Source organism: Phaethon aethereus, assembly GCF_964289735.1.
Source record: "Phaethon aethereus genome assembly, chromosome: 15".
Taxonomy (NCBI): Eukaryota; Metazoa; Chordata; class Aves; order Phaethontiformes; family Phaethontidae; genus Phaethon; species Phaethon aethereus.
In genome coordinates, this window is record NC_138591.1 from 6164333 (window position 1) to 6286274 (window position 121942).

Here is a 121942-nt window from a genome sequence, read left to right on the forward strand (position 1 = left end):
CTCATGTATCATTTCATGCTCTTCCTCCTCTTTCTCTGCAACGAGCCCCTGCCACTCTGGCTGCCACCGCTCCCCTGGGCGGGTAGCAGACACAGGACCAAGGCTCAGGGTCTCCACTCCAACCCCTTCACCATCCCAAAAAGGTCCCCACTGCTTTCACAGCTCTGCCTTCTTCCTCACCTACCAGGCTCCCCTGGGCCCACTTTGCCGCTGACCATCACACCTCCACCTCACCCAGGTGCCCAGCCCAGTGCTGTCCTGCCAGCAGGCTCTCCTCAGACCACCCCCAAGCCCTGGGCTCATAAGACCCAAAAAATCCAGCAACCACACCAGATCACACACAGCACTGCCCAAGGCTACGCTCCCGCTTCATACCCCCTGCAGCAGCTTCCCCGCTCCTCCACCTCAAAGCCCTGCTGATAACTCCACCGGCTGCCCCCCCACACCCCCATCACAAGCAGCTCAGAAAAGCACAGCCTACCTACACCAAGCCCCCAGTCCCATGTCCTCTCCTCCTGAGGTTCCTCACTGCCCTGCAGCAACTCCTTCTTAAGTACCTCTGCTCCACCAGGCTTCCCAGTGCCCTTTGCTGAGAAGCCACGTAATCCCAGGCTTGTGCTACACCTGGAGTTAACACCAATTCACAGCCAAGTGCCAGCAGCTGGGATGCTGCAGGCGTTGCTGTGCTGCTGTGGCTTTCCTTGGTGTGAAATCCCAGCCCTGGAGCAGCCGGCAGAGAAACTCCACTCGGACCAGCGCAGCTGGGCTGCGCCTGGCCGCTGCTTTCCCTGTCCCTCTGGGACACACGGCTTCACTGACATAACCTGCTCGCTTGTGGCCAGCACATGCACAGGAAAAATAGACATCGGAAAAAATTGCCCAAGGATGGGCTTGAGACCCCACAAGCAGGCAGGACAGCACTGGGGTCTCCAGAGTACGGACCATATGTCCTGTCCCTGCGGCAGCTTCTCCAGCCTCAGCACTCGATCCAGAGCTCAACGCAGAAAGCTCCGAAGCACTGGCCACGTCCTTCTGTTTGCATGCGTTGTGCGATCCTATATTTAGCATAGGATGGGAGAACCGAAATAAATAATCCATAGCTCAGAATAATAAACCTTGCACCTCAAACAAGCCAAAAGCCTGACCTTTCATAGTTAAGCCGTCCTGGTGAGAGGTTAGATCCTGTGTTTTCTGATCATCAAACAGGAAAGCATTAGCCAGACAGGGAGAACAAGCTCTTATCTAGACCTGATTTCTCTTCCCTCCAGGGGATCCTGTAGGATATTTCAGTTCTCTCTCACTCGCTGTATGACTCTTCCCTCCCCCAGTTGCCTGAAATCAGCCAAATTCACAATCTCATCTGGCCGGGAGTCAAAGGGGAGAAAAATCAAGTCCTAGTGCAGCGACTACTTTGAATGGGGAATTGAAGCCAATCAGAAAGGCATTATTGATCCCTGCTCGGAGCACCTCGGTCAGGGAGAGGAAAGCTGTGGGCAGCCGCAGAGCTGCCCACCGCAGCCAGCCAGGGCTGCCCTGCCAGGCCTGCAGCTTTCCCAGCGCTCGAACAGGCTGGGAGCCAGCGTGACGGGGGAGCCGGCCCTGTCCGGCACGAGGTCCCTGCCTGTGCGTGAAGGCAGGGAGAGCACAGGCCACCCCTGTGCCAGCACTGCTGAGCACCCACAGCGTGCACCAGCCCACGGCGTGCACAAGAGTGTGAACTTGCATGTTTCCTACTACACTGTGTTTGTGTGCCAACACTTGAAGTGTTGCATCGCTTTGGAGTGGACCCATCTGCGAGACCAAGGCTGCTACATCAAACGGTGCGTGCGTGTGTGCACAGCGAGTCCTACGTGCGTTAGCGCAGAGCTGCCCCGCGCTAGAGCCAAAGCGTACGCGGCGGGCAGGGTGGTGGTGGGGTGTATGCACGTACCTGTCCCCCCAGCTGCCCACCTGCCTGACCCACAAGCCCGATCCCTGCAGCAGGCAGGGGAAGGCAGTGGGGTGGCTCACTCCAGGCAGCGGAGCAGGGAACGAAGGGAGCAGTGGGACAGGGCTGAGCTCAGCTCTGGGCGTCCCTGGGCGAGATCCCAGTGCTTTGGCCCGCATTAGTGCTGGCAACACACGTCTCTGCCTTATGTAACCGCAGCAGGGATAGAGCGGCAACGGGGGGACGGAGACCAGGGGGGAGAGGAACTCCTCACTGCAACGCCCCCAGAGCAGAGGCTGGATGCTCCCCGGGGCCAGGAGTTAAATCCAGACACCTGGCTGAGGCAGTTACATTGCCACCGGGTGGGCCGGGCCTGGTTCGGGGCTGCCCCGGTGCGGGGTTGCTCCGGCCGCCGTTGCCGGTCCCCGCCGGGGGGCTGCCAGCCCGCCCGGCAGGGCCAGGGCACGGCTCCCACCGCGGCGTGCAGCGCCGAGCACAGCCCGGCCGGGCCGAGCCGCGGCCTCGCTGCCCGGAGAGGGCTGCCTGGGGGAAGGGGCTCTGCCCGGCGCCCCGCAGCCCTCTCGGAGCGGCGGGGCAGCAGTGCCGAGGCGGGAGGGGAGTCTCGGGAAGTGTGGGGAACCCCACATTTTGGAGGGACGCAGGAGGGAAACGTCTCCCCTAAAAAAAACACACAAACACACAACAAAAATATCAAACCCACGCGGGGTCCTGGCGGCTCCTGCGCCCCCCCATAGGGCTGCGTCCCCCAACCTGCCAGCCCGGGCACCGCGGGGCCGTGCGGCCACCGGCACCTCCTTACCTGCCGGCATCACGTCTGCTGCTGCCTGCCCTGCTCCGGCTCTTCTTCTTCCTCCTCCTCCTCCTCTCCTTCTTCTTCTTCTTCCTCCTCCTCTCTCCCTCTCCCCGCTGCCTGGGGCTCTTTATGGAGATTCATTCATTCATGCCTTCCCATCGGTCCCTCAGCCTTTCCCTGCCTCCCGGAGGCAGGAGCGTCTCACGCCTCGCCCCTTTCCAGCCACTTTCTGCTGTCACAGAGCGGCGCTGCCCCAGCCCGGAGGGGCGGCCGGGACACGCGTGGGCAACGACGGATCGTGGGAGCGTCCCCCAGCGCGGGGCGGGGGGTGGGCGGGAGTGGGCACGGCACCGACCCGCCCTGGGGAGGAGGAGGGGTACAGGCGGTCTCTGGCGCCCGTCACCGGGGCGTGGGGTCGCCCCCAGGGCTATCCGCGCTGCCCTCCGCCCGCCCCACGCCACGCCACGCCGCTGCCCATCGCCGGTCGCTCCCAGCCGGCCCTTCCCCGTCCGCCACCGAGCAGTGGCTTGCCACGGAGAAGGCGCGGGTGGGCCCGCAACCCCCGGCCGACCCCCGGGCAACCCTCGCCCCCTCTTCCCCTCTCTGCTCGCCGCCCCCCAGCCCAGCCCGTCCTTCCTCCCCCTCTCCCGCTGCCTCCGCATCCGCGGCAGGACCGCTGTCCGATCCACGCAGCTTACAAAAGCGCTGACTCAAGCCCGGAGCGGAGCGGCTGAGCGCGACGTGGGGAGACAGGGCTCCCCACTGGCCCCCTCCCCGGGCCGGTTTCCCCCCACTCTGCCCCGGGGGAGGACCCTCACCCCTGCCCTCCCGCTGCTCTGCGGAGGGGCTGGGGACAAGCTCTCGGAGCTCCCTCGATAGCCTCCTGCTGCCCCCACGCCCCGCCAAGCCGGGGCAAAGCCGGGGGGCCTGGGGGGGTGTAAGCCCTGCCAGGTGCCGGGCAGGACGGCGGGAGGTGCGGGGGGGGGGGGTGTATCTTAGGTGCTAAACTTCAGGGGATTGCCTCGTCTCGGCACAGGCACGGGGTTCTTCTTTCCAGCCTGGCAGGGAGGAAGAATCCGCTCTTTCTCTTAAAGATACCCGTCGGCAATTTGAAGAGCAGCGCCTGAGTCTGAGCCCTGCCGGAGCATTCAGAGCGACTAACCGCTAAATTCGGGGTGAGCCGTGTCGTGCCGTTCCCACCCCCCTGTGCAAACGTTGCCATCAGTTTCGATTAACTGTCGCTTTATTCACCGCTGCAAACTTCTAAATATTTAATCCAGTGCAAAGCGGCACCGGAACGCACGGAGCTGGCGGGGCTGGCGAAGGCATGAGCTGCCTCTGCCCCCGGGGGAGCCTGTTGATACCGGGGTGTCGTGTCCCCCCGCTCCCCTCCCGCCGCTGGGCTTTCCCGGGACGGCAAATCCCAGCCTGGACGTGGGCAGCACCGCGCGTCCCCGGCGCGGGGAGGGCTGGGATGAGCGGGGATGCGGAGGTTTCTGGCCGGGGAAGAGCTAGAGGAGGAGAGGAGGATGCGAGATGGACACGCACCCACGCACGCACCCACACACACCCGCGATGGGCCGGCATGTCCCCAGCACGGGGACGCTACTGCCAGCCGGGTCCCGCCGCGCGCGAGTCCCACATCGAGCGGGCCGGGCACCGCCGGGGCTTTGGGCCGGTTGGAGGGGTCTCGCCCGCGGGGTACGGGGAGGGGCCTGCCCCCCACCGCCCCGGCATCCCTGAGCACAAGGGCACCGTCTCGCCCGCAAAGTCAGGCGGGACCCGGGCCAGGGGCTCCTTGCACAGGGACCCCCCCGGGGTAGGAGGGCAGCGGCCCGGCCTCACGCCGGGGACTCCGCGGGCCCCCAGCCCCCCGCCGGGCTTCGGTAAAAGGCAACCAGGAAAATTCTTTGGCAACTCCGGCCGCTATTAACGCCGGCTCCGCGAGTGCCCCCGTCCCCGGGCTCAGCCTGAATTCGGGAACTGAGGCAGAACTTTATAGCAAGATCTGTCATTGTCATTAACACCGCAACGCACCCACCAAGCAGCTACGCGCTTCTGTCCGTCCGCCCCCCCCCCCCCCCGTTTTTAAAACAAAAAAACAAGCAAAAAGCGGCTCAAACTCAGAGACGGGTACCTGCCCCGCGCCCCGCCGCAGCCCTCCGCCCACCCGGCCCCCCGCCGCACCGGGCGAGGGTGCGGGGCCGGCGCTGTCCTGGGGACTGGCCCCCCGCTGGATGCAGTGTCGTGTGTGTGTCCCCCCCCCGGGACCACGGACGCCGCCCCCCGCCACCGCCACCGCCGCCCTCCTCCACTAATTTTCTGTAATTAAAACTCTATGTGCGGCACGTTTCGCGGGGACAGGAATAGCGGCTGAAGGAGCGTGTGCGGGGAGGCAGGTCCAAACTGCCGGCGTGGGAACGCAGAAGGGATTTTGGGGGCCAGGGGAGCAGAGCCGGGGAGCGGCCCCACCACAACCCCCACCCCAAGGCCCGGGGCCGCCGGGGTTATTTGGGGCGGCGGGTGAGAGCCCCTCCGAGCGCTGCGTGCCGCGGAGAGGGGGGGTGCGGGCGGCAGCCCCTGCCCAGGGGGGACGCCGCTGCCCCCCGCACCGGCTCTGCCCCCGCGGGCGGCACGCAGGGAGCCCCCCCGGGACTACTTCGGCTGGGGCGCACCCCGCAGGCGGTGGGGATACCCCGAAATGGGGATCCCCCGTGGGCGAGGGGACACGCGGACACGGCCCCGACCCCTCCGGGCACCCGAAAGAAGAGAGGAGCGGGAGCGGCTCCCTCCGAGCCTGGGGACCCCCCGCCCGCGGAGAGGAGGGCGCCCCGCCGCCCCCGCCCCCGGCCGAAGTCCCAACCGGGGCTGCAGCCGCCAAAAGTTTGGCGAGAAGGAGCGGCCACGGGGGCCGCGCGGGGCCCGCCGGGCACGCGGGGCACACCGGGCAGCGGCGGGGCGACACCGGCGGGGGCCGGGCCGGGGCCGGGGGCTCAGCCCGGGGTCGGAGCCGGACGCGCTGCGGCGGGGGGGGGGGCTGCTTGCGCACCTACCTGGTTCGGCGGCGGCTCCCGGCGCTCGGCGGCGCGCCCAGCCCCGAGGCGCGGTGATGGGCGGCGGGCGCACCCGCGGCTGCGGCTGCCCGCGCCCCTCCAGGCGGGCGGGCCGGGGGCAGGAGGCGGGCAGGGAAACGCAGCCGGAGCCGAGCAAATCCCAGCGCTGGAGCCGGCCTCCGAGAAGAGAAGGGCTGCAGCTCCTCACTGCGTCAGGCGGAGAGCCCTGCCCGTGCAGCGCTGCCAGGCCCGGGGCTCCCACCGGCACGGCACGGCTCGGCTGGGATGGGCTCGGCTCGGCTCGGCGGTGCGGTGCGGTGTGGTCCGGGCGGAGGTTTGCGGTGCGGCTCGGCCTAGCACGGTCCTGTTCGGCACGGCATGGCACGGCCCGGTTCGGTTGAGCCTGGCTCCTCTGTGCTCTCTGCGAGCCGGCTGGGTCCGGCCGCGCTGTCACGGCACGGAGCGATAAGCGGCTTGGCCGGGAGAGCCGCGCTGGCACCGGGGGAGCGGGGGGGGGGGGGGGGGGCGCGGGGGGGCGGGGGCGCGTGTGTGTGTACACTCTGCATGTGTGTGTGTGCGCGTGTGTGACACTGTATGCGTGTGTGTGACACTGTGTGCTTGTGTGACAGTACACATGACACTGTGCCTGTGAGATACTGTGTGTGTTACACTTGCCTGTGTGTGACACTGTGTGGCACTGTGTGTGCAACACTGACACTGCGTTTGACACCTGGTGAGAGTGGGGGGTGAGCACGCTGGGGTTTGTGAAGGGGCGCGTGTGCATGTCGGGGCTATCTGCCTCTGTGTGGGTGTGTGACACTGTGTGTGTGGTGACACCTCAGGGGGTGCAGGGGGGAGTGTGTCGGGGGGGTGTGCGTATGTTGGGGGTACCTGTGCATGTGGTGTGTGACAGGCTGTGGGAGCATGCAGGAGCCTGGCTGTGTCTGTATTTGTGCATGTGTGTCTGTGAGTCCATGCGAACATCTCCATGTGACCCCAAGCGTATGTGACAGCCCCCCACACACACCCCACAAACCTGAACCTCTGTGGGTCCAGCTGGGCCCAGCCAGACAGTGCCAGGTGATGTGGGGAGCACGGGGCCTGGGGTGAGCCGGCTGGGAGAGCTGGGACAGCAACAGGGCTGGGCCAGGACCCCTGCCCACAGCCCCTCAGGTCCCCAAACCCTGTGCTCAGCCCTTCCCAGGCATCCTCCTGCTCCAAACCACTTCTCGCCTGACCCAGAGGCTGCCATCCCGCCTCCCTGGTTGTTTTTTTTAATGCTGTTTTAGCAACACAACACACAACTTCAGGGTAATTAAAGTGTGGCTGGCACTGAGCCAACCCTCAGAATAAAAGTGCTCTTCCCTCTCCCCAGGCACTGTCATCTGAGGTAAGGACTGGCCACTGCATTTCTTGTGATGGCCCAAGGTGTCCCAAACCACCTCCAAAAACATCTCCGAGACTGCAAATCCTTTTTGCAGCCCTGCAAGGATGTAGCAGGAGAGACAGAGAAGGTGGGGTACAGGAGAGAAATTGCACTCCTTTCAGTTTAATAGCAACAACACCAACACTACCACAGCCAAAAAAACCTGAAGCATGGAGTAATAGAGCTGGGAGACAGCCTGGGAACAGGCAAGCCATGGCCCCTCTCCAAACGGCAGCTGGCAACCTGGTGCGGCGCTCGGCTGCGTGAGACACACAGCCCTGCGGAAGCGCCTGTGGAAACGCAGGAGACACTCCTGCATGATGGCAAGGATGGGGCAGGGAGAAGGGCTCCAGCATCCCCTGCTCTGTAGCCTTGGCCTGGCCCCCAACCCTCTCGGAGGCTCTGGGGATTGGTCTCTGTGTGATCTGGTTGCTCTAGTGTTCTCCTCTTCCCCTTCCCTTTCCTCTTCCCTTTCCCCTTCCCCACCACCACCTGGGCTCCTGCCCTTGAAGCATGGGAGACCCCTCCGTCCCTGGAGCAGGGATATCCCATTTTTCCCATGTCCCATGGAATGCCCTGAAGTCAAGGAGCTCCCACTGAAATTGCTTTGGACTAATAAATGTGCAGACAGTGACATGAAATACGCAGGGAGCCACCATGAGGGTGGCTCTGGGGTCGCTGTCTTCCTGGGGAGGCTGGAGATAAGAGGTTCCATCCCTCCTCTGCCTTTGCTGGAGAAGGCTCTCAAGCCCAGGGCTTGTATCAGCGAGCTGTCACATCTCCCTGGGCAGGGACAGGACACTGCCAGGTCCCTCACGGTGCCAGGAGCAGGGTGTCCTGGGGTGCAGGGCACAGTCCCCTCCTTAGTGCCACACAGCCCCCAGGGCAGCCAGGAATGCTGCAGGTTTGTGGCAGCCCTGGAGCTGGATCTGGCCCCTGGCAGCTGGAAGAAGACTCACCTGGAGGTGACAGGGATGCCACCAGCGCTGTGCTCCATTGCAGCCTTCACCCACGGAGATCAGCAGCAAGGAGAGGGAAGGTTTGCAAAAGGCTCTTTGCAAATTTGCTGCCCACCGGCACGCAGCACCCAGCTCCCCAGGGCTGCTTTGGGAGAGGCAGCACCCCCAAGCCTCCCGCCTCACCCATGGACCAAGGGCAGGCTCTAAAGCAGCATCATTCCTACCAGCTGCCAGGCCAACGGGGGCGTGGAAAGACTTGGTGCAATCAAACAACTTTGCAAACCAAGATAAATTAATAAAAGAAGTAAATACTTCTGAGCAAGCTGTTCCAGTTCGTCTGGGAGGAAGTGACGCCAGCCCAGCCTCTGGCCCTATATTTAGTAAAAATCTAAACCAGACATTGATAATAGTATTAAAGACAGGAAGGAGTAAAAGAAGATGTAGCCTTGCTGGGATGACTGATCTATTTACGCGAGATGGCGGGAGGAGTGCTGTGAGAAAGGTGTCTCGGGTCAGGAGAGCCTCTGTGAGCCCTTCCCCTCGACCGGCAGAAGACGACGTCTGACACAGCAGGTTCGAGCAGCCCTAACCCAGTTTAACAAGCGGTACGGGAGGGAGAGGTGGTTAATAAAACATTGGCTGTTTCTCCCAGCAATGTGGAAGGCGTATGGGAATGAGAGCTCTTCTGCTGCCTTTTGTAGCATCACCTGGAAAGGAAACGCCGGCCAAGGGACAGAGCGCTGGCTGGGCAGCACCCTGTTTCTCCGTGCAGAACAGGGAGGTGTTAAGTTAGAAAAGGACATCAACGGCTCTGAAATGCAGCGTGACCTTGGCTGAACGACATCCCTCCTGGCCTTGCTCAGGGCAGGGACCGAGTTGTCCCCCGTGCAGTGCCCACAGCAGCAGGGCTCGACTCCAGATTCTCTTTGTATCTCAGTGATGGTGACAGCCCAGTGTCCTCCGAGAGAGGAAAGCGCTCCCCAAAATACGGGAGTCCAGAGGGAAAGGTGGCAACGCGCCAGCCTTGTGGCTGCCTCTGTGCAGAGCCTCGGGGAGAGTCAGACATCCCCACCCTACCTTCACGTGAGCCCAGGTGGGGCGAGGGATGGAGGTCTGGGGTCCTTCGCTCAGTTACGCCATTCCTCTCCCCCCAGCGGAATGGCTTCAAGTGTCTTAAACATCACAAGCGCCTGACCCCCCCAGTGAGACCCATAACAGCATCGACCCACCGTGCACAGAGGGCGAAAGCCCAACCAGCCTCGCTCCGCCCGGGGCTCCCACGAGGGCTTCGCCTGCAGCTCCCCGCTCCTGCCGCAGGTGCGTGCAAAACGCGCCGTGACGGGGAGCTCTCGCCAGCAAAAAGGGAGAACGATGCTTGCGGGAAGGGCACGATCTCCCCCCTTCATGTCCCTACGAGACTGGCTGGTGTCCCCCAGCTTGGAGGGTGAGCAGATCTGCCCCACCACCGAGTCACCACCCAGCATACAAGGGGATGCTGCGTGCGGTTCCCAGTGACGCTCCAGTGCGGCTGTGGGTGACTCGCTGTCCGAGGGATAATTTTTTGCAGCCTGAGATGCTTCTCCACTGTTGTTGTCAAATCCTATCTAAAAATCATCAGAGTAATTAGAAAACAAAAAATGACATTTTACGGGCTGTTAGTGCTGTAAGTGGACTAAGGCCTTATGGTATTTAAAGGATGCTTGGAAAACAACCGCGATATTTACATCTGGGAGAGTTACCGGGCTCAGGCAGAAGCTGCATTTCAGAACATTTTTGTTTAGCATACTCAGCCTTGGTGATGACAAATATTACTGCAGATCATTACCCCAATATTTCAGGGTGCTAATACCTCACCCATTGCAAATCGTATCTGCTGTAAACTTGGAAGCTTGGATGTGTTTTTATAGATCCGCATTTGTTCTGATTTTCTTTCTCATTTTTGTCTTTGAAACTCTGAAGAAGCCAATTTTACGTCAGCAAAAGGTATCAGTGGTGGGGACAGGGGACTTCTGCCAGCCCACAGCCCAGGGGCAGAGTGGCTGTGCAACATGAATTGCTCTGCTTTGGCCCTCCCACCTAGAGCTGGTGGAGACATCCAGGACCGGTTTGGTGTCTAGATCTACCTTTACTTGCTGGGCCTGGCAGCTAAGGTGATGTCCACTACGGTGGTGGTGTCAACCACCTCTCAAAGCAGAGACACTTCCCTACACCATGTGCTGCTTGTATTGCCCACCAAAGTCTGAAAATGGGCTTGATTTGGTCCTATTCCTCCTCACTGATGCTGATCGCTATCTCCTTACCACACACACTTGCATCCCTGTGGAGCATAAGGGATCCTACGGCTATGACTTTGGATTCAGTGCAGCAAAGGTCGGGTGCCCTTCACAAAGGCCCCAGGGGACTCATCCCACTGTTGATGGTTTCTTTCAGCCCCTCTAGATACTCTGACACACTATTGTAGTGCAGATTACATAGTGCCTTCCACCTGAGGGCCTCCAAGTGAGTAAACAGAGTGAATAAAAGTAAGTACTTTAAAGATTTTTGTCTTTTTTTCCCCCCTCATACACAGGTTGTCCATGACGAGAATGAGAAATTCTCCAGTGCGCTTGTTCGGTGTTATTCACGAGTCTCTTCGGTGAATAACTCTCGGCTTGCAAGTGCTTTCAAACCAAGGAGTCTGCCATTAAATCTTCAAGTTGCAATTTGGGTCATGGCCCAACAAAACACACATTTCAAATCATGTGTCCCAGGGCAATGTCCAAAATCCACTCTGCACACTTAGCCACCTACAAACACCAGTGGATGGAGAGAAAACTCTTGCCTCTTCCCTTCTTGGCACAGCACAGATCCAAGCACAGACATTATGATCCCCATTTTTACAAGTGGCTACTGATTTGGGGGCCTCATTTAAAACATTAAAGGCATTGTTACCCAAGGTTTAGTCTCCTTTGGAGTACTGATGGAGGCAGTCAACATGGGTCTGAAGGTCTTCACAGCAAAACCTTTCCTTTGTTGCTGTGCTTTCTGTTCTCCCACACTCCTGGTGTCCATCTGAGGGCATCTCCAGTGACCCTTTGCTCAAGGAGTCTCACCTTGTCACGCATGAGGGACCTCATCTGTCCCTCAAAAGGCAGGGATGGTTCAAGGCTTGCTGGTGGCACTGGCCAAACCAAGGGCTGTCATTCAGATGAAGCTACTCGGCTTTGCCAAAGCCATCCCTGAAGCTGATCCCCAGCAAGAAAGGTTGACAGGGAGCACACGCCTGCCTGGGAGACATATAGATGCAGCATGACTTTCTTTTTATTTACAGAGCATCAGATTGCACATTTCCTAAGAGCTCCGATTCATCCCTCCCAAACCTTAGAACAAATACTCCAAAATCAGTCTACAGCACAGGGACAGGCTTTGTTCAGTGCTTTGAAAGAGAGCAGGTAAAGTCATTACCCTCACTTTGCATAGCAAAAATGATATGCATAAAGCTGCATAGAACAACCCTGCAAAGCTCAAAGGAAACAAATGGGTGATTTGCACCATGAATTTCAATGGGACTTTGTGCCGCCAGGATAATAGCCAGCAAGACAGTGAAATATTGCATAGAGAGACACCGGGCAGTAAAAACACGTTCGACTTGCTAATGCAGTGGAATATCCCGCAATATCGCATGGGGGAAGATTGCAGAGCAATTGTGCAGGGGCACATGGAGCAGCCCGAGAGGTAACGGAGTGTGCTCAGGCACGCTCCAGGAATAATTTGGGAAGGTGGCCAGGGGGATCTTTTAAATGCAGGGATTACCCTGTGGCTTGTCACTGGACCTGCCCCACCACCCCTGGCTTGAAGAGCTATTTATCCACCTTGTCTTGGAGGCAGAACCTGCTTTGCAGGGAGGTCTCCAGCCAGTTTTTCACATGGGTTAGTTACAGCCCTTGGAGCACCTGACCTGCTGGAGGCCAGCGGTGCCTGTGGGATGGAGATCTGTAGCCAAGTTTCTTATTATTTTTCCCAGCAGCTGCCTTCACACTGATCCCTGGCTGCCGAGCACAGCCCCACCTCAGGTTCCCGCTGTGCGGTGGTCCCAAGCCGGACAGAAAAAGGACAGTTTGCAGGAGAAGGGGCTGGACCCAGGGAACCCCTGGCCAGGGCTCCACCATCCATGGCAGCATCCCAGCTCCACGGGGACAGTGCCCCAAAGCGTCTCTGCCTCCTCCGAGCTCCCTCCTCCCCCCGTCAGCCTCGGTGGGATGCTCTGCGGGCCCTGGGCTCAGCAAAGTCTCTAAATATTGACCGAGGAAAACCATCCTCCCATGTGACACCTGGAGAAAAGGAGGCTTCCACATAGCTGGATAACTCACCCGAGACTGGAGCCAAGTGAATTAGCATCCTTTAAATTAAAGAGCTTTAAACAGCATCTTCTCCCCAAACTGGCACTATATCCATTTCAATAGTTACAGCAAACACTTTGCAAGTAGACCCAGAGGAAGAGGAAGGAGGAGGGAGAAAGCCAAGACAGGGAGGATGGGCGATGCTCTGACGTGCAGGGAGGGGGCCGGGAGGTGCCTGTTTGCACCCGGAGCAGCCGCTCTGCTGCCGAGGCAGAGACGTTAAAGCAAGCGATTCCCTAAGGCACCCTAAACTTTTATAGATTGCTGATGGTGAAAGAAGCAAATGAAAGGACACCTTTGAGTGAGCACTCATGTATTAAACAGTCTCAGAGGTTGTCCCCATGCAAAATAGAGTGTGTATTTCAAGGGTGTGTAACTCCACAGCCATACAACAGATGAGGGGTGCTAAATGATGAGGGAAACCTCACCTGTACCTTCAAGCTGCATTTTCAAGATGTCCACAAAAAGGGGAAATGGCGGTGTGACAGTCTGATTGCCACCATGGAGATCGGCTACCGGTTCCTGTGCATGGCCATCTGGCTGTTTAGGGCTAATTGTGTTTTGGGCCAAAGGGAGGTAGGGAAAAAGGAGAGAACAGCTGAGATGTGTAGGTGAAGCTGCAAGACAGGATTGGTTAGGTCACAGCTGTGCCCACTTAAACACTTTGGCTCAGAAAAGCAGAAAAAAATCTCAGATGGGTGAAAGCTGTGGACAAACTGGAAATTCAGATGGGAGTCCAGCTATCCACTACACCAAATCTGGAATCAATGGCACCATCTCAACTTCCTCTCCTATTTTAAGGCTGACCGGAGATCCAGGCAAATACGAGCGTATTCAGGAGAAGATTTGGAAACGGGTTCAGAATGAGTCACGCAGTGCCTCTCCTTTTCCCCAGCTTTCCCCCAGGATCTCCGTGAGCACAGACCCCCCAAGTCCTTCACCTTCTTTATCTGACCCCGGGCAATCCAAATGCAGCCTTTCAATGAGAGTGTGGGGAGCAACCCTCCTCCATCCGCACCAACCGCAGCGCCGGGACTGCGAAGGCAGCGCTGGGATAATTTCCCTTTTATTGAGACAACGTTCAAAATAGCACAGCAGGCAGGGCCGCTGACTCAGAGGTACCCAGGTAAGGAAGGCGCCGGCGGGGAGGCTGCAAAGCTGCGAGCAGGTCCCACGATGAGACCCGTCCATGCAGTGACTACAGCCCTCCAAAACAGCATTTGTCTCCGCTGAGACTCACAAGCCCCTTGGGAAGGGAAGGACCTGCCATTCAGCAATGCTGTCAGATCCCAGGGGAATATTTCGCTCGGCGAATAGGAGTTCGGAGGATTTCTGCAGCCTCCCCTCCCAGTCTCAATCTACCTCGCTGAATTAAAAGCAGTGTGGGCTGGAAACGACGTTAAAAGGAAAAAGGAGACAGAAAAATCACGCTGAGCGTATTGTTCTGGATAAATAAGACATAGGCGTGTTGCAGAAGGTAGCTAAACCCATACCACAAATGGTCTTCTCCTGCCAGGAAGATGTGACAAAAATAATTACTTGGGCTATACGTAATTATTGTGCTGCTTTGAGCAGCCGCCTGCCCTTGGCACGGTTAAGGGAGCCTTCGCCTATATTGGTTAATGACATTAACCATTAGCCCGTTAATGTCCTGACCTGCTAAACGGGCTGGCATGAAGCAAGTGATGTAGCCAGGCACCCACCTCTGTGTCTGCCCACCCCAAGGAAGGAGAACCATGTGCCTGTTGCAGGAGAAATGCTCCCAGTTGCCGTTCCCAGTTGCACCAGTGCGTGGAGATGATGGACCCCAGTGCAATCCTGCATCAAGATCTCCGCTCAGGAGATGCTGGTTGCCACTGGCAGGGCCAGGCTAGCCCCACAGTTGCCAGCAGTGGTTTGTGGTCCTCAGGGGAGGTAGGAGCGATGCTGGAAAACACAGAATTAGTTCAATGATGAAAAAAGAAAGGAAAGAGGTAATGAAATCGCATTTTTTCTCCCCCAGGTGGAGAAAGCTACAAATTCCTCCAGTTTTGGTCCAGCTGCCAGAAAGGGACCTGTTCCACAGGTCAGTTGGGGAAACCTCCATGGGATAAATTAAATGTTCTTCATTTAACTCTCTCAAAGGAGGAAATAAGAGTTTTACAGCCAGCTGTCAAATGCTCTGTAGCTAAAATATCAACAAAGTATGACAGACGCAAGATGGAAAAAGCCTCTGAGGTTTCCTTTTATTGACTGGGAAGTCTCCGCTTCTTATCTTATTATCCCTCAAGCTAAACGGATATGAGCTGAACAATCAAGAAATTGAATAGCATCATTGGCAAAGACCATCCTCTCCCCAAATAGCTGACAGTGATGAATACCTGAGAAGACCCATCCCTTTGGCACAGTGGGATCTAACAAAACAGACCATTTGGTCTCATCCCATACAAGCCATTCGGCCGGAGGTGATAAAGATCCAAACGTCCCACATCTCCTATAGGTTTATCTGGCAATAATCTAACGTTTGGGTCATGTGGAGCTGGGTCACAGATTGATAATCACATACTTGAAGATCACAGGCTATGAAAATTATTGCTGTGCTGGCTGGAATAAATTATGCAAAGCAATGCGTTATCTGGAAGCCTGCAACGCGCACGCACACGCACACACTTCGGTGATCTATCGCTCTCCATGCAGATGTTCTGCTGCAAAGACATTTTAATTAATACATTGAAAATATGTTTCCTGCCTTGTGTGAACCGGAGATGAGCAGGGAAATGACGCCGAGTTGGGGAAAAGGCCCCACTGCAAAAGAAATGGTGAAGGGAAATGCAGTGACTTAAAACCAGTCTGAACTAAGTGGGGTCTGAACTGGGGCCCGATTGTGCATTGAGCTGGTATTGATGGGAGAGTGAGCAGGGGGATTGAAGATGCTCTCCTGAAGGCACTACAGGGATGTAGTTGTAGCACAACTCCTCAATACTTACTACCCCTATTCCTCCTGCCGAGGACATCCCTGCACCCACTCGCATCCCCAGCATCCCCGCCGCCTCCACTGGCAGCACCAGGGAGGACCCAGGTTACGGCTCAGTGGGTCACCGTTCAAAGCAGAAACCAAACCCAATGCATGAACATGTGGCTCTTCCAGAAGGGCCACTGAAGTCAAAAAGCCCAGTCAAGGCACCGTCCACGCCAGCAACATCTGGATATAAACACTTCCTTTCCAATCAAGAGAAACAATTTCAGAAAGCAATTTCCATCCCTCAATGCAAACTGAAAGGGTGGGACATTTGGCTTAATTAGGAAAAGGATTTTTGCCTTTCATGTTTTTCTCCTTTTCTGTTTTATTTTTACTGACTCTCCTGCCTCACCCATGAGACTCTCCCATATGGACCAGCCAAGGAAGCGGTGGCAGCAATAAATAAAAACGGGCAATGATTGCCCAGCTGCCCGCAGTGCCTGCCCCGAGAGGTGCAGCCCCGTGCTCCCATGAGCTATCCCTCCCCTGTGCGCCGTGGCGTTAGAGGTGGCCTCATCCATCACATCACAACGAGGAGGTTTAGATCATCCCACCAGAAGGTGGTGGAAGACACTCACAACAGGATGGGAGAGGAGATGGGGAGGCAGGTCAGCAAGGCATAGACCTAATAGCGGCGCTAATTCAGGTTTGCATCCTGATGGCTTGGGACAAAATCCCATGGGATGGGAAGGCAGAGGGAGGTGGAGAGTTGGGGCAGAAGGAAGGACGAGCCAGACAGCAGCCAGCCTCCCCAGAGGTGACATTCATGGGGACACCACTCAGCAAGCATATCGTGTCCGGCTCACAGCTGGTTTGGCTGCAGTGGGGTTGTTGCAACCATTCGATGTGTCCTTCTTGTAAAGTGACTCTTGGCCACAGCCCGGGATTAATCCCCGGTGGGAGAGTGAGAACCCGGAGCTGGTTTCCCCTGGGGAGGGGAACATGCCTGCAAAGACACCTCGTGCCAGGAGCTGAGCGGGGTGCGACGAAAGGAGACACGTTACCAGCCCAGGGTCCGTCCTCGCCGAGGGGACGCACAGGCAGGTCGGCGTGTGGGGTGCAGCCCAGCTGGGCACCTCTGTCACGCTCCACCGAGACTCATGGAGGGCAATAACCAAAACCCCCGGCTGAATGTAATCAGCACGGAGGGCTCTGGCCTCAAGCAGGGAGAAACCCAGATATATTCCTTGGAGAAAAAGGGATGTGAAATTAGCCTTGCCAGGCTAGGGAGTGCTTTTAAATCGCAGCAGAAGTGTCTGAGAGATAGCTCTGCTCTCCACAGGAGCTCCTCCCCATCCTTGGGATTTAAGCCCGTTAATAGTGGAGTATGATGATATTATCTGTTTGTATTGCACTTTTTATCAAGAAAGGTTCCCAAAGTGATTTGCTATCATGTCCTCTGAGAGCCGCTGAAACACAGGCCCTATTGGGAAGCAGAGCAGTCACCACCCCGCTTACAGGTGGGGGATGGCGGAATTTGGACCAAGAAAACCACGTCCTTGGTTCCTCAGACCCTCACAAACCAGCAAGGATGTGGAATTTACGGTCCTACCCAAAAGATCTAGCTTGGTGGGATGACAGAGCAAACTCTGACCTGGGCCAGGTTTGGACCAGAGGCTCCCAGGAAAAGCTGCAGCTCCAGCCTCAAGCCCGACCCTTCGCTCACTGCTCCGTACTGGAACCACATTTGAGAACACAGCCCGTGTTCACCCCGGCTGCCGCGCCTGAGCCACCATCCCTGCTCCTCACACAAGAACATGTGGAAATGCATTTCTCCAGCCCTCATTGTGGAAAGACACCCACACGGCAAAACCTGGGGTTATTTCTGCAACCTTTGCTCAAAAAACTACCTGACGCACCACTGGTACAGCACGGACGCGGGGAAGGTGGCGTTGGAGGGAAAGGAGATGGAAAGTAGAAGGGCAGGGGAGCGGGAGGAGAGAAGGGGTGACACTAGGAGAGGAAAAGGAAAGGGAAGATTTACCCTCGGTGAGCAAGAGCCAGGAAGGGTGGGAGAGGGAGAGACTTGTTGCAGCCACGCAGTCCCTGCTGCCATGCAGCCCCAGAGGATGGATGCAACAGCTCTCCCTGAGGATTTCGCTGCCTGTGAAAGCTGCAGGTGAGATCCCAGCAGCTGGTAGCACTGGCAGCAGGAGAAAATGAAGCGAAAGCCCTTTGCCAGGTGGGGAAATGCCTGCGTTTCTCATCCTCCCATTGACTCCAAGAGGCTCAGGTGTTGGTGTCTGTTCTCCAGCTCCCAGCCCAGAAAAGAGAGGATCGATGGGGTTACAGATCTCCGGCAGAAAGCAGAAGCTCGCTAGTGTGTTAGACACAAAACTGAGCAGCTTCCTCCCAAAGCAACTGGTGGAGGAGCCCAAACTCTGCAGCCTCCAGGCCAAAACCCAAATAACCCGCCCCACTCAGGGCCAGAGCCCTCAACTCTCCAAAATTAACCCGGGGTCCCCTGACCTTCCCCTGGCCCTTGCACGGGGACACCGGGAGCCTTCAGGCAGCTCCCCGTGCCACCGCTGCCATCGGCCGGCTGCGCTCAAGGCCTGGCACTCCCGCAGCGCCGTGCCACCGTCCCCGGCACGCCGGCGAGGGCAGGCAGCGCCTGCCACCGCGCATTTGTCGCAGCACGAGGGACAGCAAGGGACGGTCCCAGAAACCCCAGCGCGTGCACTGGCAGAGTGCACCCCAGAGCTTCCCGGGAGCACCGCTGCGGCTTCGCTCGGGCTGGAGCCCGGGGCTGTGGGTGAGGGTGGCTGTGTGTACTGTCCTGTGCTGGCCAGGACTAGCAAAGGCAGGACCAGCTTCTGCCTGAGCCACCTGGACGTCCAGGTTGGAGAACTGCAGTGCAATCGCCTTCGAGCATCACCTGCTGATGCGCATAATTAGGACAAGTATTTGCGTGTGCTTTACAGAATCGCAGACTAGTTTGGGTTGGAAGGGACCATTGAAGGCCATCTAGTCCATCCCCCTGCAGTGAGCAGGGACATTTTCAACTAGATCAGGTTGCTCAGAGCCCCGTCCAGCCTGGGATGTTTCCAGGGACGGGGTATCTACCACCTCTCTGGGCAACCTGGGCCAGGGCTGCACCACCCTCAGTGTGAAACATTTCTTCCTTATATCTAGTCTAAATTTCCCCTCTTTTAGTTTAAAACCGTTATCCCTTGTCCTATCGCTACAGGCCCTGCTAAAAAGTCTGTCCCCATCTTTCTTATAGTCCCCCTTTAAGTACTGAGAGGCTGCAGGAAGGTCTCCCCGGAGCCTTCTCTTCTCCAGGCTGAACAACCCCAGCTCTCCCAGCCTGTCCTCACAGCAGAGCTGTTCCACCCCACTGATCATTTTTGTGGCCTCCTCTGGACCCTCTCCAACAGGTCCACGTCTTTCCCGTGCTGAGTGCTCCGGAGCTGGACGCAGGACTCCAGGCTTTCCTTTGAGACAGGAAGATGGTCAGATACTTTGCAGAACCGTTTCCTTCCCTACAAGCCAAGCGCAGACGCTGTGCCCAGTTCTCCTTCCTACAGCCACTTTTTAATCAGACACGCCGGGCACAGGCAGGCAGACCTCGAGAAGCGTTGCAGAGAGGCGAGAGCCTGCAGCTCCGTGCTGGGAATATCAGTGGAGATACAAAGCAATTTCACTCGCAGCTACATCGTCGCCTGATTGACACCCTGTAATAAAGAGATTCGCCACATAATTACCCTGCATTTGGGATGCAGCACCAGTATTTTTTTTTAACCCAGTGACAGCTTTAAACAGTAGTTAAAGTGTATGTTTATATTAATATTAGTTATTTTTGTGTATTTTACAGAAAAGGCTTTTCCTTGAAACGGTGATACAGTAAACACCAGCTCAGGTGTCTTCCAGAGACATCTCTACTTTCAGATGAACTGTTGAAGCAAACGGGGGGGGAAGGATCTCAGCTGAGATTAAACAAGCAGCAGCTTGACTTGAGGGTAACAAGGGGTGAAGGATCAGGCGCTGCTGTTGGGAGCCTCTCAGCTCTCACCGCTACGGGGTAAATGCAGCAGCCTGAAAAAATCTCTTCCACACGTAGTGTCCTGCTGTGGCAGCAAGGACTTGCCACGTCTTCACACGTGACACACTGTTGGTGGCTGAGACCTGACCTCTGTTAGCACACCTACAGCTGGGTACAGCCAGGACGGGGGCTCAAGTGGCATCAGGCGCTGCTGCTGGGAGCCTCTCACCTCTCACCGCTACTGATGCACCTTAAATACTTATTTGGGAGCCGGGGGAAACCCAGCTACCAGCTCTCATGAGGCTCCTTGTCAACCTCCCACTGTCACCAGCAAGCCTTTGTAAATCAGAAACACCATTTCTTTTCTTCTAGAAGCATGACCCTGCCTAAGAGCTCCTCCTCCCGCGGAAATGCACAGCACGGATGCGGCCAGAGCCATCAGACGTGCTTTGTACCAGCTCTGCTCTTTCTGCAGGAGAATGCCAAAGAGCCAGATCAGTATAAAGCCCTTCAAGGCAACACCATCGCACCTACGCTGGGACTTTACTAACAGAGTACCGACAGCATTTCTCGCAGTATTTCCAGCAGCCGGCCACGTCCTCGTTACACCACACTCTTGGAGGTACCGATGTGGTGGCTTCATCCCCATTAGCGGGCCTGGCACAGCTCCTGGCAGTGCCCACATATGCCATGGGGGTAACACACCGCCTGGGAATACTCCCCTGCCTCCTCCTTTGTCTTACATCCACTTCTTGCTGCGATGCCATGATGGATATGTCAGACCCGTCCCAGGGCTGGGTTGCATCTCTGCAGTGGTAGTCATCCATCATTAACTAGGTGACTCAGGCATTTTTCCTGAGCTGCTGCTCAGTTCCCAGCTGGTGGCAGAAGTTCTCAGCATCTGCCCTTACATGTGCGACCTTGCACTGCCGGCACTCTTAGATATAATCACTTCTCCTACTCATATTGAGATCACCCAGGTCTTCTGATATGACATTAGGTGCCTCTATCCCTATTGAGGATACTTCCCAGCATTGTGTCTCCAGAGCATTTAATTAGCGTAAGACTAATTTTTATACCAAGGTCATTAATTAAAACATTATATGATGAAAACATTGTCATTCCTGAAACCTGTCCTTGAGAAACTTGGTGAACTGTCAGCCCTTTGCTCAGCGCTTTCCTGCTCCACACTGCCCCACCTTTTATCCCACTAATTCCCACCTCCTCTGGTTTCATTAACAGGACATGAGAGGTGAGGCATGTGAGGCAGCCAGGCTGTGAAACTGCCCAGGAAGGGAATTTTGAGGTAATAATGGAAAAAGATGACATGGCTTGGGGAAGAGGCTGGTCTACATACACACGTCTTGCAAAAGTGACCCAACTCTGAAGTGTGGATCTTGGCGGCCTTGTCTCCATGGGGAGGAGAGGACCACGCAGACGCTCTCAGGGGCAGACTGAAGCCATCTGCAGTCCCAGCGATGGCCCAGCACAGTGTGACTCTCCGTTCCCACCTCCTGCTGGTCACAGTCTTCTCAGGCGGTAGAAGCGATGTCTGGATTTAAAGGTCTGAATCTGAATTTGCTTAGTGAACACCCTGAAACCTTCGCTTTTGCACACACCCTTCCACAATGACGCCTGCACTCCACAGCAGGACCTTCAGCCCGCTCCCGGAGCACCACAAGGCTGTCCCAGCAGATTTTACCGCGGAAAGGAGCGGCACTACGGCATTGCCACATGCTGGAGGGATGCCACTATTAGCACTCACTGGATGTGGATCACCGAAGTTAGTATCCGTGTGCCTAACAAAAAAGAGGCCTGCAGAGAGGATACTGAAGTGCAGGGACAAGAAAAAGAAGGTCCCCAATGGACGGAGGAAGCCACGGTATCCATGAGGAGCCGTTCTGGAGCTCAGCTGACGGGAAGGGCAGCGCACATGTCCTCGTGGCCTGAAGTCTCCTTAACTCTTCCCTCCGGCTGAGTGGCAGGCAAGAAGTAATCTCTGTGATTGCACTTCTTTGTATGACCCCATCTAAAACTTTCGGCATCAGATAAACAACTCCCAAGGGTCAATTAACGTGTCTTGAGATGATTAGAGTCTGACACTGATGAAACCCAGCAGTAATTAGCAAATTAAAAAAAAAAACCCTTTTGATTAGTACTCAGCATAATTCCCTCCAATTATTCAAAGTTCATGACTACAGGGGGTGGAATATCTCCAGGAATATTTATTTATATCCTTATTTTTTTTCCAATCAACTTTGTGAATCTAGTTAATCATCAGCACTTGAACTTGTTAACTTGGAGAGTTTCAGAGCTGTCACTCTCTCTGATTGCTGGAGACAGCCTGGGGAAGAGTTTGGGAGCACAGAGAATCCAAATAACATGTCTCAGGCAAAGAAAAAGCAATGAAAAACCAAGAAGAAAAAAAAAAAATTCCCAACTCACTGCAGCAGCAGAGAAAATAAAAATACAGTGTTTTCCCTCTCTTTGTTTAGAGTCACAGCTTGGTGCTGGCATGTTTTGCATCAGCCTGTCAGACGGTGCTTTGGGAAGGCAGGCAATACACCTGCACACGGACAAAATCCCCTCTGAAGACACGCTCATGCCTGCAAAGCCCAAATACTCGGGCAGGAGCAGCTCAGGCAGCCAAGCTTCCCCAGAAAATACGCTCCACAGTAATTCAAGCAAAGAATGGCCTTAGGCTACAAAGCTCCTTGGCTGCAGGTGCAGTATATCAGTCCCCCAGCCAGCCGCACGCTGGGGCTGGGGCAGGGCTGACTTCCTGCCATCCGTGGGAAGCAAGGGCAAGCAGCAAAAAAAGCTGGAATTGCTCTGGAAGTCATCATTGCCTGCAGGGAAGCTTTGCTAAAGCATTTCATGCCTGTCTTCAGATGGTATGAGAACAGCTTTCCTGCCCTAAATCCTCCCACATCCTTTCCAGAAGGAGGGAAGGGACCAGGGACTATGAAGCCTCTCCCTCCTCTATCCCTCCCCAAAGCTGCCCCAGTGACCAGCTCATGGCTGCCTGAACATGGAGATGGGATGGAGACCACCACCCCCATGCTGCCATCAGGGGAGGGTGGACATGTGACCCCCTGCCACGGCCCCATCTGCCCCAGAACTAGCACTGTCTCCTTGCTCTCGTAAATGCTTCCTACAGGAGAGGTAGATGAACAGGAAGCCAGAGATGCCGCCACCTCAAAGGATCAAGGTGGTTGGAGCACCGCGGAGCTTTATCAGGAAAACGCATCAGTGGAGTCAGTGCAAATTTTTCTGAGTAAAGCTACACTTTGCAGAGAGGACAGGCACCCTCTCGTCTCCTGACACAAGGTCTCAGCAGCCCCATCTCCACTGGCTCTTGCCTGCTACAAGTCACACTGCTGGGGCACAGACACTCTCCATCCTAGTGGGATGAAGGGACTGCCCTTGCTGACCTGCACAGGCAAGCACTGGGTGCATGGAGATGTGATCACCTAGAGAGTGGGCTTGCCAGGCTCTGAGCTGCAACTTCTCCATCCTCTGCTTCATTAAAACCTTCTTCCCTGTCCGAGTAAGCCCTGAGGGATGGGGAAGACTAGTCCCAGATAGGAAGACATATGCTTAAACCTTTCAAAGCCATTTTTCATTGGAATTTCTATATTCATCACAGCAGAATAACAGAGATTTTCTCTCTAGTTTAGGTGATTTTTTTTTAATTTAATCCTATCCAGCGAGAGCCCTCTAGGGAGCTCCTAACCCTGCTTTAATAACATGCTCATTAGTGAGGTTATTCAGGGAGTGGTTTCTATTTGACACTCCAGCATCTTTCCAATTAATGTTGCTTTAAAACAAGCAAACCTTAAAAAAGAAAGAATATCAAACAGCTCAGAGTCAGCACTGCGGGAAGCCAGCAATTTCCTCTGGATTTTCATCTCCCTTCTCTCCAAAATTTGGTTCTTAGTATCTCAGCCATTTGCTGAGACAGGACTAAATTAAAAGACTACAAGGCCCTGCTGTCCCAGTAACTCAGGGATGTCAAACCAGCAGCCAGCACACCGAGTGGGCCACCAAGGGTGGTTTTGTCGAGCTGGATTAGGTCCTGCGTGATGCACGCTCTGGATCACGCATGTGCAAGGTCATATCCATGCACGCAGGCACTCCCACAAGCCAAGGGACAACAGAGTGACATTTCTTGCCACCTCTGCAACTGGAAACCTCTCCATCAGCTCAAGACCTTCCAGCACAGGAGGTCTTTCCGTTGGTCCCTCACTTGAGCATGGCAGCCTGGGCTGCTGCAGCAGCTGGCAGGATCCCGGGTAGAGCGGCTATATGAGCGAAGGGATGTTGCCACAGTTGCTGGAGCAGGGACGCACAGAGAGGTATCCCCTGATATCTCTCCAGATGACTTGGCTTACCTATATATTTACAGATTGACTTTTCCCTTTGGCTTAGTTATTCCAAAATGGGATGGTCCGACAGCCGAAACAGCTCAGAACTGAGCTCATCTCCATCCAGTGACCTTGCATGTGGTATTTGCCAGGCGTGTGCCTCAGTTTCCCTTCCATGAAGGTGAGCCCTGGGCACATATCCCGCAGCCAGCTGCTGATGCCTCTTGGTGACCAAGAAGAGGGAGAGCCTTGCACAGCAGGTGCTGGAGAAGGTGAAGCATTGCAACATCAGGACATGAGTTACTGAAAATGGTTTCAAAACATGCTCAGTTTTCCCACAATAAGCGGGACTGAAGCGCTTCCTTCACTGCCCACCGCTTCCCCTGCTGCAGTAACAGGAGCTATTAATTCCATTTTGGATGTAGAAAATGGGAATCTGGGTCAGAAGCGGGGAAAGCAGAGGCACGCATGGCGCACAGTCCACTGCAAAGAAACACCACCCTTGGCACATCAGCAGCTCCAAAGGGAGCGCAGCAGGGACAAATTCTGCACTGTCGGAGGGTCAGCACCGCTCCACCGACCAAAGAGAGCTGCAGCCATTTGTACCACGGCTGAGCTCGGCCCCGGGGGCCTGAGAGCAAGTGCTGCTTGGGTAGGAATGACACCAAAGCGGTAAAACCACAAGAGAAGACATAAGAGGGTTGAGAGCCTGCGAATTTTCCTAGAGCTGGTAACAATACCAAGACGAGATTTGCACAGGGCTTCCCTCTGTGTTGTCCTCAAGTCATTCCCCACGATTTGGTCTGAAATAAGTGGATAATTGTGTTGCCTACCACAGCTTGCCGAGCACATGTCTCCGCCTGTGACGCAGGGAATAATGTCGGCATTACCCACTTGTGTGAACAGCTAAACTCTGAGTAAGTCTGCTGGCATCCTCCGCGCTCTATTATCACAAGTCCCCCTTAGGCTTTTCTCTTTGCCTTCCCCAGCCTTACGCAGAATTTTGGCTCTTTCCTTGTTAATTAAATGACAACCGTCTGCAGCTAGAGCTTGAATTACACCTGCCTAAAGCGATCGACAGTGATTGGAATTGTCATATCATTTTGATTGCAAAGGTTCCCACGCAAGCCAAAACAAGCAGGGAGCGCAGGCATATGCTGAGCACTATTCCCAGGGCTGTGAGACAGCTTCCCTTCTGCCGACACGCACCCAAGGCCTATCCCGAGATCTTCTTTGCAAGAGCTTATGATCAAGGCTGAGCAGAATGATTTTTTTTTCCCCTTGGGCTGTGGCTCCTCGCAATGGTTTGCAGCGGGAGCAGAAGATGCTGACGCTGGCCGGAGCTGTTTGTGGGACCCAAGGTAGCACTAGAGATGAGGCACAGCCCACGTGCATCCAGCTCCGCTCTTCCAGGATTATTTCTTTACATCAGGCTTGCAGCAGCTGGTGTTTCCCCGGTTTGTTTTACGGCCATGATGGAAGAAGAAAAGCCAACGAAAGGGATATAACTGAAACAGGGCAAGTTAGAAGCAGGCATACAAAGATGAAAGAGCACAGATCGGTGAGGCTCCCCAGCAAGCATCGTGCCAGCATTTCCCTGGGGATTGTCCGCTCCTTCCCTCCACGCTGCACTGCGGTGCTAGCGCCGGTCCTCCTCTGCAGTTGCTCTCCACTCCCCCATAAAGTCCCGATGGCACACGCAGCGAATGGGATGCCCAAGACTTCCCAGCGTGTTGGGAAAAGCCTGTCCCCGTTTGATAGAGGCAGGCTTCATGGGAGGCCATGGCAGCGCAGCTACGTCAGGAGCGCTGGGAGAGGACCTGCGGGCAGCCTGGGGAGAGGAGGGTCAGGCATCGGCTGAACCCCCGATCCCCCACTTCCATCAGCTCTCCCACCAAGCCGGGCACAATGTTTTCAGTAAATATCAAACCACCCAGTAAATGGACATTCCAAGGAGCAAAATCATTGGTGAAATCAGTCTGAATTTGGGAAAATTGCAATGAAAATCCCGGGGAGGGGAGTGGGGAGTGCAGAGGGACTATGTCGCCCTTTTGTAAATGAAACTTTCCACTCTGGTTTCAAAGGGCAGTTTTCTTTAAGACCAGACCTTTTAAATCAAAGCAGGGAGAAGGTGGGAAAAGTTTTTGACAGGTTGGATAACCTAAAGAAAAACATTTTGATGCAGGTCCATTGAGACAGCTGGGGCCCCCAGCTGAAAGATGGAGGGAGAGGGGAGGGGGGACCCGAACCAAATTTTGTCCCCCTGATTTATTGACTCAGATACCAGCCAAAAGCCCTCTGACTCGCCAGCTCTGCTCTCCAGCCGTGGGCACCCACGCCGGGGCACCCACAGGACAGCGCTGGGGGAACGTCTCCCTGCTGCTCAATCCTGCTACGGTGCCATCCCTCAGCAGTTGCGGTGCCCCTTTCTGTTGCTACAGAAACTGCCATGATGTCATCCCCGCAGATGGGGAGGTAGCGCAGGAGCTCCCGGGAAGGGCAGAGAGGTCACCGCGGATCGCATCCTCCCTGTGCCGAACCCCAGGCACCCTGTCCCCGGGCACGCAGAGGTGTGCCGGGGAAGGCAGGAGCTGCAGGAGGAGAGGTGAATGGCTTTGTGCCCTCGGGAAGCCCGTTTTAAGCTATACATACTGAAAAGTCACATTTTTTGCAGGTCTGGAATAGATTCTTCGATGTATTTGTTTGTTTGGAGCAATAATGACATCCAGTGGCTGGTTAGCTTAGTCCTCAAGGGGAATCGTGCACGAGCATCCCTCGTCCTGTCCCTGTTCAAGGGTGTTAAAGTGGGACAGGCTGGAGCAGACAGAGCCGTTTGCAGGTCATTCCAGGCTTCTCTCACTCCTGGAAGGGACAGCACTAGGACGAGCCCCACGGCTCCTCCGGCAGCTAGAGAACCTGCTCCCAGGATGTGCTCCCGCTGCATCCTCCCCGGCAAGCCCCAAGCCTGTTTCTTCTGAAGTTAAAAGTCTCGGTTTCAGGGAGGGAGTGGAATGAGAGCCAAGAGCTCTGCTTCTTCTGGCCACCCCAGGCTTGCTGGAGGAGCACTTACGGTGAACACCAACCTACAGAAGCAAGTCAGGCAGTGTGGGCACTGTACACTGACACAGTTTGTGGCATTGAGTGACAAGCGCTGAGAGGTTTGAGGCCAGGCTGAGCTCCTTCTGTGTCCAGGGAAACCAGGGAACCCTGAAACACTGGGACACCATGACAGGGTATGTGGGCCACCAGCAGAGGCCAATTCGGTGGGGTGTTGCTGTGCCCATGCCAAGGGTGACACCGACCTCTGTGCCCCACAGCTTTCTCAGCAACTGCACTGGAAGGGGTCCCCAGGCACATACACCATGGGGAAGAGGACAATGCCTGGGGCACATCTCAACTCCAGCAACCTCAGCATAGGGGAAGCACCTTCGTCAGCATGGTGGGTAGGAGCACATCTCCTTGGTGTCAGGGGGATAGTCTGGATTCAGTATCTCTGCCCAGCCGTGCTGCCCCTCCATCAGTCCCAGCCAGGCTGCATGTGTGGCATTTGCAGAAGCAGTGCCTTAGAGACCCTCTTGGCAGCCCTCGTCCTGCAAAGTCAGGCTCCCAAGCAGGCACAAAGCCAACCCCAAAAAACCCAAGCAGCGTTTCAGAGCCTTTGGCAAGACATAGGGAGTTCTTGTCCCTTTTGCCCAAGCCAGGGGCTGGAACAGCACCATTTGTGGATCTGAGGCACAGCATATCAGCAGGATTTACATGGGTTGAAACAAGATTTGGCATCTGGGGCTCAGCCACTACAGTGGCTTCGTCACATCCCCTGCTGACACCAAAGGCAGGAGAATGATTTATTTGAAGCCAGAGCCCAGCTGCTGGGTCTTTAAGGTCTCTGAACGCATCCCTTGCAGAAAGCAAGGTTGGCAAAGCCTGTCAGGAGTGGTTTCTCCACTCACCTCTGCCAAAGATTCAGGTGGAGGTTTCACTCCGGAGCTGATGGCTTTACACGCATGGATGTCCCCGGTTCCCCTCAAGGCTCCAGCAGCAAACGCAGCTCAGCTGACATGCGCCTGCCCAGACCCTGAGCAACTCACTGAGATGTGAAGAATACAGTTACACAAGCGGAGCGGCGAGCACTAGTGCCTCTGCCCCGGCAGCTCGTGAGATGGGCTGAGTTGGCAGAGGAGCTGGCAGAGGGGCTGGCAGAGACCGGGCTGCCGGCGCTGCCGGCTGCGGCTGAGCATCCCACGGGGGCTGCCCTCACCACGAGGGCTCTGGCACCCTGCATCGCTGCTGGAGTGGACTGGACGATTGGGATCGATGTGGGTGCAGGCCATGGCACCATCTCAGGAGCCTCTCACCCCTTGGCAGCAGCCATGAAGCTCTCCCCCACATGTGCTGTGATAAGGCTGAGGTCTGCCCCACGTCTGCTTTTCATCTGCTTCTTGTCTCAGCTGTAACTGCGTCTCAGGAAGAGCCGCCTTGGCCCTGGGTTGGCAGATGGAGCCATTCATCTCAAAGGAGCCTGGGAGAATGCTAAAGTCAATTAAGCCAGGGGTACTAATGGCAGAAGGTCAACAGTCAGAGTCTCACTGCCCTGGAAGATGTTCAAAGACCCATGAACAGTCAGGGACCCAGAAGATTAGTTCATTTAAGGAATCACCTCTTTAAAAAGCCACCTTAACTGTAAGGTCACCACCTTATTGCACGATCTGTGCTCTCCACAGTGGCTTACCTTTCCCCAGCACCGATTGAGCCGGTTTCTATCACAGCCTACAAGCACTCATACACCTTCATCTCAGTGAGCCAGTTGCTGCGATAGCCTTGCTCACACTCCTCACTGCTTGAAGAGGATCACTGCGAGTGCCCTGCACCCAGGCATGACAGTGAGGAGAAGGTGCCTCCTGACATTGATGTTAGCAGGGCAAGTCCACAGTTTAACAGTTGCATGGGCCTCAAAACTGCCTCTCTCCAGCTCACAGGGGAAAGGGACTCTCTCAACGTGGTGCTTCTCCGCTGAGTGTTTCACCTAGGTGATTAATGAACAGGCTTCTTGTTCTTTTCTGCTCTTAAAATTAATAGCAAGTGGTCAGTCACACCTACATGGGAGATGCACTGTAGAGTCCAACGTGTCTCTCTCGTGCTCTTTCTGACAGGCCACCAGTGTTTCAGCAATGCCAGGAGAGGAGAAGCCCTGAGGCTCTCCCCTTGAAGTGCTATGTGCCGGTGTGACAGGGAAACCTCTGCTGAGTGAGAGAGAGATCAGCCAGAGCTGGTCCAGGCGTTACCTTGGCCAACACATCGACTGGATGAGATGCCTTCCTCTTCGCAGCGCCTTGGCTGGTGGTCTCAGCAGCTCTTCTGGGCTGCCGACATGCAGAGAACGAGAGGCAATCCAGAATCAGACCTGCTGCACAGGTTTCTCCACTGAGAAGAAAGAAATCGTTGCACAAGTGCAACTCCTCAAATATTTGGTAGGGATTTTTTCTCGAGGAGACGTGAGGGAGAGCCCGCCTTCGTGAACGTGCAGCACGGTGTGGCTGCATGGCCACAGGCAATGCTGCCAGCTGGTTTGCAATCTCGTTTCATAAAGATGCTGTCTTCTCTGCCTTCAGTTAATTTCTGGTCTGTCGGGAAGGGAAGGAAGGGGAAAGAAAAGGAAAGGAAGGGGAAAAGGGGAAAAAAGAGAAAAGAAAAGGGAAAAAGGAAAGAGAAAAGAGAAAAGCTATTGCAGACCCAAAGGAGCCTTCCAGCAGAACATTTAATAGGCTTTCTCCTGTTATATTAGCACTAGACAATCAAACTGTTCAGTGCAAGGTTATTTCCCTCTAGGATAGAGTGGTGACTTGGCGATTGCTTAAGGAGATCTAACAGACATGTTATTGCATTCCTGAAAGCTGAGGGATCACCAACGACCTGTGCCGGCCTCTAATTGCCTCTGTGCTGCTGGGCATGCTGGATTTGGAACGAGACAAACCAGAGGTCTCAGCTGAGGGAAGTCACCCCAAGCCCTGCCTTTGCCCCGGGGAGGAAGAGACCCCATTCCCTGGCCAGCCTCCAATATTTGGCATTCCTCTACCAGCTCACCTGCGCAGACACACGGCTCCGCCGGGCTTCCCAACGCACCGCCGCCAGCTGCCATTGGACAGCTGCCGCTTCGCCCCCGAGAGGTCTGCTTCCTGACGCCGGCATCAAGCCCTCCATCACTTCGCAAAGTGCTGCGGGAACGAATGCAAGGCGTACTGACAGTGCCCACCGACTACCCGCAGCAACCCCTCCTGCCCGCACCGAGCGATCCGCTGCCCACTTCCACTGTGGGTCCTAAGCCCCAGCCAGTCTTACTGCTAAAAAGTGGGTTTCGGTTATGTAAATTGATTTTTTTCTCTTCCAGCTCATGCCCACAAGGTACAGTTTTGTCAGTCACTAATTAAGGAAAATCATGTCTTTCCTTCCTTTAGGGCACTGCTCCTTACAGCCTTACATCTTAGCCTAAATCTCCCCTAGTTTCCTCCATGGACTTAATTTCCTTGATTTTTTGTCCCGTAACTCCTCACTGCAACTTCCCACTCTGGTGCCTTATTGCCATGCCCCAAGCTGGATGGGGCTCCTCTGTGATCTCCCCTGTGCTGTACAATGCAAAACAGCTCTTGGATCTTACATACAGAACCTCCAAGTGGCACATCACCTGCCACAGGATCTTTTCTCTTTCTCTCTCTCTCTCTTTCTCTCTCTCTTTTTCTTTCTCCCTTTCTTCTCTCTCTCTTTCTCTCTCTCTTTCTTTCTTTCTTTCTTTCTTTTCCTTCCTTCCTTCCTTCCTTCCCTCCTTCCTTCCTTCCTCCCTCCCTCCCTCCCTCCCTTCTCTCTTCCTTCTCTTTCTTTTCCTTTCTTTCTTTTTTATTTTCCTTTTATTTTTCTTTTTCTCTTCTCTTCTCTTCTCTTCTCTTCTCTTCTCTTCTCTTCTCTTCTCTTCTCTTCTCTTCTCTTCTCTTCTCTTCTCTTCTCTTCTCTTCTCTTCTCTTCTCTTCTCTTCTCTTCTCTTCTCTTCTCTTCTCTTCTCTTCTCTTCTCTTCCTATCTTTCTTCTCTTTCTTTTTCTCCCATACCTCATTTCCTTTGAATGCTCTGACTTCAACTGACAGTCATCATTTCTGTCCTATTGCCCCCCTCTTACTATATTTCATTTTAGGCCTCTAATTTACCCAGATCGAGTTATATTACTGAGAATAAAAATGTCCATGTGGTTAAGGCTCCATGTCTGAGAGATACGGGTTTAACTCCCAGCCCTGCCACATTCTGTTTGTACAGTAAGGTGCTTAGATATGACAGCAGTGAGTCTCACAGAAAATCCCTCCTAGGCTTATTTACAGAGGATGGCACGGCGCATTTGAACATCTAGTCCCTACAGGTGCCGAGCTGCTCAATCCCACATTTTCCTAGTCCATGCGGCTCTTCTCTGGAGTTTGGAAACCTCAGTCCCTCCCCAGCCTGGCACTGCTGTGTTGCTAGCACAAATCCTAGCTCCCCCGTGCTGCAGCAAGCCATTTAGAGCTCTTTTAAATGACATTACCTTTTCCGTGTGTATTTTTGATCCAAAGCACAGGAGAAAGCTAACAGAGGGAAATCAGCATTTTAACTTGGTGATGTGGCAGTTCATAAGCAAGTCAGCTTATACGTGGGTTTGGATGATAAAGAAATTGGCTAGTGGGAAGAATATTTACAGGAGTCTTTTCCCAGCTTTGGAATTAGAGAAAATAATCCTACTAAATTAAACAAAAGTGATAATAATATAAGAGAGTGCTTCTTAAACATAACAGCTTCCTTCCTTGCCAGCAACATAGAACTCAATGTTTTCAACACATGTATAATGCATTTTTAATGTAAACAGCGGGAGGCATAATTCCAGCATAGGATGTGAAATAGAGAAATTGCTCAGGAAGGGAGATGGGGAAATTGCTAACGCTGCACACAGAATGAAACTTTCTCTAAACCCCAAGCTCTGTCTGCAGGGCATTACAGCATCAATACCATTATCGCTGCACACCATGGACAGCTTATTGCCATTAATTATGTCAGCAAAACAAAGGCTCCTCTCTGGCCGGACTGGATGGACAATGTTAAGCCATGCTGGAAAAGCTGGATAAACCTCATTAAGGAGAATTTGGCACTGGGAGAGATAAGGCTGCGTGCTGGCTGAGTTCAGGATACTTCAAAGGGAAAAATCACTTGTAATAATGGATTTCTCAGGAGTCAGGACATGACTGGGCACCTTACTCATCCTGCAGCCAGCTGCTCCAGAGGAGGGGAGACCTTCCCGGAAAAGGGCCCTCCGCTCACCTTGCAACCTTCTCAGCCATGTGTCGTAAAGGTGCTGCATCGTAACTGCAATTTTGGGGTCACGAGCCTCTACCCCTTTGTTTCAAGGCTCCTTGGGTAAAAAGCATGCGGTGAAAGGGCTGTGGCCCCAGGCACGCACACAGCGGGATGGCAGATCCCTGGGAGCTGCTCTTTCCAGTGGCTCCATGTCCATGTGGATGGCTGGGCTGCACATTCTCCTGGCTCCTGCTCCATCTTTGAAGACACAGGTGACAGATGAAGGAGTAGGTTTATTATGCTTGCAGACAAAAGCGTCCAGGGAGGGATGGCAAGGACACTTTGGGGACAAGGACAGAATTCAAAATTATCTAGACAAGTTGGATGAAATGGCCCCAAATACTGAGGTGAAATGTGAACTGGGGACAACAGCAAGGCACTGCACTCCAGCAGGAGGCACAGCCTGCTCACATCGCGGGTGGGAACAAATGCAGGCATGGCGTTTCTTCTAGAAAGGAGCCGGGATAACGGCAGACACAGGGCAAGGGTCTGCTATGAGAAGGCAAGGAGTCCTGCAGCTCCGTACCGTGAGAGGGATGGTCCCTCCCTTTCCGTAGCCTAAGAAATAGCAGAGAAGGGATGTTAGCCTCATGTCCCCCCAGCTTAACTGCTAAGTCCTTAAGGCCTTTAAAAGATAACCTTCAGGAGCAAGGGAACGGCTGGTCCCTGTAGCTGCGGCAGACAGGGCAAGATGTCATGGGTTTACACTGCAGTAAGAGCAAATCAGGTGAGCCACAGAGGACTGTCTAACCGGGTCTCTGGAGCAGATGACCTCGGGGTGCTGGGGAGTCTCCATGTCGAGGGACCTAACAGCACGAGAGCTGTAAACTTTTCTCTCCTGCTAGCGTACAAGTGTCTTCTGTCTTCTGTGGTGTCTGAAATGCCATCTGTGTGGAAAGAGGAATTTGGGAATTTTACCCATCCTCAAGGAGAGAAGCCGGTCTGGGATCCCCTGAAGCATTCTCCCTAGCACAGGGGAGGCAAGGCCAGCTCATCGTCCTATGTACTAATATTGCTCCAAATATTGGGAAAAGATAGAAATGATGCTATTTTTGAAGGCAATATTGAACACAAATAGACATGGCAAAGTGCCAGCTTCAAAACATAACTCTTTCCAATGGAGCTGGGCAAGGCACTCAAAGAGTCTTTTGAAAAATCCATTAAGGCTCCATCAAAACAAGGAGCTTTGCAGGATGAAAGACACATAGGTGCCTCCTTCAGCTCATTCACTGAAATAGAAAAATCAGGCATGTTTTCTCCTCCTTTTTTTTCATTCAGAATTAAAGATTCTGTCATGGGGAAGAAGGCAGCACCATTTCAAGTTTTAACAGATCTTCTATTGATCAGGCTTAAACCCGCCGCGCGCTGCCAGCAGTCGAGCTCTCGGTTCCGCTGCAAAGCTGCTGACGTGGAAGGGACTCAGCAGCAAGCGGAGAGCTCACCGGTCTGCAACACCAATCTGGAGCTCAAAGCTCCAATATGCAGAAGCCTTTCAAGGCTGAAAAGCCCAGGCTTTTGCCTTTCCATCGGTAGGTCTTTGAACACCCCTGGGTCTTTGTAATAGCAGCATCTGCTTCATCGTTTCAATCTCTGCATGAGTCACAGTTCCCCTCATGTACTACTTTTCCTTTCCTGCTCTGCCTCAGAGAGAAGATTTCAGCGTCCCAGAGCAGAGATTTGAGAAACCTCAGGCAATGGATTCATGTCCAGAAAAAAATTAATCTTAACTATGACAAAAGGGGAAAAGGAAGAGGGGGGTGGGAATGCGTTTGTAGTAAAGTTGTTAAGAGACCAAATTGGTGCTTCCTTAGGAAGTTCCTGGGATGTAAAGTACCAATTAACGTGCACATGATGCGAAATGTGAATAGGCCGGGGTTTCGGCTCATCCCCCAACACAAACCAAGTGAAGAGCTTGAGTCGGCAACACAAGCAGCAATTTGAAGAGGGAAAAGGCAAGCCTTTCATTTTGATCTGGATGTGCCTCCAGCCATAGCAGAGGGAGTGAGGAACAAATACAAGTTAGGAAATGCCAAGACGTGGAAACGCGAGCTGAGGGTGCCTGCGGACTGCCTTGGACACATGCCAGATGAAAGCCCTGGGTCAACACAATTCTTTCCCAGTCACGAATCCAACAACCGTTGCAAACTTATGCATATGAACAAGGACCTCAGACTGAAAAGGAACAACACACCCTTCAGCTGTTGATCCCCAAGCACTGGGTCACGCTAATCAGCCAAACCACTCAGTGCCTCTGGCAGCGAGGTATTTTTAAAAGACTATTGTAGGGGACAGGACAAGGATCAAATTGTTGAGAAAGTCCCCAGAACTGGTCATTTGATTCTTTAGAAGATGCTCGTTCTACATGTTTGCAAGGGAGCTGAATGCTGCAGAGGTTAGACCCTCCGCTAGGAAAGGTCCTCAGGACCTGTCCTTGGTTGTGCCCTCCAACTGTCCCAGGCAAGACAGCACCGGTGCCCATGTCCTGCCTGGCTGACTGATACTCTGCACCGAGCAGGGTTGGTGCTCAGGCGCTGAGGTCAAATCAAAGCCATTTTTGGTGCATTCTCTATTTACAGCTGCAGCATAATCAAATCCTTCAAACGGGAAGAGGAGTTTAGTTGTCACATCCCAGAGGAAGGCTGGGCTGACTTAATTAGAAGATGTACATGAGTATTGATTATTGCCATGTACAAATTCTCTCTTTCTCTCAACTATGTGGTACATTGTTAGTTTATTTGCCCCCTCCAGGTTATTCTTAATTTCAAAACAATGTGATTGTTGTTGTTCCAAATGTACAATACAAATTGACAATATAATATAGCTTGTATTACCACAGTCCCTACTGGCCTCTGATGAGTTAGTAATTTGGCCATCTGACTTCCTCATTTTTTTTCCTTTTTGCTTCTGGATTCCACAATCTCTGAAAATGTATTTCTTGTTTATGTTCAAAGCAGAGCCACCTCGCAGCTGTAGGCTGTCTGAAAGATTTTTCTTGCCCTTCGACTTCACCATAGAGGAGGTCGGATCTGTTCCAAAGATCTCCTCTTGCAATACCAGCTGTCACTTATCTCATTCCCAGGAAAACTTGTGCCTGAGGCATCAGTGTGTGGTGAGGGCAGGTTCCTGGGAGCCAACCCCTCTCTGTATGCTGAGACAACTGTTTTGGAGGGGACAGTAGAGCCTGCGAGCTCCCTACCTCAGTTTACACACAAAATGCATAGGCTGACACTAGGCAAGGAATAGATGTAGTGAGCTAAGGTCTTCCAGGATAAATAAAGTGTTAGATCCTCACTGAACACATCTGCCTACAGACCTGTTTCTTCAAGTAGGAATTCATCACCTCTGCCTCTGGAAACAAAGCCATTAGAGTACCTTGCTATAAACTTATGAGCCTAAAAAGGATCTCTTGTGGCTGAAAACAGAGATCTCAAGGTCCTGCAGCTTGGTCAGAGCAACCAGAAAAGTCCAACTTTCTACACAAGCATCAACACTCTCCTGTCCTTGCAGTGCAATCTGGGAGTCCAACTTCTCTACACCTGCAGTTTCTTGCGTGGAACTGGGAAAATGACAGCATTGAATAAGGCTAGGGACTCAGAGGTCCCATGATCTCACCAGAAGATATTAAAATTCTCTATCTTCCTCTTGCCTGATGAAAGAGCATTGAACTGTACTTGGGCCAGTTAGAAATTAAACTACTTCAAGTGTATAGCATCTATTGCTCTCCTTGGGGATGACTCAGGATGTGAGCTACACATTTCTAGTGGAATGGTACTGGAGAGGACAGGAGGGCCAGCACTTCAGCTCTGTATTTATGGGTATCATCAGAAAAGCTTTATTGGATACATATTTTGCATCCCTCTCTCTGGAGGATCCAGCTGACTTGCACAATATTTTTGTATCCTTGGTTTCAGTAACTGATTTTATACATGTATGTATAAACATATATATGTATCATCCATATGTTATGCAGAGGGGATTTTGGTAAGAATTCCTCAAAGTATGGAGAAGCAGTGGGTGTTTCCCACTTGACATAGGGAGGGAACATGGAACTCCAACCTTCAGTGCAAGTCCAAGGGGGGCTGGAGCAGGTCTGATCCTTCCACCTGTTAAAGCATCATGCTTCCCTCCTCTAAAGGAGAACTGCAAAGCACTTGCCTTGCACAAAGGCTACCTGCCAAAACTGCTTTTACTTTTGGCTCCACACCAAGATGTGCTGCTTTCTCCATTTAAGCCACCTGTCAAGGACACCCAAGTGCCCTCCCTGAGGGCTAATTGTAAAAACTGCCACGTTCCCTGAAGGCTAAACACCAAGATGTACTCCTCCCACCAGTGATCCCTGCCAAGGAGCCTTGGGTTGCATTTCAGAGGGCGTGAAGTCTTCAGCACGTGGTCCCAAAGGCCTGCCTGCCAAGCACTGAGCCTGGTTTCCCCCAGGACCAGCGCTCACACGGTGGTACGGCCAAGACATCGGACCACTACACAGCTCAACAAGAGACCCGTCTGCGTTCGGAGGTACAACAGGGTGATTCAGCACCAGCCCTGGTTTAGCACCTTGATTTTGGCCTCCATACCAGATGCCCTCATCAGAGTGCGTTCTCCTTTCTCCAAAGGGTAAGATGTCCTAGGATTTCCTGCCAAATAGGAAAAAAGGAAGCAATATTTTGAAAGTTTTCACAAACACAGCATGTCCCACAGGTAGTTTGGGTCAACCAAATGTTTTATTTTGCTCTCTTTTCCCATGTAAGATAAAATGTGGATGAAAAATTGACATGAAGTGAAATGACTGCAACTTCATTTGAAAAATCATCAAAGCATAACACTGTAACCTGAAAGTTACTTTTGAAAAGGGAGCGATCAAAACAGTATGGCCTGATGTGTTAAAATAACATTTCCAACAAAAACTGCTTTGACAACATTTTTCTCAAAAGCTCTTCATTGCACCATTCCCAAAAGGACCGTTCCTGGTGATAGCATGAAGAGATCATCCAGGAATTTTCTCCTCTTATGCTGCCTTTTAAGGCAAAGGCGATGTACGTTGGCCTCTCCTCCCTTCCTGTACTGTCTTTGAGACTTTTAGTCTTTTTTACAAAGGTCTTGTTATTATTGTTGGCCATGGGGAGCATGCGTGTGAGATGATACACAACATTATGGACCCTCGCAGACTTCACAGCTCTATCATGTTTGCCTGCAATAACAGGGGATCAGTCTGAACCGACACATGTCCCCAAGACAGCAGCGATTTGTCCGAAGCGCGGGCACATGAAGGAAAGCGAGCCTGATGTGAAGGTCACACTACACGTTTTGCCCCATTCATATTCATAAGTGCAACGTGCATCTGTTAGCTGATGCACACGTATAGAGCAGATATTCAGATAGGATGGTGTGTGCTTATGCATTTGTCAGCATAGCATTGAAATGTCCAGCACGTAGTAGAAATATATATAGGAAGTGATAGCTAGAGCATGATTGTGTGATCCCTCAGCTCGAGATAGTACACGCCGAACTCCGTCCACACAAGTAGGATGGTACAGACCTGAACAGAGCATAATGAATGCCCTTCTTCATCATGCAGGTGTCACTTCTCCTGACTCAGATCCAATTACACTCATGGAGCTGATTGCAGATTTCAGCCTACTCTTGCATATCAAGAGCATATTCAATGTTCCAGGGACTCAATGAAATTAAATGTCAGCACGTGGTCTTCCTTACAGCCCCTGGGTCTTGTTCATCCCTGGTGGAGCCACACAAAGAACAAGTTTGGCCTATTTTGTCAGATGCAGGAATATCTGTGGAATAGTATGTTCAATCGTTTATGTCAGGCCATCTATCTCTTCTCAGCAAAATGCATCTGTGATTATTTCTCCGTTTGCTGTTTTTTTAAAATACAGAATTATACAATAACCCTCAAACAGAAGGAAAGGGAAATGAAATGTTTAATTTAAAAGTTTATCTAGTCAAAGTAAAGTTAGGGAAAGCACTGAGCTTCTCAGGTGCAGGTTAACCTATAAATGAAAAATAATGAAGACAGGGAAGCGGAATATTAAATGAAGTGAATTCTTAGAGGAATCATATCTTGGCTCCTATACAAGCCTGAGCTGCTGCAGGAGCGGAATGGGAAGGCTGGACTGGGGGAGAGGGGACAATCAGTGTCTTCCCATGGAAAAGAATGGAAAACCTCAGTGGGGCTTGGGTAGGATGGAAAATAGCTCCACTTACAAAACAGTCTAGGTCACATTCACCCCACATGACAGCAGTGATGGGTTTTGCCCTCAAAAAAAATAGCAAAGCAAGTCCCATGCTCACACACAGCTTAAGCACACACGTAGCTGACATGCAGCCCTGTAACAGTTGTTCCCTTCACATGGAGCTCCTGCCTTATTGTAAAGAAGGAGCTGTAGTATCAGGAAAGCGCCCACAGAGATGGAGTTGCACACTGCTCTTTCTCCCCCAGACAGGGATCCTGTCTCTTGGGAACACACGCTGGCTTTTTGCAGATACAGCCCCCTTCACAACTTATGTCAGGCTCCCTCAACATGGTCCCTGGATGCTTTCCTTTTAGCCACGCAGGCATGCGAGACCCAGGATCTGTGCAAGAAACATCAAATCCTGCAGCAGGCCACTCGTCTGGTGGCAAAGATGGATACTGACACATTTTTCTCTCAGTCCTGGTCTCTCCAGCTTCTCTGTGGGAGCTGGTGCTGCGGGACCCATGTTGCATCGCTGTGCAGCTATGTAGAAACTCCTCTCAAAAGCTCTAACTTGGGTTCCAAGTCAACAGCAAATAAAGTTCTGCAAAGAATACTGAGTTGTAATGCGGGTCCCAGCTGGTTTTGGGAACACTGTTCTGTTGGAAACCATATTTCACGGTATGTAACTGTGACAGGATTTTCTGAAGAAGGCCAAACATGTGGGAATATTTCTCGTTCCCTGGAAGTTAATGGTTGTTCCTCAGCACAGATTTAAAATTTAATTGAAAAACTCAGAGAAAGAGAAGAAATTTTGGTTAACGCTGCTCTTAAATCATCAAAGCTTTCACTGGGCACCTCCTGGTTCTGCCAGCCCAACCCATAACAGGTATTAGAGGACTGACAGTAGAAACAGAGAGGAGAGTAAAACAAGAATGAGGAAAATGATGGTCTCACTTGCTCAGGAGTAACTTCATGACATAAGTTCGCATTTATGTGGCTACAGAACCTCAGCTGGGCCCAGTGCCTTCTCGGCATTGAACAATATTCCTGCCTTCTAATCTTTAGGACTTTTTCCCAACAAGCATCCCTTCAGGCTCCTGTTTGTAATGTTTGCGTGATATATCAGGAAACATCTCTAAAAAGAGACATCAGTCTACGGCATGGAATCCTCCCTGGGAAATGATCTGCTGTGCAGCAGGCTGTGAAGGGGAGATCTGTTACCATTCAAGAGCTGCCCCATTCAAAAACTGCTGAAGCAAATAGCAAAAATTTTCTGAGTCAACCCTGAGCCAAAGTCCCAGCCAATATCAGGGAGTCCTGTTCTGTTAGAAGATCCTCTTTACAGATAAGACTTTCATCCAAGGTTACCCGAACACTTGCAATCAAGTGGCATTTTGTGCTAACATTAATCCTGGTGTCCTGGCCACATTCCAGTTTGAGTAACAACATTCTGCCAACCTAAATTCCTCCAGAGGTTTCAGCAGGATGCAATTTTCTTCTTCCTTTTTGCCTTCCATTTCTGGGTAGTTAATTCTGGACAGTGTAAAAGACTGACCAAGTTCCACCCCGGTGCTGGCTGCATTTCACTGATGGGGAAAGTGGACCTTGAAGTGAGCAGGACCAGACGACTGCATGAAAACACATTAATAATAATAAACGGCTTTTAAAACATGTTTGTACTTTTCTTTTAAATTCTGGTATCAATTTAAAATGTAGCTCTGGAATACTACTGAGAGCCCTGAGAAAGGTTATTGGCAATCCCAGCAATCAGAAGAGAGAAGTGCATTTTAAGTTGTAATCAATACACTTATGACACAAATGAAAGAGAGATGTTATATAAGGATTTTTTTCCACTGGAGAGAGCCCTGACAGCTAGTTATTGCAGTGAGGAAAGGAAGTCATCCAGATGGACTCTCCGTCACGCTAATGAAGCCATCTCATAACTGTAACAGAGACCTCATGCATCTGCTGTGACACTTCGCAAATCCAGGCATGAATAAATAACCAAAGTCCAATTGAATTAACCTCCAGCTGATCAGCACTACTAAACAAATTATCCTAAAACCTGAACAAGATTAGAAGGACTGGCACAGGCCAGAATTGTGTGCCAGGAGTGTTACTTCAGTTTAACAAGTTTAAACCTAATGCCCCAGTGTTCTCTGATCTCAGGATTTCAGGGCAAACTGGTTCCAAAATGCTCTTGGAAGAGGGGAAAGGAGGCTCACATGAAGTTTAGAGCAAAAACCTGAGCTCAGCCTAGAGTCGCCTAGAGAAACAGAAGAAGAATTGCAAGTGCAGAGCAGAGAAAGACTTAGGCAGAGCATTTCTTACAGAGATAGAAGAGAGTAGGAAAATGACATTGATTTCCTTATGGAATATTCCAACCCCATCTCCAGGATGAAACTTAAAAAGTTGATAGCACACCTGCTTTTCTTGATTATCATGTTTCTTGTACAGAAACAGGAGATAAGCACCTGTGAAATAAGGGATGATATTTTAATGTCGTTTTTCCCAGTATATAATTGTGTTTTTCTCCTAAGAGTACATTTGTACTGTCCATCAAATGCACAATTCAATTATCACAAATTTCAGCTCATTACTTAGAATGGCACTAACAAACAATTTCCATACTTACTTCTTTTTATGTTGATTGATGAAATAATTTATGTGGTCAGTTAAAATTAACTTTAAACTTCAGCTTTAACAGACTCAACATTTTGCAGTTTTCTGAATGTTAAATCTGCTTCCAAGAGAAAATATTTATTCTATTACTCTCTACAGACAGGAGCGGATGTAGTAAACTGCAACCTTTCTGAAATGGAGCTAACTAGGATTTGAAGTACTTGTAAATACAAATTCCTGCAGCATATGCACATGCCTCACAAAATCTTTCAAATCACAATATCCCTCATAACAAGAGGAAATGGCCTCAAGTTGCGCCAGGGGAGGTTTAGATTGGATATTAGGAAAAATTTCTTCACTGAGAGGGTGGTCGGGCATTGGAACAGGCTGCCCAGGGAGGTGGTGGACTCGCCATCTCTGGAAGTGTTCAAAAAACGTGTGGATGTGGTGCTTCAAGACACGGTTTAGGGAACATGGTGGCGCTGGATTAATGGTTGGACTTGATGATCTTGAAGGTCCTTTCCAAACTAGTGATTCTGTGATTCTGTAAATGTTCTTCCAATTTTCTGTCACAGATAAGTCCTTCAATAAGGCTTCCGGTTTCCTAAAATCTCATGCTTTTTCAGAGACAGCAAGAGAATCAGGTTAGCGTAGGTAGATGAAGACTGAGATCTGAAAGCCTCTGTGTCCCACTGAAGGACGTCTGCCCACATTCTTTTGCCTTGTCATGGTACGTCTTTATGCAGGTCTGACTTTGATTCTTTATTGTGATCTACAGCATAATTAATGTTTTAAGTTTCAGCATCAGAGAGGATTTTGATTTTGACTAGATGGCAAAAAAGTTTAATGTATTGCAAAAGGAAGAAGCATTCAGACACCAGGCATTTCCACCATCTCCATTTTCAACATCTATAAAGAACTTAAAAATCAGATGTGGCCAATCTTCACCTAATATTCAAGAGTAATTTGTAATACCCAGAAAACATTTTGTTATTGTTTCACTGGCAAGGCCCAGTTGAAAAATGCCCACTTTGTCGGGAAATGCCTCAATGTTTCCACATATTTAAGTAAGTTTTGCCAAATGAATACCTCCCGTAATTCTGAAACTTTCGTTACACAACCCTCAAAATCAAATCATGACCTCTCTACTGCGTACTTTGCTGTTATTTATGCAGTATGAAAACAAAACGTAAATATTTATTTTCATTTTCCACTGTGTGCACTGACTGATATCTCCCAAAGTTAACAGCAGCATTATGAACTGCAAATGATGATACATCGTCAAAGCTGAAACCATTTGGTTATATGTTTCTTACATTTTCAAATATTCCCAATGCAATTTCATAACTGTCTTGAACATAATGAGACAATGGATTTTTCCTCTTTCAACTGTGTAATAATGAACAACTATTAGAAACACTTTATTATCTCCAGAGTTTGAGGGATCAGTGGCCACAGAGAAAATATGCCCTTTTCAACCAAGTTTTTAATTGTTTTCTCACTTGAAAGAGGAGCTAATTTATTACTGGCAGTGCACAAGGCATTTGTCTCATCAAGATATATCATTTTAACTATGGGTGAATTCTAGACAACAACACCATTTAATTTGCTGTCACAATTAGTGATTTATACAACTGACTATACTATTGGTATCAGACTAATACTCTGATGTTCTCTTGTTGCTTCTGCAAGAGCCAGGTTGTTATTTTCTGTGCCTTCACACTTAGGAACAGAGTGGTACGAGTTTTTTGTTCTTAGAAGCTATGCTACAATTATTTTTACGATCCACTCCATTTGCACTCTGTCTTTCATCTGACAGACCACCACGAGCAGCTGAAAAACTCGTGCATAAACTATAGTAAGCTTTATGGCAATTACTGCTGTCTTTACTGATCCATGGAAATAATTTCTTCAGCCATTCCAGTAATGTAAAGCTTCTGCTGTTCACAGGGTGGATCTGTTGATGGATGATACCATCCACGGGTGCTGTCATGACCTATGTAGGGCTGTTATTTGACAAATGAAAATTATGTAAACAGTACTCAAGCCCAATCTTGCCTCATGATGACTGTCTGCTCCATACACCCTGGCTACAGTGTCCAGTACAGCCAGCTATTATCTCATGATAAATATCGGGAATAAAATTATCATTAGACAGCACCAGGTTGACTGCATGATGTAATCCTGACTCTTTTAGGTAGCTGGAGCTCTCTTAGGTAGACTGGAAGTATTCTGGAGAGTATTTCACAGATTTCAAGAATGTCATTTTCATTCCAGTGGTTGTTGAAATAATTTCTGGATATTTTTTGCAAAGAAATGTAGGATCTGCTGGGTTTAAAGGTACTGAATATATAAAAACTACTACTGTTCAAGATCAAGCACCCAAGAAACTGTTCTCAGCAACGTCCTTCTGTAGGCATGACTTGCCTCAATTTTTGCCAGGCTCTGCAATCTCAGCAGTAGCCCCCTTCCAAAACTCTCCCCCAGCACCAGGGGAGCTCCTTTCTCATCCCAGCCCCATGGATCTGAAATCCTCCTTCCCCAGCCTGCACAGCAGCTCAGAAAACACAAATGATGCAGCATAACAAAGCCCTACAAGGGCTGGAGTACTCCTCTATTTATAGGTCGCTAAATCTGACTTAAAAAAATCTTCCAAAGAGCTCCAGTCAAATTGCTACCTAGATGTTTCCAGGCCCAGCCAGAGTGTGCTGGCTTACTGCCATGGTTTTAAATCCTACCCTGCCCATTGAGCTTTCACAGGAAAATATGCTAGTGCTTATATGCGGGCAGTTACTATTTACACAAACATTAATGAACATTCCCATATTGTTTCCTTACTAAGTTGCAAATGCAAGAAAACAATCATAGCGTGACCTGACAGTCTCAGGCATGCAAAGACATCCAGCATTTCCATTTCAGATGTGCAGCTGAGTGCAGCTCACACAGAAAGGGAACAATTTGGGTTTGAGCGTTATGTTTATTTTTTGCTTAAAAGACTGTGGTTTTTCCAGCTGAATGCTATACTGAATTAAAAAAAAAAAAAAAGGTTTAATCAACAACTAAATAGCTTAGAGTGGTTCAGCAATACCTGATTGATTGGCTTAGCTTTCCTCTTGTGCAACAAATGAAATAAGAGATGTCCCATACAATAAGAGCCATGTGGACAACTTAAGAACAAAGCAAACCTCTTAGACTTGTCTCAGAATAAGAAATAATAGTACTTGTTACCCTAGGGAACACAGAAAAGGGACCAATGCACAGAAGAGCCAGAATCCCCTTATCTTCCTCCAAAATATGAGCACATAAAATGAGAGCTTCAGAACTTCAGCTCTGAGAACACTGTTCAGCTATCACCTAATCACGGACCTGCCTGGACTCCTCAGCTGCTCACACGTTAACCTCAGGCTTCCCTGCAAACCTGATGTCCCGTTTCTGTCCATATGCAGAAGCAGTTGGGTTTTGGTCATGTTTGGCAGCCCCAATACCTCTGTCTGAGATCCAGAAACCAGGAGATGAAAGAGCCAACTTCAGCCGCAGCAGGCTTCACTCTTGACTGTGGATAGCCAGGTCCAAAGCTGTGTTTCCACTTTGCACCAGGCAGTGACAAAGCCTCTCTCCACCGAATGCAGAGTGCCGGCCAGGGAGACGCGACTTCTGGGGCTGAGGCTAGTCTTTGAGAACAACCCCAGATGTGCTCCTCTACCCGCTTCCCCAAGGGCCTCAATTCAGTAGTATCTTCTGAACACCGCCTCTGCCAGAGTCTATTTAAATGCAGTGGGAACCGCTTGGAAGCACCAGGAGGTGGATTTCTGCCATCCCTCCTACCCCTTTGACATAACGGCCCCACGGAGAGAGCGCTCACACAACCCCGCACCACCCACACCCCCCCGACCTTGCTGTGACAGTAATAGGGGGAAGAGGAGCACTGTCATACTGTCTGGCCAGAGGAATGTACTTAAAGGCAGATCTGCTTCACGTACCTGATTTATAACAAGGGTCAGAATAATTCCCAAGCAGCTCCCGCATCAGGGAGCAAACTAATTCCTTTCCTCTCTCCTTGGCTGTGCAGCCCAGAGCCCAGCTGCACCTGAGGTTCCAGCTCACAGTCTATATTCTGCATCATAAAAGATACAAGAGAGAAATCTAAACTAGAGAAGTAATAACCTGTAAACTAATAAACCAACCCAGCACTTCAATAGCTAGGTGCTCCCAAGAGCAGGGATTATTAATGGATGTCCTGAAACACTGTGTGTCTAGTTTTTGAGAGAAGTGGGAAATATTTCTGATGCTTTGTGGATCTTACACATTCGCTCTATAAAATCAGTTCAGATAAATGCAAAGATTATTATAAAAAGCAGCCTCCCTCCAGTCTACTCTCACACAGGCACTTAAGCAGTTTAAAAAGACCAGTAGTGAGAAACCGCTCAAATAAATAATAATAAAGGTATAAAGCTGCAATATTATGGGTAGTTTTTCTTGTCAAAGTATGGGGCTGCACAGTCATTGATTTTCTCTGGTAATTGAGATAGTGACATGCACAACTTACGTTTCTTCAGCAGCGAGTGCATGGGAGTGGAAGAAGGGATCCTGAAACCCTGCAAAATCTCCAGCCGAGGATTTGACGGCTCTGAACTGCTGTCTGTCCAGATTCTTTATTTCCCTCAGACCATAAAATGGGGTGTATTAATAATCTGTTATGTCGAAAGAGAGTTTATGAAGCTAAATGTAATAATGTTTGCAATGTGATTAGGGATCTTTGGAGGAAAAGTGCTATAGATAATGGAAGTGTAAGTACGGATACATGTCCTCAGCCAGAAAATGCTGGGAAGCAGATGGCAGGCAGACAGACCCTCCAGGAAAGGTCCTGCTACCTGCCACAGTGTGTACGCTGAAATCTCCATCCCCTGCCTCAGTCACAGACAATAGGAGCCTTCTCGTTAGTTCTTTTTTTTTTTTTTAATGTATTTACTTTCAGTGATGAAGATTCAGTGCTCAGTTACCTCCTGCCGTCTGCTTCTCAGGTTTGCTATATCCCACCTCAGCTCCATGCCAAAATGAGATATCCAGTTGATCGAAACTGTTAACGATAACTCTTTCGTCCCAAACTAATGCGAAGAGTGAAGTACAGTGTCTCCAGGCAAATCTGAACTAGAGTGGACTCTCTTTGTCCTCCTGTCACGTAAAAAATAAAATGGAGGCTGGCAAGGATGGCAGGAAGAATACGGCCCTTTGTGTTTCCTGAAGTAAAATTAATCTCCAGAGAAGGCAGAGCAGGAATAAACTTCTTTACGAGTCAGAAGACTTTACTGAGAAGAGCTGCTATTATCTCCGACAAACAGGCAAAGCCACGAGTGATTGTGGTAAGCAAGGAAGAGGAATGTTGGTTTTTCACAGTGCTGGAAAACAAACTATTTGCCAGACTGCAAGGAGTGCCAAAAAGGTACCAAGCCTCTCTGTTTGAATTAACCACAAGAACAACCTGCTGAATTAAAAGCTTTTCCGTGGACCTCTGCTGCTCTCTAACGGTGCCGTAAAGGATCCTCAGCACAAAGTTTACGTGCTCTTCCTGCAGTAAGGTTTTGTTAAAACTTTTAATGCAAAATATTCGTGAGGTCCTTAAGAGCTGTTACCTGAACAGATAACCCACAACTCAGGTAGCCATTGCTGCAGCCACAGCTGGGATATTTTGTGTGGGAATGACAGTGAAGGAGAGCTAACACACAGAAATGAAGGTTTGGAGCGTATTTTAGACGCAGCAATTGCAGGAGTCTGGAAGGGTGCAAACCTCTGAGAAATCCCAGTTTTCAGAGCTTTCTATAACTTAGTATACAAAATTATTGTTCATGGGTACTAGTATTTCGAAGCAAAAAAATAGCACTGAATTAACCGTATGGCATTAACAGAAACTAACATTTGCACGTACTGCTCATGGGACAGAAACATTTCTTTTCGCGCTCTTCACGCAGGTGTCCCTGTTTCCCATTACAGCACCGCCGTCGTTCCCTCCAGCCCCACGCTTCGCTCATGAAGCAGCCGGACCACGCGTGGAGTATTTCGGCACCGAACACGCCACCGGCTTGTCCCGTCGGCAGCGAGGCGCGAGGCTGGGCGGCCTGCCTGGGACAGGGGAGGGCAGGGCCACGGGCAAGGCTGCGACAGTGGCCCAAAACCAGCCTTATCTTGATGTGAAAGTACGTGCAGGGGTTTATAGTGCGGCCTAACACCGCGCAGATGGACGCAGTTGCAACCTATTTGGAAACGGGGCAGGGGAGAAAAATACCAAAATTAGCAGCCTTCCTACAGCCCCCAGGTTCCCCGCGTCGCCTCAGGGGCCCGAGGAGGGGCACACGCCGCTCTCTCACGGCCAAGGGTGGGGTTCCTGCCGTGTGACATTCCCCTCCACGCGATGGGAGCCGGGGTAAAACGGGCGCAAGCCGGCCGAGGCGGCCGGGCCGGGGGAAGGGGCCCAGCCCCGGGGTCGGCCATGCCCCTGAGGAGAGCGGGAGGGCTGGAGATGGCGCCTCCGCGGGCGGGCGCGGATAATGGCGGCGCGGCGCTAAGGGGAGGGCAGCGGCCGTCCTGCGCCATCTCTCCGCGCCGCCGGCCGGCGGAGGGAGGGGAAAGGCGCCGCTTCCGCCGCGGCGGGGCGGGCCCGGGCGGAGAGCGGCAGCGCGGCGGGGCCTGGCGCGGGTAGGGGCGGCGGGGCCTCCCCTCAGCCTCGGCCCGGCGCGGGGGCGGTCGTCTCCCTCGGGAGGCGCCGAGGCCTGCGGGGCCCGGGCTGGAGAGCGGGGCCCGGGGGTCGCTCCCTCGGTGCCAGCGACAGGGAGCCTGCGAGGGAGGGCACGGCGCGGCGGGTCGGGCTCGGGGGCGGCTTGTGCCGTAGGCGCATGATTAGCGCGAAACCCTGTAAATGGCAGCTCGTTCGTGCGAGGGGCCGTTACGGTTCCCTCCCAGTCAGGGATGTGGGATGTTGGCCGTTGTTCCTGCACAGACACACACTTCCAGATGCTTTAGTGCTCTGAAATCAACTTAACGTGGGTATTTCCAATGAAGGGAAGGGTTTGGGCTTTTTATAGCCCATGGTCCGTGTTTTTAAGCGGATGTTATTTTATTGTTGTTTTATTGTGGTTTTTTCCGCAGCGATGGAAGCGAGTCCCATCGTGACGTCCAAGCAGCGAGAGGAGGTGGTACATGGGGTCCCAACAGAGGTGGTATGCACGGCGTTCTCCAACTCCGTCCTCGTGGTAGTCACACAGTACGGCAAGATGGGGACAATCGTCTATGTGGACCCCAACACAATCGGTGACAACGTGGGCAGGCCCTCACTCACCACAAAGGTGCTACTGGGCAAGGATGAGGTGAGAGCAGATGTACAGTGCGCAGGCAGCAAGGACATGGGGGAAATGTAATAGGTGGGGCTGTGGAAGTTGCCAGGGAGTTGATGAATCACAGCAGTTAAGCGGTGTTTGCACAGTGGTAAGATTAATTTTAAAATCTCTCTGGGGGAAGAGGGGTTCATCAGCAAAGTATGCATGCTCCTCTGCTCTTTGATGGAACAAAAGTCTAACTAACCGTGAGTGGTTTGGGGATCTGTTATTTTGTGTCCTACAGGATATGGAGTGCTTTGCTGTGTTTATGGAAGGCTTGATAAAGCACCTGTTGATTTAAGGGTTGCAGGATCGAACACGCAGCCTTTGATAACCTTTTTCAGGTTTCTGTTCAGTGAGTTTGTTTTCCTTTTCAAGTCCCTTTCCTCGCCCCCACTCCTCCCAATCTATGCCAGCCCCATAATGGACTTTTGCTGCCCTCTCCTAAGTGTGCCTGCCAGCATCTTCCCTTGATAAAGTTTAATTTGTTTTGCTACAACAAAATGAGTTTTTATCGACCATTTCACAAGGCTGGAGAGAAAGCAGAAGAAAATGTATTTCACAAAGCGTCAACTAGTCAGCCATTAAAACAGAAAGTTACAGAGCTACAAGATTATGAGGCTTTCCATCAGGGCAGGAGCTATCAGGTATTACTTTCTAATCTTAACTAGAAAAACTCTAGCAACACAAGTTCCTGATTCTATCACTTCCTCTTATGGAGTGTCAGGAATAGATACATAGATAGATAGAATTCTATCACTTCCCCTTACCTCATTCTTCAGCAATAGCCTTCCTTCTCTGGATGGGAGATGATTTCCCTTCCCTGGTGTGATACCTGCTAATTCTGACCACCTCCACCCCCAAGCTGCTTTTGTGCTATATTTGGAAATGGGAAGTGCCTTTGTTTACTTTGTTACACAGTATTTTTAAATCATTTTACCAACTTAATCTAAACTTTAAGAAAAGGCTTTCGCTAGCTTTCTGCCTTCCTGCTTGTCACAGTTAACATCCCCGTTGGGGATGGTGCACACCTCCAAACCACACTGGTAGGTAAAATCAAGCAAACTGATCCTGCTGATAAATACTTAACTGTGGGTGTAAAGAAAAGCTTGTCTATCTGAATGGTTCAAAGCTCCACCAGGGGAGGTTTAGACTGGGACATTAGGAAGTGTTTCTTTACCAAGACAGTGGTCAAGCACTGGAGCAGGCTTCCTAGAGAGGTGGGTGATGCCCCAAGCCTGTCAGGTTCAGAGGCTTTTGGACAATGCCCTTAACAACATGCTTTAACTTGGTCAGCCCTGAATTGGTCAGGCAGTTGGAACTAGATGATTGTTGTCGGTCCCTTCCAACTGAAGTAGTCTATTCCGTTCTATTCTTGTTAAAGAAACCTCATTAAGAAGATTATATTCCTTTTCTTCCCTCCTTCAGCCTCACTGCTTATTACTGTTTTTCATTATTCTATTAAAATGAAAAATAACATGTCTTTTACACATGACGTGCAAAAACTGTGTATATAACACCATTTTGGGGTCTCTAGGAATTGCAAAAATAACAGTTTTTTTCCAGAGCTTGTCAACAGAACATACCCTCTTCAGCAACAAGTTTTTAAAAGAAAATTATACTTGGAGCCTTCTTCAGAAGTCTGGCTGTGATGGAAATAGAGGCATTTTGATCCATGGCATTTCATATAATTTGATATTTGGTGACATAGTTTGGGTGGGAGGATTAGTGGAAGGACAGATTCTCTCTACTGACTTTCTGAGTTTTCCAAACCTGTGCAAAACTCAGTTCAAGTGCAGCTCCAGTTAAGTTGTTTCAGGGTGGTTTGGGTGCTGTCACTCATGGGTGCAAACTGTTCCCTTTTAAGCTGGTTGAGAAAGTGCTTTCTAAAGTTCCTCATACTGTGGCTTGGCTTTGCTGACCAGCCAAACCGTGTGTCTGTTCCCAGTCATATTGGAGCCACTCAGCACACTGCACACTTGGTCCGAGTCCGGTATCGACAGGTTCTCGACGCACTCCACATCATTGCAGTACTCTTCCTCTCCTAACTCGTATGGGAGGGCACTCGCAGCTGTTTACATCTGTATACCTTTGTTTTTCAGCCCCTCGTCCATGTTTGTGCCAAAAACCTGGTGGCATTTGTCTCTCAGGAAGCTGGGAACAAACCTGTTCTTCTTGCCATGGCTTTGAAGGACAAGACCGTGGAAGGAATACAAGCTCTACGGGAAGTGATCCGAAGTTGCCAAGTGTGGTGAAGTTGTACCATCTGGATTCAAGGAAATGATCTTGAGTCCATGACTCATCACCACTTATTTAAAAGGACAAGAAATGAAAATGATGGAATGTCTTTGTGCTGGTTTTGGACGTACTGAGGAATTTCATGAATTTTTCTCTACTGTGTAGAATATTTGAGGGTTTTGTTACTGTGACAGGTTTGCAGTCCATATAGTCCGTGATGAGACGAGAACAATTGTCTCAACATAAAAGAGAAGTATTATTTTTATCCCGTTGGGCGGGATGTATATTTGGGAAACGTCATGGATCTGTGGTTGTGTCCTGAGGAGCGGTAGATGCCAAGCTCTGTAGCTATGTTGTACCGCAAAGGGGGAACACCCAGTGCTGAGTGAATAAAAGAAACATTGATGAATCTAATTTTACCTGTTTTCTTTTTTGCTCTGTGAAAATCACTTCAATTGAAGTACAAGCCTCAGTAACAAATCAAGAGCAATTGCATAATAGGAAAGATTTTCTTGCCTGTTTTTAAGAAAATGAGTCCTATATGATTCTTTTTGTCCTTATGTCAGTCCCTTTCCTGATGTAGTCTGAATCCATTTTCTACTTTCACTCCGATTTTAAAGAGAGGCAGATAAATATGCTCTGCAAATTTCCTGAAATCTGTGGAAGACAAGAACCCAAATTAGTGGTGAGAAAAAGACAAAATAATAGCTGCTTATGGATTCCATGGTACCAGCGCATGGGAGAGGCAGCGCATACATAGTTTCTACCTCTTCTGGTAACAAATAACGTGAAGGAGTAAATTTTTAAGTGACCTGTTACACACTTCTGTCACTTGATGAACTTGACTGAGCAGACAGGGGCCAGGTCTTGGATTATTCTGGGCAAGGAAGACTTGTGCTGTGTTAAGACCTGTTGGTATCAGCAGTATCAGTACAGATAAAAGCAGAAAATGCATTTTGAAAGGACTCTCTTTTCTCTGAAGTAAGGGTTATTTACCGTATTTAAGGGATTATGAGAAATGAAACTTTTTTTAAAAGTACATCTAAACACTGCAGTCTCGCAGATGCCCTTGACAAGAAATTGCATCTAAAAATAATTTTCCAAACTGTGCTTCCAAGAATCAAAGATTTGCATCTGTCAGAACTCCAAATTTTCCCTTCTACACTTTTTTTTTTTTCATCTAGGAGGGCTGGGAGAGGCGTGTGGAATTTGTTAATGTTGAACCTGGTTTGCTAGTAGTGATTCTTTCCTGACGCAAAATACAATGTATTTCCCAAATCCTGGTGCCCTTATGGTGTCTATAGCTCCAGCAACTTGTGGAAACCATATGTTAATTAGCAAATTGCCTGTAAATCGCATTCCCCACCATGGCAATACAGTGGCATACCACTGCTATCTCCCAAATACCTGAGTGTTACTACTTAAAAGCCGACCATGAGTTAACCGCCTTAATTTCCTGACTCTGTGTGCCACCAGGTCTGCACAGGGTGGCGTGTTAAAGAAAGGACATGGAAATCTCTCCCATTTGATGCTCGGAGCCAGGACAGACTTATCTTGTTGCCTTTCCACGGGTGATAAATTAGACCATAAGCAATTGGTCCTTCAACTTTGCTCCTCTCTGCACCGCAGTAAACCATAGGGAAGACCTGCCTCCAAAAAAAGAGTCACTGGTCTGGTGGTACCAGCAGCTGCCTGCCTTTTAGTCGTCGCTATCCTCCAGGTGAGGATTAATTCCCAATTGCAAGAAAACCTGCCTTTGCCACCCAGGCATTGCTCTCGCCCACAGCTGCAGGATGTATGCTGGGCTGGGGGCAGCGGCGTCGGGCTGCGCCGTGGCTTTCCATCCATGTTTGCTTTCTGGGCGTGGGTGCCGAGCGTGGCGGACTGGAAAGGTAAGTTCTGTAGCCTTCCTGCAGGAGGCAAAGCCTGACCTGCTCCTCCAGCTCCCGCGGGGCCCGGGGCACAGCGAGGGCGAGCGGGGTGCCGGCAGGGCCCGCTGCCAGGCGCAGGCTGGGCTGGGAGGGTGCCGGAGGAGGAGTCTCCCACGGGTGCAGGTGGAGGAGGGCACGGGATGAGGAGGCAGGTGCCTGGCAGCCAGACCCGCTCCCGGAGGAGCCCCACAGGGTGAGTGGGGCCCTGGGGGGGATGCGGCAGCTGGGGGTACCCCACGCCAAGCAGAGGTTGCCCCAGCCATCGGTCCTGAGCACCCGTGGGAGCTACTGGGAGGGCAGAGCCTGCTGCAAGAGCCCTGTGTATGTGTCACCCACTCCTCCAGACCGGCTTTAAGGAGGGCTTAATGCTGCCCTGCCTTAACTTATAGCCATGTCCTATAGGTCCTCCCTCCTGGGGATGGTGTGCAGAGAAGCTGGTTGGGTAAATAACCCCCATGCCCCGGCTTTACCTGAAAGCCATCAGGAGGAAAGGCAGGTCTCCCGCGCCGGTGGGGCTGAGCCTGGCTGCTCCCTGCACCACCGGGGGATCGGGGATCGCTTCCCCCTTTCAGGGGAGCACACAGACGGCACTGCCTGGGGGCTGCGGGGGCTCGCCTTTCCTCCCTGAGCACCCCAGCCCCGCGGCACTGCCGAGGTGGGGATTAGTGCCAGGTGCCTTGGGAGACTGGGAGGGATGTGAGCTGGGAGCCTGCGCTCTGGCAGCCTGCACTGGATGGGAATCCCTGGCAAAGGGAAAAGCGCCGTTTGCAGGTAGCCTGCCTGAACGCAGGTGTCACTGCTCAGTTTATTTTCTGCTCAGTGCTCATGTAGCATCTCTCATATCCCAGGGAGTAACAGGTAGACCATGTGTGGCAGGTACCTGCCAGGTGTCTGAAAAAGCCAGACTGGATGTGGCACTGGCGTGGTCCCATCGAGGAGCTGAGTTTTGCAGCTAATGCTGTTCTCCGTGTCTCCGCGCCGCCTTTGTTTTGGAAGCAAACGGCCCTCTAGCTGCATTGCATTGCCCGGCTACCTTGCACAGCCGGGATCTAATTACCTCTGGAGCTGGGAGCCCTGTGGCACTGAGGCTTTTGTTTTTAATGACTTGCTCCGCCACGATCACAGCGTGACAATGTAGGAGAGCCTGCCAGGACCGGCTGCCGGTGCCACCGCGCTCGTACCGCAATGGCTGCAGCCGGGCTGGGAAAGCCGACAGGAGTCGGGAAGCCTTGGGCCACGCAGCCATGGCACGGCGCTGGGTTGAAAACAGAATAAGTGGGTCTAGCGATGAGCACAGCTCTCCACCGTATCCTGGGAAGCAAGCTGGATCGTGTCCTTACCTATCGTGATGCTTGGCCAGACGGAAAGCACGGCCAAATCCAGGTGCACGGCCCCAGCCTGCGGCAGGGCAGCCCCTAGACGAGGAGCGGCGGGGAATGGTGCGCAGCCGGGCTCTCGCCTCCCTCCCCATGCCACGAGCTACCTCCAGCCTCCTGTTAATGTTTACAAGGCAGGTCTGTCCAAAGACCAGATCCCTCCCCGGCTCTCCCTGGGATCCTGCTTTGTGCCGGCCAGGGCAAGGCCACTGGGACGGTCTCAGGGAGGAAGAACCCGGCTGCCTCCGTAACACTGTCATCCCCGCTCTCCCTCCAGCCACCTCCAGCTCCGCTTCCCCGCTCCCGGGCACAGGTACGCCGGGGTGAGCTCCTGGGACCTCGCCAGCACACGGCCGCCTCGGGCATCTCCGCTTACAGGCGGCTGCTACCGGGCGGAGGGGGGGGAAGGTATTTTTAGGGCTGTTGATCTGACACCAGCTGAGTTTCCTCTCCTGCGAGGTTGGGGTTCAGGGAGAGGGCAGGAGAGGAAGGCGCTGGGCAAGCTCTTGCTTTGCTTTGTTTTCTGTGTTTAACTGAACCAAGGTCATTCCCTACCACTCTTATCTGTGGCAGATATTTTCTTGCCTCTCACCAGTTCACACCTACAGTTTTTTCCCCAGGCGATAGTTACCCAGCAGCTAAAATCTTTGTTTATTAACAATGCACTGAAAAGCACGTATATTGTTAGAGCTGTGCTCACAGGTGGTTGTTTTGGTTTTTTTAAATGCTATTGTTATACCTGGGGAGGGAAAGCAGCTTTCCATAGATTTAGCAGAAAGAGAGGCCAAACATGGCAGTTTATGCATCTGCTGGCCTTGAGATACAAAGCTGTCCTATAAATAAGAGCATATTATTGGGTTGGCCCTTGCTGTCTGGAGCTGCAGGGTACACGGTACCCTTATGCCCCAGCCACCCTCTGCGCCGGGAATGCTCAGCGCCTTGGGGCAAGCGGCTTTGAGGAGGACAGACCTGTCGAGGAGGTGCTGGAGCGCTTCAGCATCCCCAAAGGGCAGCAGCTCTGCCTGCAGCATGGCAGGCTCACTCCCTTGTGCTTAATTCAGGTGCAGGAGGGACCACTGGCTGCCCTTCAGGTCTCAGGGTTGGCATTGACGGTACATCGAGACCCTCATGACCCTGAAATGGCTGAGGCTGGCCAAAACAGCCTCAGTGATGCCAAACCTCTGGCTTCTTTAGCAGCCCCGGGGTTTGCCCCCAGTAGGCCATGCATGATGAAAGAAGCCAAATTTGGCAGGGACACCACAGGGATCCTGGTGTCTTCTGGGCTCCTAAGGAGCAGGACATCAGTGTCTTGATGGCTCATTGTAAGGGACTTCTTATTATCATGGGTGAAAGATGAGTTTAACCCTTAAGTCTCTGGTTCCTGATGGAAAAGGGTCCTTAGCCACAAGTGTGAACTCACAGGGGCACAAGTGCAGGCAGGTCTTTCCTTTTCAAGCGGGATGGTGACCCCTGAGAAAAAAAGGAGCAAGGCTGGGAAGAAGTGTGTTTTCTGGGGGACACGAGGACCATATGCACCTCCTCAGAGAAAAGAGGGTCTGCTTTTGAAGAACATCTTGCGTTTTCCTAGCAGACTCAACCATAGTGAATAGGCTGGTTTGGGTGAGGGACGCCCTGGAAAAAGCCTGGGCAAGAGGACAAACCTCACAGGAGGTTTGTCAATATTGTGTGGGCTGGGAAATCTGCTGGGACCTTCCCCTTCACCAGCTTACCTCGGTCCTGCCTTCCTGTGCCGCTCCCCTTGCCTCTCCCTTCCTGCAGATGAGTAATGCCACACGTGCCTTGCCCTCTCCTGTGGCGCCCGGCACCCCAGGGCCCAGCATGACTGCCAGGCTGGCCTCAGCCCCCCCGTCCCCAGCCCTTGTCCTGCTCACGGCCACCCACAACGACTCAGAGGATGGCCAGCAGCTTTTCCTGACCACGACGGTGGCGCGGGTCATCTCCGGCATCTTCGTGTGGTCGGCGCTCATCGTCACCTTCCACCAGGTACGGGCTGGAGTGGAGACACAGCTCAGTGCTAGGATTGATACAAGGGCAAACCTATTGATTGCCCCCAAGTTCATTGCACATCACTCAGCTCCGGATGCATATTTCCTCCTGTTGCTGCCTGGAGGGGATATCTCCGCTGCTGGGAGCCCGGTGCTGGCAGCTCGGGAGGGTGGACTTTGCCCACACACTTCCCAGGTGGCTGCCGGAGCCAGGAGAGACTGCAGGGCATCGGCACTGCCCGGAGGCAACACCCGGCAGGGTTTCTCCTCTGGCTCCCCTGGGGTCTGTGCCTTTGGGGCACGTGCTGCCGACCGCCTTGAAATGTACCGCCAGCGGGCACACTTTCGGGTGCTGTGCAGATCCATGCTGCTGAAGGCAGCCCTGGGGTGAGCTAGTGCCTCCGAGCGCTGCGAGGGGTGCACGGGGGCTGACGCAGAGGAGGGCACGCTCCTTGCGCAGACCCAATTCCACGCGTTTTTGTGTGGGACTGGGATGGAGCCTATCTCGCATGTCTGTTCACCACGATGGGTCTGTGGTGGAAAGCCGGCAGTGCTCTCACCCCTTAGAGCATGGCTGACATGGGACGAGCCTCCTGCAGCCCTGCGGGCTGGGGGTGCCTCTGGTTCCCCTCGTGACTGGTGGTAGTCACAGCTCTGCACACTGGGCACTTTGCAGATCTACACACACCTGAGGAATTACACCATCCCCAAGGAGCAGCGCTACATCATCCGCATCCTCTTCATCGTGCCCATCTATGCCTTCGACTCCTGGCTCAGCCTTCTCCTCCTCGGCAGCCACCAGTACTACGTCTACTTCGACTCGGTGCGCGACTGCTATGAAGGTGAGCATAGCCTCTTGGCAGAGAGGCTGATGGCAAAGCAGGGCTCCCATCTCGCTGGACTGTGTTTCTGGAGAGTCCTGGATTGCACAAAGTGGCAAATCTCCATCTATTTTGCTTCCCACTCTCCCTTCATCCATGCAGAGGTTTTCCCCTTCCTTCTCCACCAGCAGCAGGGAGGGGATGCCCCACGGGCAGACATGAGCTGGTGCCTTTCTCATGCCTGCCTGCAGGCTCAGAGGGACCCCAGCATCATGCTCCTGGGGAAAGAGGTTTTCTGGCTGCCTGTGGGGTAGAAATGCAGCTTGTCTAAAGTGGAAAGTAGATGTACCTAAGAAATTGGGGAACTGGGGTGTTTTGAGGTGCAGGATAAGCTCATCAGGGTTGAGGTTGCTCTTCCACCTTGTTGCTCATCCCCTGGGGAATGGAGGGGTGTGGGCATGTGTATTACTTCAGGTTTGGAGTATATGAAAAATAAATGATGGGGATGTCTAAGAAAGCTGTTCAGGACCTGCTTCTTGCTGGCCACCAGCTGCCTGTGCTGCCCCTTAGCAATTTTGAGGTCCTTCCACGCAGATGGTCCCTGGCCACTGCACTCCTGCCTGGGCTTGTCTGGGAGCGCATGGAGGCTGGATGCATGAGTGCGGCTGGGATATCCGATGGCTGCCACACACACACACGGACTGCGTATGCATGGAGGAGCTGCTGCGTCTGCAACGAACCCTCTGCACATGGTGCGGTGCATCTGACTCCGCTTGGAAGTCAGAAGGATTTGACCTGCTGCTCCTCTTGCTGGGCTCCCACCCACCAGTGTCCCAAATCCTGATGTGGTGTTGGGATGGATGAGAAAACACCTGAGCAGGAAGCAATGTGAAATGTAACAGCCACCTCCCAGATCTCTATCAGCCCTGATGATCGTCTCTGCCCTTGCCTTGCCAGCTTTCGTGATTTACAGCTTCCTGAGCCTGTGCTTCGAGTACCTCGGAGGGGAGAGCACCATCATGACAGAGATCCGAGGGAAGCCCATTGCGTAAGTCCCAGCATTCCACGAGTTCCTCAGCCCTCCACCCACTTTCCCCATTCAGCAGCCCCAACGGCATCTCCTCGGCTTCTGCTTCCAGGTCCAGCTGCTTTTACGGGACCTGCTGCCTTCAGGGTATGTCCTACTCAATCGGGTTCCTGCGCTTCTGCAAGCAGGTGGGTACCCAACAGGGCGCATTGGCTCCGCTCCTCTCCAGCGAGGGCTTTCCGGGCGGCAGGGCCCTTCCCCACTGCCCTGCCGAGAGGGCTCTGCTTCATCACTCTCCTGAGATGCTCTTTTTGGGCTTTTTTTCTCCTCTGAGGCAGGCAGCTCACCCAGCTTGCCGGCACCTGGCCAGCATCAGGGCACCAGGCTCGCTGTCCTTGCCTCTGACTCACTGCTGAGTCAGGGTCTCCTCCCACTGCAGAGCTGCAATTGCCGTCCCTGTCCAGTCCCAGGTTAGCCCGGACGGCTCTCCAGCTCCCCAGCACTGCGCTGCGGGCTGAATCCTGGCACCGGTTTGTCCCCAAGCCACCTCGTCCCCCACCTTGGAGCGGCTACGCTGCCTTTCAGGAGCTGCCTTTTGGGAGCCCTGCTCCCTCCTGTCTGCAGACCTTGAGCTGGTTAATATTTCACCCGGCAGCATCGGTCACTCTTGTGATGGAGAACTGCTCTCTCCTCTGTGTCCCTGTCCTGGGAGCAGAGGGGTTGCCTCGCGTGGAGGGGCCGGGGGTGGCAGGAGCTGCAGGGAGGGCGGTGGGATGACCCTGCTGCCCGGGGTGCACCGTCTCTCTCCCCTGTGCAGGCTACGCTGCAGTTCTGCATCGTGAAACCCCTCATGGCTATCATCACCATCATCCTGCAGGCGTTCGGGAAGTACCACGATGGGGATTTCAAGTGAGGATGCTGGGTCGGGCTGGGGAGGGTGAAGGGGACAGGATGGGTCCCTGATCTGTCTCAAGGGACAAAGTGTCCTGCCAGCCCTCCCCGGGGAGTGGCTCTGCAGGTGGCAAGAGCACAAGGAGCCCAAAGCAGCTGGGGACAGAGACTCACAGCCCCCAAATGAGAAAGGGACCAAGCTCCTGTGGGCCATAATAAAAGGGGTCCCACAGACAGAGGAAAAGCTGAGAGCAGACTCCTGCCTCCCCTTTGCCCCTGCCTTACCTTCCCAGGCTGGGCTCTGCTCTCCGCCCCCAGCAAAGCTACACACTTCTCCTCTCCCCATTTCATCCTTCTTTGCCTCCAGTTGCACTTGCTTTGCTTCCCACAGCCCAGGGCAGCAGCTCTTTCTCTCCCCACAGTGTCCAAAGCGGCTACCTCTACATCACCATCATCTACAACTTCTCTGTCAGTCTGGCGCTTTACGCCCTCTTCCTCTTCTACTTCGCCACCATGGACCTGCTGCGCCCATTTGAGCCGGTCCTCAAGTTCATCACCATCAAGGCAGTCATCTTCCTCTCCTTCTGGCAAGGTGGGTCCCACCACGGGTGCTCAGCGCTTCTCCTCCCATAGCCCCACCTGGCCCAGGGATGCAGGACCAGAGCTGATCTCTCTTCTCGCCCTTCCCCTGCACAGGGACGCTGCTGGCAATCCTGGAGAAATGTGGGGTGATCCCTGAAGTTCAGATCATCGATGGGAAGGAGGTGGGAGCTGGGACAGTGGCTGCTGGCTACCAGAACTTCATCATCTGCATTGAGATGTTCTTTGCTTCCATTGCCCTACGCTACGCGTTCACCTGCCAGGTATACAAAGAGAAGAAAGAAAACTCAACAGGTAACTGCTCCTCTCTTCTTCCTTCCTTCGTCGATGATTAAGGAAAGAGGAGACACCTCCCTTATAGCATTACCAATGGGATGCTAAACACCACCAGAGGAATTTCCTTCTCCTGTGCTCCACGAGTTCCTCCTCCCCCTTCCCTCATGGTACCCATGAGCCATAGCCAGTGGATAGGAAGAAAGACCTTGGTGTGGGTGGGCAGAACTAGGGGATTTTGGTATTACAGCACATGTTGCTGGAGAGGATCCATCCTCTTTGAAACATAGAGCTGGGGTTGCCGTTATTCTACTTGGACCTCGCCACTGCAAGCCGACGTGGCCCACAATGAGCTCCTGATCTTGAATTTCTAAGGAAAAGTGTCCCTCCAGTCTTGGAGTGCTTGGGCTCATTGACTGTCTGATGTCCCTCACCCTCCTGCTCTCCCTGTTTTTCAGCAAACCTTGCCCCAATGCAGAGCATCTCGAGCGGGCTGAAGGAGACCATAAGCCCCCAGGACATCGTGCAGGATGCGATCCACAACTTCTCGCCTGCATACCAGCAGTACACGCAGCAGTCGATGCAGGAGGCAGAACGCAAAGTGCCGGGGGAGAACGGGCATGTGGCCTCCAAGATGGATGGACCGAGCAGCAGAAAGAGCAAAAACATTGAGAAGAGAGTGCTGATCCTGTCGGATGAGGAGCTGTAGGAGACGTCGGAGGGGACAGTGACACTGGTTTAAACCCATGCAAATGGGAGGTGTCTCAAGGCTGAGACAACCTGGTCTAGTTGGAGTATCGAGAAGCCAGGAACTCTACCCAAAAAGCCAGTCTCTTGAAGGGCAGATGCAATAACCCAGGGAAAGGTTAAACCAGATAGTGCCAGCTTCTGCTGTCCCATCTCTACTGGTGTTAAGGATGGGGCTGGCATTGCTCCTACAACTAAGCAGCCCTGTGTGCAGCCTGGGCTTTGCTGCCCCACTGCTGGTGTCTCAATGCCAGCCCCATGCCCATGCTGGGGGACGCCAGGCAGGGAGAGGAGCCAGGCTGCAGGACAGACCAGCTGCCCTCACCCTCCTCTTACCTCCAAGCAGTGCTGAGGCCTGAGAGAAATGCTTTTCTCAGCACAGTTCTGTTCTAGTTTCTCCCGATTTGAGTAAAAAATGATCTCCAAGGGCCCCGTGGAGAAAAACAGCCCAGGAAGGTGACTTCACTTCACCTCAAAACCCCATAACAGTTGAAAGACGTCATTCCTTATTTTTACATCTTTTCCCCTCTCCTTCTCCCAGAAAAGCCTACAGGGTTGTACGGAAGACCTTTACCAGGGAGGAAGAGTAAGTCATCCTCTTCTCCCTCCAGATGGAGATGCAGTTGTCTGAGTAACTCCCCCGGGAGCAGCGTCGGGACCTCACGGGAGATCTCGCAGCTGCATTTCTGAGAGCGCCCGGTGACAGCAGCGCTTGTTTATGTCTAAACCAGCTTATCTCTGAACGGATCAGAAGTTAAAAGGGATTCCAGCTTCCTTATCAGAGTCTTTATTAGGGAACCAGACTGTGACTGGTGGTGGTAGGAATGCGCTTACTGGGAACTCTCTGTTCCTCCTAGGCCTTCGCTATTCACTGTCCCTGGGCTTTGCCCAAGCTGGGGGAAGGCAGGCAGGAGACGAGCCCGGCCAGGTGACAGTGGCAGGGATAGAGAGATGCTGGGAGATGCCGCTACTCGAGGCAGGGCCGCTGGTGGGGGAAGATACTGCATGGAGGGATTCTCTGCGTATCAGTGATGGAGAGCACGCATCCTTCTGTTAAACTTCCTCTCCGTTTTGTTTTTCCCAATTTTTAGTCCAATTTCTATTCCCTCGTTAATCAGATGATCCCTGGGAACCTACTTAGGTACTGGCTGGGCTGTTGTTCGGGGGTGGGAGCCAGGTAGTGAAAGGACGAAGGCAAGTCTACAGCCTCAGATTTGCGGTCACGTGGCAAACCAACCGATGGGTAAGGCTTAGAGCCATTTTACACACAACTCCTGGTGTTTGGGTTTGTTTTCCCCTGCTCTTATGATGCAAAGTATAAATCGCAACATGAAATTATTTTATTTATGAATTTTTTTCTAATAAACAGCAATTTCTACCACAGACTGAGCAAGTGTTTTCACTTAGCTCAGCAAGCAAAGCCCACGATCTGCCTGTTCCTGCTCTAATGCTGATGCTCTTAAGCTCAACGTCCTCCCTGCCCCTCGATGCTGGCCCAGCAGAAATACCTGCACTCGCAGCATCCTGCAGATTTTGGCATTCCCATGGGATTTGTGTGTATCTTTTTCACTCCAGAGAGCGTGTGTGTCCCCCGCTTCCTCTCCTTGCACTGCACCTCTTCCAACCCTCGCCTAAGCTGTGGATGCAGCAGTTCAGAGCTGCGGGATCCACCTTAGCCAAGCTAAGCCCAGGCTCTAGCACCAACAAGACAACCTCTCTTTGTTATTATTAGAGAAATCTTATCATACTGGAAGCCTGGACTCCACACGAGCAGCCTACAGCTAAGCCAGTCTTGCAAGTCCCTCTGCTCCAACGCGCCGCTGCTCATACCTGCTCAGCCGGTGAGACCGCTGCCACTTCTCCTGCGGTGAGGTCCGTAAACAAGATGGATGCTCTGCGCATCCAGGCATCCATCCAGGGTCCCGCACATCCTGGGAACAGGACCCTTCTGCCCACAAAGTGCAGCCTCAGTGCTCGGGGACGAGGCTGCCCGGCTTTGTAACGCAGCCAGCACCGAAGCAGGGACATCTTTCAGCTGAACACCTTGGTTGTCTTCACCCCTCTGGGAGAGGGCTGGCCACAGCTGCAGGAACAGAGGCTGCTCCGGCTCCCGGGGTGAGGACAGACTGCAAAGGTGATGATGGCACATCTGTCGGTGCGCTCGCAGCCGCCAAGATAAAGACTTGCACAAGAACACAGCAAGAAACGTAGTTGTACTTCACTGCACAAATGATCGACGCCGGTGCACAATGGGCTGCATTCATTGCTCTTGCCAGCAGGTGCAATTCCCACTGCAGACAATAACATTTGCCTATTTATGTCAAGCCCTGATTACTGTATTATATGTAAAACAGGTCTTTCTTGCAAGCAAAACAAGGTGGGGGGGAATCAGCTGTGACTCTTCCAAGTCAGCAGCGTGATACCAGCCCGAAGGAGCCGTGCTGGGCTGGACACCAGCTGGCTGCCGCGCCGTACAGCCGCAGCAACGCTGCCCGCTCCAGCAGGCAGGAGCTCGGCCTCCTGGTCGTCCTTTTTCTGGGAGAGGGGAGGGAGGCAAGAGCTCACGGCTCAGGCTGGGCGCTGCCACAGCCCTCAAACCGTTAACCCTGTCACAACGCATCCATGGAGAACAGAAATACCAAGGATGCTGCGGGCCGAACGCGGTCCCCAGCAGATGCGGTCCTGTGCTCCTCTGCTAACGCGTCTCCTCCACTTCTTCAGCAAGGACATAGGCAAAGCTGGCGGCGAGCACACGGGTGACCTACAGAGGAGCCCGGCTGTGCCTGGAGCCACGCCAGCAGGCAGCTTGGGAGGAACAGGCTTTTCTCACTGCCAGCAGCAGGCTCCGGCGGTTGGCAGATTTGTTTTCCAGTTGTCGCTTGTCCTCGGGCTTTCCCCAAGGGCAAGGCTGCGCTGCGGCTATCGGTTCTCCCGGTGCTTTTTGGGCTCGGGTCAGGCAGGTTTACCACCCGCTGGCGCTGGGGATGCACCCTCGCGGGGCACACCCTGCCATCGCGCCCGCGACGGCCGGGGCCGCCCGCGCCTCCTCCGCGCGGAGGGAAGGCAGGCGGCTGCCAGCGCCGCGGCCGAGCCACGGCGCTCACACACGGCTGCTCGCCTGGCGGCACCCAGGTGGAGGCAGAGGCTTCCTTCTGTGGGTGCCAGCACCTACAAGCGAGTGCCCAGGCCCGGCTGCTGACAGGCAGCAGGCTGCCAGACCTGCACCGGGGAGCAGGATTATTCGTGCTCGTGCAGCCCTGCTCACAGACACTCTTCTCCCCCCCAGCTCTAGGGCCTTCTCCTGCCCTAAGCATGGTGAAGGTCGAGTTTCCTTTCAATGCTGACCCTCCACCTGGCCCATTGCTGGTGCCCTTTTCCTGCTGAACCAATGCTCCTCCATCCCTCCAATAGACACGACCGGCCCTCCTCCCTCTCTCCTCCTCTCCGGCTCCTCGCTGCCGTCTCTCCAGGCAGGAGCTGGAGCAGCTGATGAGGATTTTCTTGCTCAGCACAGTGACTGCCATCGCCCCCCAGGCTTCACCCATGGCCCTGGGCAGCCAAGCCTGCCTGGCCCCACCTCGGGCACCTAATGGCCATCCATTACCTGCTGACACACAAAGCCTTCTCAGCCTCGCTTCTCTCCACTTTGCCCTACCTCTAATTCCAACTTGGCCAACACGCCCGTCTGCCTCCAACCTACTGCCTCAACCCGGCACAGGCCGAGCGCTCCTCCTTCAGCCGTCCCCTAACGAAAGTCGGGAGTGGGGGATTAAAGCCAACACAGCCCCCAGGAGCTCACGGGCACAAGGTGACCCCTCTCTAAAGCCCCAACAGGGAAAACCAGAAAGATTAAATATTGGCGCGGGGGCTTACAGCAGCCGATTCACAAGGAGTCCCTTGGGAAAGGGGAGAAGGGCTATTTCACAAGGGAGAGGAGAGGGGAGCGTCCCTCTCCAGCGCTGCGACGCACCCACAGCGCGCGGTCAGCTCTCGGCACCAGGTGCCTGCCGAGCTACCGGCCCCCGCCCGCGCCACCGGCAATACCCACCGGCACACGGAGGCGCAGCCTGGCTTGGAACCGGTACGCGTGGGCTGCGCACGGCAGCCACCAGACACGCAGCCTGGGCACGAGCCGACCCCAGAGCGTGTTCCAAACGCACCACGGAAGCCCCGCCGCGAGGCTGGGAGACGGGCGGGCTGGCTACGTCGCGCTGCTTCAGAGGGTCAATTCAAGCTCCAAAATGCTGACCACAGACCAGGGCAAGTCTGAAACCAGAAAATGCTTTATTGGAAAGGTACAAAAAAACCAGTCACTGCAGCTAAATTTACAGCAATAAATTACGTTGTGGCTGTCAAGAGAAAGTAATGGACACATACACAGGGCTATTCGCCTTACAAACAGGAATCCACATTGCTTGGTATATCAATAATTTATTTTATAATAAAAAAGCAGCACAAAAATAAATATTGAAATGAAATTACTGAGTAACCACAGAGGATAGAATGAGCTGGTGATAAAAAACAACTTAAAACAGAAGACTTCTATCATTAAAAAAATGAAAGCAAGTATCCACCATCTACGGAAACACCCCAGCAGACCGAAATACAGACGAAGGAAAACAAATCCACTTTACAAAAGTTTTTCGTTTTTGTTTCTTTTTTTTTTTTTTTTAAATAAAAACAATCATGACAATGAAGTTTAAATGATTTGAGAGAGAAAAAAAAATGCCACCTTCTCCTCCTCCCCGGGTCTGAGCTGTCCCATGGCCTGACTGCTCCACGGTCCCGTGGCATCGCGCCCAGCCCCGCCACAGCTTGCCTCCGCACCGGCTCACCCACCAGCACCTCGTCCCCTCCCCGGCCGTCCCCGGAGCTGCGATGTCACCCAGGTCTCTAAGCTTGCGCTTTGCGGTCTCCTCCAGCAGACGGTAGAGTTGGGCAAGAGCAGAGACGCTGACTTGCTTCAAAGGGATCTGGAGCTGCCCTGGAGGGAAAGGTTCCCCACTCCCACTAGAGAGCACAGCAAACACGTCTACAAGAACAGAGATGTCCCTCCCGGTCCCTGCCCAACGTTTTCGTCTTCTGCCTCCCACCCAGCCCGCGGTTCCCACGTCACACTGCGGATGGGGAGCAATCAAAGAAAGGCCAGGCCCGGGAGAGAGCATCCCAGCACTCAAATCCAGAGCCCCCGCTCCCCAGTGGGGCTGGGGGACAAATTAGGAGGGGCAGAGAAGGGAGCCCCGGCATCCAAACTACTGCAGCAAAGAGACAAGCAAGAGGTACGGCTCGGGAGGAGCGCTGCCAGAGCCGCCTGCGCGACTCTGCGGGCGGCAGCTCCCCACGTGCCGCTTGCCCCGGGCATCAGGCTTGCAAGTGCAGGACGGAGAGAAAAGAAAAAATAATAAACAAAACCACAAAATAAAACAAAACAAAAAAACACCAACAGAAACAAACCGAACCCCAGAGGAATGCAATGCGACAACCCCAAGCTGGAGGGCCCTCCAGGGCGGAGGGTGGAGGAGCTGGGTCTCCAACGCGGTCAACAGCTTTCGGGTCATTCCTCCCTCCACGTTACCTTGCAATTCTGATCCCTCTGTGGAAGTTAAGCCAGGACATTTCATTCCCCTCCAGGTCACCACCCAGGGAGCCCTGGACTGGCAATTTCTTTTAATAAAGATTTACAGTATCAAACTTGGAAAAAAAATTATTTTTTTTTTTTTTACGAAAAATCTGTACGATAAAATGTATATAATTATATATTTATATATATATTTCTCTCTCTTTAAATATTTCCACGTGGTCCTTATGGATATCCAATATGGATTACCTACCATGGCTATGGTATCAACAGCTTTAACAACACCCAGGCCTCTTGTTCTTTATCGAGTGACCAGAGATTTAAGTGCCTACCGGCACTAAACTAGCAATCACTTGGACAAGCCTTTGGCACCCTTCCAAGAACTGGAAAAAAAGAAATACTTGGCCGCAAAGGAAGTGCCACGTAAAGATATGTTTCTCAACTCATTCCAACAGCAAGAAGACCCCACAAATCAAAGTTCGACCTCCGTCCCCCTCGGTGCGACTGGTCTGATTTCCCCAGTGGGGGGTCAAGGGCAGCCAGAGGGTGTTCCTATCTAGCCAGGAATGTTATGGAGCTCTGGAGCTGTTTTAAAGACTGGAAGCATTTGGGCATTTTCAAGTCAACTGGCCTTTTTCGTTAAAGTTTTCATTTAAAGCCCCAACAGTGCCAGGAGTCTCCATTTTGTCTGTTTTCGGAGGCACCTGTAAGGTCTGGGAAAGTTTCCAATGTTTGTGAGCTGGAGAACATGAGAGGACCAGGAAATGACAGTAACATCTTTTTCTTCCTCAGCTTCTGCTGTGGGAGTCAATAACTGGTACTGATACACAGGACATCGATCTGCCTGTTCGGAGATAGGGAGGGAGTGGAGGAGAAATGAGGTAACGCTAAGTGTCATCCAAACTCTACATGTTGGAAAATCACTTGAAGGAAACTCCCTGCTCCCCTCCATAACACGTGGGTCTGGCAGGGGTAACGAGCCTTCAGGAAGCGTTTCACTTACACCCTTTCTGGCTCAGTAAGGTCACGGATGTCTGTGTTGAGGACTGAACGAGAACCAAGTCTGAGGCTTCTCTTTTCATTAACCTATTTCACAAAGGACCCTCCTGGGAAATCCAGAGACTCCGATGACAAGGTGAAAAACAAGAAAAAGCAAGCTAACAACTTCTTCCAAAGACAAGTAGGGCTTCACTAAATTTCTACAAACTTACTGCCATTCAAGGCAAGACAAAGCCTCGAACAACAAATTATACCGGGTGTCGGATGCCAGTTCACTGTCCCCTCTGCAACAACGGCGGCACTTGATTATTCTCCGTCAGTCCAAAATACTCATGAATTCTCCGTGATCTTTGTTTTCTGTTCTGGAGCCCAAATCCTCTAAGCTCTTCTCCTCATCTTAAACTTCAGCAATCTCATTCTCTTCTCACCTGCGTGACAACAGGCATCGTCCATTCCACAAGTCTCTGACCTGCCCTGCAAAACTCAGTCCCTTTTCTTTCCTACTTCAAAAAGAAGAAAAAAACAAACAAACAACAACAAAACACACGAACACCAACATAGCTATTTTTTTTTTTTTACAGTGACCCGGAAACATTCATCTTTTCAGTGCTGCTGCGCCACAGCAGAATCTCTCCTTTCAGCTTCCCATCTCCTGCCCATTGCCGAGCCAGAAATCCCTCTCTCAAACCACTGCTCAGAGCCACATGAACCACTTCTCGATCCCAACTCTTCCATCCCCTAGACACACCGATGTTCACCCTGCCCTCCGTATGCCTCTTGGGACAACCCACCCGTTCCCAAGAGAAAGCGTCAAGTTTCAAGGTCACATTCACACAGGTTGTCTGAACACTGAGGGCTGTACACTGTACTCTTTGGATCCCAACTGCAGCACCTGACACGCTACAGAGAGGAAAAGACTCTTCCAGCTCCCATCCGACCTCCCCATAGCCCTTCACTGGTCATCAATGACTGGTGAGCCCAGCTCTCCAGCTGGGATGTTCATCGCTAACCTACCAATGCTTTTGTCAAAGAGGAGGCTCTGTAACTTCTCTCCTCCCGTCTGAATGCTATTGCCCTCCAGTTACACTTCAGTGCTTTAAAAAACGTCCTTCCGAAATACTCTGCACAAACCCCTTCTCATAGTGCTGATCCCAGCAGAACTGTCCCACCTTCCCGCAGCCAGTTCTGCCTCCACCTGGTAATACTTGCAGCATTTTTCCCCCTTGCCTCCCCTTCTCCTCCCCATCACACAGCTCTTCACAGCATTTACTGTGCCTCCTTCCCTTAGGCTTCAGGGAATCCAGAAAAAAAAACCCGCTACTTCAAGACTGCGGATCATTTGGAAGAAATAAACTGCATAAATATACCCAATTTGTAGGCACACCTTAGGGAAGGAGCTATCAGGAAACTTGGGCTTGGAATAAAGGAGGCTGCAATGTAGTTTTTATAGGCCACACAGGTAATGGGGCATATTAAAATATGTAAAATATATATTTTTCCATATTTTAACAGCATGGATTGAAAACAAAAGGTTATTCCTAAATGGGTGTGGTCAAGCATTAGTCTCCATCGTCCTCCCGCTCCCATCCACTCATAGCAGGACGAACTCTAATCCAAAAAAGCCTGTATCTCTGCCCTCGTAATATCAGATGGAAGTGGGGAAGGTAGGGGAGACCCTTCTTACAGGGAGTAGGATGCCACTAAAGGAAACTCTTTTTCCCATACATTCATCTCACATGACTATTTCTACGGTCCGTCTGTTTCCTGGCTCTTGAGCGTCATTCACGAAGACTCCAGAGGCTCCCCAGGTATCTTCTCCCAGCTGGAAAGCTGCCCACGGCTGAGAGGGGTTTGGGGAGGCAGGGGGAAGGAGGAAGCAGATCTTGCAATTTTACTGCATACAGAACTCAAATCCTGGACACGAAAGGTTGATGGAGCCACCGAGTCCAGACAGAAGCAGCCAGTTAAGTTCCCTTTGTAGGTTTGGGCGGGTTTTTTCTTTTCTTTTTTTTCTGTTTTTTGCACTTTTGGAAGAGAATTGTTAAAATGCCAATTCTTGATGTGACCAAAGGACTCCGGAACAATGCATAAGAGCCTTTTCCCCTCCCCTCTGAAAGGCTGCTAGTTCCCCCCACCGAGGGCACTAGGACGCTGCTGAAAACGGCACAGAACTGGATGAGATTTCGGCTGATTTCACAATGGTGATGACACTGGTGGTGGCAACTTTGGTCGGGGTAATAGGCCCTCGCGCCACAGTACGAGCAAAGGTCTGGAGTGCTTCGTACTTGGAGCGCAAGGCGTCCAGCTCTAGCTTCATACTGCTGTTTTCTCTGGCCAGCTTCTCCACCTCTTGCTGCAGCTCAACCCGCTGCCGCTCCAGCTCCTCTTTCTGAGTCACGCGCTTGATGCGGCAGCTGGCAGCGTAGCCCCGGTTCTTCAGCGTGCGCCTCCGCTGCTTCAGACGGATGACCTCCTCTTTGGTGAGACCCCTCAGGTGCTGGTTCAGCTCCCGTACGGACATTGACACGAGTTCATCATCACTCAGCACTGGGGCATTCTCTCCTGACTCCTCCTTTACCTGCAAATACCAACAGCACAGGGGTAGCAGCAACCCTAGGTGAACAGATGCTCTGGACAGCGAAGGGAGACGGGCCACCCCTCAGCAATGTGACACCCCCACCTGGGAAACACCCCCGAAACACCGTAGAGAGCACACGCTCCACCAAAACATCCGGGTAAAACATGGCAGAGACCTGAGCACTGCTGTCATCTGCGTTTGGGTAACCCTCTTAAGGCAGAGAAAGCAGTGAGCTTTACACGCCCAGTGTGAACTGAACAGTAAGATGTGTAAGGAGATAAATGTAAAGCAGACTGAAGCCCTTTGTGTTCCTTTATCAGGGCCCGGAATTCGTATCGAATGCTAAAGATGACATCTTTGCGCAGCAGTATATTGGGACACCAGTGCAGCATCTCAAAAGCAGAATACCTATTCGAATGCAGGGTTTAATTCAGCATTTTGTGGCTTTTCGTTGAAGACTGCTCGTCCAAGTAGTGAACAAAACCAACTCTGCTTGGCTGCAAGGGCCACAGCCTGGTTTGGTTTTCCTGGCACACAGGCCGGACTCTGAAGTTACATGAGGAAGACGCCACGGCCTTGTGCCTTTTCCTCGAGCAGGTTTGCTGCCACAATTATTTTCAGAGTCACAGAATCATTTAGGTTGGAAAAGACCTTTAAGATCATCGAGTCCAGAACCTTTAAGACATCACCTTTTGTCTCTTCAGAGACTGCAGGTCATCTGGAATGAAAAGCTGAGACACTGGAAAGAAACTGTGACAATGCACGCACAACCCATGTGCAGACTGCCACCAAGCTGGTATGTCCGAGGCATTTACTGTCTCACGGATCTGAGGCACCAGCTGAACACATCCTTTCCCCAGTGCCCCCCAGTCCTAAGAATAGATGTACTTCACTGACAGGCCTGGGAGCACTGGTTTCAGGATGCTGCCAATACCCGCTATAGTCAAAAGTCTCTCGGATAGCAACCGGGATACTCCAGCCTCCACACCATCCCAGAGACTTTAGACTTCTGACTAGGTATTGCTGGTAGTCTTCCACCCTAACCTTTCCTGTAGGTACTGGGAAATTGTATCGGCACCCATTTGTAAGAGTCCCTCAGAATGAAAAAGTACAGTCACATATGACCAGCGTCGCAGAGAGCACAGTTCTCCGACAGCCTCCCCGCCACCCAGCACTGCCCGCTCAGCTTTCTTCCCTACCTTTAATGCCTTGTTCGGTTTGGGATTAGTCGTCATAACCTGAGCACAGTCTTCCGGACAAAACTGCTCAGAAATTGCAACTGGAAAAACAAAACAAGATTTTCAGGTTAGAGCAATCTCAGAGATCAAGGCAGGAAGAAGACACCCACCACAGGGTCGAAACCCCCAACGCAACCACCGTTAAAAGAAATAACCACCCGCTTGTTTAAAACACCGGGATGGATTCAGAGATCAGTTTATCCCATTCAGATACAAGAAAGAAAAATTGGTGTTGACAAGCGCATTGCTTTTTAATGCTGAAGACCTCCTGTTTTGCTATTAACTACACTAAGATTAAGCAGGGACGAGAGGGCAGGGAGGGGGGAAAGGACACCAGCTCCCATCTGTAAACAACCGTTTTGCTAACCACGACACACCACCGCCTCGCAATGTGCCACCCCTTCCCAAGGGGAGCACCGAGCGTGGCCTCCCAGGCCCCGGCACTCGCTCACCTCCCTCCGGACTCACCTCCCAGACGCTCAGAATGGCCTATTAGGGACTGAATTAAGAGTTACCTCCGCTCATAAAAGGCACTGAAAAGCCACAAGACAACAACTCCCTTCATTCTTATTTTGATTATTATTAACCCAGCTTGAAATTGAATCAGCAACCCAGAACGAAGCTGCCTGGTTTGTAACCTGCTTTCAGTGCTGTCCCCACCCAAAGGAGACGCTACCAGAAACCCCGAACAACAGAAACAAATGCCCCCCCCGATAACAAAGCAAGGCAGGAGTTCACCTCTCCCAACGCGCCAAGACTGTTGCTCCCCGATCCTCTCGGCCGCAGGCTGTCAGAGCCGACCTGCCTGAAATCTCTAACAACGTGGAGGCACGTCCGCCGACAGAGACGCCATCCCCTGCCGAGATGCTGCCCTTCACTCTCACCTTAGCCAGCGACTACACCCCTTTGATCAGCGCCTCGCGCCTCCACCCAAAACCTCCACCCCAGGGTGATGGCAGCACGGCGGTCCATCGGGTACCTACCGTGAGAGGGGCAACCGCAGCCGCGCCACCATCACAGCCTCTGCCTATGGCTCCCCCAGCGGGGAGGGCGCGAGGCGCCGGTCCCCACCGACGCGCGGCGGCGGGCGGCTTCGAGGGTCGCACCCCCAGCGGCACCGCAGAGCTCACAGCCTGTCTGGCGGGAGTCCTCTCTCTCTTCCCCCCCGTCTCCAGCCCAGCCCAAACCCTCCCCATTTCCACGTCTGCATCGTGTCACACATCCTAATCATTCATGAAAAATCCAGCCAAAGCATCCCAAGCATGATTCCCTTCTGATAGTTGCCATGGTGACCTTGGGAAAGTAGCCAACCCGGATACAGTCGCCATGGAAACAGAGAAGCCCAAAAGCAATAATGACTTCAGGTCATGTCTGTGCAAAGACATCACGAGGTCGTCGGAGAGTAAACAAACTCATTCATATCTGCAAACGGGGGCCGGTGGGATTTCGGGGGGAGCAAAGGTGGGGTGTGGGGACCGGCGGGAGCCGTGGGGGTGAAGGTGCTGGCTCAGCCTCCGCTGCTGTCACTTGAATTTTATCCATCGAGACACCTCATCATCACACAACTTACGTAAAAATCAAGATGAAGACCGAGGGCTGGGTACAAATAATCCCGTAAGCAAAAAACTGCGAGGCACTATCCTCAATATTAGGGAGCGTATTTAGGCGCCTCCTCTATTTTTAAGCTGGAGACAGCACAGCTCTCCATGTCTGGAGGAGGGACAAGGACAGCCGAGATGCGCTGTGATGAATGGATCACTTACAGCAACTGGTGTGCGCTGCGTTTTCTAGAGCATCACCGAGTCCTTCCCTCTCTCCTCCGGCACCGAACCCCACCCTGGGCACACCTCCAGCAGCCCCTGCCTCACCGGGGCCGCAGGAGCAGGCTGGGCACGGGGAGGGGAGCAAGTCCCAGTGCCCAGCAGCTGCCTCTGAGGGACGGGGATACGCCTGACCTCCGGCTGCCGCCAGACCGCGTGTTTTGCACGAGGGCTAACCGCAGGCAGGCGGGCGGGCAGGATCCCCCATGAGCACGGCCACCTTCTTCAGACCCCAGCGCGGCCCTTCCGCCGTCCATCACTTCCCCTCCGCGTCGGGCGTTGGCCGCCCACCCCTACCTCCAGGCCGGAGGCGCAGACGTGGGCGCTAGCGCAGAGGAGGAAGGAAAAAGCTCTTCGTCTCAGCCAAACGGTCCCGGCGAGTTCAGGAGAGCAGAGGCGCTGCCAGTGCGTAAAGGAAACGGCCGGCACCCCCTCCCTGCAGACGCAGCGCGCCGCGGGCCGCGCAGGCAGTTGGTGCCATAGTTATGCAGTGAGTCACCAGCTGTTTACAGAGTTTTGAGAGCTCACATTCCCACAGCATCAGAAACTCTTCCTTCCCTCGGCATCCCCCCCCACCTCCCTCGCCGCCCCCATCCCTACAAGGAAAGGGGCACGCTGCCGTCCCGCTGGCGGCACTCTGCGCTGCTAAAACCGGAAAAGGAAAGTCAAAAAGGAGGGGGAGGCCGACGACAGACCCGTCACACCCTCCGATTACACAAAAACCCTTTTGATCCTCACCCAGCGCGTCTTCAAAGCGCTGTCTACGCCAGCCGACGGAAAAACTGAAGAGGGCCGCTTGGCTGCGCAGAGATGGAAAGAAATGTAAAATATCGTGGAAAACAAGAGCCGAGGGATGAGGTCGCCTCCGGGGTCGCCTGCCATCCCGAGCAATGCTCTGGCTCCACGTGACGAAACCCCTTCTGGTCACCTGTTGCTCTGTGTCACCAAAGCAACATCTCTTCAGCCTGCACGCTCCTCGGCACAGTCGCCATCACGCTCGGTATGGGGTCCCATGCCGCGCGCCCGTCCCCGCTCGCGCGCCGAAGCGCCCTGGATGGGCCGGCATCCCCCCCGAGATGCGCTGGGAGCCGTCCTGCTGCACCGGGGCCGACACGCCAGAGCCGCGGCTGGTGAGGGATGAGCGAGGAGGCTCAGGGCACCGCCGGGAGCCGTGACCTCGTCAAAGGAGAGTGGGAGACGGGGGTCTGCGCCGACCCCAAGGGCAGGATTCAGCAGCGCAAGTAGAAACACTCAGACAAGCTCAAGTCTCGCACTCAGATACGAGTGCCAGGGAAAGTCTTATCTCTGCACAACGTGAACCCACAGGTGTGGTCCGGGCTCCGCTCGAAACCAATACGACAACACCCACAACCCTCACCAACCGTCCTCCAGGGCCTCGGGCTCCATCTGCATCTCCCCACCTACAAAATCCTTCCCATCAGGACTATTCAGGACTACTCGGCTACCAGCAACAAGCAACTACAATCGGCATGGCATCTCCCACACTCAGAAGGCAAAACCCCGTGACAAACTCGTAAACCGTCCTGCAAACACGTCCTGTCCAGCAGCGTCCCCCAAGCATGCTGCACTGGGGTCTTCTGGGACCCTGCCTGCGATTTGATTACTAGAACCCTTTTAGTCTTTACCCTATTCCTGCCCTTCTTTCCTTAATTGCATTTGCTGCATCACATCTAAAATTAGGAGCTCAGCTTTTTGGAACAAGGACTGCATTACATCTGTAAGCTGTACGACACACTTTGCACGCTACATAAATAAAGCGGCAAGTAGTAATACACCAACTGTAAGGAGCAAAGGCTTTTCCAGCGCAGCTCCATGCTTGTATTTAAAGTGAGTGTTTTGACTGTGGGTTACATAAAGAGCCCTTGTAATCCTGCAATAAAGTTACCCATTGACAGCCTTGCCAACGCCCTATCCCTCTCTCAGACGACTCCTATGCCTCTTGCAGCATCCTTCTAAAAACCTGGAGGTCTCCGGCTGACATCCCAAGCCTGATGGTCTCAGCTTCGATGGTCCAGAGATCCCCAGCTCCTTTGCTTTGAGAGGGGAAGATGGCAGAAAGCCTGACGCAGGCAGAGGTAGGACAGAGCTTTCCACACAAGACTTGCAATTAAGAAAGAAAACATGCCAGAATGAGATTTCAGACTTTCCACGCTACAGGGCTTTCAAAGCACGTTACGCATTAAGGAATTACTATAAAGTCACTGCCGACACCCAACAACTGCGGATGAACTCTGATTTTAAAACTCTTTCTACGCTGACAGACAACCCTGGCCAGAACATCAGCGCCTGGCAGACAGCCCTGCTGGTGTTTAGCTTTCATCCTCAGACATACAGCAAAGTGAAAACGTGCAACCCTCACCTTCAGCCAGGCCAGCGACGACTTCCAGAGGGCTGAAAAACAGCGTGAGGTTCAAGCAGCAATGGGGATGTCCGCCGAGCCTCAATTCAGCACTGACTGTCATGCAGGGAATACCCTACTCATTCCCAAACATGGCCATTTCATTCCCGGGCAGCCGTTTTAGTAAAGTTACCCAAATTTCTCCTTTATCCGCAAGTTATTCCCAGCTCCAGAGTGCTAGCCAAACGGATCTGCCTACCACAGATAACATCAGAGCTGACAGGTGAAGGGAGCTACAGATGCTTAATTCTTCATCACCGTGCCTCTGCCGCTCGGAGGCACGACACAGATTTCTAGCACATTGAAGCATGGTAGGCAGAGCACCATCCCTCTCCCCATCATTCAAAAAGCCATTCTCCTGCTCTGACAACCTTCACACACCCTGTAAGGCAGACTGATGCTTGTCACTCATTCGTAATAAGAGCGTGGAGGGACGGGCTCGTGGTGTGAATCAGAGAGTAGAAGCATATGTGAGGCAATATATTTGACATGAAGAGAGAGAAGACACAAGGAGGGGGTGAGTCACTGTTTACTGTTCTAGAGGAGCTCCACGCAGCCCTCACCCAGCTGGCCAGCTTTCCATTTCCCTTATGGATCGGAACCAGCATCCAGCAGCAAAAAGGAGATTCAGGAACCTTCAGAGCGCATTTGAGAGCTGCCAGGACACGGCTCTCTGAGGCGCTCTCTGGGGAAGCCTGGACACGGATCAGACGGGCTTCAGCGGTTTGGTAAACAACCTAGTCAGATGCTGCAGGGAGCCTGTGGTTAGGGAGCAGAGGATACGGAGTACCAGGAGGGTACACTTGTGTGTCACCTCAGAAACTTCAGAGAGGAGATGGCTGAAGGGGAAAGGTATGCGGCAGACAGCCCCGGTACTGATAAGCATACAGCACTTTTCCCATCACGCGCCTATAAAATGCAGTGACAGAGCTACACCAGAATTATGCCTCAGCATCACTAGCCCGGAGATGCATCTCCCCCGGACAGCCAAGCCAAGCCGCCAAGCAACAAATAACTTGCTCGAATGCACAGACAGATCCTGGGGCAGAGCTGGGACTGGGATTCCTGACCCCATGTGCCAGCCACTGAGCCTTCACCGACTGCTAATAACGGAACATAACGGCATCGCTATTCAGGGTCCTGCAATATTGCAAAGCAGTGGGATTTGCCACGCAACCTGTCCCTCCGCTCAGGAGCTTAGCAGTGGGGTAATCACTCTCATTATTGACTTACTACCCCCCCCCAGTTCTTGTGTTGATGGTCACAGAGCACCGCATCCCTGAGTGCTGGCTTCACGCTTGGAAGACTCTCTGCCCAAGTTTGAAGATAGCCTGAAACAATAGCTCAGACAGAAGTGGGAACTGCCTGTTCATCTCTACAGGGTGCTGAGCCTGAAACTTCCTGATAATTGAAAGTGCTAGCACCGCTCAAGTATTTCGCAGCTGGATGTTTACAGAAATGATCAGTGAGCAAGCTTATCCCACAAACCCCGACTGCCGCGGGGGCCAGTGCTCCCAGCTGTCCTTTCTTTGCTTCCCAAACATCTCACGCAGCTAGAGATTTTCAATACCAAGTTCTGCAGCACATTCCACGCCATTAATCATCTTCCAATGTTGATGGAAATAAGAGCGTATCAAGCTGATCTGTATTTTTCCCTTTCAGGAGGCACACAGCAGTACTGAACTCCTTTGCCGCAACAGATTGCCGAGACGGGCGACGGCGCAGAAACGAGATAAAACATGACAAAGCACGCTGTCCTTGACAGGCAAGCAAAGAAAAAAGCTAACCAATTTCTGCCTCTGGTACAGAAACCCTTGCAAAGCAGAGTACAAGCATGGCGTAATATGGCCAGGAACACGTAACACAGCTCGGGTGCAGAGCCCTGATGAGCTCAGAGCCCGCAGAAGCAGGCGGGGTGTCCCGATGGTGAGAGTCACCACATGCCCCAATCTTGGCGGCGATCACCCCGTTTTCTGTCGGACCGCCGTCCGGCGCCTCCGCCGGGTACGAGCAGAGTTAACTCTGGTGCCGCGCAGCCCTACGTGCTGCCATTGGGCAACCACGGCGTCCATCACCTCTAGGAAGTGACTGCACAAGGAAGGCTTCTCCGCAGGCAGCACCGCGTACACACGGAAGGAGCGAGGGAAAAGCGGAGGAACGCGCGCCTGTGTCATCAGTGAGAAAAATCACAAGGTAAATTCATGTGCTGCTAAAAGCCTGACAGTACCACGGTGCAACGTGCCGGGCTAGGGCGTAGGGCTGTGCTTCTCGACAGACAGGGCTTATAGAGACTGAAAGCGCAAGAAAAAGGCGTGCAGCTTTCCGGGGGAACACTTTGCTCCTACCAGCTCCCCCCGCCTCCGCAGTCCCAGCTCTGCTCTAGGACTATGCTGGCAAAGGAGGGGGCGGCCAGGTGAAAGTGAAAATGGAAGCCTTTCCCTTTTCTGTAACAACTTTGCCCAAAGGGGGCTCGTTCCTAATTTGAGACCTCATGGCCTGCTTTTGGCAGAATCTGTAAAATAGATCCTCCACGGAGCAGCACACGAGGGAGGGGAGCGGGCGCTCAGCCTGAGGAAGAGGAGGAGGAAGAGGATCCTTCTAAAATAGCCCCTGACACGCTGTGAGAGTTTGGACATCTCGGTTCCACTCATTCACCTCCTGGATGTCTCCCCAAATCATGCCACTGCCTCTTCAACGGGAGCTCGTCAGACGTCCCCCCCCTGCCCCCCCGTTTCTAACTAACCCCCAAACCGCCCCGCGCCCACCAGACACTCACGCAGCGACCCCCCATTCTCAGGGCTTCCCCCCCGCCCGCGCCGCGGCCAGCCCGAACGCGCCGCGCTCCTCTCCCCGCTCTCAGCCCCAAAAGCGGCCGTGCTCGGGGGAGATAACCCCCCTACCCCCCGGCTCGTCCGACGCCGAGCTCCCCACCGGCGGCTGCTCCCGCCCGATAACGGGGCGGAGCGCGGTTCACCGCCGAGGCCCGGCTCCCTCCGTACTACACCGCCAGCTATTTTCGGACGGCGCAGCGTCACAGCAGGTTTCCTCCCGTGCCTTGCCAGAGCCACGCAGAGGCAGAAGGCGGGCTGCGCGCTCACCCCCGGGGACAGAACCCACACCGGGCGGAAAGCCCCCTCCCCCCGCGTCCCGCCGCCGCCGAGGGCTGCCCAGGCCCCGCGTCCCGCCGCCGCCGCCCCGCCGGGGCCCACGTGCGCGCCGCCCGGGCCGGCCCGGCCCGCTGCGAGGGGCGGCGGCACCACGTGCCCGGCGCGGTGGTGACTCAGCACTTTTACCTCAGCCGCCCCGCCCGCCCGCGCCCAACCGGACCGAGCCGGACCAGACCGGACCGAGCCGTGTGTGGCCCCGGCCCCCGCCCCCAGTCGGCGGCAGCGTGCGGCCGCCCCCCCTCCTCCCAGCCCCAGCACCCCCCCGCCCCACCGCGCCCAGGCGGCTCCTCACCTGCGTGCCGGCGGGAGCGCGCGCGCGCGCGCCCGGGGCGGGGGCGGCGGCGGGGGGCGGCGGCGACGGCGGCGGCGGCGGGGGGGGGGGGGCGGCGGCGGCGGCGGGGGTGCTGCGCGGCTCCCTCCCTCCCTGCCAGCGAGTCCCGCGGACAACAACAAGCGCGGGGCGGCCCCCTCCCCCCCGCCGCGCCGCCGACCAACCAGCGCCCCCGCCGCTTCCGGCATGGCGCGTCACGCCGCGCGTCACCCCGCCCGGCCCCGCCCCGACGGCAACGCGTCACTGCCCTCGGCCACGCCCGCGCGGTTCATTCATGGGGAAGGGCGCGGGACAGGGGGCGGGGCGTCGCCTCTGCCGTCACGTAGCCGCCCACCCCCGTTCCCCGCGGCGTGCAGCGCCGAGCACCGCGGCCCGGCGCCCGCTCCCCACCGCCGGGCTCGCCCCACGGGCCCCTCTCCGAAAGCTCCCGCTTACCCAGAGCAGCCCCGATGGAGGGGGGCGCGGCGTGCCCGTGGGGTTTTGCAGCACCCACGGGTGGGTGGGTGGGTTTACAGTGGGCCGGGACAGGCGGCGGTGGGGGACCGTGTCCCGGACACCGTGAGGCTCTCGGGGGTGGTTGGAGGCTATGTTGGTCCCCGGGCTCCGTGGGGTGGCCACTGGCAGGACTTGCCCTCCTCCACCGGGCACCGGACCATCCGGCACCCCCGCACCACTGGGTCCCAGAGACCCCAGCACTGCTGCAGGGCCAAATCCTGCCCCAGGGCCAAATCCCACACCCAATCCTTCCTCTTCGCTTGTGAAATTGCCAGAGCTGCTAACACAACACCCTGACCTCAATGGCATGAGCGACGTTTCGGACCCTGGGAGCATCCAGCAATGACGAAAATGCATCCAAAAAATGTAATAACACAGGTGGCTGACCAAACCCAACTGCCTCCATCGAAACCGGGCTCCCTTTGGTTTTTTTGTGTCATAATGATACCAGAAAGTCTGTGTCGGCCCTGCACAGTTTGTGCTTTCCAGCCTTGGGGCCAAATATCCTCATTGGAGCAGATCCAACGGCCGTAGTTGAGGCTCTGAGTAAGATCCCATCTTTCACTGCTCCCTTTGCACAACACAAGCGGCAAAACATGGGGAGCCCCACGTCTGGCACAGCCCCACGGGTCCGTGCAGCTGGGCCGAGCCCTGGCTGAAGCAGGGTTCAGGCAGAAGCATCTATTAAGAAACCCCTATTTTTTACTGGAACATAGATAATGAGGTTGGTTAAAGCTCCCAGGCAATGGCATCAAGCTGCCACCCGCTGTGACTGCAACAGCATTGACCTTCACCTCTCCCAGGTTTGCAGACTCTGGTTCAAAACCTGTCCCGGGTGCTGGGACGGGGTGAGCTCAGGCTTGGAAGGCAGATTTCAGAGATCCCTGTGGTCCTCACTAATGCCTCTGAGGTTTGTCTCCAGATCTCCTTTATGTCCTGGGCAGGGTTCTGGTGGCTCAGAGAGCCAAGACAAGCAAGGAGAGGGATGCTGGTAGTGGGATTCTTGGGGCCACTGATGTCCCCCATATGGCCACCTGCCCCTGTGCCCTCTCTGGTAATAACCAGGAGTGGCTGGAGCCGTCCTGCATCATCCAAGGCAGACATCCATGACATGGTGGTCCCCGAACGCAGGAGGGATGGGCTGGCTGTATCCTGGGTGGGGGTCCCACTCTCTGTGGGGCTCACCAGAGTTGAGATATTTTCCCCTGTCTTTGCAGCAACCTGGGTTTGATAGGTCATATATGGCATGGCGAGGGGCACCATGTCACCTGAAATTCTGTTTCTGGGTGAATTATCTGGTTCACAACCACTCTTACTTTTTGTTTTCCTTCCCTGGGGAAAGCAACTCTGCTCCAAAGGTCTGTTGTCCTTTGCTGCTGACCTTTAGACTGCAGTGGCAAATGACGAGCAGCTCTCCAGTCCCCCAAGAGTGGGAAAGCCTGGGCAGGGAGCGTGCAATTATACACACTTGTTGACCAGAAGAACAGGAGTGCATTGGAGAAAGGACCTCTGGTGAAAATCTGGATGGAAAAAGGGCTTTGTTTTGGGAAGTGTGGGGGTTTTTGGATCTAGCCCACCTGCTCTGTGCTCAAACCACATCTGGCATCATGACTCCCTGAAGCCACGGTGCAGGATTCAGCACAGGCACAGGCACCTCTTTCACACTGCTTTGGGTAAAGTGCTCTCACCCTAGAGGGCAGGTAGAGGCATTAATACTCTGGGTTTTGAGATCCTGCGTGCATCCAAACTGGGGAATAATTGAAAAAATCGCTAATCTGCCATATTCTCCACCTCGGGGCTTTCGAACAGTATTGAGTGTAGATATATATTTAAAAAAAAAAATTAAAAAACCAAAGCGCACAAACCAGAGGAGCTCTCTCGCTGACAAGTCGCCGGAGAAGCCTATATGGGTGCGCTGCTACTAGAAAGGAGTGGTAGGAGCCGGGCGTCTTGTAGGATTTTTACGGCGGAGCAGGCAGAGCTGCAGCGGCTGGTCGCCCTGCCTGCCTGCTGCCTGCTGCCCGCCCGCCCGCCTGCCCGTCCCCACAATGTCAAGAGGAGACCGGTGTATGTACGCGCCTGGCACGGCCGGAGCGGGGCCCGGGCAGCCCGGGCAGGATCCGGGGTGCGATGCCTCCCCGGGCCAGGCTGGGACCCCCCGGCGCCAGGGCTGCAGGGTGGCATCGCGGGGCGGCCTGGCATGAGCGGGGGTGCACGGGCTGGTGGCATGTCGAGGTCCCCGGGGTGCGCATGCCGCGTGCGACGGTGCTTGCCGGCCGCGGTGGGTGGGTGCTGCTGCCCCCAGTGCCACCCACGCGTGGGGAAGGGACTGGCGATTGCATAAGGCTGAGGCGCGGCGTGGGGCAGGCGCTGCCGCTCAGCGTAGCTTTAGAGCGAGGCCCCGGCAGGTTGAGCCGTTTTGGTGTGGGAGCCAGGGGAGGGCTGACGGGGAATAAAATCTGCTTTTGGGGGAGAGCCGTTTTGCTGAGCTTTTGCAGATTGCAGGGCAGGGGCGAGGGGGTCTGAGTGCCTATGGCTTGGGCAGGAGGTGGTGAGAAGAAAGTTGTGTCTCTTATTTAAAGTGCTGGGATCTCCTGAGCATGGGGGTTCTTCTTCACTTACAGTCTGGGAGATGTTTGCCTGAGAGGTTGCTAAAATTAGATTTTATCAGTGGGAGGAGAAAACCGGAGGCATATTCCCTGCCATCCCTCGCCCAGCCCTCCCCAGGGCTAAAACCTCTGACTCAGGGCTTTGGGCACCGGCAGAGGATGCTCGGACCAGGGGATGATCTGCAGCTTGGAGCCGCAGCTCCCAGCACCACGGCTCTGCTCCGACGGGCAAAGGGAGCTTGGTTTTCCTTGCAGCTTCCAGAAACGCTGCAGCCCATATATTCAGGCCTGGGAAAAACAACTTGAGGGGCTGCTCTGCCACCCCCCGAGAGCAAGTGGTGTTCAGGCGGATGGCGCTTTGTCCCTTGGGGCTGCTGGAGGGTTTGTGGCAGTGTCTTGCCGCACTCCAGCCTGGCAAAGCCATCCTTTACCGAGTTTGCCGCCTGCATCTTAGCCAAGGGCACACACATCACAGTGCAGGGTGCCAAGGCAGGCAGAGGTGGGCAGGCTCTGCCTGAACCACGGATGTCGGGAGTGGGAAGCCATCCTGAAGGCTCAAGTGAGCTCTTCCCCTCCAACTCATTCACACATGCCTCCATCTCCCCCTTGTTCCAGCACCAGGACAATGAAGTCGTACCAGAAGCTGACGACGGCAGTGCCAGCGACATGCCGGGTGGAGGAGGAAGGGGCCACCCCAACGCCTGCTGGCCATGGGAAGCTGGCCCCGTGGTGGGTGGGCAGCGGGCTGCTGGTGGCCGCTGTGTTGCTGAGCACCATCACTGTGTGGGTGCTGCGGCAAGTATCGGGGGGCTGGCCCAGACCAGTGCTGCCCCCCAAATGTCTTCTGGTACCCGAAAGCCACCGCTTTGACTGCTACCCAGAGCGGCGCGTGGTGGTGACCCAGGAGCTCTGTGAAAGCCGGGGGTGCTGCTTCATTGAGACTCCCCTGCTGGCGGGGGGCAAGCGGGGGGTGCCCTGGTGCTTTTACCCCCCTGACTTCCCCAGCTACTCATTGGAGAGCCTCAACCAGACAGCGCTGGGTATGGTGGGGCTGCTGGTGCGGAGGGAGAAGGCCTATTACCCCTGGGACATTGAGATGCTGCAGCTGGACGTGGAGTTTGAGACGGACACACGGCTGCACATCAAGGTGAGCTCCCTGCTGGCTGCCCTTCAGAGCTCATGACATTGCTCCTGTACCTCTGCACCCTCCGTCCCACCTCTATAGGTGACCGTCCCCTGCTCAGACCAGAGCTGGAAGCAAAGCAGCTCGAGGCATGGCTGTATGTGGCCTCAATGAGCATCTCCAACCCTTTGCGCTCCTGCTTTGCTGGTCTTTAAAGCACATTTTCTCCCTTTTGCAGATAACAGATGCAGCCAACTCACGGTACGAGGTTCCCCTCGAGGTTCCCAGGTCGATGAAGAAAGCGGAAAACCCCATCTACAGCCTAGACTTCTCCTGGGAGCCCTTTGGGGTCCTGCTGCGGCGCAGGGCGACGGGGACAGTGCTGTAAGAACCCACCTCCTCCACATCCCATGGAGGGTGGAGGGAAGCTCATCTCACCCTAGGCAGGCTCCAGCATGCTCTCCAGAGGTTTTTCCATAGGGAAAACCACACTGCAGGATCTCCAGGCAATAATTACTCTTCACCTTCCTCCTTCCAGCGGTGCTCACGTGGGGATGCAGCAGCATGTGGATTCCTGGCCCCGCAGGCTAGCCACGTGCTTGCTGTAGCTGTGGCAGGGGTGGGTGGGATCAACACCTCTCCAAAAACCTCCCAATGCCCTAATTCCTCACCAGGGCCCTACAGCAGCCAAATTGTCGAGTAAGGCACAGCTCCAGGGCACAGGTCCTCAGCACGTCGCCAATAAGGGACATGGTGGCTTGGGGAAAGGGCTACTGAAGGGTTGTGGCTTTGCCTGTTTGGCCCTGCTTTTGGGTTTCCCTGGCTGTCCAGGCTATAGGGACACCCACAGCTCCAGGCTCTTTTAGGATAAGGACTGCAGGTGGCTTTGCTGCACTGCTCCCATGACCTCCAAGACTTTGCCCACACTAAGCTGTTGGTGAGCACCAGCAGCCGGTTGATGTAAGGCCAGGGTGTTTTGGGATCCCATCCTTTCCTTCTCCTTCCCGTTTGCTGGTGCCTGTAGTTCATCCTTTACTTGGGAGCTGCTTATCAGTGACGACAGGCTGAGAAACCCCACCACCGCACTGCCTTGGTGGTTAATAATAACCTGGGTGGAAATTTCTGTTGTCAAAGTCAAGGCTGCGCCACGCTGGGTCAGGCTGGTTCAGGATCGGTCTGTGCCTCACATCCAGCCAGTTCCAAATTTGCTGCCTGGGCCAAGGCATCAGGGCTGGATGCGGAGTGGGACATACGCTGCTGTACTAGCCCTTGGGATGCTTCGAGGGGCAAGGGGTTGATTGTTGACAGGCAAATGATCCCATGGATCCCAGGATCCCCTCTTGACCCTCTCTTTCCCTCGGTGTCAACCTGGCAGGCTCAACACCACCGTGGCCCCCTTGATCTTCGCTGACCAGTTTCTCCAGATATCCACATCACTCCCGTCCAGGTTCCTCTACGGGCTGGGGGAGCACCGCGGCACCCTCCTGCACAGCCTGGACTGGAGCACCCTCACGCTGTGGGCACGCGACGTCTCTCCCACGGTACCATCTCCCCCCTCCCGTGGGGGTGCAGGGGGTGAGGGTGAGGGTACAGCTCTCCAGTGCATTGGACAAGCCCTGGCAAAACATGGCAGAGGAGTGGACAGCAGCAATGGGAGAGGCAGGAGGTGGTCGAGGCTGAAGGGCAAATACATGCCGGGAGGATTTCAGAGCAATTGCAAAATGCTCTTGGCACTCCGAGGGCCCTGAGTGTTTTCCGCTCCACCCTGCTGCTCATGCAACAGGTTGTGGCAAGGCAGGAGGTTGCCCCCTCACCCAGCCAGCTCGGTAGCAGCCCCTGAGCTGCAAGGAATAAGCAGCTTCACACAGCCTTCAGCGCCAGATCCGAAACCATCCTCATCCCTTGCCTTGTTCTCCCCAGGGGGTGACAGATTAGGGTTAGGTGGTGGCAGCGCATGCAGTTTGAGGCCATTTATTCATCCCTAGTGGTGCAGGGCTCTTCTGCTTTGCCCGGGAGCTGCTCTCTCACCCGGCACCTCCTCTTTGCAGGAATCGTTCAACCTCTACGGCGCTCACCCCTTCTACCTGCTGATGGAGGAGGGTGGAGACGCTCATGGGGTTTTCCTCCTCAACAGCAACGCGATGGGTAGGTGTCTGGGGGGACCCCGGGCCAGCTTGATGCTGGAGGAGGACCTGGCAGATGGGGACAGATGGGAGCTGCCAGAGCGGCCGGTTTGGGAACTTGGGGCGAGAGGAAGCCGTAAAAGGGAAAGATGTGGTTTGATGGCTCCGTTATTGAGTGTAGCCATCTGTTTCCTGGCTACAGCGAGGCTCTTTAGCAACTGCCGAGGAGTTTAACCACATGCCCAGCTGCTGAGTTGCTGTTGGAAAAGCAAGTCCCTTGCATGAGGGTCCATGCCTGTTCCCCCTCCACCTGAAACGGCCTTGCCCCCAGGCCTGGCGGCATGGCGTGGCTGGGGCGCAGACAGGGATGCCGTCTGCTGCCCACGCTCTTCCCAGCTGTGCTTTGCCAGCTGTGGCCGTGGGATCTGCCCGTGTGTGCCAGCTGATAACACAGCAGCTCCCATGGGCTCCTGCCGTGTCGGGGATGGCACCAGCAACCACCCATCCCTCCCAGCAGCCGCCGCTTGCAGCCAGCTGGGATGATGCTCTGCATGCCGGGGCTCTTGTATGCCCAGCTGCGCTCGGCTTTATTGCAGCAACGCTCCCGAGGAGCCGCGCACAGGAGAGCGCTGGGGAGATGCAACCGCCCGAGCTGAGGTTTGAGGGCTCATTTGTGTGAAAAGCCCTTCCCAGGAAAGCTCTTGCTCCCCCATGCTCACTTGTACAAGTAGCTCTTGGTTTGCTTGGGAGGGGATTTTGGGGGAGGACGTGAAGGACAGCCCTGCATGCACTTGGTCTTTAAATGGAAGCTGTGAGAATGAAGAGCCCAAAAAGCAAATTTTTAAGATAGCAAGCTTTCTCCCCCCATAAATCAGCGAGCTCCCTGGGCCGTGATGATTTAAGCCTCCAGACACCCGCTTGGCATCTGTTGAGTGCAAGGCAGGGATTTCTCCATTCCCCTGCCGGAGGCTGAGCATTGCCTGTGGCACTGCCTGGTCCCTGACATGGTGGTTGGGATCTGGGGGTTGGTTCCCAATTCTCACTGCCTTTTTCTCTTCTCCACCCCTGCGAAGAGGTGGCCTTGCAGCCTGCTCCAGGCCTGACCTGGAGAACCATCGGGGGGGTGCTGGATTTTTACATCTTTCTGGGACCTGATCCCAACATGGTCATCCAACAGTACCATGAGGTGATAGGTAAGTGCCTGCACCCCAATGTGGCCATCTGCGGGCAGCTTCTCTACACTCCATCCCTGTCTCAACCCAGCTACACCACCGTCCCCAGTCCTCCCAGTTGGAGAGTGGTCAGCAGTCCCCAGCCATTCCATCCCCAGCCCTCCCAGCACGTCAGGAGTCAGCGGTCACCTCCTTTTCCCCTCTCCCCTTCCCCTCCCATCCTTTTGAGATGCTGTGTCTTCTCAGGAAACCCCATCCATGCTCCCGCTCTCCCGCTGCAGGTTTCCCAGCCATGCCGCCCCTCTGGGCGCTCGGTTTCCACCTCTGCCGCTGGGGCTACGGATCCAGCAATGAGACCTGGCAGACCGTGAGAGCTATGAGGAACTACCAGATCCCCCAGGTAGCCCCCCAGGCCTGTGGAGGGGGGGTGCGGACTCTGTCAGCCATTGCTGAGCCTCTGTCCCACAGGATGCACAGTGGAATGACATCGATTACATGGACGGGTACCGGGATTTCACCTTCGATCCCCAGAAGTTTGCCTCCCTCCCCTCGCTGGTGGAAGACCTCCACAAACACGGGCAGCGCTACGTTATGATCTTGGTACTCCCCTTGCTCTCCCCCTGTGCTGTCTTTGCTGCCGGGATGCAAGGCAGAGGCATAAGGGATGCTCATGGTCCCAGCTGATCATCCCCAGCCCCAGGGATTTTTATCTGAGGTCGGTCCCCAGTGCTGGGCATGCAGCCGTAAACTGGAAATCCCCCTAATGCAGGGACCACAGAGACACAGGCCAGGTTCTCATGCCGTGCTCCTGTCTGCTGCGGGAGTACAAGGATGCCCCTGTCCCCTGTGGGTGAAAGGATGGGGGAACTGCGGGTCAGGCTAACTCGTGGGTGCTCGGCTTGGGTGCCCCCACATCCCCACGAGTGCTGGGATCCCATGACCTGGCTATCATCTCCCTTCTTCCCTCCGCGAGGAAAGGGAGTGCGGGTTCTGCTTGCTGGCGATGGTGGGGCTGGGGGGTTCTGGGCAGGGAAAGGTCGGGTTCCCTCCCTGTTGTAGCCCAAGCCCGTCTCTGACCCAAAGTTTCTTGCATAAGCACAAGATTTCTTCTATTTGTCCCCCTCCTCCCCAAAATGCCCTAATGGGTCCTGGGGAGTTGCAGAAGTGGCATTTAGAAAATATGCCTGGAAATGTTGAAGCAAGTTTCTGTTCCCCTTGGGGGAAACAGCCGCCGCGTGTGGGCTCTGGCTGACCCCGGCTGGGTTGTCCTCCTCTCTGATTCACACCAGCCTGGCAGGGGGAAGGGGCCACGGTCTGCTGGGAAAGGCTCTAACCCTCTGCTCCATCCCCAGGATCCTGGCATCAGCAGCACCAACCCTCACGGTTCCTACTGGCCTTTCGATGAAGGCTTGAGACGGGGCTTGTTCCTCAACACCACCCAAGGGCAGCCGCTCATCGGGCAGGTGAGGAGCTGCAGGGGAAATCCCAGCCCCGCGGGGTTGTGCAATAGCAGGGTCGGGATTTCATCCCTTGCGCTGGAGGGAAAGCCAAGTGGCCAAGGAACCTCTCCGGGACCATCGCCACAGCCTGGCTTGGCCCTCGGCCTCGCGTGTCACCTCCCGGTGTCTCCAGCAGTCCCGGGAGCCAGCCCCTGCCTCGGCAGAGGAGCCCGTGGAAGTCATATGAGCTTTACGGAGTCGGCAGTGCTGCCCAAGGCCGGTCATCTGATTTCTCTCCCTTCCCGTTTCTGGGGTGAGGGGCGGTTGTCCACGATGGACACGCGCCTCTGGATCTGCTCCGCAGTGGTTCAGTTCCCTCCCAGTTTGTCCCATGCCTTCCCCGGCCATTTGCTCCCACCAGCTCTCCTTCGCCGTCTACAAGGAGGGGGCTTTTAATCAGCCTGAAAACATGGGGAAAAATGAATTGGCCAAAATTCCTGGAGTGAGGCAAAGTGTAGAAAAATCACAGCTCTTCCCTGACGTGCCCTGGCCTGGGTGGTGTCAGGGCTTGTGCAAGCAGAGGCAGAGCAGCCGCTCCACCAGCCGCCGCTGCGGGGGGTCCGCGGCACCCTGAGGCTGCTGGGTACCACAGAGGCAGGAGGGATGCTGCGCGTGCCGCATCCAAGACTCAAAGCAGTCAGCCTGGGTTTATCTTCTGTTCTATGACCCGTTTCACCCCCTGGTCCTTCGGCACGTTCACGGCCCCGTGGCAACCTGTTCCTCGTGGCTGCCCCCCACAAGCCTCCTGCCTGCTGAACTGGTGGTTTCATGGTCTCCACGCAGGTCTGGCCTGGCTTCACTGCCTTCGCAGACTTCTCCAACCCGGACACGCACCAGTGGTGGCTGGAGAACCTGCAGCGCTTCCATGCCCATGTGCCCTTCGACGGCCTCTGGATCGTAAGCCCGTCCTTGCCCCCCGAATCCCTCCCTGCCGGCAGTTTGGCTCACACCCAGTGTGTGTCCTGGCAGGATCGTCTGTCCCTCACATGCAGCTTTTCCAGGTTTATCTGCTAATCCCCCAAACTTCGCCCTTGAAATTGCTCCATGATTTTCTCTGCTTAGGACATGAATGAGCCATCCAATTTCATGGATGGGTCTGAAGATGGCTGCCCCCCAGGAGAGCTGGACAGCCCACCCTACACCCCGGGTAAGGAGGGAGATGAAATACTAGGCTGTGCTTTGAGATCGCTGGCAGCTGAGTGCTATGGGAGGAAACCATTTTTCAGAGATGTCACGTCTCCGTTTTACACCCTGAACGTGTGTGTGCCAGTGTCCATGCCCAAGTTTGCACGCTTGTCGGGGCCATGTCAGGGTGCAGGATGGGACCGTCTGCATGTGCTTTCGGCACTGGCCAGTGATGGCTGGCTCCTGTCTGCAGGAGGGCTGGCCCAGAGCCACCAAGCGTGGGGGGTCCATGTCCCCTGTGGCCCCCCCTTGCCATGTGCCAACAGGGGCTCTTCCTCCTGGCAGCCGTGCTGGGCGATTCCCTCTCTGCAAAGACGGTGTGTGCCTCGGCCAAGCAGAAAGCCTCGGTGCACTACAACCTCCACAACCTCTATGGGCTGATGGAAGGCAAAGCTACGGCGAGGTACCCGAGCACCCCGCTTCCCGCCGGCCTGGGGATGGGACGGGACAAAATCCTGCTCTTCAGGGCTATGTAGAAAAAGGAGGAGGATTTGAGTGCCTGACCCAAAGGGGAGATGCTCTGGCTGCTTGCAGCCTCCGGGCTGGGAATAACCCAGCAGAAGAGGGGAGCCGACACCTCTCCAAGGGGGAAGGGTGGATGAGGCTGGTCCTGGCACTGAGCTTTCCCCGTACTGCTCATGCCGACCCTCCAGCGCTGCAGGGCTGCCATGGGGCTGGACTTCTCCCTCTACTGTCGTGGGATAAGGTGAACTCCTGGCAGGCTGCTCTCGCCTCCTGCCCCCATCTCTCCTCATTGTTTTCCAGAGCCTTGATCCAGATCCGGGGGAAGCGCCCCTTCGTCATCTCCCGCTCCACCTTCCCCAGCCAGGGCCGGTACTCGGGGCACTGGCTGGGCGACAACCGGAGCCAGTGGAAGGACATGTATTACTCCATCCCAGGTGGGTGGCACAGGCTGCACGCAGACACCCCAACAAGCACCCTCAGCTCCATCGAATTTTGTGCTTTTTCGGAGACATCTCCAAAAATCCCTGGACCCTGCTGACGGTCTCTGCCCACAGGGCTGCTGAGCTTCAGCCTCTTCGGCATCCCGCTGGTCGGGGCGGACATCTGTGGCTTCTCCGGCAGCCCCTCGGAGGAGCTGTGCACCCGCTGGATGCAGCTCGGTGCCTTCTACCCCTTCACTCGCAACCACAACTCCCAGAATGAGAAGGTGGAGGGCAGCGTGCCTGGTGGGAGGCACCCCAGGGGTGGGATGGGGGATGCAGCATGGGGGATGCGGCATGGGGGGTGTGGGATGCGGGATGCAGGAGGGCAGGGGCAGTAGGGAAGCCTGGTGGGGTTGGGGATGGGGCAGCTGCTGACCCTCTGCATCTCCCCCAGGCCCAGGACCCGACGGTGTTCAGCCCTGCAGCAAGGACAGCCATGAGGGACGTGCTGCTGACCCGCTACTCCCTCCTGCCCTTCCTCTACACCCTTTTCCACCGTGCCCACCTACAAGGGGACACTGTCGCCCGACCCTTGTTCTTTGAGTAAGAGTATCCCCGACGGGAGCTGGGGAGGTGCTTAGGCTGGATCATGGAGAAGCGGCCGATCCGAATGGCGTCTGTCCTGCCGCAGGTTCCCCCGCGATGTGGCCACCTTGGGGGTGGACAGGCAGTTCCTGTGGGGCCGAAGCCTGTTGGTGACACCGGTGCTGGAGCCCGGGGTGGACTCGGTCACAGGCTATGTCCCCCGAGGCGTGTGGTACGACTTCTACACGGTGAGGAGCACCACAGTGCTCAGCCGGCAGTCGGCTGGTCCCTGCTTGACCATCTCGGGGCTGTGGGTGGGAAGCCGTGGCTGAGCCCAGCAAGCCCCAACAGAGGCAGGGGTGGGGGGATGGCTGCTTCACAGACCCGAGCCTGAGCCCCGTGCTGTGCCCCTGACCCCCTCACACCCGTGTCTCTCGCCACCTGCCCAGGGCTCCTCAGTGAACAGCAGTGGGGAGATGCTGAAGATGTCGGCCCCCCTGGAGCACCTCAACCTGCATGTCCGGGAGGGTTCCATCCTGCCCACCCAGGTGAGCACCCACCCATCACCTCCCCATGGGCTGCCCACAGCATGTGTGTCCCGACCAGCACCTCAGCTCCCGGACCACCATGCTGGGCGCTCGCAGCCCTACAGCACACGTGTCTTTGAACCCCAGAAACCAGGGACCACCAGCGAGGCGACCCGAAGGAACCCCCTGCGCCTCATTGTGGCCTTGTCCTCGAGTGCCACCACCTGGGGGGACCTCTTCTGGGATGATGGTGAGAGCCTGGACACCTTCGAGCGGGGCAGCTACTCCTACCTGGTGTTCAATGTCACGCAGGTGGGACATGGTGGGGAGGGCAGGCATGGGGGGTCCCATGGCACCTGGCCACCTTGAGCTCATGCTGTCCCCTCCTGCAGAACATATTCACTTCCACCATCCTCCATGCCAGCACCGAGGCCACTGAGGTCACCATTGGCACAGTGAGCATCTTTGGGGTGCAGGAGCCACCCAGTAAGGTTCTGCTGAACGGCCAGGAGAAGCCCTTCTCCTACCTGGACAACCAGGTATGGCCCCAACTTGGGGTGCCCTGTCCTGGGGGTCCCCATCCCTCCTACCCCAGCCCTTGTCACAGGGTTGGTGGCTGAGGAAGTGGATGAGGACTCTGGGGTGGCTCTCCTGCCATGTTGGGGTTCAGCGAGGGCAGAGCTCAGCCAAGCTGCACAGCGGAAAGGATGCTCGGCATCCTTCCACGGAGGCTGTACCCCAAAATGTCTCCTTTCCTCCTGCAGGTTCTCACTGTGAGTGACCTTGGCCTCAGCCTCAGCCAGGGCTTCTCCCTGCGGTGGCTGTGAGGGGGGAGCTGCGGGGTCACCCCCACCTCTCTGAGACTGCCCGTCCGGGACATGCTTGATGCTCCAGCCCTTGAGGCCAGGATGCCACCATGGAGGAGGCAGCGGGGACTGTCTCCTGATGCCGTGCGGCCCCCCGCCAGCACGGCTGGGGACGGGGGGCGGGGGTGGAGGTTTGGCTGCTGGGTGCCCCCGGGTGGGTGGTGTGGGTCGATGTGTGGGCACCCGCGGTCCCCACTCAATAAAGGCACATGGAGAACTTGTCCTGGGAGCGTGATGTGGGGACGGGGGTGGTAGCATGGGGGGTGGGGGGTAGGGGCCAGCTGCCCACTGAGGGGCTCCCCAGTTTAATTCCCTGGTTTCAGTCCTCCTGATTCCATTGTCCCAATCTCAGCTGCTCAATTGCAGCCTCAATCCAATCCCCCCCCCCCCCAATTCCAGCCCCAATCCCAGGCCCCCAATTTCAGCCCCTAATCTCAGCCCCTCAAAATTTCAGACCCTAATCTCAGCCCCACATCCCAAACCTCCGATTTCAGCCCTAATCTCAGCCCCCCAACCCCCCCTCAGTTTCTGCCCCTAATTCCCCCCCATCCCAGCTCCTTGACACTGCTCTCTGATCCCAGGCCCCCCCAATCCCGGTGCCACCAAACAGCCCCCCAGTCTGAGCCCCTCCAGGCCCCACCCCACCAATCCCAGACCCTCTCTGGCCTCAGGTCTCCTCCAAAAGCCCCCCCGCGACCCCAACCCTCGCCCTGACCCTGCACCCTCACCTCCCCCATCCCACCCCCGGCTGCAGTTTCCACCTCCAGCCCGCTGGGGGGCGTCACCGCTGCCCGCGACGCGGCCTCCTGTCACCAGATGGCGCTGTTCCGCGGGGAGGGAGGTGCCGTCCCGGCGCAGCGGCCTGACGGCAGGAGCACGCGCCCTTCCCTTCCGCCTCGGGGGCGGGGCGCGCCAGAGGACTTCCGCTTCCGGGTGGCGGCGGCCGTGGCAGCACGTCAGCGGGAGCCTGTGCACAGCGGCGCCATGAACCGGCCGAAGGCGGCCGCCGTGCGGCGGCCCAGCGCCGTGCCCAAACCCTCCGGTGAGTCCTGGCGGGCTGTGGCCGCCTCACCCGGGGAGGGGAGGGGGTGCACCGGTCGTCGCGGGCTGGTGCTGTCACGTCTGCCTCCTGTCCCCTTGCAGCGCACCCGCCGCCGGGAGACTTCATCGCGCTGGGCTCCAAGGGGCAGAGCGGCGAGGGCAAAACCGCCGTCACCCTGCTGAAGCCGGCGCCCCCCGGGCTGCCCTCCGAGCGCAAGCGGGACGCGGCCGCCGCCTTAGCGGGCCCGGCGGGGCTGCCCAGCTTGACCAAGCGCCCCAAGCTCTCCTCCACGCCTCCCCTGAGCGCTCTGGGACGCCTGGCAGAGGCGGCCGTGGCAGAGAAGCGAGCCATTTCACCCTCCATCAAAGAGCCGTCTGTCATCCCCATCGAAGGTGAGGCCTCACTGCGCTTCTGCCACGGCAGGCAAGCGAGGATGCAAACTTCAGTTTACCTTTCCCTAGAGCTTCAGCCCAGGAGCCTTTCTCGAAGCCCACACACTAACGTTTATATGCTGTCCTTAAGGGTTTCCCTGCTGGAGAGGGCCGAAGTCACAGTTGTGTCTCCTCTCATGTTGGCTTTGGGTTGGGTTCGTCCTCTCTGACAGCTGTTTAATAGCAGCGTCTGAAAGACTCTCTGAGGAAATCTTTGAGTCTGGATTGTGGTATTTTATTAATATATGTCTTTAGCAGACTCTGGATCTGGACGTTGCTTGCTTTTCGAAGTGTCATTCAATTTTCTGGTGTTTGATACATTTGCAGAGGAGTATGCTAGCACGGACCAGCCGAAAGATAATCAAGGGGCGTTGTCAGGTGTGAAACAGAACTTTTAATAGCAATTGGGTAGGGAAAAGCCATTGCAGGGGCTGAAGGTGAGCAGGTCCACCCTTTGCTTTCCTGGTGACTGCTCCTGCCAGCATCTCAGGGCAGGTTATTTTGTGTGCGGGTAAATGCTGATGCCTGTGTGTTGATGATTGCAGTTGTCCCCACGGTGCTGTTGGATGAAATTGAGGCAGCGGAGGCAGAAGGCAATGATGATCGTATTGAGGGGGTGCTGTGTGGAGCCGTGAAGCAGCTGAAAATGAACAGAGCCAAACCTGATACCACACTGTACCTGAGCCTCATGTACTTGGCAAAAATCAAACCAAACATATTTGCCACTGAAGGAGTTATCGAGGTGAGGTCTGTGCCACGTTGGGACCCTTGGGCTTACTGACATACTGTTGTTGCCAGCTTATGAGCCATAGCTGCAGTTGCTTTCAGGCCAGAGCATAATTCACATGTCTTTGTGAATACCGTAGCTCTGTGGCAAGCTGCTGCAATTTGTATTTCTTTTTCTAAAGCTGTTCTGTATGCTTTCTTGTGAGGTGGCTTGATTTTTTTTTTTTAATTTATTTTTTATGGATGATATTCCAGGCACTATGCAGCCTGCTCCGAAGAGATGCCTCCATCAATTTCAAAGCCAAAGGGAACAGCCTCGTGTCTGTCTTGGCTTGCAACCTTCTCATGGCAGCTTATGAAGAGGATGAGAACTGGCCGGAGATCTTTGTCAAGGTTGGTGAACCAGGGTGGCTTCTGCGGGACTGTGGGCAGTCTGCGTTAAAACCAGCTGTGGTTGGGAAGGCTGTGCGGGTTGGGTGGATAGAAGCAGAGGTTTTATTCCCACTGCCAGAGAAGGGGTTGTCCAGTGGCCTGTTGTCCAGCGTGTGGAGGAGGCAGAAATTGGAGACTGTGCCTATGCTATATTGACAAGGGAGGAAAACAGTTTTTGATTTTTTGTTTTTTAAGGAAAATCTGCACTGGTGTTTGAAATGCTGTGGCCTTCTTTGCCTTTTGTTGCCTTTGCTGAGATGCCTTTCACAATCTGTGTTGATATAAGCACCACAGAAACTTCTTACTTTTTAGTTTTTAGGGATTAAGACATCCCATTTATTTAAAAAGGCTAAGCTTATAAAAGACCAGCTTCTATATTTTGGTGGTAGAAGTTGTTGTAAAATCTTTGCTAAAGCTTAATCAGCTTTGCTGCTTGAGAGGGTTGGTGCCCAGTAGAGCTTGGGATGTGTTGGTTTGTTGCGTTGCTCTTATGTGACTTGCCTGCAATTATCTGGTCTCTGTTTTTCATTCGTGAAATGGTTGTGCTAGTTTCATACTTTGCAGCTGTATATTAAAAAGAAATAAAAACTTGGGGTCCTCATGAATACTCCTTTGATTAACAAGTACAAAAAAGTCTTGAGCATGGTTTGTGTTCTGCTCTCTTTCCTGTAGGTTTACATTGAGGACTCCCTTGGGGAGCGTATCTGGGTGGACAGTCCTCACTGCAAGACATTTGTGGATAACATCCAAACAGCTTTCAACACAAAGATGCCTCCTAAGAGCATGCTCTTGCATGGGGAAGTTGGACGTGGTGGAGGGGACCTTAGTGCTGGTAAGGTGGTGTTTGTGAAGCGGGATCAAAGGGGTAGGGAGAACATGGAGCTTGGTGAACTTATTGACCACTGAGAATAGTTTGTTACTGGATGGTGTCACATAGACCAGACTTTGAGTTCCAGGCGTTGCTTTTCCTCTCTTTGGGGCTCTTTCATTTCTAGGGGATGTTTGAGGGCAGGCAGTGAAAGAGGCTTGGAGAACGTGCCTGTGTGACATACAGCATGAGGAAGCGACCAGTTGTGGCCTTCTTCAGTGTTACTGAAGGGAATCTGTGAAAGAAGCTGAACACATAAGAGCGTGGGTGACCTCTAGAAAGAGGAGTTGTTTCATGAAGCATGCTGTGTGCTGGTTTCTCTTAGGGAGTAGCCCGCACCCTTCCATGACAGAGGAGGAAGACAGCCAGAGTGAGCTGCTGATTGCGGAGGAGAAAATGAGCCCGGAGCAGGAGGGCCAGCTCATGCCCAGGTACAGTGCCTTATCCTCTCCGAAGTAGCTGCATGGCAGATGTGTCTGTGCTCACCCACTCCTGCAGTGCTGCAGCAGGGAGCTCCCTCTTTGCACTGGATGTTGAGCATCAGATAAAACTGGTTCTAGGAGAAAAGAGTAGATTTTGTTTGTATGTGATGCGTACCACAAACAAGAAAGGATGCTGATCTCTGGACACGGCAAAGTGTGATGAAGGTGGCTTGTGTGGAAGTGAATAAAATGCAGTTTGTGTGGCCCAGGTATGACGACCTTGCAGAGAGTGTGGAGGAATATGTCCTAGACATGCTGCGGGACCAACTCAACCGGCGCCAGCCAATGGACAATGTCTCCAGGAACCTCCTTCGACTGCTGACGGCAACCTGTGGCTACAAAGAAGTCCGGCAGATGGCTGTGCAGAGGCTGGAGATGTGGCTGCAGAATCCAAAGGTGAGGACAGAAGCTGTTGAAGCATGACTTTTCTGGACCTGGTCTGAAATCCATCCAGGAGGGCCCCATACTGGTGTGCCAGTTACCTTTCTGATCTGTGATGGCAGGTGGCTGTAGCCTTTCTGCTATTCCTTTGCAGTTGACCAAGCCAGCTCAGGACTTGCTGATGTCAGTTTGTATGAACTGCAACACCCACAGCTCAGAGGACATGGAGGTTATCTCGAACCTGATCAAAATCCGTCTCAAGCCAAAAGTTCTTCTCAACCACTACATGCTATGTGTCAGGTGAGTGAGTGACTGGGTCTCTGATGGAAAGAGAAAGCACTCTGGAAGGTGTGCCCAGAGCTTGGATGGTCTCGGTATATCTGCATAGTGGTTTTAATTACCAGTGTGGACCGTAGGGTGTTCTGTGTAACATTTAAATGAATATCATTGACCTGGAAGTCTTTCAGTAATCCTTCGATGTTGCCAGGCATATGTGCTGCTCCATCCTCTTCACTTTTTTGTGTTAAATACTTCAAAGAGAAATCCAAACAGTTCGTCTAGCTGCAGTGAAACATCATCTCTGATACCTCTGCTCATCCCTTGCAGAGAGCTGCTGAATGCGCATAGGGATAACCTGGGCACCACAATTAAGTTTGTGATTTTCAACGAACTATCAAATGCAAGAAATCCCAACAACATGCAGATCCTGTATACTGTGCTTCAGCATAGCTCAGAGCAAGCTCCAAAGGTGGGTGTAGTGTCTTGTGTGACTGCTGGTGATCCCAGAACCCCAACTGAGAGATTTAGTTGAATTGAGGCTCAAATGAAATCTTTTCACAGCCAATTGTGTGATCTATATCATACTGTTTTGAAATTACATTATTGTGCTTGTTAGAAATAGAAGTGCGTGGGCATTTTCTAACTACCACGTTCTGGTTGACCAACCTTGTGGTAATGAAGTTTCATGAGAGAAATGTTATTGTAGCTCCCTAGGGATCTGAAGGACAGACATACCCCCAGACATGTTTCCTTGTGTCTTTTCATTTTGTGGATGCAGATACGTTACAACGCACTAAACATTTTCTCTCTCTGTATGGCCTCAGTACCTAGCAATGGTGTTCCAGGATCTTCTGACTACTAAGGATGATTACCTGCGGGCTTCACGGGCTTTGCTGCGAGAGATCATCAAACAGACGAAACATGAGATCAACTTCCAGGCGTTCTGTCTGGGTCTTATGCAGGAACGGAAGGAGGCCCAGTATGCAGAAATGGAATTCAAGGTACCACTTTGGCCCTTATGCTGCTGAAGGTACCAGTAGGGTATTGTGCGCTTCTATGTCTGTTCTTCTGGCCGTTCTTTCTTCTGCTCTTTGTTATCTGAGAGAGTCAGTAGTTGTGTGTCTCATCTCATAGAAGTGCTCGCACATCCCATTTCCAAACATCCATGATTGTCATTTTTGATGACAAGACACTTTTCCAGAAGGCAGCTTTGGGTATTGCTTATTCAACTCTGGTTTTTTGGGGTTTGTTTTTTTTTTTTAAAGGAGCGGTTTGTCATCCACATAACTGATCTGCTAGCTGTCTCCATGATGCTTGGTATCACAGCCCAGGTGAAGGAGGCTGGAATTGCTTGGGACAAAGGAGAGAAAAAGAGTAAGCAGAACAACCTAGCTTCCCTCTGAAAATGGGCACCCCCTTCTGAGGCTGGGCAAACATTGCAGCTAGGGTTAGGAAGGGGTGTAAGCTTCCATTCTGAATAGAGGCATGGGAGTGCTTGCTGTCATCCTGAGACTGACAGAGTTGGGAGATGTGGCATTTGCATGGCTGGGTGCTTCTTGTATCTATGGAAGCAGTGGTTGAGAGGTTGGGGAAAGGGAACTGTGTATGGAGGGGCCTCAAGCCTGGAGTAACAGCTGTAAGGATTACCAAGGACCCAGTGCTGAGAAGACAGGCTTTTGGGGTGGCACTGAAGTGACTGCCCAGATGTCTTCTCACAGTGCTAATTCATCTGTGCTGCATCTCGGGGTTTTGTTGCAGTGCGCATCAGAAGGCGAATCATGTACGCTGTCAGTGCTGGGATGCTCCAGGCTGCCTGATATACCTCTCCCCAGTTTACAGTTGATGCTTCAGAGCCTTGCTCCTGAAACAGCCACCCTCTCCTGCTTGGCTTCTGATGGGGCTCTTGATACGTTTGTAGCTTGTAACCTGATTGTTTTTCAGACCTGGAAGTGCTGCGCTCTTTCCAGAACCAAATTGCTGCCATCCAACGAGATGCTGTCTGGTGGCTTCATACAGTCGTTCCATCTATCAGCAAGCTGGCTCCCAAGGACTATGTGCACTGGTAGGAGAGTCAATTTGGTAATATACTGTGTATAACCAGTCCCTTTCCCAACAGTGTATGACATATTATGAAAAACCATGCACATGCCAGGGTTTTGTTAGATTTCTCCCTCCTGATCAGACAGGGAGCAGAAACAGTGTTTTAGCAGGGTTTGGGCTGGGACTGTCTCTCTCTGAGGAAATCCTGCAGATGCATCCTCTTACCAAAAATAGATGATAATTGAAAATATTTCTGATTTGTCTTATTTGGCTCCTCCCAACAGGGATTTTCCAGTTACCTGACCAAGCATGATCCCTGTGGACCCCTTGTTGTTCTTTTGTCCGACATCCTGTTTCAGGCCGTATGGTTTAGGGCTCCATAGATAATACTGTGTTCTCTACCTGCTTCTGGAGGCCAGGTTATATCCTGGAGTCTGTCTCAAGGCATTACTGAGGCAGGTGAAGCCAGAATTAATAGTATCTGAGATTTGTTCACTGGAAGTGTAAATGCCCATACTGCATAGTCCTCTGTTGTGATTTGAGTTGTTACTTTTGCTGGACTAGCTTATCTGAGGAGGCTTCTTCATGTGTAGAATGGGAAGCATTAGCAGGAGTTTGGGGATACTGGAGTGTTGAATGTGTTCTTGAGCCTCACACAGATGCTGTTTACTGTCCTCTTCATCTCTACAGCCTCCACAAGGTGCTCTTCACAGAACAGCCAGAAACCTACTACAAATGGGACAACTGGCCCCCTGAGAGTGACCGCAAGTGAGTGTGTGCCCCACCCTTAGGTGGATGCAGGCATGGAGCTACTGTAGCAGGAGGCAGAGGAATGTGTGTTTTATGGTGTTCCTTATATAGCTTTGATTGGAAGGGCTTGCAACTGTGCTTGTATTTTCTTCATCTGTTACGTTGCCTTAGAATTGAGGGATGTTGTTCCATTCTCCATCTGTTCCTCTTCTTCCTCTATTCCTGTTCCCTGTGTCAAGCTGTTCGGTATCTTGATCCTGTAATTGTAAGAAGGGCAGCTCTGCACTGTATGGTTTACTGGGGTGATGTTAGGGAGCTCAAACTCAAGCAGGCTGAAGTGTAGAGGTACAAGGCATTGCGAGCAATATTCCATAAAATAATTTGTTTCAGGTAGTTGCATTTGGAACTGGAGGCTAAGGAAGGGGTTGTGAACTAAGCTGTGATTTATCTTCTACTCAGATGAGTTCTAGGGTCTGTGGAGGGTTTCAGGAACCCTCGTGCTGCTGTCAAAAGAAGCATGATTGATGTCTCATGTCTCATGCAGCTTCTTTCTTCGCCTCTGCTCTGAGGTGCCCATCCTTGAAGACACACTGATGCGGATCCTTGTGATTGGTTTGTCGCGGGACCTTCCTCTTGGCCCTGCAGATGCCATGGAGCTTGCTGACCACTTGGTGAAGCGGGCTGCAGCTGTGCAAGCAGATGGTAAGACTGCACAAAGCTCCAGCCGGCAAGTGGTTCCTTCTGTCTACATGTCCTCTTGTTGCCACCTGGGGCTGAGGCAGCTCCTACCATGTACCAAAGAGCCTTTGCATCGTTTAAAGCATGTTTTAGTCTTGGTGGCTAAGCATTTGGCTAAAAGTCAGACATGCATTGCTGTTGCTTTCTCACTAGAGAAGCTTCTTATTTTCTCCTACTGTTCCTCCCCATTACTAATTATTGGTCATGGAGTGTTTCTGAAACTATTGGTTGTGTTGATGATGCCACCCAAAAGTTTGAGTTGGCATTTTTAAAGTCAATTTAGTCCTTTATATAGATCATAAAATGAATAGAAATTTCAAAAATGGTTGGAAGTTAAAGTAATTAGCCCATGTATTGTATGCTCCTCCCAATTCTGTTATTCAAACACTAAGAATAGCAATTACAAAGCCAGCCTTAACTTCTACCTATTTTATGAATTCATTCAACTTTTGTCCGAAATTCCTGCATCCTTGAAAAGTACATCCATTCAGTTTAGCTATATGTGTTGTGTCAGAGTTGAGGGGGTTGTCAGAGTTTGATTCGAAAGTATCTTATGTGCTTTTAGTGCTGACTGGTTAATAGCAAAGTCTAATCCAGATCTGGTCAGTGCAAGTGGAATGAACTAGACTTTGCTGTTGAGTATCCTGTGAAAATGTGTCCAGCCTCTCAGTATACTGTTTTAAATGCTGCACAATTTCAAATACTGGAAGACTCAGAGGTGAGTTGGAGCGAGTCTGAAATTGCAACAAAGTTGAAATGCATTTTTAGTTCCTCTGAGTCCCAGAAGTTCTGATCAGTTTCACTGCTTACCTGAAGGAGTGTATCTGAGTTCTGAAAAAACATCGGTATCACATTGGATGCATTTGGAAAAAAACTGCTGTTATGAGGAATTTAAACCAAATTGCATCTGAAAAGCTCAATATCCTTATATATTGCTTTGTAGCTTTAAGTGTTGCTGCTTCTTGAGCGTTTTGGGGTGTGGTTTTTTTGTTCCTGTAATATCATAAGAACAAGCACACAATAACATAGTTGCTTGAAGTAAAGTATTTGTTATACTGTGATGCTTTTCTTGAAGGCCTTTCAGCTGGGTAGACAGGCCAATAACTTGCTTAGTCTTTTCTTCTCTTTCTCTAGATGTTGAGGTCCTGAGGGTAGAAAGAATCCAGCTGATAGATGCGGTCTTAAATCTGTGCACTTACCACCATCCAGAGAATATCCAGCTGCCCCCAGGGTAAGGCTTGTCACATAGACAATCTAGCTCATTTTTACCTTGTGACTAACAATACTAGCTCACAGATTTTAAGATGCTTTTCCCTATTACAATTTCTAATAACAAAATCATGAGGAAACATTTTCAACGTCACTGGAATTTTTCCAGGGCAAGTAAGACCTGGAATGGAATAGACTTTCCTCTGCAAGTAGTCTGACCTTTCTGCTCTAGAATTTTTCATCTGAACCCTGCTGTCCCTTCTGATAGAAGTTTCTTATTTTTGAAAGCCACTGAACTGATGTGGCTGAATCTACACAGTGCATGATTATGGAGAAAAGCAGTCTTGAGATGGGCTTAAGTAACCAAATCCAACCACTTGTATCTCTTGATGGCTTTTGCAGGTACCAGCCTCCCAATCTAGCTATTTCTACCCTCTACTGGAAAGCCTGGCCTCTCCTGCTTGTGGTGGCTGCATTCAATCCTGAAAACATTGGTGAGTGTGGACCTTTCTCAGGATACTAGTTCTGCTGCGAAAATTGGCCAAGGTGCTGTCTGCTGAAGTCTGGTTGCCTGTGTTCAAGGCATGTGCTGGGTTGGCGAGATAACCACAGTTAACTCCCTGTGTATTCCCTGTGTGTGCAAAAATACACAGTGTGGTTGTTTGGCCCAGCATGTGGCTGGAATCATGTTGTCTGTGCTCCTAAGTGTGGTGAGCTGTTCCAAAGTGAGTTTGTTGTGCGTCTCCCCACCCTGGAGCGTGTTAGAATATATATAAAGACCCTCGCTTTTTTTCCAGGTCTGGCTGCATGGGAGGAGTATCCCTCTCTAAAGATGCTCATGGAAATGGTCATGACCAAGTTAGTATGCTTAAATCCCTACATAAATCAAATAGACCACCAAAAACACATATTCTAAATGAAGTTTGTGCCAGCTGGCTCCTTCCTTTCCAGTGGGACTGGTGTAAAATAGGCTGACTGGTAGCAGAACTGCGGTTTGAGTGGGAAAGGTGACTTCCCCCAACAGAAATATTATAAGCAAGGGAATAAAGCTAAGAAAAATGGAGGGATGACTGTGATGTTTCTTGCTGAAGAGGTCTCAGTCTCCCTGGCCTGTTGGGAAGCTGCCTTGTTTTTTCTGTGTTGCCTAGTGGAGCCAAAGTCCTGGGGATTTTCTGACTGTGGTTCATGAGTTTTGAATGGGCCAAGATAACCATTTTCTTTTTTAACTTATTTTTTCAGTAATTATTCCTATCCTCAATGTACCTTGACGGATGAGGAGACGCGCACAGAGATGATTAATCGTGAACTTCAAATCTCCCAGAGAGAAAAACAGGAGATTCTTGCGTTTGAGGGTCATCTGGCTGCTGCATCCACAAAACAAACGATTACAGAGAGCAGCAGCCTCTTGCTGTCCCAACTGACAAGTCTGGACCCTCAGTAAGTAGCCTTCTGCAGCCTGGTGCTGTCATGAAATCACAGTTAATGATAGTCATGAAACCCTATCTTACAGGGTGGTTGATGTGGGCAAGAAGAGCCCTGAGATTTGGTAACCTGTGGGATGTGTCACATCTGGTCCTTGTCCTTCTGTTGCCAGCTGCATGTGGCCCTCATGCACTGCTGAACTGACTGATCCTCATCAACACCAGAGTGAAAGTATGTCTGCCTGTGGATAACGTCTTGTTTCTCTGGCAGGGGTCCCCCACGGAGACCTCCACCACATGTCCTGGAGCAGGTGAAAAGCCTGAACCAGTCGCTTCGTTTGGGCCACCTCCTGTGTCGCAGTCGTCATCCTGACTTTCTTCTCAACATCATTCAAAGACAGGTGGGCTCCCTTGATGGCTTGGCTCTGTTGATATCTTATCCCTCATCTCTGAAATTTGAGCAGAGTGAGGGTCAAAAGGAAGCTAAGATGCAGGGCAAGGTGGTTTACTGCTCAGGAATTAAACGGTCAGTGTGCTGCATCTGTGCTCTGCTGATATTGCATTGTCATTCTCCTGCTTCCCAGGCCTCGTCGCAGTCAATGCCATGGCTGGCAGATCTGGTTCAGTCCAGTGAGGGCTCCTTGGATGTCCTACCTGTGCAGTGCCTGTGTGAGTTCCTGCTTCATGATGCTGCTGATGAGTCAACCTCGGGTGAAGAAGAAGAGGAGGGTGAGAGTAAGGAGCAGCGTGCCAAGAAGCGCCAGGTGAGTAGTCTCCTGGGGATCAGTTCTGTTATCTACTTTCTGTGCATCCTGGATTTGATTTCATTGGAAAGGCCAACTTCTTGCTCCACAGAGACAACAGAAGCAAAGGCAGTTGCTTGGACGGTTGCAGGACTTGCTGTTGGGTCCCAAAGCAGATGAACAGACCACCTGTGAGGTGCTTGACTATTTCCTACGACGCCTGAGTTCCTCCCAGGTGGCCTCACGGGTCTTGGCCATGAAGGTGAGCAAAATTAAAATCTTCTTGACTGGGTTTTGTCAGAAGCTGAGGGCAGAGTCCTAGATTCTCATGAGTCCGGAGCCAGCATGGTGAAATTTTAATGTCATCTTTCTTCAGTAACTTGTCTCAATATCCAAACCCCATGAAATGCTCTTCTACTCCCTGATGCTCAGAAGACTTCTTTGTTCAACAGCTAAGTAGTACTTTTTGTAAGAAAGAGCTGGATTTTGCTATGTTTCCTGTGAAGTTCAGGTGTAGACTCAGCAGATCATGTGCTATGTGGAGTAATTGGCAGCAGCTGTTGTCTGTGGGGAGTGTAAATGAGTGCCTGGTGCTCTAGAGCATAGTCAAGGCAAGCAGAATTGCAGAGAGCTCAAAAAAATTGTGCTTACAGAAGGCTGAAACCTCAAGCAGGGTAGCTGTCATGCGAACACATTATGCGAGATGACACCTGTTGTGTGCTGCATTTGGATCATTCCCATGATGTTTGAAGCTTGTTTCTGTTATATTCACTAGTATGAAACTAGTGGTCCAGCTATGGCTTCAAATGCAACAGCTGTGTCCCTGTGACTTCTGCAGGGCCTGTCCTTGGTGCTGTCAGAAGGAGGACTGCGTGATGGAGAGGAGAAAGATCACCCCATGGAAGAAGACTCTGGTGATTCTGAACTGCTGCAGGGATATCAGTGGCTGCTGAGAGACCTCCCAAGGCTCCCCCTGTTTGACAGTGTTAGAGCAACAACAGCTCTTGCCTTGCAACAGGTAAGTGATCAGCTTATTCTTTCTCCTGTTCATGCTAAAACAAATCTGAGCAAACTATGGGTGGGTGATATCCTTGCAGAAGAATTTTTCTTATGCTGGTGCTTGTTTTCATTACATCCTCATTTCTAATGAGAGGAATTCTCATTCTAGGCCATCCACATGGAGACAGATCCCCAGACCATCAGTGCTTACCTGGTGTACCTCTCCCAGCATGCCCCAGTGGAGGAGCAGGGACAGCACAATGACCTCGCTCTGGTGAGACACCAGGTTGCTAGGGCAGAGGGATTGCATGGGGGAGACCTGGCATGTCTCAGGACAGTGATGGGCTTGTGACTTGCTGTACCCGCAGGATGTGTTTTTTTGGGAGCATGTTTTGTGTTTCTGCAGATGTGTTGGAAGGCAACCTGTGTCTTTGGTTTCATATCATGAAATTACACCAGAGCAATAACCTCTAGTCCAGCAGCCCATCTCAGATGGTATGGGGAATGCAAGAGTGAAAGGTGGTTTGAAAGAACGCCCACCACCTGGTAGCATTTCACAAGTAAGCAGGTGCTAGACCTGCAGTCACATGTATCTGGGGAGAGAATGGCAAGTCAGGAACCTTAGTGGTGGGCTATGCACTTTCCTATAATCAAAATTTGATTTATGATTTTTTTTCTCTCTAAAAAGGTTTTGGTGATTTTTTTTTTTTAACAATAATTTTTTCATTGTTGTATCTCTGTGCTTTTTTTCATTGCGTTTAAGTCCATTGAACTATATCTGTCATAATCATTTGGAGATTGATGCATGGATCTAGAGGCTCATGTGCTCTTTTTACCTCCATAGATCTGATCTGTTTAGATACCTGGATAATGTTAAATGATAAGAGTCAGTAGATCTGTTTCTTCAGAGAAATGCAGATTGTTGCTAGGTAAATGCTCACTTTGTAATGGGATGCATCAGAATGCAGCTATGCTACAACTGGGGACACTGTAATGTATCACAAGATGCATGCAAAGCACTGGTGTTTTCCCTGTTGTGATGGTTCTACTCTTGACTCCACATGTTGATCTCCAGAGTGGTATTAACTGGGCTGATGATAGAAACTGAATAATGTGATGCAGTGAAGCAGGAGGACTCGGCTGTGGTGTTCAGTAAAGAACTCGTCGATCTCTTCCCCTTGCAGGATGTAGCCCGACTCATAGTGGAGCGCTCTACCATCATGTCTCACCTCTTCTCCAAGCTCTCGTACTGTGCTGAATCAGATGCAGTGCTTGTTGCTCTTCTCTCCATCTTTTCTCGCTACATCAAACGCATGCGCCAGAGTAAGGAGGGCGAGGAGGTGTACAGCTGGGTGAGTGCCTCCCTGCTTGCTTAAGCAGGTGGAAGAAACTGGACGAGTTAACGAAAGAGAAGCGCATTCTGGGTTACTGAGTATGTAGACCCCATGTCTGGTTCAAGAATTCCCTGATCTGAAAATAATTGGAGGTTGGCATAATATCAGAGCCAAGTGTATGTGTACATAAAAAGCTTTTTTAACTTCTCCTTTAGTATCTTTTGTGAACACTGTTGGACATATTGTGCTGGGTGGAACTTTGGTCTGACTAAATTTGTCCATTCTTATGTTCTCCTTTTGTCTGCATCTTACAGATCTGATTCTCCTTTTTCCTCCCAGCTTTGTTCATCCTGTTTTTTTCTGCCTTTTTCCAGTCAGAGTCCCAAGATCAGGTGTTCCTTCGTTGGACTAGTGGGGAAACAGCCACTATGCACATCCTTGTCGTTCATGCCATGGTTATTCTCCTGACACTAGGGCCACCTCAAGGTTAGTGAAGTGTGCTCAGATTTATTCAAAGGGTCAAGGACAATACAGAGAGCCTTTCCTCTATCTGCCATCTCCTAACAGGTCAGGCTGGTGTTAATCCTTCTACTCACACACGTGTCTCTTGCAGTAATTGTTTGTAGCTGTAAGATCATTCAGAATATTGCTGCACAGAATGAAGGATTTGCAGGCACTTTTTTTTTTTTGCCTTCTGCAGACAGCAGCAAATATTAAAATGATGGTGTGTTACTCCCTGCTAAGAAAGAAGGACTCGGAGACTTACTGTAGTGTGAGAACTGGGAACTCAGATACGTAGTTCACGTGTCCACTTGATAGTGCTTATTCCCAAGTTGTTTCTGACCTTTGAGCAAGAAAGTGTTCTGGTTTATTGATTTGTTTAGAGAAGGATGGTGTATTCTAGGTGCTTATGAACATGGGAGATAATTTTGTATCCACTTTTAAGCAGGAGATGGTGATTTTTATACCTTACTGGATATATGGTTCCCGGAGAAAAAGCCCCTTCCTACTGCTTTTCTGGTTGACACCTCAGAGGAGGCTCTGCTGCTCCCTGACTGGCTAAAGCTGCGTATGATCCGCTCTGAGGTCCCACGTCTTGTGGATGCAGGTGAGCCTGTGGGATGTTTGTTGGTGTTTCAGACCCTCCTGAAAGGAAAGGGAGAGGCTTCCCTGCTCAAGTCCTCTGTATGCCCAGCCATCCTACTTGGATGTCTTTGGGTGGGGCCATCAATCACTGCAGATGCTGCAGCTGTGCAGGGAGCTTGGATCTAGAAAGCAGTGTGTCTCTTGATTTTTGTGACAGTCTCAATCTAAACCTACAATAGATACTTCGCTACGTTCCTTAGGGCTGTCAGACTGATGTACAGAATAAGAACTGGTTCCAGGCAGGGAATGTTATGGGATGTCGCAGGATGATTCCTTGCTCAGCCATGATGTAGTTCATGTACCAAGGGTGTGAGAACAAATACAACCTCGCTAACCATCAGACCCCACAGGTTAATCCCCACAGCATTGAGAGCAGAACCCAGTGAAAGCTGAGACTGAAAAAGAGGTCAGTGCCTTTGGTAGAACTCCTTACTGCAGTGTGGAAGGCAGTCCCTCCTGCTCTGATCTAAGTGCTGAATCTTGCTGGCTTTTATAGGCGGCAACTATTGCTGTTAAAGTAGGGGAGAGAATCTGCATGACTATTGCACTTCCTGTGTATTTTAAAGGAATCGGGACTTTGAATTGGATCCCATCTTTGTAACAATTCAAATTGAATTAAGCTACACAGTCACCAGACAACAGGCACAGCACTGCTTTCATAGGACGTGGTGTGCTTGCAATGTGGAGAGCAGTGTCTGAAGGATGTAAGCTATACCTGTAGTTACTTTTGTTCTTGCACGGCTTGTCAGTGGTCTATTTCTTCTTGCTATTCAGCGCTTTCATCCCTTTCTTACTAATTAAATGACAGCTCTCTATAGCCAGTGATTGAATTATTGAATAATTCCTGCCTGCAGCCATGAACAGATAGGGTGGAAGTTATTTTTTTAATACGAATGATTGGGTTTTGACCAAATTAAACAGAAGATCATATTAGCCAGTGAGTGAATTAACTGGAAGATGCAATAAGAAGGCAATGATGTGCAGAGCAAAGAAAACATAGTAGGCAGCTGTCAGACTTCTGGCTTTGGGCTCTCTGCAGCCCTGTCATTAACATGTCACTCCTGGTCCAGCCAAAGGCACAAAGGTCAGGTAATAAAGATGACCCTCTCTGAGCAATTCAGAGGTCTGAGGACTCAGTATTTGTGTATTTCAGCCTTGCAGGACCTGGAGCCACAGCAGCTGCTTCTCTTTGTTCAGTCCTTTGGAATCCCAGTTTCCAGCATGAGCAAACTTCTGCAGTACCTGGATCAGGCGGTATCTCATGACCCACAGACACTAGAGCAGAACATCATGGACAAGAGTAAGAGCTTTGTATGCATTTTACTTTTTCTTGAACAGTTTTCACGAGTATCTCCTGTGACTTCCTTGGAAAAATCCAAACTAGTTAAGCAAACTCTGTGCAGAGGCTGCTTTGGCAGCCTGTTGTCACTGTAGACACCTCCTTGGGGGTGTCTGGAAGGGCCTTGGCTGTAGTTCCTCAAGTAGAGAAGAATTTTCTGGATGGGACTGTACAGAGTCTGAAAAATAATTTAGAGGCTAACTTGTAAAAGAAACAAGGCTTAAAAGCATCATGTTTACAAAGTCCATGGGGACAGCAAATGCCTTTCACTGTGGGAGCTGTACAAAGAGCAACCAATTCTGTCCTGCTTTACTTAAAGAGGGTGAGATGATGATGTGTTCATATCTTCTCCTTTTTCAGACTACATGGCTCACCTTGTGGAGGTTCAACATGAGAGAGGAGCGACAGGAGGCCAGACTTTCCACTCCCTGCTCACTGCATCCTTACCAGCCCGCCGAGGTACTGCCTGGGGTAGCCTACACTTCCAAATATCAAAGTTGTCTTCCAAAATTCCTTCTTCCCTCTGTTGCTGTTGAGAAGGACGGGAAGAGCTGACTTCATTAGGGGTTGTGTTGCAATGTATCAGCAAGCAACAGTTAGACACCAGTCCTTGCTAGAGTTTTTTGCTCCTGGTGGAGGGAGAAATTGTGATATTCATGGAGTTTACTACAATGAGTTGTTATGAATGATATGGAAAAATAGGTCTTGCTTGGCCTCAAGAGAAAAGCTACTGAATTTCTCTGTGGTTAGAGACTGTAAAGCAGAAGGTGGTCCAGTGTTGGGGCTTTGGATGCTAGCTAACATAATGGCATTTTTCTTTCTTTTCTTTTATTTCTCTTGCAGACAGCACTGAGACTGCAAGGTCAAAATCTAGTCCCGAGAACTCTCAAGGCCAGAGCCGGATTCGGGCCTTAAGCCAAGTTCGGGTTCTGGGCCCAGAAGATGATCTAGCAGGCATCTTTCTGCAGGTATTGGTATAACCTCTACTTCCCTGCATCAGCTTTACAAAATCTGTTTCCATTATACTTGCATTTTCTGACCCCTTCTTCCTACAGTGTTTGCAGGCAGTAAGTATGAAAGCCTTGCATGCATTGACACTGCAAGAATTTTTTTCTTGTTGTTTGAACATGATGTGGCTTTTCATTGTGCCTAATACTGTCAGCGCCTACTAGCATGTTACTATCTCTGCACCTTGTTTGTTCTGAGTGTGTATAGTGCCTTTCTTTTGAGCAGTAGAGGGAGGATTTGAGAAACGCCTGCAGGGCCTTGGTGGCAAAGCTGTGTGCAAACAGTATTTGTACTCTGGCTTGTCTGCTTGCAGAGCCTCCCTCTCTCCATTGGCTCCAGAAGGAGCCAATCTCCACAGGAAATTAACTGGCCAAGTGGGTTGCCTGTATTTGGGTAGTATGGCGATTCCCCCACAGTGTCAGTGTTAATAGTCACGTTGGAGTTGCATAGATGCTGTGCCTGTTGCTGTACCAGGCACTAAAATATTGAAAAAGCTCTATCAGAATGTTCCAGTTAGCCCACAGTCAGTAAAATTGTGCAAGGTAAATTGGTACTCTGCCTCAGGATGTTTATGGTAGAGCAAGTCCTTTCATTTGCTCTCACAAACTTAACTCCTTTCTGTATCCTACCAGCTTTTCCCACTAAATCCAGACCCACGATGGCAGAATTCAAACCTGCGCCCACTTGCCCTGGCATTGCAGCAGGCCCTGGGGCAGGAACTGGCTCGCATCCGCCAGGGGAACGCACAGGTGACCGGGATCGCAGCACGACTTCTCCAGGCGGTAGCTGCACTGATGAACTCTCCGCACAGCGGTGCGTTGGTGATGGCAATGCATCGTAACCACTTCATCTCCTGCCCACTTATGCGCCAGTTGTACCAGTATCAGGTGAGCAGCGTAGGACAAGAATCTTTGTAGCATTGAGCAAAGAGGATGGTGAGGAAACAGAAAGTTTATAGTGCATCTGCTTTGTTGTGTGTAGACCCTCTACCTGTGTAATGCTGGAAATACAGCTTGGGGAGCATGACACAGAGGGACTGGAGTTCCCTGGATGTAGGCACCTGGATGCAGGCTGGCCACATTAGCCTAACACTGCTGAGAATTGGGGCTTACACACAGAATTAGGTGTACCTTATCTGGTCTGGTAACTGCTGCACTGTGGATTTGCAGCTATGGGTCTCTGGTTTTGGGATCACTAGTTTGTGGTGTTTTGTAGCATGGTCATGTCTTGCAAGCCAGGGCATTTGCAGACAACTTGAGAGCTGAAGTCTGTAATTCCTTAAAGAGATCTTCAGAGCAGGCTGAGAATTACCCAATGAAATCTTTCATTCCTTTCATGATGAAAGAAGGCACAAAGTTACCCTTAGTTATGCTGGGAGAGGTATTGTGTGTGTGACTGAGTCTCCTGCCTTGCATTTGTACACTAGAAGCTGCTGCCTTGATTTGAGTGGTACCAACAGAGTAGGTGTGTTCTGTGTATTCTTGGCAGTATGTGCCACTATCTGCATCTTTCCTGCTGTCTTGTTTTCTTGAAGTGTGTATAAGCAAGTCTCTTTTGCTGTTCTCCCCAGCGCTGCATGCCACAAGACACTGCCTTCTCCTCGCTGTTCTTCAAAGTCCTCATGCAGATGCTGCAGTGGTTGGAGAACCCTGCAGTGGAAGATGGTCCTCTGCGTGCTCAGCTGAAGGGCTTTGCTGTGCAGTACTCCTCAAGGCACAGGATCAGCGATGGTACTAGCATGGTGCAGCTTATGGGATTCAGAGTGGACTAAGTGGGACAAGAAAGGGACAGAAAACTGTACCCAGAGCAGAAAGTCAGGGGCTGCCTTTTAGAGAGGGACGCTTAGGAGTAGCGAAGAGAGGTTCTGTACTATGCTATATAAACTCCATGAGGATGCAAACAAGTGATTTAGCTCTGGGGTTTTGCAGTAGACACCTAGTAGCATCTCACCAAGCACAGCAGATCTTTCAGGGAAAACTTCCAATTGCTCAGGCCAGGAGTTCAATGCTAGCTGTCAACCTGAAAGAGGAGTATGCAAGAATGCCTCTGGAACAAGGTCACATCATGACTTGTAGAGTTGTTTATCATCTGCCATCTGTTAGAATCATAGAATCTTTGGGTTGGAAGGGACCTTTAAAGGTCATCTAGTCCAATCCTCTGTTGGGAGGAGGAGTCTATAACCAAGAGCTTAGGCATGGAAGTGAGTTTGTGATTATAGAGTTTTCTCTTAGCCACACATCCCCGTATCAGGCAGAAGAGCTGTCAAGGGTTTCAGTGAGAGTAAAATGGCAGTAGAGTGTAGTATGTCTGTATGTTTGAGTAGTTGTGCTCTGCAGCCACATGGGGCATGTGCAGAAGGGAAGCCTGATGTGGCGGCTGGCTTGACCCTGCAATGCTAATGCCATGATTTCTTTGCAGTTCGAGGTGGCTTCTTGCACCTCACAGAAGCTCTGACTTTCCGCCGTGACCCTGACTTGATCAGCTCCACGGTACGTGCCATCATTGCAACCCTGAAATCAGGAGAGAAGTGTAATGTGGAGCCGGAGCTCATCGGCAAAGGTACGACTGTCCTTCTGCGCTCCTCCTTGTTGCAGTGGCAGGCTGAACTGCCAGGCCAGCAAGGGAGTGCCTAGTGTGCAGGCTGTGGGAAACTGCCTTCTGCCTGGATCAGAAAACGTGAACTGATCTAAACTTGGTCCTGTCTTGTATCAGCTCCTTCCCTTGCACTGGTATGTGAGTTTATAAACTGTGATCTGGGGCTAGGATTAGGTCTCAGCAAACTGTTTGCACTAACAAAATGGGAAATAGAAGCCTGCTATCCCAGATAAAAATGGCTTCCTCCTTCCTTACTGAGCCAAGGTCTCAGGAATGCTGGACTGATTGCCTTCATGATACTCCATAGCTTTTACTACATCCTGAAGTTAATGAGTGACATCATTTTCCCCTCTGCTAGTCCTTCAAGGTCTGATTGAAACTCACTCTCCATACTTGGAGGAACTCCTGACTGTCCTCTTCTCAGCTACTTTTGAGACCACAGCCAGGTTTCCTGCCATGAAACCAATTGTTGTGGTGAGCTCCTTGTTGCTCCAGGACAAAGAAGAAACACCAGTGAAGAAGGAGCTGGACAGTTGCAGGTGAGCCTAGGCAATGATGGGAATTCACTGGTAGGTCTGGGTTCATGATATCACCACTGATAATGGCTTTGTTTTCTCCTCAGTACTGAAGCACCTTGGCTAGGGCCCTCCTCTGGCCTTCTTAATGACTGGCTGGAGATGCTGGACCCAGAGGTCATCAGCAGCTGCCCTGATCTCCAGCAGAAGCTACTGTTCTCCTGGAACAAAGTAAGAGTTGTTGGGTAGAGGGACTACTGTGCTGAAACCACCTTTCTAGGGTACTGACTTGCACCTGGAAACAGGGCAAGGGGTAGTTTTATGTTTTGCCACGTGTTGCTATACCAGTTCTAAAGCAATACAGGCTGATCAGGAGGGGGATTCTGCTGCATCCTTCTCAGTGCAAGGCTTCTGTTTCATCTTATCTTTATATTTCCTTAGTTGTGTTCTTTTCAGGACTTCAAAGTGCATTACAGACACAACACAGTCCCATAACAGCCCAGCCAGCTGTATTTCCATTGGTATTTTTGCAGACAGATAAACAGCTTACCCAGAAGTGCTATGCCAAAGCTAAGACTAAAACAATTTCATGGCTGATGCCATGTTCTGATAGAAAGTACTGCAGTTCAAATCCTAAAGCCACATGTTGTCTTCTGTGCCATCTGCCTGCCTGGACCGTCGTCCTTCTGTAATATACATAGTATCTGCTACATCCACCTCACAGCAAGGATCTGTTTTATTACATCTCTTCCTCGTTTGGTCATTTCAGGCAGGGTCCCAGGTGCCCTCCTTCCGCCCATATCTCTTGGCTCTTCTCACTCACCAGAGCAGCTGGACCACGCTGCACCAGTGCATCAGACTTCTGCTTTGCAGAAACCGTGAGCAAAGGTGAGTCATGTTTTTCAGGCCTAGCAAGGAGTTTTGAGTTGGGCGACTCACTGTGTCTGAGAGAACAAACAGAAGCTGAGAACAAGAGCTGCCATGTTCCATGGTGCATCTGCCAGGAGATGTAACCCAGCCAAAAACAGGCTTTGTGAGAAGGATGCTGATTTCAGTCATGCTGATTTGTGTACCTTGGTACAAGTATTACCTGCTGTTTGATGGAAGCAACACATAAAGATTTGGCTGTGTTCTAAACAGGAAGTGCTAGTTGCTGGGTAATCCATCTAGCATTGCCCTTGTTGATAATCGTTATGAACATGGGGTTTGCAAGATGGCTTGGATAGCAAACTGACAGCAGACTCTGTACCTGGGCAGGCTCTGCTGGATTTTTTGGTTGTACTAAATTCTATTACCAGTCTTTCTCTAAACCGCTTCCTAGCATCACGCTCCCAGTTCTGGTCTCTGGAGCAGCCCTAGCTCTCAGCTTCTGCCCATTACTTCCAAATGGTGAAGTGCCATTGTAGTAGTATCTTGCTTAAACTTGTTACTCTTATAGATGAGGAAATGCTAACACCTAATAATAGTAAGTTAGGACATGACTAAACTAGCAGTACTTCTAAAGCTAGCAGTATTTCAGTTTGCTTATTATTTTATTACTGATCTCTTGGTCACTAACAATTTCATTTTAATTTCTGCAATCCAGGATAACAGCCAGGATGGGATGTTCTGTATGCTAGGACACTAATGTCACAGGTCTGATTGTACCAATTGTTTGTATTGATGACTGACTTCTGGCCTTGTGGTGCAAGACTCCATGTAGCTGCCACACTCTTGCTGAACGCCATTTGTTCAGCTCCATACCCTGTGCTGTGCCTATTGCAACAAATATTTAGTCATAATCTGGGAACAGAACCAAACCACTTCTTGGGACTTAATGGATCCTATTTTTACATTTGCAGATGTTTGTTTCTTCACAGTACTCGTGATATTTAGAGACACTACCATGTGTTTGTGTGCTGCCTGAGGGCTGTGTTGATTCTAATTGCAAATCTGTTGTCTTTTGCCTTCTGGCAGGTTTGACCCAACTGCATCCTTGGATTTCTTGTGGGCCTGTATTCACATTCCCCGGATCTGGCAGGGAAGGGACCAAAGAACTCCTCAGGTAGTGATTCAGTTCCTCCAAGATTCCTCTCTGGATGGAGCAAGAGGCAATGCTTTCACAATGCCTGATTTTTGCATGGCCCAAGAGGTGGCTGGAGTGATACAGGTGCAGCATGCCAAGTTTTCTGCCTGTACCTCAGCTGGTTACTTAGCTGCTTTGCTATGTTACATGATACAGTGGCAATTGTGAGTCCAAAAAGCTGATATGAACACACGTAACTTTGCCCAGTTGGCATTTCCTCTGCAGCTCCTGCAGCAGTTGCCACAATGTCCATTAAACATGTAGGCACAAGGCTACAGTGGTGAGCAAGCTAAAACCCAGTGTGGGATAATTCCCATTTTGCTAAGAAAAGGGGATTGCATCTCTTCTCCACAGAGGAATTTTTCAGTTTAGTGACTGAATTATGATTTCTGTCCCATCGCACATGCTGAGTTGGAAGTAAATGAGTTCAGAAGTAGAAGAGGATAGAGATTTCACCTGGGGCTGTGATGCGTGCTTTCAGACCTCTAGATATGGGGTACTTCTTCAGTCTAGTCATAAGATATGTTCTATTCCAGTTGGGGAAAGTGTGACTAGAAGGATCTAAGTATCTAGGGATTCAGTTTGGATTGATTTTGGGTGTTCTGTTGCATTACAGAAGCGCCGTGAGGAATTTGTGCTCCACCTAAAAGCATCAGAATTGATCAGCATGGTGGAGCTGATCCTGGCTGAAGCAGAAACCAGATACCAGAACACAGAAGAGGCCTCCTGCACACTCATCCAGTCTCGGCTGCCTTTGTTGCTCAGTTGTTCCCATGGGGACCTTGAGAGCATCAAAAAAGTAACGGAGTATCTGACCAGCTGCATCCAGCAGTGGGGAAGCAGGTGGGGTTGCAAATGGGGGGCACCGTCTACTCTAATTGTAGTTACTTGTCATTTTAAGTGGTGCTTGGACCAGGAAAGTGACTTTTAAAGTTAAATTTCAAGGCCCTTTTGCTTTTAGGACTTCAGGACAAAATGCTTGCCATGTTTTTTGGTTTGTGTTGTTTTTTTGTTGGTGGTGGTGTTTTTTTTAAGGCAATGGTTATTTTTAATTACCAGTTCCTAACATGGGATTTTTTGTCTGCTCATCCCTTGAATCACTGCTCACAATGCATCCTGCTTCTGACCATTACGATTGCTTTCAAATGGAGACTAGATTTTCTCCTAACAGTTATGTTAGCACTGTGGAAGACACAGGAAGATGGTGTATTTGTGGCAGTGAAACAAACTGACCTAATCCTAACATCACTTATGGTGGTGTTAGAAAAGATACTGAGTAATCTCAGTTGCTGTTGCATTGTACTGCCTCTCAGTATAGACTATGCCAGGGATCTGTGGAGGGCAGGTGAACAGGATGGTTAGTCTGAATAGTTGTGCTTCTGACTACTCTTCCAGTTGGGATGGGGATGATCATGAGTACCATGTGCAGGGACTCTTCACTGGAGATATAAGCAGGGCTTTCTTGTCCTGTGCCGCTTTGTAACTGCAGTTTTCTAACTCCAAATAGCCTAATGATGGATCCCCATAGGCTGTGGATAGATCCCTGTAGGCTGTGAATGATTCCAGTAGTTCAAAAGAAGCAAAGACTGAAAAAATACTGAATCGAATCAGCCGTGGCTGCTCTTTTACATGGTCCGTTTGCCTTATGCAGGAAGGCTGTTACTAATCTAACAGGTCTGGGATGTTTGCTGGTTGAACTAATGTAGTAACCAGTGACTAACCTCTCGCTTTTTCCTTCAGCTCTGTGGGAAAATGCTGCCAGGACCTTCTGCTTCAGATATACCTGCAACTACCTGAGCTCCTTGTGCCTATGCCTGAGATGCTTCTCACCAGTGAAGGAGCCAGAGACAGCAGCACTTGCAAGGTAAAGTTAGAGACATAGGAAAGCCTCTTTCCAGTTGTGCACCCAGAGTGGATGCTGTCTTGATGCCCAGTCTAAATGGAGAGGACTGGCAAAAGCTTGCTGGGTCACTTTGATTTCTTTACCTTGCTCTTCTCATGCCCCTTCCCTGCCTACACTCTCAGGAGCAGAGAGTTCAGGTGTGGTTTATTTTGCAGTGTCCTTCTAGAAAATAGTATAAGCACCAGAAGCTTTTGTGTGCCAAAGGCTTCTGTAAAGCACAAGTGTGCAGGCGTCTAATGCTGCTTTGATGTCCGTAGGGACTGTGGACTTCAGATCCTGTGCCAGCTGGAACGTTGCATCTGCTCGCAGATTCTACCTGAAAATAACTTCTCTTAACCCCCTCTGTAGTTGGAAAGGAATTAGAAAACACAGCTGAAGAGCCAGAAGGCTTGATTGTGCTTTAAAGTTCTTAACTATTTACTTATTACTTTTTATTCTAGCTTGATGCCCTGGTTCACAGATTCATTAACCTCCTTGCAGACACCAGTGACTCCAAGTCATCAGAAAGCCGCGTGTGGGATGCCAATATGGCCTGCAGGAAGCTCGCTGTGGCTCATCCCATCCTACTTCTTAGGTACAACTCTTCCCTTTCACCCCCTGTGTGGCTGGCGTTCATTGAAAAGCATCCACCCTTGTCCTAGAAGGGGAACAAAGTTGCAGCAATCATGATGGTTGTGACAGAATCTGCGTTCACCTACAAAAGTCAAGAGAAAGGGCAGCAAAGTCGTCTCTCTTATAATGAGGCAGCACCTCTTTTGGCTCTGTGTCTGTATAGAACAGACCTCTTGGAGACTAGAGAACAGAATAGGAAATGGGATGGGAAATGGGGCTTGCTAATTCTATGGATACAGGGATCAAATCCAGAGCCCTGGGAGAGGATAAGGGGTTCCTTCCAGGAACTGAGGTCTAACAACATGTGACTGTTTCAAGGAAGAGGCTAGATCTGGATTTTCTTCTGTTTGGCGTTTCAGGCACTTGCCAATGATTGCAGCACTGCTGCACGGCCGTGTTCACCTCAATTTCCAGGAGTTCAGGCAGCAGAACCACTTGACCTTCTTCATCCACGTCCTGGGGATCTTGGAGCTGCTTCAGCCGCAGGTCTTCCAGAATGAGCACCAGGCGGCACTATGGGACTGTCTCCTGTCCTTCATCCGTCTGCTGCTGGTAGGAAGGTCCTCGCTCCCCCCAATGCGCGGGCTGCCACCCGCTAGAGGGAGGAGCTCAGGTAACACGGGCCGGCCCAGCTCTCTCCCATTTGAAGGGAAAACAGTCATATACCTAAGAACAAAAAAGTGTATCAAGTACCTTGGAGAACTTAAAGAGGAGACAGGAGATCAAGAAGCTACTCCCTGGTCCCCAGAGGTGCAGGATGGGGCAGTGCATCACTGTGTGTTTTGTTAACTCTCACCTTCTTGATCCTTTCTTAGAACTACAGAAAATCCTCGCGGCACCTGGCTGCCTTCATCAGCAAGTTTGTCCAGTTTATCCACAAGTACATCACATGCAATGCCCAGGCAGCTGTCTCCTTCTTGCAGAAGCACTCGGATCCACTCCAGTAAGCTTCCTTGCTCCAGTTAGCCCATGGTTAACTCCTGGAGAGCTTGTGCAGTCAGACTGCCATGAGCTAATCGGACAGAAGACAGCAACAGGATGTGACAAAATACCTATTGATAGGGCACTCTTTCAGCCTTAGCTCCCTTAAGGTTCTATTGAGATGAGCAGCATATTGCTTTTTATAGGTGAAGACTGAGCCCAAGGAAGGCAGATGATGATTTCAACTCGCATAATGTCCTAAGTGTCCTGTTGAGGCATCGTAGTGCTCTGCAGTCATTTCCAGAGGGCCAGCAGGAGAGTCTTTTCCCTGAGTGATGGCTGCAGGGTCCCACCTGCAGATACAGGGAAAAATGCATTTGAGTTCCAGTTTTGATGAAAGGAAAAATCTTGTTTCTGCTTCTAAGAAACTATTCGTTTTAGTGTACATATATGTGCTCTTACTTGTCCTCATGCCTTTATTGCTGTTGAAAGCTAAACATGCCACCTCTTTCCCCCAGTGACTTATCATCAGACAACAGTGACCTAGCAATGTTGAAGTCCCTCCTGGCTGGGCTGAGCCTGCCTAGTAAGAGTGACATCCTGGACAGGGGCTCTGATGAAGAGAAGGATGGTGAGTCTTTAGTGGGGGGAAGAGTTATCCCAGCTGGTGAACCTGCGATATGTTTTGAAGCACAGGTGCTTTTATGGGCTGTATGCTGTGTTCGTCTCATAACAGCCCAACAAAATGGTATTTAGAGTGGAGAATGGCACTTGTATACTCAGCAATTTGGAACCAGTATATGTTTTGTTAATTTGTTTTCCTGTCAGTGGCATCACTACTGGAACAGAAGAACAGCTCTTAACATGGGCGAGTTTCATTGTTGTGTATTTTGTGTTCCTCAGCCACACTTCAGGACTGGCCTGTTTGTGACCCTAAGGGTACCTTTACTTCTCCACTGTTTTCTTTACAGCTTGCTTGGGAAAATTATTCAGTATTAAAACAGCTCGGGAAGTTTTCTTCTCTTTGCATCAGCTGAGGGGTAGCAGAAGGTGCAGTGAGGCTGGAGACAGTGTGAGAGTCAGGAACTGTATTACAGTATTGCTAGTCAGCTCATGATACACCACTATACTGGTAGGGAATACTGGACCTGTCTCCTTGTTAAAACTACATGGACTGTCAGTAGTGACCTGTTCTTTCCCTCTCTCTCTCCCGCAGACGAAGCAGCAGCTGGCTCTCTCCCCCTTGTCAGCGTGTCTCTCTTCACTCCTCTCACGCCAGCTGAAATGGCCCCATATATGAAGAGGCTCTCTAGAGGCCAAACGGTTGAGGGTAAGTGAGGGCCTGCAGAGCTGTACAAAGACGCAGGGCAAATGCAGACAGATGCCAAGCCTGTTACTTATCCGTCACTTACAGGCTAGTTTCCTGTTTCAGTTTTGTGTTTGGAAGTCTCCAGTAGTTAGGATGTGGTTTTGTTTTGGATGAACTTGTCTATAACCTTCTGTGATTCTGTGACAGAGGCTTCCTATGATGCTGTTATCACTTAGCTCAGCAGTGCTGCAACTGCCTCTGCTTTGAACCTCTTCAAGGATCTTGTAAGTGCTCTGGGAGATTGTATGAGTAATTCAAGGAGCGCTGCAGTTCATGTCGAGCCAGGTCTGGAGTGTTGATAGGGATGCCATTTTTTAATGATATAAAAATACCAAACTGATGAGAAGCAGGATTTTATTAGAAATACCCAAATGGCCTTCATGGAAGAAAATCACATTAACTTGGCATATGGGAACAACATGCTTCTCCATAGGTCTTCTGAAATCACAGGGGTCCAGTGTTCAGACCCAAGTTGTGGTATTGGGGTGACAGTTTTCCTTCCACACTAGAAATAGGGGGAAGAAATGCAGCCTGGATACTGTTTTTAAAAGAAGCTTTCTGTGAAGATCTTTCAGTTACAGAAGAAGGTGTTCTGGAATTGAAACCTCACACCGCACTCCACTCCTTCCCCTGCCTATGGCATGACAGTGCTGGTGACCTCTGCCTGGACAGGTTGGGATGTGCTGATCTGGCACGTGACCTACCTGTTCTCTTCCTTTTTGAAGAATGCATTTATTACTCTAGCTCTGTGTGCAGGTGGGAAAACTTGACTGCTTGGGAGATTGGATTTGTAGGGAAAAAAGATCCTTTTCTGGATCAGTGAATTTTAGTCACCCCTTTCAACCTGTGTCTCCCACCAGACATCCTGGAGGTGCTGACAGACATTGATGAGATGTCCAGACGGAGGCCAGAAATTCTCTCCTTTTTTGCTGTGAGTATTAGTGTCTCAGACTGCCACTGGAAGGAAGAGATTCTTTTCACCAGAGTCTGTGTTGCACAGCCAGCTTAAGTACTACCCTTCCTCTGCTTTTTGTGTGGTTGTTGCAGCATCTTAGGAAGAAGTTATCTTCAGTTAGGCCTTCTGACAGCAGGTGGTATTTACTTCCCTACCACCTTTTCTCCATTGCATACTGGGTCTGCCATCATCCACTTTGACATTCTTTTTATGTCAGAGGAAGAATTAACCCTCTGTCCTCTTCCCAGTACTGGGGCAAGGAGAGAGTAGAATAGCTCTGTCAAAAACACTGGAGCCTAGGGAAAACTCAGCTGTTCCACGTGGAATAAGATTACAGAAGGGTGCTTTAAAGTATTCAAAAACAGGATAATCCTTCTTACAGAGATGGATTTCCTGGCTCAGCTAGTACCTGTTAGGTGTGTGTTGGGCTGGATTGGTGCTAGAGGGGTAGTAATGCACATCTGAGGAGTTTGTGCTCCCTGGATGGCCCTGTGATCCTAATTTGTGTAACTCTTCAGACAAACTTACAGAAGCTGATGAGTTCATCAGAGGACACCTGCCGAAATCTGGCCTTTAGCCTGGCTTTGCGCTCCATTCAGAACAACCCCAGGTGAGGACCACTGGAACTCAGGCTGTCCCAAGTCACTGATGGGCTCTGGCTGCCCATCTTGCACGCCTGTTGATGATGATCTGGACTGCACTGACACTATCATGTTTTACTCCCAGCATTGCTGCAGACTTTCTTCCCACCTTCATGTACTGCCTTGGCAGCCGAGACTTTGAGGTGGTGCAGACAGCACTGAGGAACCTGCCTGAATACACCCTCCTTTGCCAAGGTAAGCTGATACCTCCTTTGGTGGGAAGAGCCTCCCTGGGAAGTTTGCAAGGGACAGTGTTACCTAGACCAGGCCATCAAACATGCAGGTGATCTGTATCAATAGTAGCTTTGGTCAGAGCATCACAGGGGAGATTCGTCATAGAGACAAGGAGGCTTCCTTGAAGCAGGCTTGCTCCCTTCAGGTTTTCTGAGTTGTGATCCCTTACACAATCACATACCCACAGAGCTATTAGAGGGTGGATTGTGCCTTGTTCTTATGTAAGGAGAGAATTTCTTGCACAGCTGCGAACATTCATCCCAGTGTTTGTTGTGGGTTGCTCTTGCTTGTATGTTGGAGCTCTTGGGTCAGTCCTCATGCTGTCTTTCCCTTTCACAGAGCATGCAGCAGTGTTACTGCACAGGGCCTTCCTGGTGGGGATGTACGGCCAGATCGACACCAGCTCTCAGATTTCAGAGGCCTTGAAGATTCTGCACATGGAGGCCATGATATGAACATGTGGTTCTGGGAGCTCCACTTCCAGATTAATTAAGTTGACTGGACTCATCAGCTGCATTGAAGCCTTGTAAGAAGACAGTGTGTTTCAGCCCATGTGCTGGAGGATCAAAGAGGTGATGTAGCAGGCCAGACTGTGCTGGAAAAGGAGAGCAAGCTGACTGAAGATCAGAAAGGGGCAAGGATCAATCTGTCTGGCTAAGACGCTATTGTTGTGGGAGAAAAATCTTGTGAACGTACTGCCAAGCAGGGACCACTTCCTTCATGGGGTCTTGGGACAGTGGCTGTTGTTTGGGTTTTTTGTCTCTCCAAGAAGGCAGAGCGGCTGGGAGAGCAGAAGGGAGTGCTGGCCCTTGCACTTGAAGTCTCTGCACTCTCTGTGTTGGAGGGAACGTGCAGATCTGTGCAGGGGGGAGAGACCACTTTGCTTTCTAGGGGTGGAACTTTTGTTGTGTGGTTTTTTTGTTTGATTTTTTAATTAAAATTCTCTTTGTTTCCACTGTGCCTTTCTCTGCTCCCTGCTGCCTTGAGTGTAGCTTGACATCCCTCTCTCCGTGTTCTTCAGCCTCTTGTTACTCTAGCCAAAGTGTCTCTGGAAGACCTGTCTCCATGGGCCAAATGCTCACAGAGCTATCTTGGCCTTTTACAGTACATGCAGGAAGTGGAGGAGTTTTAGAAGGGTCAATGGGGTGTAATACATGAGTTTGGTCAGCAGCAACTGCTGACAGGACAACTTTTAAGTGGTTTCT

General features: G+C 52.1%; 5 protein-coding genes across 5 annotated transcripts; 4 read left to right on the forward strand and 1 right to left on the reverse strand.

Annotated features, from left to right (window-relative positions):
* Positions 1-48217: 48217 nt before the first annotated feature.
* Positions 48218-50703, forward strand: PSMG3 (proteasome assembly chaperone 3; the record flags this gene model as incomplete). The annotated part of the gene is made up of 2 exons (XM_082006493.1): positions 48218-48439; positions 50551-50703. Exons 1-2 carry the CDS (start codon positions 48224-48226, stop codon positions 50701-50703), a joined length of 369 nt encoding a protein of 122 aa, XP_081862619.1. The 5' UTR covers positions 48218-48223.
* Positions 50704-52768: 2065 nt separating this feature from the next.
* On the forward strand, positions 52769-60320 carry TMEM184A (transmembrane protein 184A; the record flags this gene model as incomplete). Its single annotated transcript, XM_082006628.1, has 9 exons — positions 52769-52810; positions 55773-55997; positions 56676-56841; positions 57778-57868; positions 57960-58035; positions 58665-58756; positions 59161-59330; positions 59435-59632; positions 60070-60320. The coding sequence occupies exons 2-9, from the start codon at positions 55773-55775 to the stop codon at positions 60318-60320; spliced, it is 1269 nt and encodes a 422-aa protein (XP_081862754.1). The 5' UTR covers positions 52769-52810.
* Positions 60321-68494: 8174 nt separating this feature from the next.
* On the reverse strand, positions 68495-70763 carry MAFK (MAF bZIP transcription factor K). Its single transcript, XM_082006818.1, has 2 exons — positions 70713-70763; positions 68495-69513 (listed from the first exon to the last, which is right to left on the reverse strand). Exons 1-2 carry the CDS (start codon positions 70746-70748, stop codon positions 69079-69081), a joined length of 471 nt encoding a protein of 156 aa, XP_081862944.1. The 5' UTR covers positions 70749-70763; the 3' UTR covers positions 68495-69078.
* A 9725-nt stretch (positions 70764-80488) lies between these two features.
* LOC309410154 (lysosomal alpha-glucosidase-like) lies at positions 80489-91520 on the forward strand (the record flags this gene model as incomplete). Its single annotated transcript, XM_082006494.1, has 20 exons — positions 80489-81054; positions 82208-82739; positions 82954-83099; positions 84091-84256; positions 84764-84860; positions 85912-86031; positions 86292-86410; positions 86479-86610; positions 87363-87473; positions 88293-88406; positions 88572-88656; positions 88980-89097; positions 89460-89593; positions 89714-89865; positions 90036-90184; positions 90273-90414; positions 90616-90714; positions 90841-91005; positions 91086-91232; positions 91458-91520. Exons 1-20 carry the CDS (start codon positions 81032-81034, stop codon positions 91518-91520), a joined length of 2814 nt encoding a protein of 937 aa, XP_081862620.1. The 5' UTR covers positions 80489-81031.
* A 1023-nt stretch (positions 91521-92543) lies between these two features.
* INTS1 (integrator complex subunit 1) lies at positions 92544-121252 on the forward strand (the record flags this gene model as incomplete). The annotated part of the gene is made up of 47 exons (XM_082006971.1): positions 92544-92601; positions 92703-92993; positions 93578-93774; positions 94014-94151; positions 94863-95022; positions 95384-95489; positions 95750-95936; positions 96076-96221; positions 96528-96669; positions 97025-97201; positions 97466-97574; positions 98142-98262; positions 98931-99008; positions 99535-99692; positions 100863-100959; positions 101340-101431; positions 101735-101795; positions 102177-102374; positions 102630-102759; positions 102943-103122; positions 103214-103363; positions 103940-104119; positions 104270-104374; positions 105285-105452; positions 105809-105920; positions 106381-106542; positions 107734-107880; positions 108280-108378; positions 108763-108887; positions 109560-109814; positions 110498-110657; positions 111346-111486; positions 111881-112061; positions 112145-112274; positions 112807-112925; positions 113994-114081; positions 114719-114945; positions 115843-115966; positions 116446-116579; positions 116977-117169; positions 117433-117560; positions 118057-118169; positions 118755-118868; positions 119768-119838; positions 120381-120472; positions 120589-120698; positions 121077-121252. The coding sequence occupies 47 exons, from the start codon at positions 92544-92546 to the stop codon at positions 121190-121192; spliced, it is 6570 nt and encodes a 2189-aa protein (XP_081863097.1). The 3' UTR covers positions 121193-121252.
* Positions 121253-121942: the final 690 nt, after the last annotated feature.

Coding starts and splice junctions, on each gene's coding strand:
- MAFK (XM_082006818.1), bottom strand. CDS start 70,748: ATGACGACTAATCCCAAACCGAACAAGGCATTAAAG. Junction 69,514..70,712: donor AACCGAACAAGGCATTAAAG/GTAGGGAAGAAA, acceptor TGGTATTTGCAG/GTAAAGGAGGAGTCAGGAGA.